General features: G+C 40.2%; 4 protein-coding genes across 10 annotated transcripts in view; 3 read left to right on the forward strand and 1 right to left on the reverse strand.

Annotated features, from left to right (window-relative positions):
• The first annotated feature begins 658 nt into the window (after window positions 1-658).
• Window positions 659-60,849, forward strand: LOC113033278 (leucine-rich repeat transmembrane neuronal protein 4). Of its 5 annotated transcripts, XR_003274012.1 has the most exons (4): window positions 659-1,456; window positions 1,990-3,530; window positions 30,282-30,509; window positions 58,361-58,412. XR_003274012.1 is itself a non-coding variant. In XM_026186928.1 (3 exons), exons 1-3 carry the CDS (start codon window positions 1,405-1,407, stop codon window positions 30,354-30,356), a joined length of 1,668 nt encoding a protein of 555 aa, XP_026042713.1. In that variant the 5' UTR covers window positions 659-1,404; the 3' UTR covers window positions 30,357-30,785. The 5 variants fall into 5 exon arrangements, 4 of the variants coding, with proteins under 4 accessions (XP_026042713.1, XP_026042712.1, XP_026042715.1 ...); XM_026186928.1 differs by lacking the exon at window positions 58,361-58,412 and having other exon boundaries at window positions 30,282-30,785; XM_026186927.1 differs by lacking the exon at window positions 30,282-30,509 and having other exon boundaries at window positions 660-1,456; window positions 58,361-60,849.
• A 45,479-nt stretch (window positions 60,850-106,328) lies between these two features.
• On the forward strand, window positions 106,329-114,809 carry anapc5 (anaphase promoting complex subunit 5). 2 transcript variants are annotated; one of them, XM_026188544.1, is made up of 17 exons: window positions 106,329-107,053; window positions 107,147-107,226; window positions 108,004-108,113; window positions 108,226-108,463; window positions 108,555-108,621; window positions 109,571-109,672; window positions 109,775-109,965; window positions 110,063-110,144; window positions 110,239-110,331; window positions 110,557-110,738; window positions 111,006-111,141; window positions 111,295-111,369; window positions 113,269-113,390; window positions 113,488-113,595; window positions 113,834-113,981; window positions 114,096-114,258; window positions 114,366-114,809. In XM_026188544.1, the coding sequence occupies exons 1-17, from the start codon at window positions 106,856-106,858 to the stop codon at window positions 114,587-114,589; spliced, it is 2,319 nt and encodes a 772-aa protein (XP_026044329.1). In that variant the 5' UTR covers window positions 106,329-106,855; the 3' UTR covers window positions 114,590-114,809. The 2 variants fall into 2 exon arrangements, with proteins under 2 accessions (XP_026044329.1, XP_026044330.1); XM_026188545.1 differs by having other exon boundaries at window positions 106,330-107,053; window positions 114,369-114,809.
• Window positions 114,810-118,430: 3,621 nt separating this feature from the next.
• ggt1a (gamma-glutamyltransferase 1a) overlaps window positions 118,431-134,523 on the reverse strand; it is a 29,319-nt gene continuing 13,226 nt past the window's right edge. Inside the window, exons 2-13 of one of the 2 annotated variants that reach the window (XM_026188070.1) lie at window positions 127,214-127,390; window positions 127,009-127,139; window positions 126,834-126,923; window positions 126,306-126,498; window positions 125,296-125,456; window positions 125,051-125,200; window positions 124,503-124,639; window positions 124,153-124,340; window positions 123,894-124,021; window positions 123,424-123,536; window positions 123,217-123,330; window positions 118,431-119,364 (exon numbers count right to left, since the gene is read on the reverse strand). In XM_026188070.1, coding sequence (XP_026043855.1) covers window positions 119,218-119,364; window positions 123,217-123,330; window positions 123,424-123,536; window positions 123,894-124,021; window positions 124,153-124,340; window positions 124,503-124,639; window positions 125,051-125,200; window positions 125,296-125,456; window positions 126,306-126,498; window positions 126,834-126,923; window positions 127,009-127,139; window positions 127,214-127,386 — 1,725 coding nt within the window. In that variant the 5' untranslated portion in view covers window positions 127,387-127,390 and the 3' untranslated portion in view covers window positions 118,431-119,217. Of the gene's footprint in view, window positions 119,365-122,763; window positions 122,989-123,216; window positions 123,331-123,423; window positions 123,537-123,893; window positions 124,022-124,152; window positions 124,341-124,502; window positions 124,640-125,050; window positions 125,201-125,295; window positions 125,457-126,305; window positions 126,499-126,833; window positions 126,924-127,008; window positions 127,140-127,213; window positions 127,391-134,523 lie in introns of those variants that run through there. The other variant, XM_026188071.1, reaches the window with a different exon arrangement.
• Window positions 131,891-134,523, forward strand: part of lrrc75ba (leucine rich repeat containing 75Ba) — a 14,977-nt gene continuing 12,344 nt past the window's right edge. Inside the window, exon 1 of the mRNA XM_026188072.1 lies at window positions 131,891-132,635. Within this exon, the coding sequence (XP_026043857.1) occupies window positions 132,354-132,635 (282 nt within the window). The 5' untranslated portion in view covers window positions 131,891-132,353. The remainder of the gene's footprint in view (window positions 132,636-134,523) is intronic.

Genomic DNA, 134,523 nt, shown 5'->3' on the forward strand with positions numbered 1-134,523 from the left:
TGATTTATTTTACCACCAACTCCTTAACAACTTCTTAACAAGCTGACCTTTTTGTTACAGGCCCACCTGCCGAAGTCCTAATTAAAAACCCACATTAACAGATTTTGCCAATAGACCCTTCGATGCAGGCTCAGATAGAGTAAAACTCACTGCATAATTCCACTTAATTACCGGTGAGGAAAACAATCTGTGCGTGGACTTCGCCAAAATAATGAAGTTTGCGTTTGAGGTCCTCGCATTTTCCTTGGATATTTATCCCAGAACCCCTCCTGCTCCTCCGTCCTCTGTTTCTTAATCATCTACTTGAAAGAAACACACGTGGCGAACCTCAAAATATGTGCAGACTTACAAAGAAAACTAAGTAGTATAAAGGTTTAAATTAACTACCTCCAGCGGCCAAATGGTTCTTAAATAGCAATAATATTCAAGCAAAAGATAATGGAATATTAAACAGGACTGTGCTGTATAATGACTGCCTCTGCCTATGCCTCTTAAGATTCATATGTGCCCCCCAAAAAAGAGAAAGAAAATCAGGGCATTAAAGTTACATAATATTTCTTCGCTCATTATAATCTTAAATTTGGTGGGGTTTAATTCTAATGAACGCACATCTTGCGGCACATCTTCACAAATATCCACACAAAAAGCTAACAGGCTTCCCATTCCCTCTATAATTGATATGCAGGCTGCGTTTGTGATAACAATGAAGTCTACTTTAGGTTTTTCCGGTTGCGGAGTGCCACTCTGCGACCAGAAGAGGGCATCTCAAGTCCTGAAACCGAGCACCGGCGAGCTCCGTAATAATCTAACACCAACATCATTCCTGTTGCTGTACAATTGATTTATTTTTAATGCGACGGTTAACGGCTCTAATCCACAGCAGCCTGCTTCTTCCCCCCCACTCTCTCTCCACTGTCCACGCCTGAAGCGGGATATAACCAACTTATCGGCTTTGGACCACAGTTTATCCCTCTCAGATTTCTTCACTTGGTCGTTTTCCAGTGTTTTTTCTCCCCGTCTCTCTCGCTCTGCCACTTAACCTAGATTCAACAATTGGCGACTCGGTGTTTAGACTGTTTTTTTAATAGCCTCCCACGACAGGCGCTAAACTGTCACTCTCATGAGGATACGAGCTTGAGCGCATCCATCCGAGGGCTTTCGGGAGAAAAAAAAATACGCGTTATCGAGCTGATGTTGTGCGGTAATGTAGGAAACTACAGACAGGGAGGCTGATGCACACCTTTTGGAGCTGCTCTTATCTCCGACAGGTGTGCGATTGCAAGTAGAGCGGATCCGGCTTCGGCGCAAAGTGTCCGTTTTATCCGCGCAGACGGGCGTCCTGGTTAAGTGTCCAACTATTTGGGCAAAACGCCGAGTGCGTCTAAACATGTGCACCGGAGACGCATGCAACAGAGATCCCTGAGCAAGAGGAAGAGCCGACACCGAGCAAATATGGGTATGTATAGCCAAAATCTGTTCCGCAGGGTGCTTAAAGGGTTCATTCCTGCGCAGTCTTTTTTGTCTTTTGCCTAACTACAATTCACTTAGAGCTGGTGTCGCTGGCGTCTGTGCCCCCCCTGCGGTTTATGACTGATGACTGCAGGCAGGGGAATCCGAAAGGAGGCTTTTCTCTCAGCAACTGTTTGTCACATTGTGCATCATGCGTGTGGTTTATCAATCACCTTTCCAAGAGCATGACTTTGGCTGAACATAAGTGTGTGTGTGTGTGTGTGTGTGTGTGTGTGTGTGTGTGTGTGTGTGTGTGTGTGTGTGTGTGTGCGCGCGCGCCATGAATGCTCCAGTGCAAATTAAGTAGGCAGGAAAATCCCCCCCTGCAAATGTCTCAGAACATATTCAGTTGCTCGACTCAAAAATTGTGCACATTCTATTTTCCTCTCTTTTATTCCCTTCTAGTCCGTGTAGTCTACATGGTTCTGTGTGATACATGTTCTGTACTCATAAACCTCTCACTTTCCTGTGTGTCTGCAGGACTTTTTGTGCTTTTCAGATGGCTTGTGTTCACTGTGGTGGTGCCCTCCTGGCTGCTTGCTGTTCCAAGCGGCATCCGTGAGCGTCCCTGCCCCCAGAGCTGTCGATGTGATGGGAAAATAATATACTGCGAGTCCAATGCCTTCCGTGACGTGCCAAACAACGTGTCTGTCGGCACACAGGGCCTGTCTTTGCGTTATAACAGCCTGGTGAGCCTTAGAGCCCACCAGTTTGCGGGCCTCAGTCAACTAGTTTGGCTCTATCTTGACCACAACTACATCAATGCCGTGGATGGCCAGGCTTTCCACGGGATAAGGAGGCTCAAAGAACTGATTCTCAGCTCCAATAAGATCACGCAGCTGAAAAACAACACTTTCCACGACGTCCCGAATTTGCGTAACCTAGACCTTTCCTACAACAAACTGCAGGTCCTCCAGCCTAATCAGTTCTGGGGTTTACGGAAGCTACTCAGTTTACACTTGAGGTCAAACTCCCTAAAAACAGTCCCGATGCGCGTTTTCCTCGACTGCCGTAACCTGGAGTTCCTCGATATTGGCTACAACAGGTTGAGAAGCCTCACACGTAATGCCTTTGCGGGACTCCTGAAGCTCATCGAGCTCCATTTGGAGCACAACCAGTTTTCTAAGATAAATTTCGCTCATTTCCCTCGCCTGACTAACCTGCGGGCTCTCTATCTGCAGTGGAACCGCATCAAACTGCTAACGCAGGGCCTGCCATGGATGTGGACTTCCTTGCAGAAGTTGGACCTCTCAGGAAATGAGCTCCAAGTGTTGGATCCAAGCACATTTCAATGCCTGCCTAACCTTCAGACTCTCAACCTGGACTCCAACAAGCTCACTAATGTCTCTCAGCAGACAGTGGATGCTTGGATCTCCCTCACAACCATCAGTTTGGCCGGTAATTTGTGGTACTGTAACCCCAACGTTTGCCCTCTGGTGTCCTGGCTCAAAGCCTTCAAGGGTAACAAGGAGTTTACAATGATATGTACCAGCCCTAAGGAGGCACAAGGAGAGAAAGTTACAGATGTGGTGGAGACCTACAACATCTGTACTGCAACTCCGACCCCTATCCCCTCAACGACATTGCCCCTCACAACGGCGTTTCAGCCTGAGCTGAAACCTCTCCCCACGCAGTCTGCGGTGGATAAAAAGCTAACCTGGAACAGGACAGCCTCTCCAACTCCTTCCGAGGCCTCCCCCACTATCCCATTACCAGACACCGAGTATGTGTCCTTCCACAAGATCATAGCCGGTAGCGTGGCCCTCTTCTTATCTGTGGCTATAATTCTGCTGGTTATCTATGTGTCGTGGAAGCGCTATCCCAGCAGCATCAAACAGCTTCAGCAGCGCTCTGCGGTTAAGAAGCGCCAGAAAAAGGCACGGGAGACCGAGCGCTCCTTTAATTCACCACTGCAAGAGTACTATGTGGACTACAAGCCTTCACACTCAGAGACTATGGATGTGCTGGTTAATGGGACAGGACCTTACACATACACCATCTCAGGCTCCAGGGAATGTGAGGTATGACCGTTGCCCTCCAAAAATCCATTTCCACTGCGAGGCATAAGAGGTAAATTTTCTAATGATCTGCAGGGTGAAAAAAAATTGTTTTCTCCTCTGCTTCTGTCTGTAATAGGATAAGGACGCAAAGGGCAGTGCATGGTGACTTGTTTTGCATTATGCTGGGTTTGTTCAGTTCCATTCGATTACCCAGCTGTTGTTTTGAGTCATGCAATATTATTGCTAAAATATGATACCCATTAGCTGCGAGTGCAGCGGCAGCTCCTCCTCATTGGTAACTTACAGTAAGATGCATTACACGCAAAGTGGCTCCATCTTTCACTCCTGACACAAAACATCTCATTGATGAATCTGTGTATTCTCAGACTTTTTATTTTCCCAAAACTGCTTGCCGTCCTGAACGAACCGGTGTAAACCGATTGGATCAAGTCACTGTGCAGATGGTCCTCTCCTATCCTGTGTGCTTGCTGCCACAGCTGTAGCGGCAAACGTGCAAATCGTGTGAGTCTTGATGTTTGTTTGCGAATGTCTGAAGTGTGCCAATATTTACAATCACACCAGCTGATTGTAAATCTCATTTTCTTTGCTTTTTTCCCCCCTAGCCTTTAGCAATTGTGTGCTTAGGTTTTTTTCCTCATTAGTTTAACTTACAAAGTTCAAACAGTCACCACAGGCTGGGGAACACTATGAAGGCCTGCAGCCAAATAAAAGATAAATTATGCATTTGGGCTTGCATTTTTCCCGGTTTTTGTGTAACGCTGCAGGAGGGGACTGCATTATGCTACTTTTGTTTAATCTCAGCATTATAAAGAAACTGTTTACTCCTGTGAAACTTTTACTCATGGAATTGGCTTTAAAATCCTTGCACTAAAACCAGACTTCCTCCACGTGACAGATTGTGAGCCCCCTGCGTGGCACTAAGGGATCGAGACAGAAAGGCTAATCAATTTGCTCGTGTTTAATTAGGCACTTTTTTTGCCCATGTATTCTTTATTTTCTCTCCAAATGCTCTGTATCTGTCTTCTTTTGTCCAGCAGCTTTTCTTTTTTCTTCTTTTTCATTTGGCAGTGTGGTTAAGTGTGATTAACAGAACATGTTGTGCTGGGAAAGATGTGGAGTCGCTGGAATCTTTGCGAGCACCTTTTTGTCAGAATAACCAGACATGCTGTTTAGTACGGGAGACATCTTTCTTCTCCGTTGTCTGTGTCAGCGCAGCTCAGAGACAAAGTTTTATCTCGCTGCAGCACAGCTCATTTTCTATACTCTACATACACCATGTAAAGCATTTTATAAGATGTTTCATGTCAGTGGATTGTGCTGTAGCACCAGTTAGGTTCTTGCTGTGCCCTTTACTCAAGTCACTGTAAAAAGGCCCGCACACATATGTTTCATTGTTTTCAGAAATGTCACTTGGTACAAGGTGCGCGGGTAGCTAAATCAGCTCTTTGTCAGATTATCTGTGGCAGAGCATTTCTCAAGCGCAAGGGAAGCTGGAGGTGAGATGGTCGGCTTATCAATCTTGTAGCTTTCATGTGCGAATGTGGCGTGGGAGCATTAAATGGCAGACCTAATGGGGCTTCTGCTAGCTGGAATAACTAATAGCCCATCAGAGGTAAGGAGCCGAGACTTCCCTCAGCTTTGTTATTCCTTGCCCTCTACAGCTCAAGGGAGCAGCATGAGTTGTTAAAAATGTAATGGGATTTTTTTTCTTTTCCATTTTTTTGTTACCTCTGTGCGTGTTACATTTCATGCCAAACACAGCAATGCAATGTAAGAACACATGCTAGAGCCGGACACCTGTGAAACCACCTGCAGGTTTGTCGTGCTTGTTTAAGTTGCTGTAAAAATGTGCCCACTAGATCGTCGTGTGCATTAGCTATGAACGTTGCTGCCATCGTGCTCATCAATAGTGTCTTGGGCTATTTGCATCACAGTGCAGGCAAAGTCTCTTCTGACACACGAGAATTCATTTTTCAGTTTTTATTAAGAGCCACAGAGTGCAAAGTGGCAAGTGAGATGAACGTGGGAGAGATGCTGTAAAAGGCTGCCCGAGGGCTCAAACCTTCTTCTCAGGAGTGTATTGTAAACGCCAGAATCCGCTGCACTCCCCGCACATTATTTTAGCTATTCCAGATAGCAAGCACTTAAGCTATTAGCTGCATTTTCAATTAGGAGAAAGAGCTTTGTAATTGAAGCCTGTTATCTTCTGCACATGCCCAGACCAACAGACGTGGAGTTAATTTGTTTCTATAGATTTACTCCAGCACAGCTCAGCAGGTTGGCTTCGACACTGCGAACTGAACTCGCAGGCTGTGAATTTTGATGAACACTTTGAACCGTGCAATTCTGTGGTCTTCCTGTGGCACACTATTTAAAAATTTAAAAAAATAAATAAAAACCCTCTCTCTTCCTTGTATGCTATCCACTTCTGAGCTCATAGAGCAGCTGCAGTGGTAGCTGTCCACCCACAGATAATCCCCTGCAAAGTTATTTCAGAAAATATTATGGTGAGAATCCCACTGTCTCAGCCAAAGGCAATTCTTGTACTAGGGTGGAATCTGCAAGCATTAATAAGGTGAGGAGATCCTGCTCAGAGATAATTAATGTGGCCTGTGAAAAAGGCGAGTGAAGTGAGGAAAAAGAACTTGCCGGTGCGACGGACTGACACCACTGTTGTCCAAAAGACAAGCCTAAATAATTACTTTTAAAAATCAACTAATTTTCCAGCTGGCAGGGTTTGTCAACATTCTGATGCGTTCGAGGCCAGCACAAGCTTCATTCATGCATAAAGTTGTTCCTTTTTCCTTTCCTCGCATTTGCAGTTAGAGTGTCCCCCTCCTGGTTATATTAAAAACTAATGGCTCCTGTGGACCTAATCAGTGTTTTCCTGGGACGAACTCTGTATCTGGGGGCGCATTTTGTTCAGCAAACATTTGTTTAATTTGTGGACACCATAATACGAGCCTGGCCTTCGAAATGTCAGAAATAAGTATCAAGCATGATGGATGATAAACATACACTGTCTCTACTTGCCAAGATGGCAGCTTGCACTTCATCTCTGCGTAAATGCACAGAAGGCTGGCTGCCGTCAAGTGAAGAGAGTTTTGACAGTCTTTGGTATTTGTTTCCAAATAAAGGCTACAGACATCAGTAAAATGGACCAGTAAAAAAAAAGTGTGTGTCATTTTTTTTAACACATCACTTAGCAAACTACAGGTGCAAGAAATCCTTTGGATTCCTGCATTGATTAGTCATGAAATAAGGTGTTCACTTCATCTAAGTCACAGTTACAGACAAATGAAATTTGACTACTTAACTAATATGACTGGAACGCTTTTCCTGTCTTTATTGAACACACAGAAAAATCCTCTACAGTGTTGGGTGAAAAAGTGAGTGTGCAGAGGTTCATTTAGCAATAACAAGTTCCATTAGACCTTTGTGATTAATGCTGATGAGAGTTGCTCCACAGTGAGGATGACGTTGGGTGATTCCACCTGTTTTAAAAACTGTTTCAGTTCATCTGATTACACGGCCCTATTCAAGTCATGCGTACTTGGGGACACAGTGTCTTAATTTTACAGCGTCTTCTTTAAAAATCCTTAATTTTGTTGATCCATACAATCACACATGCAGCCAAAAAAAGTTTCAACTTTTGTGTTATTTGTCCAGACAACAAAAAGTGTGTAACAAACTACAGCTTTGTAGATCAGTGGTTTCATTCTGTGGTGTGTTTCATTCTTATTCAGTGTTTTTCCTATAGTGGACACATGAATAAAGACCTTGCCACTTGTAAACAATTCTGCAGGTGCTTTGCTTTTAACCTTAGATCTCTTTTCACATCTTTCAGGATTGCATGTTGTGCTCTTGCTGTGATCTTTGCAGGACCCTTAGCGAGAGCCAAAAAAGTCCTGACTTTCCTCCATTATCTAGACAATTTGTCTGTCTGTGGATTGATGACCACCCAGGTCTTTAGAATTGGTTTTGTAACCTTTTAACGGCTTCGTGCATCTTTATAATGCTTCTTCTAAGATCCACTGAAAGTTGTTGTGATCGAGGAACAGCTCACACCAACCAGTCTGTCTTCAGTGCAGACTTTGTCAGTAAGCAGTCTTAGAATGGCCATATTTTTAGAGATAGGAACCTCCACAACCCACACTTCAAATCCAATCTCCTTAATGGAAGTGGAGGAGTCATTAATAACGAGGTTACTTATTGTTTCTAGTGAATTATTCCCGAATGTGTTCCTTAAAGACTTTGATTTTGTGCGTTATTAGTTTAGTCAAATTGTGTTTGTTTATAATTGTGATTTAGATGAAGATCAGGCCATATTTAGTGAGTAATCAATGCATACATTATTATAATCCTAAGGGATAAAGAACTTTGAGGGTTTACATCAGTGAGTGCACACCCGACTGTGCACACTGATCTAAACCTCTCACACAATAGACAACACAATACAAGACTGAAAAATAAGGCACGTGCAGTATAGCAAATGAAATGTGTTTTGGGGGGGGGGTCTTTTCCTTAAAAAAAAGTCTCTTTATGCCATTAATTTTTATTTTGCTCAGTTGTCTTCTTGTTTGGTAGAATTGAAAATTACTGTACCTGCAAGACTGGGTGGCAATGATCCACGGACACACAGAAGTACACTGCTTCGCTTTTATCATACCTGATGATTTTGTGAAAAATGGACTCCAGTCAGCTCCATTAAAACTCAACTGCAGCAAAATGCAGGAAGAAACAGACTATTAAGTGAATTGGCTGTAATGGCTATTATACAACATAATTTTTCAGTGGCCTGTGGTGATGTTAAAAAAAGAAAGAAAGACTTCTGTGTATGATCAAGAATATTAAGCAGATTTGAGGTGTTACATTTTAATACTGTATACATATACACATTGCATGTTTATCTCGTGTGCATATAAGGAATATAATTACATATAATTCTATAAAAATACATTGGGTTTTTAAATTTTTTAAAAATATTTTTATTGCTAAGATAAGACAAATTAATTGCATTGAAACACAACAGAATACAAATATTTTCATGTTTAAAGGATACTTGACATCAGGGAGCTTCATAATATGGATGGTACCGCTGCATACGCTTTCATTTTCATATTTCAGAATGATCTCCGAACATTGTTTCTGTCATAGTCTGAGTCGCTTGTAGTTTCGCTGTGCTTAAAGCAATAAGGTTAGCAAGCAGATGTAGACTTTCTCTATCATGCTTCTACCCTTTCAGGCTGCGTACAGGCAGCCCTACTTTATTATTGAAGGCTGTTAGGACTGTGCAGTGTGAGCTCAGGATGAAAAAGGGTACAGTGGCTTTTAATCTTTGTTACATTTAATAGTCTCCTAAAATCAAGCTGGAACTAAACACCAGTGTTTTTTCTTAAAAAGTAATGCTTTACCTTACTTAATTACTCCCCGGCGAAAAAAAAATGTGTTACACTTCTCATTACTTTACTTTCATGTTACTCCATAAGATGGTCTGAAATACACTGTCACATAATCACTAGTTAACAATATAACCCTTAGGCTACAGTCCCACACACTGACACAAATCTCTTTCCTAATGAGGACATACATACGACCTTTCTTTCAATGTTTCAGCATTTGAACACAAAGCCGACAACACAAAGAAAAGTTGAAAACCAGCTCAAAGAGAGACTTTAAAGAAAGCTCCACTGACATTCTACTATAGGAACACGCACAGGCTTCAATCCTACAAGCTTGACTGCCCCTCACTGCCTTTGTTACCTGCTGAAGGTCAGGCTCTGGCTGCTATGCAATGCATGACATTACTGTGTTACGAAAAATATAATGTGATTACAGTAACAGTAATCAGTAAACAATAAAAGTTACAGTAATATAAAGTACTAGTCAGAGCTATTCCAGATCAACCAAACCTTCTCATTTAATGTACTGTGTGGTGGTGTGATTGAGAGACCGTATCGCCTGCGGGAAGAAGCTCCTCCTCAGTCTCTCTGTGTTGGTCTTCAGGGAGCGGAATCGCTTTCCTGACCTCAACAGAGAGAACAGTCCGTTGTTGGGATGGCTGAGGTCCTTCACGATCTTCCTGGCCTTGGTCCAGCACCGCCTGCTGTAGATTGAGTGCAGGTCAGGGAGCTCGGAGCGGATGGTGCGCTCAGCTGACCGCACAACCCTCTGTAGAGCTCATCTGTCCTGCATGGTGCTGTTCCCGAACCAGGTTAAGATGTTTCCCGCCAGGATGCTCTCTATGGTGCACGAGTAAAAGTTCCTGAGCACCTTGGAGGGCAGTTGGAAGTCTCTCAAGCGTCTGAGGTGGTAGAGATGCCGACGGGCCTTTTTCACCACGGTGTTGATGTGACAGGACCATGACAGGTCCTGCGTGATGTGAACTCCGAGGTATTTGAAGCTGTCCGCTCTCTCCACTGGGCACTCGTTGATGACGGGGGGTCTGGTAGTTCCTCTCCTGCTTAGTGCTGAAGTCCACTATCAGCTCCTTTGTCTTACTGACGTTTAGAAGGAGGTTGTTCCTCTGGCACCAGTTCTCCAGATTCCTAATCTCCTTCAGGTAGGCCGTCTCGTTGTTATCAGAGATCAGGCCCACCACAACGGTGTCGTCAGCAAACTTGATGATGGTGGTGGAGCTGGTAGTGGCCACATGGTCATATGTGTACAAAGAGTACAGCAGGGGGCTCAGAACACACCCCTGGGGGGCTCCAGTGCTGAGAGTGGTGGAGGCTGAGACATGTCCGCCCGCCCATCCTTACTGCCTGTGGTCTGCCAGTTAGGAAGTTGGAGATCCACTGACACATAGATGAGCTGAGTCCCAGATGCTCCAGCTTGGTGGTGAGGTGGAGGGAATTATGGTATTAAATGCAGAGCTGTAGTCTATGAAGAGCATTTTAACATAATTCCCCCTTCTAGTGTCCAAGTGAGTGAGTGATGTGTGGAGGAGATGAGAGATGGCATCGTCTGTGGAACGATTTGGACGGTAAGCGAACTGTAGTGGGTCCAGTGTGTCTGGTAGTGAAGAAATGATGAAGTCTCTGACCAGGCGTTCAAAGCACTTCATCACTACTGAGGTGAGGGCTACAGGGCGATAGTCATTGAGAGAAGCAGGGTGGGGTTTCTTCGGGACAGGAACAATGATGGACTCTTTAAAGCATGTGGGGATGACCGACTGAGATAAAGAGATGTTGAATATCTCAGTGAACACAGGAGCTAGCTGGTATGTGCAGTCTCTGAGGATACGACCTGGGATGCCGTCGGGTCCTGCTGCGAGATGTGTCTGCTACTGGAATTCTGTGTGGCATTTATCTGGCCTCTAATCTGAGGTGCTGTTAACTTTCTGAGGCTGGTGACTCGGATGAATTTATCCTCGGCAGCAGAGGTGACTCTTAGTCTTCCTTTCCTGGGGCGGTTCTCATGTGAGACAGTTTTGTCGTAGTGCTTGATGGTTTTTGCAACTGCACTTGGGAACACATTCAAAGTTTTAGACTGACTGACCTTCAGTCCTTAAAGTAATGATGGACTCTCGTTTCTCTTTACTTAGCTGATTGGTTCTTGCCATAATAGGAAATCTAACAGTTGTCAAATAGGGCTGTCAGCTGTGTACCAGCCTGACTTCTGCACAACACAACTAATGGTCCCAACCATTAAGAAGGTAAGAAAATCCACAAATGAACCCTGACAAGGCACAGCTGTGAATCTACAATATAAAAATCTTTAGAGTTATTTATCAATTTTTTCTTTGTAACATAATTCCATATATCTTGCTTCATATATTTGATGTTTTCTGTTTGTTTCTACAATGTAGATATAAAAAAAACCCAAGAATTTATAATATAGATGAAAATATAGATGTTAATAATGGTAAATAATCTATGTATGGCAATGTTTGTGCAAACTTTTGTTCAGATTGGCCCACCTGTTAAGGTGAGAGTACATACAGACTTATATAGATACACTACAATCATTATAGCAAAGAAGGTAAGGTGTCAGATATCTATAAATGAAACAAAGTAAATACAGATCATTTTTAATTTTTCTTTTGCTAAAAAGACTATACCAGACTACATATTTACATATACATATATTTCCAAACTCTGGATGCTTGACAAACATAGAGTCCCAACAAATAATACTCAGTGTTTATGCTAAACCAAGCCATCATCAAAACAAATGTCTGCCTAAAACGTTAAAAGCATTTCTCAAACGAACCCGTTCTTACTTCACTGTTAGCTGCAAACGTACCTCATTCTGCATTTACTTAGAGACTTCATACCAGCCTCAAATATGCAGCATATCCCACCTCGTTCCAGTCAAGGTTGTGATTTCAAGCCGAGTTACAATGTTGCAGTGGGATTCATTAGCAAAAATGCACATAATCAGACCTCAGACTTATCTTTAGTAAAGCACCTCTCAGGCTGCTGTGTGTGTGGGGTGAGATCTCCTCCAAATAAACATACTCTGCGATATGTATGATTCAGACTTTTGACAGATGTTCCTCTTGGAGGTGTGATGTCTGCTCGGGTGAGGAGGTGGAATACATTACAAAAAAAAAAAGAAGAATACTTAGCAGCAAGTCGAGGCAACGTGAGATCTGTGTAATAATAGCTTGCAGTCTAACATGGACTGTTAAAATGAATACGGCAGTTGTGTTGTTTCATAATTAATCTTAGCATCTCTTCTTTCATCCGATTGATGTTTTCGTGATTTTATTACTCTCATTATGATGTGCTAATAGCACATGTCTCAGCCAGCTAATAGCTTAAGCTGGCACAAGCGGAAAATATGATGTTCCTCCTCCACGCTCCAACACAGACAATATTGAATTTCACTCTGGGTTAGATGTACTTATTTACAGAACACATGCGACGAACTGCTGTTTGTGTCTCTGGCTAATCATTAAAGATCCCTGCAAAAGCTTTAAAGCCAGAGAAGTGGGAGTCTCCTCTGAGCCCGCATCGTTCTGCCGAGGAAAACTAAATGAAAGCCATCATTTTGTTGACCTTCACACCTTCATTTTTAATTGAGGCCAGCGCTGATTGACAACATCATTAATTGTGATATGCACTTGATATTACATGATAACCTAGTCCTTCATTTAACCCTAAGATGAAATGTCTTGTGTGAGCAAATTGGTTGATTTGGTACTACTTTGGCATGACTGAGACGTATGTTGTAATGAAACAAAGAATGGGAAGTTTTGAAATGGAATTAGAAGCCCCCCTTTTTTTGCACAAACTAATTTGGGAGTAAATGAAAAGACCACAGAGATAAATCAGACTAATTCATCCCTCCCCATCACACAATCTCCAGTGGTCCTCCCCTCCTGGAGCCACACACAAACCATGATGAATATTTAATGCGATATTAAACTTCTTCTTTTTTTTTTTTGTTCAAGACCATTTTTTCCATTAAGTAGTGATTAATTAGAAGTATGTTTTGATCAGAGGAGTCTCTTTCCATGGAGGCAGAGGATCTTGCGCCTCCTCCTCTGCTTTTGAGATTCATGGGGGAGCCCAAAATATAAACGAGTAATTGGTTGGAAAAAGAATATTACTAAATCTTAACATCATTTCTAACATATTTCCCCTCTCTTCTCTGGAAAGAAAAAATCCATTATTGCAACTCTGATTAAAATTCTTCAACAGCAAAACCTGCAGGGCAGGAAAAAGGTGAAAGATCAGTCTGTGTGAAGAGTTGGTGGGTGGCGGAGGAGGAAAAACAGGCTCCTGTTGATGCTCCCTAAGGCCGCGCCTCTTATATCAATTTAATGTACTTTGTCTTTTTTTTAATGCTCACGCTGTTGTTGACCAAATGAATGTTTCAAATAAACAATTTCACATTCTTTTTTTTAAATTATTCACGATTTTTGTGTTAAATTCATGCTGTTACATAGTGGATGCTGCTATACATGTTCTAATATACAGCCTACTGTGTGTTTTTGTGTGTGTTTCTCTAAGATACAGTATCTTGTACGCCACTGTGTTGCTACCTCACCCACCCAAAATAACAAATTCCTGTAATAAAATAACAGCAGAGTCAATTTCTTGTGAGCAAAGCTCTTTCCCAGCTAAAGTCTTACTGACAGAATAACATAATTTGTCATTTCTTTTTTTTTGTTGTTGTTGCTTTCTTTGTACTTCACTTGTACCCCACGCATAAGCCCGAGCTGTGTCCTTCTGTCTTTGAGTGTTGTGTGCTGGGTTATTCTTTACGCTTCCTTGCTGGCTACAGCTGAGGCATTGCATTTGTGGCTCATCCGTCTGTGTCATTCTCTTGAACACCTTGAGGGTTTCTTTAAATTTGGAACAAACGTCCTGTTGGACTCGAGGGTGATCTGTTTAGAATTGGGTGGTGAAAGGTAACTGTGACCCAACAAAACAATGTTTTTGTCTACAAAATATGCTAATTGTGAACTCATTTTTCATCAAATATCTAACAGAATTTAAAAAAAAAGGCATTTCCTGTCCACAAGATCAAAGGTCACCTTTGCCGTGATATTATGATGTTGAATAAAATGGCACAGCTCTGGATTAGACGACTTGCCTCACTGTACAGCCAACACCCATTCCAGACTTTCATCCTGGGGAGGCTGTGGCTCAGGCGGTAGAGCCGGTCACCTACTAATTGGGCAAGACGCTAACCTCAAGTTGCTCTCTCCAATGGTGTGAATGTTACATAGAAAGCACTTACATAGAAAAAAAAGTGCTAGTATGAATGGGTGAATGAGGCAAGTTGTAGAAAAGCACTTTGAGTGCTCAGTTGGAGTAAAAAAGCGCTTTATAACAACCAGTCCATTTACCAAGAAGGATTCACACTGTGCAGTTCTGTCATTGTAAGAGTGCTAACTGGCTGCTGTCTGTTGATTCATATTCAGTACAGGTGTGGCAGATAAATCCTCCTCAAAAACATCTCTGTGTCTGAAAAATTACTTAATCAGGCGCTCTGTCCGAGTGTTTTTGTTCTGACACGGTCAATTTCATCTGGATGTGATCAACATAGTTCAGCTATCTGGGTTTATTATGAGGTGTAGCATTAGCTGCTTTAGTTAAAATTGATTTCTTAGTCAATTTGAGTCTAACTGTGCGTGAAAGTGTTTACTATGCTCGTCATCTTAGCTTAGCTTGTTAGCTGTCAGCTTTTGCTAGCAAAACGAAGCTAAAGCATTTCTGTAATTTACCTAGTATTCGTTTCTTCCAGTGTTATCAGTCCCATCCACTAGCTGCTTACATGCTTCATGATCCAGCAAACCTCTTCGCACACCATTTACACATTTGTTCTCAGTGTAAACCAGTTGTAATCCTGTGTCTATTAACGGCACCGATCAGTAGCACAATGTTGTTTTGGTGCCTCGGCTGTAGTCATGCTCCGGTGTTTCATCAGAGGACAATCATTTTTCTTGCAAGGCCAGCCTAATAAACCGAAGGCTGTGTCTCTTTTCAGCCTTATCTGAGCAATTAATACAAACGCCTTGAAGGATTTACTTCCTAAAGTAGGTGTAATACTCTGGTATTGAGGAATGTACTTTTCTTTTCAGGACTCATTTTGTTTGAACTCTTTCATGTGCTTCAACGTTTCCACATTGCTATAACTCCAGGGGGGTACATCTAGTTTTGGTGTCAGACACTGTGAAAGATTGGCCCACAATTTTACACAGGCATTCAACAATCCATCATAAAAGAGAAATTCATTTTAGAAGAAGCAGAGAAACCAATTTCTCCAGTTGACAGCCGCCTCAATAGACCACAATGCAATGCAGCGTCATGACAAGTCATGTCTTGTTTTTTATTATTTTTATTTTTACTCTCCACCTACCTACTGCAGCTGAATCAAGCAACCTGACCCTCAACTCCCTGGCGCTCGTCAAAAGGCATACAGGGAAATGCAGGAAATCACTAGCTGATGTCAAAGCAGATGTGGCAATTTGAGGGAAGTTCGGTACCCGAAAGACAATTTACATCAGATCTGCGCTTCTGGCATCCACAAAACATTACAGATTGATGATACATATCAGTGTAAGTCTATCCAAGGGTGGATTTTTCCATCAAGTCTTCAGTCTGAGTCAGAGTTGAGGAACAAAAGAACTACTTGAATTCCCAAGGAGTCCAGATCAATGTCTCTTTTCAAAGAAAAAAAAAGTATTTGCACATATCAGTAAACTTCTAATAACTTCTCAAAAAATCTGAATCCCATATCGAGTGTCCTATTATCATGGCGTATCTATCAATCAGCAATCACACGCCCTGGATTCCCTCAGTTTAAGCTTCTCCTCACTCAGTCAGCGACACTTCTGCTTTAATAGGATTTGACAGCTTATCTAGCACTTTATGAAAAGTCGGGCACCGCAGAGAGAATGAATAATATAACATGAAAATATTAGACATAACATTTTATGCCGTTTTATGGTCACAGCAGCCACGTTAATTTTTCATCGCAGCTTGAAGCAGTTACTGCGTGTTTAGCCCTTCATTTTATTATGATTCATTTAATTAGAGCTATTAAGACAGTTTGACGGAGACGCTGTAGTTCTGCCTTCTGTGTCACTTTGATTCCCTTGAAAAGAATTTGAAAGTGATATTTAAAAGAGAATGAAATGATGAAATGTTGACTAGGCACATTAGTGCTTGCCCTTGTAAGTTGTTGGACTGCAATTTGTATCTCCACGCTTCTCTGTAGAGTGACACTACAGTTTCTTTCATCATTTCTCCTCAGAAGAATTTTGATGTAACGTTCACGTCTACCTCAAAAATAGTGTTTTCCCAGAAACTAAAACCTCTACATCGTGTAGCTACAGCATACCAGTATGTTCTCACTCTGTCTGATGGGACACGGTGTGTCAGTCAGCACAAACTGAAAATGATGCCACACTTCTGCCATCTTCCTCACTTATAGTGAAATATAAATATCAGAACACTCACAGTGGCTGTGCTGATGTTCAGCAGGTAGGTTTGTCGTGTTTACCGCCTGAGTTACTGTTGCGTTTAATGCATATATGTACGCAGTTTTTAGCCAAAGCTAGTTAGTGAAAACAAAAAAAAAGAACAAGATCCAAGAGTCATTAAAATTAATTAGCAGGGTTAAGGTATGAAGACACGCTCCCTAGCAAGCAAGTCAAACTTTATTCATACAACACATTTCAGTGTGCTGTGCAAAGCATGAGCTGCCACACACTACATACTAAGTAATATCTAAGTACAAATAAGTAAGATAGATTCTATTAGATAGAAATTGTTAAATAATTAGGACTACAATAAGATCATACAACCTGTAGGTCCAAAAGATAAACAAAATAATTCAAATAAATTTATGCTGAAGCGCCAAATCACAACAGCAGTTGCCTCAAGGTGCTTTATATTGTAAATTAAAGAACCCAGTTTGAGCAAGCACTTGGTAACAGTGGGAAGGGAAAATGTCCTTTTAACAGGAAGAAACCTCTGGCAGAACCAGGCTCAGGGTGGAGTAGCTATCTGCTGCCACCGGCTGTGGATGAGGGAAGGACAGCAGGGTAAAAGACACACTGTGGAGGTGAACCAGAGATTAATAATAAGTATTGATTAAATGCAGAGTTCAAACATAAGAAAAGTTATGGTATCTGGACTTAATGCAAGCCATCATGAGGAGGGATATCTGCATTTTATTTACATTTTAATTGCAACCCAACATAAAAGTTTCACTAAAAAAACAGGAATGTCATTTGACCTATTAGGGGCCCTTCTAAAGATGGAAATTAAGCACTTTTAACCATTGGTTGTTTTGGTTCTTTGAAACGTGACTTCCCAAGCAAGGGGTGGACCTACCCAAGGATAAAAAGACAGAGCAAGCTAACTTGTTAATCACAGGTTAGCCACAGACTAAAGAACAGTCTCATTTATTATCTATTTCTGTCCAAATGGAAGAAACAAAAGTAACATCACACTAGATTCAGTAAGACTTTAAAACCCATTGAAAAAGTGTTTACTTGTCGAGGATGCGGTGTTCTCTGACCATATGCCTATTTTATGTGATATTGTTCTTTTTAATCCTGTTCTTAAGCTTGCTGTACCTGCTCGATGTTATCGTGCTTTTGGCTCAGATACTGCCGAGCGGTTTTCCATATTGTTTGACCAATTTATTTCTTATCCTCCTGAGTTGTCCACCTCAGATGGATTAGTTTCTTGTTTGGATTCTGCTTGTAAATCTGTCCTCGACGCTGTCGCTCCTTTTATATTCAGACAATGCAAGCCAAAGGCTAGTCCTTGGCTAACTGATTTTACCAGAGCCGCTAGAAAAGAATGTAGAAGATGTGAAAGACAGTGGAAAAAAGATAGGCTGTGCGTCTCTATGGAAGCTCTTAAGACTAGCTGGAAAGTCTATCAGAGAGCAGTAAAGGCTGCCAAGCACTCCTATTTTTCTCAACTTATTGCTGCCAGCTCGCATAACCCTCATGTTCTATATAACACTATAAATTCTGTACTTAATCCGGAAGGCTATATTCTTTTTATTCTTTGCACTCTTCTGCGGTTATGTGCAATAAGTTTCTTAATTATTTTGTGGATAAGGTTGCTAGTTTGAGACTCTACCTATTGCTGACCCAGCCATGCATGGTTCTTGCTCAAGTCTGTTCTCTGCTTTTCTACCAATTGTTTTATCTGATTTAGAGAAACTTGTGTTGAATGCTAAACCGTGTGGCTCTCCAAATGACGTTGTTCCTCCCCGTTTTCTTAAAAAGGTATATCCTATCATCGGACCACATATTCTGAACATTATTAATACTAGTCTTTTGTCTGGTCAAGTACCTAGGGAATTTAAGCATGCAGTCATACATCCTTTACTTAAGAAACCAGGCTTAGACAGTTCAGTCATATCAAATTTTAGACCCATCTCTAAGCTTCCCTTTCTTAGTAAGATTCTGGAAAGAATTGTTTATACTCAGTTGATAGACTACTTGAATGACTCTAAATTGTCAGAAATCTTTCAGTCCGGCTTTAAGCCATTCCACAGCACGGAGACAGCCCTCGTAAAAGTTATGAATGACATCCTGATAGCGACAGACCGTGGTAAATATGCAGTGCTGGTCTTGTTGGACATGACAGCTGCATTTGACACTGTGGATCACGATTTGCTGATCTCCCGCCTACAGCACTGTGTGGGAATTTCTGGTTCGGCACTTTTGTGGTTAAAGTCCTATCTTTTAAATAGGACCTTTTGTGTTAAGTTGGGGTCGGCTTCATCCTCTGTGGCCCCTCTGCTTTGGGGTGTGCCACAGGGATCTATTCTTGGGGCGTTATTGTTTTCATTGTACCTCTTGCCTCTTGGCGCGATTTTCCGAAAGCATAAAGTGCCATTCCATCTATACGCAGATGACTGCCAGCTCTACTTACCTTTTAGTCATTCTGATAGTCTCCCAACTGGACCTCTGCTTGACTGCCTTACTGATGTCAAAGCATGGATGGCAAAAAACGTTTTAAATTTTAATGATCGGAAGACTGAAGCAATTTTATTTGACCCAAATCGTTCTTCTCATACTCTGGATGTTGATCTTGCAGCTTTGACTTCCCAACTAAAGAGTTCGATCACAAATCTCGGAGTTAAAATTGATTCTGCACTCACCTTTGATGACCATGTAAACGGGGTGGTAAAATTAGCATTTTATCACCTCAGACGTTTATCAAAGGTTAAGCCCTTTCTTTCCAAGCGTGACTTGGAAAGCGTTATTCATGCCTTTATTACCTCACGTTTAGATTATTGTAATTCTCTTTTAACAGGGGTTGGGCAGGGCACTTTGTCACACTTGCAATTAGTGCAAAATGCTGCGGCACGATTTTTAACTGGCAGAAGAAAATTTGATCACATCACTCCGATTTTGGCCTCTTTACACTGGCTTCCAATTGAATTCAGGATCCGTTTTAAAGTCCTTTTATTGGCTTTTAAATCTCTAAGTGGTCTGGCACCTGTTTATTTGTCTGACTTGTTGAAGCCCCACGTCCCCACTCGTTCCCTTCGGTCAGCTGAGCAGTTGCTGCTTTCGGTCCCAAAGTCACGGCTGAAACTTAGAGGAGACCGAGCGTTCTCTGTTGCCGCGCCGATGCTTTGGAATAACCTTCCTCTCCATATTAGACAGGCTGCATCAGTGCCAGTTTTTAAGTCTTTATTAAAAACCTACTTTTATTCCCTGGCTTTTAACTCTGTGGGTAACTGATATTTTTATTGTTTTTTAACTTTATTGCTATGTCTGGTTTTATTACTATGTGCATATTAGTACTGTACAGCACTTTGGTCTACCAGGTGTGTTTTTAAAGTGCTATATAAATAAATAAATGATGATGATGATGATACTGAGGTCATGAATGAAATGGAAGGATTTTCTCATAGACTGCTACCTCCTGCTGGCCATGGGAAAGAATGCTAGTTTAAAGCACCTCTGCTTTGCTTCACTTTTCAGACCCACACGTATATAAACACACACAGATACATCTCTTACATAAGGTGTATCAGCACACTGCTAGAGTGGGCGTAGCATGTCTGTATAGAGCAGGGGAGCAAGAACCAGCCTTATTAAACAAATCAAACTTTTGATCAAACTCATATGAAATTTTGCCGAAGCACACAGCTGTTGGAGCACATGGAACAAATTGACTCAAGGAATGAAATGTGTCAGATTTCATTTCATGTGTAATATTGATGTTAAATGCTATGGAGATGTTTAAATATTTGCTGCCGTATAATCTGCTTTGACATGTATTGTGAACAGGTGGAGGGAGCGGAGGGATTCATCTCTCCGTTTTCACTCTGGCTGCCAATGCTTCTTTTCAAATCAAACAAATGGGTCAGCCCTTTGTTCCGGCAGAATATTTTTACTTGCCTTATCTAAAAGGGATATAATACACTCTGATCAGCGGGCTGTTTCAGCACTCTAAATTTAAAATGCTTTCTGGATTTGTGTAGGCAGACAGCAGTCAAACATTAACCAAAAAAAAAAAAATTTACTCCATGCTGGGCAAAATTGTAGTTAATTTTGGTCATTCACAGAAACGAAAAAACAACGCTGTCTACACAATGCAGGATGTGGGGCAGATATTCCTGTTGGGATTACGTGTGCTCCGAGTGAACAGAATTTAAACATACCTCAGCTGATTTCTGGATTTCTTTTCTTTCAGTTCGACATTCCCCAGGTACCTTACTCCATGTTTTTGTACCGTGTTTTTTTTTTACCAACATCCTTTCCCAGCTATGTTTCTCCATACAGCGAAAAGTAAACAAGCCAAACTTAAAGTAGGAAGACAAACTGACAGAAAGAACTTATACTTTTATAAAATTATATAGGCTGAAACTGCAAGGCCATGTGCTGGAAAACAAAATAAAGGCAATAAACTGGGAAAAAGCTTAATTAGCCAGTTTCCTTGGAGATGAGCCAGTTTTTCCATGCCAATAAATTCAGCAATCAAATTAACTTGTGAACGACACATTGACATAAAAATTCAATTCTGTTGTAACGTAGGTAGATGGGAGAGATTATGAGAAGAATATTTAGAGCCAGTGGAACTTGGTTTCTAAAGTGAAGCCATCATTTATGCCAATCAGCCAACGAACTGAATGCAATTAATGGAACTAATTCAGTTTTGTCAAATGAGCCAATTTAAAGAAGGAAAGCTGAACAATGTTATCTCCTTGTCCACTTTCTGAAAATGTTGAGCTGATTTTGTACAGCCAGTTTGTGTCCATGCACAGAAAACCTATTTGCTAGTTCATTTAAACTCATCTACTTTGGTAGACGGCTAAAAATGTTGTATTATGACAAAAAAGGTTGAAAGATCACCAGATGTCCATTGTTTGTGCCTTTGACGGAGTGTGTTTTATGCCCAAACCACAATCCTTTCCTAAATACAAGTTTAAAGTGACAAGAATGGAAAATAGTTGAGGCCATCATGTAGCATCCCCTACATGTTTTCTGATGTAGGACTTTAGGTACTCAACAGTCCTGGATGCTGCTTGCTGTTTTCCTTATTTCATCATGTGCTAAATGTTTACAGTTGGTGAAATGTCTGGACTGCAGGTATGTGAGTTCCTGGACTCTTCTCCTACAAAGCCATGCTGCTGTAATAGCTGCAGTATGAGCTTTAGCATTGTCTTGGTGAAATATGCAAGGTCTTCCCTGAAAAAGACGCCATCTGGTTTGTAAATCTGTTGCTCTAAAGCTCCATAGGCACTAGTGCACTTTCATACCTTTAGCAATGCAGGCATTTGTAGTGAGGGCTGATAAAAAGTCGGATGCTCCCTCTCCTCTTTAATGCAGGAGAAGTGGTGTTCATCTTATGCAAAAAAAAAAAAGAAAGAAAAAAGAGTCAAATTTCTATTTGTCTGACCACAGGACACGTTTCCACTTTACCTCAGTCCACTTTAAATGAGCTTTGGCCCAGAGAAGACATTTCTGGATCATGTTCACACACGACTTCTTTGCACGAAAGAGCTTTAACCTGCCGCCTTGTAGATGACACGGTGAACTATGTTCACAGACTGTGATCTCTGGAAGTGTTCCTGAGCCCATGCAGTGATTTCCATGCCAGGATCATGCTGTTTTTAATGCAGTGCCCCCGAGGGCTCGAAGATCACAGGCATCCAATATTGAATTTTAGCCTTGTCTCTTGCACAGAGTTTTCTCCAGATTCCCTGGATTTTTCATGATATTATGCACTGTAAATGATGAGATATTCAAAATCTTCACAATTTTGTAGACACAATTTTGGGGGAATTGATGAACATCTGCTCATCTTTATTTTTGACTCTAACTCTCTAAATTCTCTAATCACATTACTGACCTGTTGCCAATTATCCTAATTAGTTCAAAACGTCCCTCCAGCTGATTCTTTTTAGTACTACTTACTCTTTTTGCACTGGCCCATTTCTTTTTAGAGATCTGTTGCTTCCATCAAATTCAAACTAAGCTACTATTTTCCTTGAAACAGTACATGTTCCCATTTGATGTGTTTTCAATGCTTGATTGTGAATAAAGTCATTGCATGTAATTGGCTATACATTCTAGCAAAAGAATGAATAATAACAGAAGTAAACAGCAACATAAGACACAGCTATGTCTAAAATTGTGATCTAAATGTGTGAAAGTCCTGTCCTACTGAGGTTTGTTTCTGATCCATTATCACGCAGGCCATCGACATGATTTTATGTGGCATTACCATAAATTCAATAGCTGCTGATTATAAACTGCTCAGGAAGTGTCCTTAACCTCTTTTATAAATGATACATATATTAATACAAATCATTCAGTGACCATGGTAACACATATGGCTGTCAGCATGTGAGCACGTGGATTCACTCAGATCAATCAAGACAGTCAAAGGTTGTTAAAACGGTCGTGAGCGTGCATCCTGCTCTGTTCACTTTGATAACTTCATCAGCTCCAGTCAGCAAAGCAGCCGCATGGAGATCCTCTGTGCATGGAAATCCTCTATGTGCTCACCTCATTTTCTTCTAATTATTTAGTTTTATCAGTTCAATTGTTGCTCACAATGAGTTACTCATGAGCTCCTAGTATCACCATGGAACACAAATTAGAGCCTTCCAGTGCTGCATGATCCGCTTTCAAACCATTTTATTACCGGTCAGCATTACAGCAGCTGTTATAATGTTATGATGGTTATAATGTGATTTTGAAATGTTTCTGAACGCCTTGGAAATATTTTGCTGGCCTCTCTCCCCTGCTGGAGCCAGCGTTCTTTGTTCTCTGGAAAATACCAGCGCTGGAAAGCACTCCGATTTCTAGGCTATTGTACCAGAGTGAACCCCAAACATGTTTGTGGCTACACTTTGTTTGGATTCTCCATTCAGTAGCAGCTGCTGTCTCATGTCCAGCATTGTATATGTCCTCCAGTTAGAGAAAGATCGTTGTTTGGGTTCACCATAAGAAAACAGAAGCTTCTCCATCAAGGCTAAAATGAGGCCCACTGTAGTTAAAAGTAGATTTTGGGCAGTCGTTGCTTCCGACAGATTTACTCCTCCTCATGTAGCAAATAGATTCAAACTCCAGAGTAAAGAACAAAGCGCAGGGCTATGTGTTCTGCAGAGCATCCTTAGTACAGATAGATCTGTAGAGTTTAACCCCGGAGGACGGGCGTTTTTATCAATTTGAGATCAGGACTTATTGATCCTGCATGCCCGTACATGCTTGACATTACTGAAGACTCCCTGTTTTTGGTGACTCTCGTATCTTCGTCAATCCCTATTTCCATAAAGCACAGAGGTGCGAGCTCACAGCTGTAGCAGAATGGAGAGGTCATGCGCTTCTCTTGCTCCTGAGGCTTTTCGTCCCCCCCTTTCTTTCCACCCACCTGTCAAACAGCTTTTCTCCTCTGTAATAGTCTGACTGTATTGCACAGACACTGCCCTCAGTTGCAGTGGATTTCCAGCATTTTTCATTTTTCCCTTTTTGCCCAAATTTGACGGTGTACGGCCAAAATGTAATGAAACAAAAATGACCACATTTAAATGACAAGTGTAGCCCTCCATATTAAAGCGGCTTAATTCAATCTCAAATGTTTTGCTAAGGATGATGGAAACTATTTTCCTGCATAGCATTTTTCTTAGTACAATTTAGTGGTAATGTTTTTTTTTTTCTTTTCTCCAGTTTGCCCATACAGCACTACGTTTTGTAAAATAGCTCTTTATGTTCTAACTTGACATTTCAGTGCCACAACATGCTTGAAAAAGTTGAGAAATAGACTCCATGAATTTAGATGTCTCGAGTGAGCCGAAAACAAGGCTGCTGATATGAATCGTTATGAGCGGCAGCATTTAGTCCAATCTGCTTCACGTCGACCCACATGTCAGAGAGATGCACAATTCGCATTCATGCTGCCTTCATCTCTCTCCAGAGCACAGTCACACACACACACACACACACACACACACACACACACACACACACACACACACACACACACACACACCCACTGACAATGTATAACTCATCAAGAGCTGCGGAGATGGCAGCAGTCACATCTGACTGCAAAGTCAAGAAACGTTTTTATTTTTTCATTTCATTGTGGAAATTCTGAACAAACGCTATATTATGTGCTGTCTGTCAGCAGTTTCCGAGTCAGGCGACTGGTGTGTTTTTTTTAAAGAACAAAAACATTTAGTGCAAACCCAAGGTCCGTGGAGCAGCCCCTAAAGCTTGTTTGTTGGCAGAAGGGCAAAATGACAACCCATCAAGTTAGGTTTGTTTGCTAAATGGAAAGATTTTTCTTGGCCCTTGAATTTCTCTCTTGTTTAAGAATGTATTTCATTTTTATAACTGGCTGCACTCAAGGAAAGGCTTCATCAACCAGTTATTACCTGGTAACGTTAAAATGCTGAGCAAAAGTCTTGAGCTACTCCTCATTTCTTCATATTTTGCTTCCAAGCACCCAGATTTTCTTCTTATTCTTTAAAATAGCCTTGAGCAACAGTTTTCCAGGCTTTTTGAAGGTCTTTCAAAGTTTTATTTTGGATATTTTCTCCTTTTTCAATCATTTTCAGTCAATTTCTTGCACCTGAACATTTTCACATGAATGTTTACTTTGTTTTCTACTGTTTGTTAAGCCACTCTCCTATTAGTCATTTAGGCATACTAAAGACACCAAATGCAAGCAGATAACTTTAAGAGCCAAGTTTAAATCAAATCTTTAAGCATTTTGTTACTTTCCAGTGAGTGTCTAAAGCCATCTGTAAAACACGGTGGAGGCTCTGTCATGGTTTGGGTCTGCATTTCAACTGGTGGTGTGGGAGATCTTGTCAAAGCTAATGGAATATTACCCAGAAAAGTACCATCAGATTTTGATCCACCATGCAATACCATTTGGAAAGCATCTAATTGGCAACAGCTTCATTTGTCAGCATGACAATTATTTCAAACACTGCCAATGCAGTAAAATCAAATCTGGATAGAAAAACATACAGTGGAATACTGTCAGTGATTGATCAGCCTCTTCAGATCCTGGATCTCAGCATTATTGAAGCAGTGTGGGATCATCTTGATGGAGAACGGAACAAAAAGAAGTCGACATCCAAAGAAGAGCTTTGCAATGTCCTGAAGATGTGTCATTTTTTAGGCACAAGCTGCCAAAGAGAATTCAGGCTGTGTTAAAGAATACACGCGGTCATACCAAATATTGACTTCCAAGCGCTTTAAAATTGTACAAACTCGGATTTTATATATTGCAGTGTGTGCAATATTTCATTAAATTGCTATGTCTGCTTCCCATTTTTCTGTGAAAACGTAAAGAAGTGAGGGCTGGCTCAAGACTTTTGTATAGTACTGTACAGCTGCAGCAAGGGCCACTTTAAAACCCATACATACAAATTATCTTTCAGCCGTTCTGCTGTCTCAGGACTTGGGTTAGTGTACATTTTGTGGTGATGGTTCTAATATTACATTATTTAAAGTGGACTACTTAATAGCGTCCTGAATTTTTGAGCAATTGTACAGACAAGAACACTCTGACTGTAGTGGTTTGAGTGAGAAACTGCAGAAAAGAATATTCTGAAGTTGAACTTCCTGATATTTCAAAATTACTTCCATTAATCATAAGCCAACAACCATGGGCTCTATTTACAAGAATCAATGGTGCAGTTTATAAGGTCTTTAAAAAACCTCAGCTGGTCCATGCAACATGGTGGAGCAGGAGCAGAACACTGAGCTCTGCTCACATCATTGAACTTCTCACCCTATTATGCAAAGCAGGCTGAGCCGTTCTGCAAAGGAATGCCATTGGTAATGGCGAGGTTTAAGTCCCTGATAGCTGAGAGTGAGGCTTGAGCTTTATTTGTAGCTCTGCAATTTCTTTAAGTCAGCGGTGACTCAACAGTTTTTGACCACAGTCATTAACCTAACCAGCTGCTCTTAATGATGATAATATTACCAGACATTTAGAGGACTCGTTTCAAAGAGGAACTAAAATGTGGATTTATTTTATTTATTTTTTTGGCTTTTTATACTCTTGGTGAATGAGCTCCAGTTCTTTGTGGATCAATAAGTTATTAGCAATAAATTGAACATAAGATACAAAAAAATACAAGACGCATTTTTCACTCTCATGCCTCGATCCTCCTCCAGAAACATTTCTGCTGGTGAGGTGAAGTGTGTTATTGCTTTCGTAAAACAAAAAAAGGCACTCTTCGAGGTCAGCTGGGCTCACCATGCTGGTTTATGCAATTACACATCTTTAATTTGCTTAGCGTAGCAACTTGTTTGCATTTAATTTGCTGTTTCATATTACAGCACAGTTGTTGTGCCTAAACACATGCCTACTCACACATTTAGCAGAAATGAGGCTGCATGAGAATCCAATTAAGGCACCTTTTCCCCTCGTCCAGTTGTGCTTTTGCTTGAGTGTGTAATGACAGAATTACTGAACCTTCTACGCACATTGTTGGATAGATTTTTAATAGGGCTCTATGAAGGGGGTAGAAAACACTGTGTATCTTTGTGGTTTTGGTAAAACTAACCCAGTGTCACAATTTGGTGCTGGATGAGGAGCTAGATGAGGAATCAAAAGCAGGACTCTTAAACATGGAGAAGACGGATTCAAAAAGGCAGAATTATTGCGCTGTTGACACTTGAAACATAAACTCATGAACTAGAAACTAAGAACTTAAACACTAGGGAAACTAGAAAACTAGGTGCCAAGTAATTTGGAAACACACAGCACATGGAGTGGTACGACACAACAAAGGGCAAAGGAAAACACAGGGCTTAAATGCACAGGCAAGACAACAAGAGGATGGGGAACAGGTGGGAACACCGCTGGGACAAATCTGACATAACAAGACAAAGGAAGCAAAGCAGAATACACTGACATAAGTCAACGACTATCAAAATAAAACAGGAGGCATGACATCATGTAGATGCAGACTTGACACGGAAACACGACAGACTCTGGGACAGAGGAAATACAAAAGCAAACGAAAACATGGGAACAGACTAAACATAGGCTAAACACTAAGGGAGAGAGGACTAAGATTACCGAGAACTAAAGAAACCCAAACACATGAAAAAATATTCAAAGAATCTAATTCCAGAAGCTGAAACACAAATAGTGGGTCGCAGACCAAGTACCGTGACACCCATCTTCTACTTAATGCAATCTGTTTGGAATGTTATCATATGTGTCCATCAATGACCTCAGTGGACATACCCTATCAGAGCAGAGAATAACCTACTGCAAATGTTCACATTTTGTAAAGTTAATGTATGTTTATCCAGCTGTCAGCTCTCACAGGCCAAACCCTGGAGAGATCACCAGTCAATCGCAGGGCTAACACAGAGAGATAGACCTGTGTTAGCACTGGTTCACACCAGTGAACCAGTTAGATTTTTTTTTAGATTCACCTGCTACCTTAACATTCATGTCTTTGGAGTGAATAAAGAAGCTCGAGTACCCTGCGATACTGCACGCAGGCACAGGGAGAACATGCAGCCTTCACACGGAAAAGCCCCAGCGGGTTCCTACTGTGAGGTGATGGTGCTAATTACTTAACCACTGTGCCTGTATAGATGGATGGATAGATTCTAGTATATTTTGTCTATATAGTGATAAAATCAGAACACACTAGAGCTTTACACAGACTCTTATTCCTTTTATTCATTTACTTCACCAGGCAACTCTAACTATATAATTAGTCTGGAGAGACATGGAAGCACACTACAACTTGACCAGGTGGCTGACACATCGTCACAACTGTTAGGTGATAACTGTCATTTCCAATAACTGAATGAAGATTTTAATAGCTTGTAATGATGCTGTAATAGGTGTAATAAGATGAAACAAGAAGGTAATAATATGCAAATAGCAATAATGATCTTCTGAGTAATATTACATTGAAATATATGTAATTACGTGATAACAGGGGATAATAATGCAGAAACTGTGAAGTAGCATAACATAAGCAGCATGAAAGGTGATAGGAAGACAGCATCTGCAGACCGTTCAAGTTTCTTTTAAGTGTTCTTTATTTTCTGGCGTCGCCCTTCAACAATTATCTCAAAAAACATAAGAAGCCCTGAGTCAAAATCTCACCTGCTTTATATAGAATTCCTACTCACACCTGGATCTCATTAACCTCTACATTGGGAAAACAGGGTAGACTAAATAACACGGTCTAGACAAAGAAACAGGAATAAAATCATTTTTCCACTTAACAAACTCATTCACCCAACTAAACAGTTTGAAAAGTCAATCTCTTCACCTAATCTGATTCATGAGGTTATTTTAAATGAAATAAACAATTTTACACAAAATAAACACCCCTTCATTTGGTTACACCCAATTGACATGATCAGTGACATCATATCCTATAAAATCAGGAAGTACTGGGGCGGCTCTTCCCACATACCTGCTTTACACATAGGACCTATCCTAAGGAACACACAATGGTAAGTATAACCAAACTACATAAACAAATGAAAGATTCAAATCAATTAATGATGAAGTGACATTTAGCTTTAAGTACATTTGCACTGATGACATAAATATAACCAATGCTACCACAAACAGACCCGGGATAGTATGTAGAGCTAAGGTTACATGTGCTGTGTTTACATTAAAGCATTATGATAGACTATGGGATAACAGAACACAAAATAACAATATATGCAAGTGACAAATGGCAAATGAATTCTGTCCTAGCCACTTTGTCACAAAACAAATATATGTCTGTGAGGCAAAACAATTACTAATAGTATCAAAATATTATAGTAATAATATTAACCTCCTGACCATTAAATTGTAATATCTGTGCATTTGTATATACAAACTTGTGGTAGTAACCTCATAATTATAAGTTAATGTTGTTTGCTTTAACCGTGGCTCCATAGTAGAGTGGTTTACACTGTTGCCTTACACATGAAAGCTCCCCAGTTTGATGCTGGAAGGAGACTTAGATCCCATTGGGGGCTGCGTCAGGAAAGGCATCTGGTGTAAAACTCTGACAAATCACATATAATGAGCCATCTGCTGTGGTGACCCCATGTGAATAAGGGAGCAGCCAAAAGAAGCTTCATTGATTGATGCTTTGACATATTAGGATACTGTTATCATATTATAATACTGGAGTGATTCCTGCATTATGTCCTTAGCATTCGTCTTTGTTTGAAGGTAACTGGGTAAACATTATATGTAATGTGTGACTTATTTCCTGGAACCACCTGAACATGTGGTAGTTTCATACCAGGAATCAGGGCTGCAACATACAAAAATCCCTGTTTCTGTCTAATTCCATATCATTGACATATTAAAGCAAACTCAATTATAAGGCGTGTAATTAAGAGATGATAACTTGCTATTTCCATACAGAAATAGTTGGAATATTCACAGAGTAACATGGAGCGCTGTCTTTTGTCCCGTCTTCCTCCCCTAACCTTGAACTGGTCATGGCAGATGGCCGCCCCTCACTGAGCCTTGTTCTGCTTGAGGTTTCTTCCTGGTAAAAGGGAGTTTTTCATTCCCACCGTCACCAAGTGCTTGTCATATGCCGTGGGAGTGTCTGGTCGGGTGTGGTCCAGGTTCCTGTTGTCCATTCCCTGGGGTGGAGTTGGCCAGCTCATCACCTGCTTCCAATTTCCAGGCCTCCATCTAGAGGGTTTTTAAGCCAGGGCTGCCTGCCACTCCTCGCCAGTTTGTCCTCCTACCACCCGTGATAAACTTGGCCTCCTCTGTGCTCGGACTCTGTGTGCCTGGATCGTGGGTTAATGTGTTCTCCGTCTCCTGTGTTCTCCAGATTCATCACCCGTCGTGCTCATCAGCAGTGCTGGTTCTGTTTCCATCCCGTTCTCCAGTCTGCCTAGAACCCTAGGACTACACACTCACCTTCTCCTCAGCCTGCCCTCCAGCCCGTACTTCAACTCCCCTGACACCTTGGAACCTGGACCAGCTTTCCCACACTCTCAACCATCCCTGGGACACTCCCACAGCAACCCCTTCCCCGCCTAATAGCCGGTGTTTTCAAGTAAGCACAAGACTCTCCACTAGTACCACTCACCTCTGTCCTTTAATTGTTTCCCATTCAGTAAAACCCTGTGTTTGCAGAAGTTCCCGCCCGTGTTCTCTTTGTGTTCAAAGTCCGTTTCGCCGCCCTCGGGCCTCCCTCAGTTCCTGCGAATAATTTCTGTTAGACCCAGTCTTGTTTAAGTTCCTTTTCCTTTCAATAAATTGTATATAGTTCGAGCAATTGAGTCTGCTCTTGAGTCCACTGCATCCTTGTTTGTGACAGTGCTTGCTAAAAAGGGGTTGTCTGATTGTTGGGGTTTTTCTCTGTGTTACTGTAGGGTCTTTAGCGTACAATATAGTCCATTGAGGTGACTGCTGTTGTGATTTGGTGCCATATAAATAAGATTTAATTGAAATTATTGTTATCTCCTTGTTTCCATATTATTACTACATTATTCCTAGCCTGTAATAGGAAGTGCTGCCAACATTTTAAATATATTCATACCAATATGTATTTTGTTGAAATATATATTCTTATATTCGATTATTAATAACATAATTATAGCACAATGAAGGAACATTGGGAATTTAATGTCTTGCTAACCACTGTACGCATCATAATTGACATTAACAGGGTTTGTGTGGGTACAGTATTAATCATCCGCACCTACATTTGCCTCAGTGTCTGATCTTTAAGAGCATTGTATGGAATAAACAACACATCTACAGTACATTCACATTGCTAGCACTATTCTTTTTGCCTTTAACCTCTGACATCGTGCTGTTTAACAGCACAACATGTGGCATGCCTCATTATGTAAATTGTTTCCACGGTCACTAATAGTGTCTTTTCTTTGCAACAATAAACTTAGTGCACGTACACATACATGTAAATGCTTGGCTGAAATTATACGCTTCCTACGTTACACACATGAATGTCATTGCATACACATCTTTGTCACACATACACAGAACCCAGGTTAGACACATTGATGACTCTCACACTGTAGGTGTGAGCGAGCATGACTAAGTGTGTGTCTGCAGTGGGCTGCTGTTTGTCCACACTTCTTTTCAGCCTTCCGCCCAAAGCACACTGGGACAGGCTCCAGCTACTGGACACGGATGAGACTTACAATGCAGCACAATGAAAACAGATGTTTACTGTCGCTGTGAAATGGTAGTGATGTCCAAGCTGTACAATGCAATGTTGAGGAGTAAAACATGGACAGGGGAGAGCAGTGTGGCACAGATATAAATTAATGTTGATAAATCACTGAGTATAACCTTGATTGATGCACAGTGGAATGCAGCTAAAAAGGTAACTGGGCAGATTCACTAAATGGTTGAAATACGTAAAAAGAGATTTTGGTGTGCACCACTGTGTGCTGCTCAGTGCTTTGTACATGAAATTGGCTTTATAAGGTTGGTGGTGATCGATCTGAAGATGAATAGAAACCGAAATGGTAGCCAAATGTCTGCTCTGTCTGAGAAAGCGAAGATGAAAACATTTGTGTACTGTGTCCATCATCTCCTGCCGTGCCCACGCTTCTTCACACAGCTCAGTCATGAAAGTGAAGCGCGGCCAGCAGAAAAAAAGAAACTGTACCTCTTTGTTAATGGGGCTTTTCTTTGAACTGAGCTAGCAGAATTTACTTGAGATCGTCGGAATGGTGTATCTGAGGATATAGCCTTAAGTTCCATTTGAATAATATATAAGCCACATAAAAGGTTGATGACAATGTCAGGTGTAAATGGGGTACGTCTGTCTGCACAGCTGAGGAGAAAGGAATCTGTTGCTGACACCAAAATATTCATCAGAGATTCAACTGATGGTGATAAAGCTTTAGGCTTGGCTTTTATACAACAGGACTCGAGAAAAGATGAGTCAGTCCACTTCTTTTGTATTTTTCACCTTTGCTAAACATACTGGAGCTCATGAAGAGCCAAGAGCGCTGGGCTAATTAGTCTTTTTGAAATGATTGATATGAAGGTTGTGGACACATGCCAAATGAGTAAAGCCTAGGATGACTCATGAGCTTGGATTTTGCCTTTAAGTTTTATGCATTGTTGCACAGTACAAAGATGTGAGATACTCAAACAAACTGTTTTTGACTTCACAGAGTCCTTGATGGCATGCAGGGCTTACTTTATTATGATGGCTCATGCAGAGATAAACAGAGTGTGGAATTTTATATATATGTGTATATAGTGATTCTCCGTTAAGACAGTCTGGGGGAGTTTGTTAAATAAAAATGTCTATGCATTTATCATATTAAGGCAAGTTAGCCCAGAAATAAAGCCAGTTGCGTTCTGTTATTTTTCCACATATAAATGAATAAATTCATTTTGCAGACCTGTGTGCCCTCTGCAAGATGGCACTAAATACAAAATCGACCTTGAAAAATTAAAATCTCAAACTTTGTAATGACATTTTTTACAGTACTGTGTGAAAAATTTCATACAAAAAAGGAAATAGGTGCAGTGATTTACTGAAATATGCAAACATAAGGTTACTTGTAATTTCTTTAAGCAGTCTTCAGGAATAGTTCTGCTGGCTACTTGAAGGACATTCAAAGCTTTTCTTTAGATTTTTGACTGCCTTCTGTTTCATTCTCTGCCAACATTATCCCACACTGCCTCAATAATGTTGAGCACTGGGCTCCGGGGAGACCAATCCATGACCACATTCAGAATTCCATCAGTTTTGACAATGCAGCCCCAAACCATGATACCTGTCCTGACCACCTCTGTACACACTGATGACAATTTCAACTACATCCGACCTGTTGATATTTATTTTTAGTCCAGTTCTTGTGTGATGCAGCATACCTCAGCTTGACCATTTCTGGTCTCAAGTGAACTGTAGATCAGCCAGATGCATCTCTCAGATCCCGTATAAGGTTTCTTCTGGATTTTTTCCAATTTCTAAGGACAGGACTGTCAAATATTTTTCATCTGCTCTAGATAGTTTTCAGCCCTGTCACTTTTACTTTTATCTACCAAGTGTCCAGTTTCCTTAACATTTTTTAAAGGGCACACTCCACACCATGCTGATATATTCCAAGCTTTTGATTAATTTTCAAAGAAAAACTTTGAGAGACATTCAGAAAACCTGGAGAACTACTCCTCAGGACCACTTTAAAAAAAATTATAAGACAGTCTGACTCCTCGGAAGCCAAATATAAAGAAATGAAGGGGGGGATGAACTTTTGCACAGTACTGTGGATTATATAACAGTTTTCTGTGCAGTCTGGTATTAAATATAACAAATGATTTTAAGATGAAATTTAGTTTAATAAGCCTTCATTGACCATTGAGTGTTATTGGTTTAATGAGCTGGTCAGTGGTAAAGTGACTGCTGTGGACATATGAACAGATATTGTGAAATTATCTTGGTTTAGATGAAGTCTAACATAGGAATTTACATAGCATGTAGTGACATACAGTAGCAAAAACATCCGGGACTCAGACCTTTTTGAGTTAAATTTGGCCGCTGTCATCTTCGACCAGTAGCTGCTCTGCTACAAACACTCCTGCTACTAGGAATTTCTGTTGTAACCACCTGGACATGCACATTTGCACTTGATTACTGGAAGTCTCAAATGTGTCATGTCTCCACCATAATTTGTGTTTCAGCAAAAAAGAAAAAAACTGCTAGGAGACAAATTTGGCAAGTGGGGTGTGAAGTGATCGACAGTCATGCTCCTGCTGGTGCTGCTGACCTGGTCCTTCTCCTTCAGGCTTAGGCATGGTAAACTCTTAACTAAAGCCTGCTGTTTAGTCCGTGGTTTGTATCCAGAGATCCAGCTTTCATTAGCAGTGGCCGTGGCAACAAGAAAGTTGGGTTGGTCTGATACAGAAGTACATGTTTAATGTCTGGACTAGTTTGGGAGCCATTTGTGACATCTTAAATGCACATACAGATGATATTGTGGAGAAATCATTCAAAGATACATCTGGTAAGGTTTTTGTCTCTGAGGTCCGAGAATTTCTCCAATGCAACTTGTGGTCTAAAGCAACATCTCCCTCTCCTCATATTCAACCGCTTGTGGCAGATGGCTGCCCCTCCCTGGTTCTGCCAGATGTTTCTTCCTATTAAAAGGGAGTTTTTCCTTGTCACTGTTGCCAAGTGCTAGCTCACAGGGGGTCATCTGATTGTTGGGTCTTTATCTTAAGATATAAAGCACCTTAAAGCAACTGCTGCTGTGATTTGATGCTAGATAAATAAAACGTGAAATTACATCTAACAATGTTTTAGGTTGTAACCTGGAGAAGCTGGGTTATGAACTTTTTTACACATATTGTATTTCCTTGTCAGTGAGGCAGTTTGACACTTAAAGTGAATAATTCCAATGCAAAAGCAAAGTTTGGCCAAGGTAGTTAGAGTGCTGTGCTGGGAATTCTCTAGAAGCTGTCTCCTTCAGTTGTCATTGTTCTGTTGCTATATTTATTCCAGCACTGAGTCTGAATGGAGGCAGTTATAGGGTTTGCCACCTCTGTGTGATTACTTAAACACAACATTCAGCTTAGTCCGCTCTCCATTCTGCAGTTTTCCTCAGTGCTGTAGAGCATTTTATCGTCTTTACGCTCTGTTCTTTTGGGGTATTTGAAGCTTGCAGCTAGCTTTAATTTTTTTGGTCCATGCTCTGCCTCTTGCATGAACCTGATTTGCTTCTCTGTACATATATAATACTCCAAAAGTTACAGCTGGAAATATTTTAAAAGGAAAGTATTTCCTTACATGTAGTAAAATACTCCCTTGCTTTAGATACTAGCTTTTCGTGTGCGACTTACTATAAGCACTTGTACTACTACTCGTGTAACATCTGGGCAGCTTGTTTCTCAAACCAGTAATCTCTTCTTAGTGCTTCTTGAGCATCTTTACATGTGCTCTGCTCCGTGTTAATCACTGTGCACATATCATTTGTTTACACCAACATACATACATATGTATTGAGCTGGCTCGATGACCAAACAAGTGTACTGTATGGTCAATATAAGCTTCACAGTCGACACTGTGCAGAGGAGATGACAGGATAATTACAGGTATGTACGGTTTGCTGATAGCACAGTGGGAAAGGTCAAGGGGTCAGCAGATCAATAGATTTCTTTCTGTCAGCCATGTGAATATTCATAACAAGGTCAGAGGTGATCATTTGTTCACACAGTGAAAGCAGTAAATCAGTGGATCAAAGAATCATCTTTAATTCATTCTTTCGTTATCTGATTCACAATTCCCTTCATTTCCCTCGCGGATAATGCATCAGATAAACATTCAAATGATCACTAGTTTGCATGCACATATTTAGGTAATTTTTTTGTCCAGTATCGGACATCCTAAAATCTTTTATTTCAATAAAACATTTAACCTTATCCCATTAGGCTGTACTCCTTCCTTTTCTTAGCTATTTACTGTATACTCTCCGATTCTCTGATTTTATTTGGTGTATCTGGTTAGCCTTTCTAAGGTACACAGGGAAAAGAAAACATTTCAGAGAGGCCTTTTTTCCCAGGGTAAGGACTAACAATCTCACTGCCCTATAAAATGAGATCTGTGCCCTTATTTGCACCAAGGCCCCACAGCACAATCTCACCACGAGGAGAGAAAACGCCACAAGGCTGGCAGATCGCATCCATGGGCAAGAGGTTCAATTACTTCAGTTGTCATGGAGCAATAAATGACAAATTAAGTGGCTGGCACTGAACACTGCTTGAAGGAGGCTGTGTCAGAATTCTAATGTCAGCTGTGTCTGACAGTGGGTAAAGAGATAGACAGCGAGAAAGAAAAAAACCTTAAAGTTTGGCAAAGGAGAAAAACAGACAACTGTTTTTCAGCAGGATAGATTCTCCTTGACCTTGATTCACAATATTAGGCGTGTTGGCTGCTTGAAAGATGGTTCATGGATGTTTTAATTGCTTTTTAAAAGACCTTCGTGTTATTTATAGGTCCAGTAAACAGCAGGGTGTATTGTTTGGCTGTGTTCATTTAGTCTAACATCTTTATCTGATTATATCCTTTTCAGATGCCCGTGATCTTTGCTACGACAGACTGGAACAGGCATTGTAATCCTGTAATTAATAGAGTCTGCATAGAGAATTTAGACACCGGCCTAATGCAAGTTCTCTGTAGTGCCAGTTTTCATCACGCTGCAAATCTCAATAACTCTAAAGCCACACTAGCAGCATTGTGAAGCTTTAATGAACGTACACACTGAGAAACAAAATCTGTGGATATTAAATGGAGACATTGTGCCACTCTCCGTGTGTTACTACTGTTAGGTGATACATGTAAAGATTGGCCTAATGGCCGTGTTGTATGAAGCAGACATGAAAGCAGCCCACATTACTTCATTAGATGTCAATGCAAAACAGAAGACGTTGTCTTCATAGTGTATTAATGGATGACAGAGAGTATATATATATATATGGAGATGTAGGTGACCCACACCTACCCCACATTTGCCTTATTGGTTCAAGAGAAGGAAAAGAAACACCCCCCTTTGTGATATTCTACTGCTAGCTATGAACTACAAGCCAAGTACGTGTTTATATGAGTTATTGCAAATTACCTTCAACTATGCTACACTTAGCAGCAAGCACCTGACCAAACAGCAAATGTGAGATCATGATTTACTTTCTTTGAAACTGCTGAACCCTCAACCTTTGGCAACCACTTTTGATCACAAGGCGACTGCATAGGTCAACATGGGTTGATTGGAATCGCTCTCAGATTAGCAAAGGCTTGCCATCCAATTTATAAATGCAGATAGACTGCCAACTCACTGCAATGAGTCTGAGTCATTTTGCTGCAATGGGGGCAACTTGTCTGTTTGCAGTACAGGAACTGACTCAACTCGTAGCCAACTGGTTACATTCTGGTTATTTTCCTTTGTAAAAGCAAGGCTGCCTGCAAAGCGCTTGTGTCAACAGCTACGTGATGAAGTTGTATCTGAAGGTGAATTTCCATTTAATGTGATGTAGATGGCAATGGCTTTGCAATGGATTTTCAACAGATGGCAGCAGATTTGCAAGTTAACTGAACTGTATCATAAACAGATTACATGCAAACCAATGTGACCTAATTCAGTCAGAAACTGGTGGCAACCTGACTCTGTTTTATCGGGATTTAATTGGTGTTTTATCACACCAAAGTTGCGCAGACCTGGTGCCCATTTTTGAAGCAACCATTTCAAACCCAACAAGCCGGCCGGTTCAGTGCACACAGCTGCAATAAATTTTGTTTGCACTGCAGCCTCCAATCACTGTTTCTCTAGTGTGTAGCATTAGCTGTTAAATGCTAAAGACTTAACATTTCTATTGCCTTCCATCAGGTAACATTGGGTTAAATTTGTTTAGTCAGTGTTCTACTTCAGTAGAACTTGATTGTTCTACTTGAAATGTCATTTGCATTTAGACAAACAGAAACGGCTAAAATCTGGTTTATAAATATTGGCTGAAGGATTTAACTGAAGTGGCCATCTAAACAGTTCATTCAATAATACAATGAAGTGATTGTAATAATTTAATAGATTAGTCTAAATATAGGCTTTAGTCAGACAGACTGGACAATATCTTCAGAGGTGTGAAAAAATGTTTGCCCCCTTTCAGAATTCCTATTTTTTTCTTTGTACGTTTGTCAACATTAGACAAAGATAACACAAGTAAACAAAATGCAGTTTCTAAATGAAGGTATTTATGATTAAGGGAAAAGAAATCCAAATCTATATGGCCCTGTCTAAAAAAAGTGATTGCCCCCTAAACCTAATAACTGGTCGGGCCACCCTTAGCAGCAAAAACTGCAAACAAGTGTTTGTGATAACTGGCAATGAGTCTTTTACTGTGCAGGAATTTTGGCCCACTCATCTTTGCAGAATTGTTTTAATTCAGCCACATTGGAGGGTTTTCAAGCATGAACCGCCTTTTTGTTTTAGTAGACAGCAGAATTCATGGTTCCATTTACCACACAGAATTTCTTTTTTCAGTTTACAGACTTACTTGAATCACCTTCAATATAAGACATTGTTCACAGCGGCTTTAATACTCGGCCGAACCGACAGGTCTGCCATCCACACTGCCGAGCCACTGGCTTGCCCGAATATAAGGTTTTTTATACTAAAGTACCATCGGAAGTTTTGAAATTAATTTGATTGCTAAACACAGCGGATTAATGGTCAACCTTTAATCTGCTTAGTTTTTATTCCCCATTTTGAGCAGAGGTAAATAATCAAATGACTGAGACCAAACTGAACCACTAGGTCTTGTAATCAATTACATTTTCTGTCTTCAACCAGCTGGGCTTAAAGGAGGGGGGTGGGGCAAAACGAAAAAACATAAAATCATTTTATATCACTCCAGGATACAGACAGACCCCGCTGGCATCCTTTACACCCACCTTTCCTTCATCTTATCGATGAATTTAAATGTATGTTGTTCGGAAAACATTGAGGTTGCTGACCTCTACTCCCTCGCTCCCTTCATTCTCTCCCCTCGCTCTTCTTATGTGATTTATTACTGGCCGTCCTGCTGGGTACATTGCATCCTGCTCAGCAGATAGACAGTGTAACTGAGTCATGCTGCAGCAGTTTTGTCAGGGTAACAAAACATTTGCACTGGGACTGTGAACTTACATCCCCAAGGTGACCTCCAGGGACATCCTGTTGGGCTACTCAAGGTGACAGCTGAGCACTTGAAGCACACTGAGCAGAAAGGGAATGCGCTGCAGTAAAATGAAGGAGGGCATCACGCGGATGAGATTCATTCATCTTAATAAAGAGGACCATCAAAGTGATGTGGCTGCAGAGCTCCTAGTTAGACAAGGGAAGAAAGGCAGGGAGACAGAGAGAGGAGGGAAGAGAAGCAGACAGGGCTATGGGTAAGGCTTTCCAGCTGTAAACACAATGTTCTTTCCCCGGCATCATTCCCCTGAATAGAACAGTACCTACCTGTTGGCAGCATACTGGCAGAAAAGCTCGTTTTTGCTGAAGTGCTGCAAAGCACATTTTAATTTGACACCCCAAATGCTTGGTAGCACAATTATTCTTTTAAGTGAAAATCTGTCACACTTTCATAAAAATAAACGTGTTTTGCTACTCCACATCAGTGGCTGACATACAGTAGCACAGCAGCGATTCAAAGAAGAGTCGAATCACAAAGGCTGTTACATTCCTGTTTTAAACACCCACGTCTGTGGGGTCTTTCCCATAAGATATCTTCTGGCATACAGGGAATGATGCATTTTATGCTGCCAGCAGTGTCTCTGTAATAAATACCGGGTATTTATCTCAAGCAGGGAACAAACTGGGAAAATTGCATCGCCTCCAGATGCTACGGCTACACTCAAGTTCATCATAAAATAGAAAGGCAAAGACGTCACTTATTGATTGACAAGTAATCTCCTGTAAAAACAAAAGCAGAGTGACAGCTTGAGTGGTTTTCCTTACAAGAGTGATAGCATGCAGAGAAAAGTGTACCGCATCACCTCCTACCTCTTCATGCAACCAGCTGCTTCCCCCTCCTGCAATATTTAAGACTGATCTGCTGACAAAAAAGCTCCAAATATCTCTATATTTTCATGTAGACGGGCTCTTTTTTCGTAGGCTTGTTTGTGTTTTGACAGAAATCTGGTCGTTTAGCCCCGTAGAGGAATATGCCTAATATTCCAAAAGCTGTCTTGTGTGTCTACATGACCAATTTAAAGCCAAATTAATTTTGGTTGATGGTCCTTTTTTAGGGGCTTTTATTTGATGGGGCAATGTAGAGTAGACAGGAAAGTAGGGAGAGGGGGTGATTTACATTTGAGCCCAGACTACTGCAGTAAGGACCACAGCGTTCAGTGCAGCAGAAAAGAGTGTGAAGTAGATTAAAAAATTTAATTTGACATCTTTCATTTTGAATGTGTTCTATTTACACTGTAATAATAGCATTTGGGTCTGGCTTGGAAATGGGTGAGCTACAACATTCATATTGTGCATATTACTTTGTGCATGTGGGGTTGTGTTAAAATCATTGTGCATGCATGTCACGGTAAGTAGAGTTAGTACAGTTGGTCTTACGCTGGGATTTTTTACACAGGTTTTATTGCATTTTCTAATACACACTTAAAGGTCACTAATGAGGTTACACTGTCTTTACAAGAGAAGCCCACCGACTGTGACTAACATTTTCAGAACCACTTTACTGTACACAATAAAAACAAAAACTTGGTGGCAGCAGGATATTATCTTTTTTATTTCATGCAGCCTTCATGATAAAATCTGGTGCTTCTGCTGTCATGGTTAAAAACAAAGTACACAGGACTTAAGTATGCAGGCATTTATAAAAAAATTTAAAAAAGTACGTAAATCCTACAAGGTCCTAAAATGAATACAACTTCAGATGAACAACAATGCATGACACATTACAGTGTGTCATTATTTAATATCATTTATCAAATACACCCTATGCATCATCTGGCAGAACTACGTTTTGCAGCAATATCTTGATCATTTTCTGTATGACTTTATCAGTAGCTCACATTGGTGTGAAGAAATCCAGGTGCATTCTTCTTTACTGTATTAGTTCAGTTCATTGAGGTTTGCAGGAATTCACTTATACTATCTCTGTTTCATGGACATTGTTCCAGAAGCCTTGTGGTTTTGTTCAGTTTCAACTTTGCAAATCTAAGTACTCTCTCATGTTCTTTTTAGAGGGAAAGGCTTGTTCCAAGTAAGCCATACTTTTTTAGTCTTTTTATAATTGTCTAACTGTCATTAGCTGTAATGTTTAACATGCTAACTGAGGCCTATAGGGTCTGAGATGTAGCTCTTGGGTTACACAGTCTTGGGTTTTCTCTTTACATCTTTACAATACAAAGTGTCTTGTACAGCGTGACTTACATTGTGATTTGGTGATATATAAAAAACAAATGTAAATGAACAGGATGCTATTTGAACCTTAAGCCTCAGGCTGCATAGTCAGATGGCTGATTGCATGTTTCCTGCTGTTGATTGATCTCCCTTTATAGGACAAACCATTTATAACCATTCAATACAGTTTGTAGCTGGGGAAGTGAAAGAATGGATGGATATTTTTGGTAGACCCTAAATTTTACCATTTTTTCTGAGTCATGATTCATTTGCGTAAACATATGCATAAATTCTTTAGCTGGCACATGGGGAAAAATATCAAATGTTTAACAATTATCTGTATAACAATAGTCGCTCCTGTTTCTGTTGTAATTTGGACAAAACAGGCACAAAGTTCTCTGAAGTGGATGAATCATGATACCAAAAAAGAAAATCGTAATAAATCCAGATTTCAGAAGAGCTGTAGAGAAACCTTACTCAAATGACACCCACATTCCAGATGTGCCAGTTCGTGTTGTTTACTATCTTGCATGATACATGCAGTATGCCAACAAAAAGAAATATTGAAAAAGGAGAGAAAAGATGGTTCAGGGGGGTTGAAGTTATGTGAAGAAGCTTGCCTGATCATTTTATGAAACCTTTATTCTTATAAAAAGAGACAGCAAACAAACAGAAACCTGTTTAGAAACAAACTGTCTTGTTTATATGTGGAATAAAAGCAACTCTGTTACAGAGGATTGATCATTTTGAAATCCGAAACAGATAATAGTCAGCCCATCGGCTGGCTAAGATGAGATGCAGGTTTCAGAGGTCACACTTCTGTCTTGCTCTGCACTTACAGATTTATTTTTATGTATTTATTTTTTATTTTTCAAACTCTTCAGTCTTCACCCTTAAGTGACAGCAGTGCTCCCTCAGGAGCCACAAAGGGCTTTCGAAAGTTTTTATTTCCACATAATGCAGTAGTGCTTTCAAAGACCTGTAACCAGACTTTGATGTGTAAAATCAGCGGCTATCTCCTCCAAGCTTACGGTACTTTCATCTGCCGTACAGAAATAGAAGAGTTAAATAAAACAAACTACAAACACCATGCGTCACTAGAGCCATAAAGACTGATGCTCATCACAGGGAGCGCTATATATTATGTTATTTTATCTCTACCGCAGTCAACAATCACATGTTTATCAGGTGAAGACAGTTTAATGAGAGTGCAGTTATCGCTGCTGTGTGCAGCTGCATGCATGGACAGCATTTGTAATATCCCGGGCTTTTAGGGGAGTGGCATGAGCAGCACCAGAGACACGGCATTAAAACAAAAACCAATCTTTGGGATCATTGCCGTGGAAAAGACAGTTTGAGACTTCTGAAAGTGGGGCAGAACAGTCCGTTTGTTTGACAGGAAGAAGAAAGACGCTGTAATGCGATTCCATGCAACAGCTATTCTATCACAGAGCTGGCCTCGTGCCTCTTTGCTTCACTTGTATCCTTTAGCAATTTTCACTTCTCATCGACGCAGATGAATCTCTGCTGGGCCTTCAACCCGATCATCGTAGTGCAGATTGTTCCTCTGTGGAAATATCACAGGAGGCCAACAGCTGGCTGTAGTTCATTTTTTGTCACTTCACTTTTTCAGCCACATCATTATTGAACAAGTCTGTTCAAGTTCAGAGGAGATTTCAGACTGTAGCACTTAAACAGATGGCAGTCCTCTAGGCCTTTTCTGCTGAAACAAAAGACTGACAGAGATAAACCTAAATGTAATATCTTTTTCCTGCAGTTTTCTTTTTGCAATCAGTTGTTTCCCTCTGCACAAGTTGGTTCTCCAGCCAAGAATGAGGCGTATTTAGAGCAGTGGAAATCTGTGTGTTTTTGTGTGTCTCCTTCGGTGTATCCTTCCTTAAAGATTTGATATTAGTGTGAAACTTAAGCGGATATTCACACAATGACCCAGCACATAAACTATCATGTGTGGCATACAGAGACCCGCATGCAATGGCACATAATCTTCCACAGCATTATGAGTTAGACATACAGCCTATCCTGTAGAGTTATCACCATGGAAACTGGACAGAAGTGAAAAGCCTATACTACGGTGGATGGAGCAATGGCATGACAACATCCTAGGCCCTACTCTGTGACATACACAATATGGAAAAGCTTTATCTGCCAGCCTCTAAGAAATGCAAATCACTGGCCATCTTTCCACTTTAGCATCCTTTATTTTACTTCAACCTCAGCACTACAGAGTCTATGCAGATTAACCTGAGCTCTCAGAAGGGGTCAGTCAGGTATTTAAAAAGGGTGAGAGCGGTAAGAGTAATAAAAATTCATAAAAGATTCTTCAGAAATCCTGTTAAGCTCTATATATCAAAAGCTAATGATTATTACCTTGTTCAGACTTTGAGCTCTCATGGTTGAATGCTTCAAGAAAGTCAGCTTTCAAAGTATATGCTTAAATCGCCGCAGCAACATTTTCTTGGTAACCACTGACTAACAAAAAAATCCATGTCTTATCAAACCAGCTGTCTATTTTGTGCTACTGCACTGGCTGCCCAAAATCTAGGAGCTTCTTTTCCTCTGCCTTTCTGTACTTTCGAAAAAAAATATATACTAAAGCCACTACAGGGATTTAGATTGGCAATGGATGAAATGACTGTGGAGGCCCATTGTTTTGGTTACAGCCCTCAACTTGACTTTGCCACCTTTGGTAGTGTATGTGTGCAGCAAACATTTTGTCAAACATCCAAATAACAGTTTAGGCTCTAAGTGAAGCTAAAGCATTTTGACAGCGTGCCACCAGTAATATAGTGGAATGTGCATAATTTAGAAACCTATGAGTAATAACGCTATGTTTACAAGAGTCTCCGTCACAGAGGCCTAGACACAGGTAGGAGACAGCCAGGCAAGCATCTGTTGCTAGGGAAAAATGAGCATTCCCCACCTGGTTGCGACTAGTTAATGGAAGTTAGCTGTGCAATCAATTGCTAAAGCAGGCCTAAAGACTGGTCAGTGACATCTCTCCACCCATCCACCCCGCTAATACCAGTCGCTGGTGAAAAACGATTTCCACTTCTCGTTTGCGATGCACTTTTTCAAGTTTCAGTGTGGTTAGTTAGCAAGTTTTTGCAGAAAGGCCTTTGTCTTCCATGCAAAATTCAAGCATCCAGGGGAACTTGCTAGCGATCAAAGCAATCACAAGCAGGTGTTTGGTGCAGTACCCTTTTTGCTACTGATTGCACACACAGCCAGTAACCTCCGGGAGCCTGACTGGCGTTCTTCCGAGCTCCTTAGACCATGACCTGGATGCCTAAGAACCTACACAGACTGTTTTGAGAATACATATTTTTTTCTAGAGACTGGAGGTAGCAGCCATTGTGATTGAGGCCTTTTAAAGTGTGCCACCTGTAATATAGTAAAATGTGGATTATTTAGAAGACTAGCCTGTTGATGCTAGCTAACATAAATATACAATTTTATATAACATTTTAGCTAGCTAGAGGCATCTTGTTAAAATTTAGGACCTCGGTTTCATGTTGTGATAAGTTCGGCTGACAGTTTTTGCATGCAGTTAATGGGGTTTTCATAGCATTTCTTTCTTTTTTTGCTGTTTCCACTGACTCCTGGCCAGGAAATGTCATGTAATTGAATTTGGCAGCATGTTTCCTTGATTGACAGGTGTTCATGCCTCCTGCTTAGCCATGGTGGTTGCTAGCTGTATTCCTCACATATCCCACAATAATTTTCCAAATTCTGGCAATCTGAAAACCAGCCTGAAAAAGGATCCCTCTATCATATAGTGATTTCTGGCAAATATAAAATGTGCCTATGGTCATTTGTTTAAACAATCAGAATCTTCAAATGCAGAACTTCCAGCGTGCGGCTCATTTTCTAAATATAGTCCAGGAGAAAAATGTAACAGGAACAGTTTGCTCGAGACTAATTACTTGCCTTATGGTATTTGTCAGTATTTTCCATAATTAGCGGATAGCTTGTTAGCTCGTCTGCTTCATGCTGTTGTGTCTCCCTGACGATTCCAACATAAACTGGAAAGAACAGAGTACCATTGCAGAGGGAAAAAAGCCACCAGGAGGATTATAGAAGGGATGATTTTTTTGCTTTTAGTTAGTCTGATGTAGGCCCCAAACCAAGGCTGAGTTTAGGTCTATACCGATCCCTCTTTTAATCCTTAACCCCAACCCCTGTCTTCTCTGTATGCGTTTAACTCTAATCCCCAAATTAACCTCAAGCCCAAACCTTCACTTATCCTTTTTACAGAAGTTACGGCTGAGCTCTGTGGCTTGTTACTAAATGCAGTTGCTTAATTGGACTATCGGTATAAGATGTGAGCAAATTACCATATCTCTTATGTCCTGCAGTTCTTGCATATCAGCAGATTCCCATGGAGTTAAGATGTTTTAAATAAGTGGAAGGCAGGACTTAACTGTACACACTGTATCTGTGCAATCTTTCAATCAAACAAAATTTGGCCCAGCTTCTCTGCAGCAGCCATCCGCACAGTCAGTGAGCATTCAGTCTGAACCAAGGTGACTGTAATATTGCCATTGAATACACTAGTCTTTTATATGTTTCTTTAACTTACTAAATTATCTGTGCTTTGCAGCATTAGCTCTGCTTTTCACCCGGCCAAGGCAAGGCTGATAAACTATAGATCCATCAGACAATGAAATAGCTCGGCCGTGCAGCACTGAATCATCTTTCTTTAAGAATTACTGACTGTATGCATTTCCTGACAAACTTCTTTTTCTTTTGTTGATATGGAGCTTTTTCTAATTTTAGTTACCTCCCTTGCTTGTTTTGTTATTTCTCCAAGATATATCTTATAAATGAAAATGGACTTTCTTTAGAAAACTGCCATCACGCTTTAAGCGGATATTTGCAAATGTTATTTTTTGATACAGAGTAGCATTAGCAGTGTCCACCATGCACTCTTGATTGCACTAACTGATGGAAAAGCAGCTCCTATAAATCAGGGGTTCTGTTTTCACCCAGTCTGGACATGACCACAGAGTCCTGATGCTTTACTTTGTTAACCAGCTATGCTGCTACAGTAGGTGCTAAATTCCTCTGTCTGCACTTTGATGTCGGGAAGAACTTATAGAGATTTATGACAAAAACATATGAAAGTAGACCAAATCAATCAAATTTCCACCATCAAGACTAACTTCCCCATGCATCCATTCTCCAGAAAAAAAAGAAAAAATAATTATTGAAAGTAATCATAGATGTTTTATGTTCATTTTAACTGATGAGAAAGCCTATTGCATTTGCTTTAATTATCACTAGACTGCATTAAAAATTTAGAGACCTGTCTCGCTGAATTAAGTCCAAAGCAATTAAAAGAAATTTGTATATATACCCCAGCAAATCCAACGTGGTCTCTATTTTTTCAATTTAAATAATACCAGCTCTGACTTGTGGCAATTATACATACAAAAAAAAAAAAAAAAAAAAACAGCAGTTGGAGTTTCTTGTTGCAAATGATATCCATTAGAGGGTCTGGCATGCTAACAAGAAGGTTTACTTTAGGCCTTTGTTCAAATGGCGAGAAAACCCTCTGCTGTGATTTTTCTTTCCCTCTCACAGCAGTGTATAGCCTTTAATACATGTTACAGGATAAAAGCAGAGTTTATCCTTACTGCATGTGTGATATCAGCTACATAAATTAAATACGAATCTTTAGCAATATCTTATTACACTATATGATGCATCACAGTTTCAAGTAAAGAGGTGTGACCTTAGAAGTGAAATGATTTTTTTTTTATTATTATCATTTTAGAACTGGGTTTTTTTAATGGCTGCTTTGACAAGCAGCATCAGTACATACTGAATGTGTGTGCTTGAAAGAGTGTGCGTGTGTGTGTGTGTGTGTGTGTGTGTGTGTGTGTGTGTGTGTGTGTGTGTGTGTGTGTGTGTGTGTGTGTGTGTGTGTGTGTGAATGTGCACTTAGGAAAGTGTGTGGGAGTGTAAAGAGAGAGAAAAACAGTCAACGGGGGAGAATGAACCAAACAGTGTAGCACACATCCCTGCTTAGTGCATGCCTCTCGATGAATATGGATTCATCTATGCATCTACATTTTCTTGGCTTCCATATTCAGGTTACTTATATCTACATATATCAGAAAAGACTACGAAGTGACTCATAAATTGTCCCTCCAGTAAATAACAGTAAATCTCAGCAGGCATTGCCAACATTGATGAGCAGAAAATGGGATGAGCAGCATTAGGAGGAGATAAATCCCCACATCTGAAGGATTATGGTTATTTTGACAAATGCAAAATGCTTTTCAAATAGAAATGTAATTACATGGTCAATATTAAAGTCAGCAGAAGATGATCTTTCTGGAATTCTAGCACACGCAGTATCAAATTGTAAAACTATTAGTTGCCTCTCAGATGGAGGTCAACGTCTGGTCTCCTTATTGCTACTAAACCCCTATATGGAGGATGCTAACCGCCTGCTATCTTGTTCAATATATGTTGCATGATTTATGAAATGAAACATTCTCCAAGGACAATTTAGCTTCTGTCTCTTGTATGCACATTTCTGACCTTCATAACAATGCATTTCCTCTGCTGTACCGTATGTCCCGCTTAATTAAGCTTACTGACTACTTGTTATCAGCTTCATGTCGGCAATGCTCATCCTGAAATTATTTTTCAGTTCATCAACAATCAGGGAAGGGGGGTCTTATGGCCATTAGGATGCCATTCAGCAGCCTTGGGTGTGCAGCCTAATAGACAGCAATGATAATAGAGGCTTGTCTGTGCTCTCTCACCGCAGCGTTGACCACTGAGTGAATTATCCAGCTGACAGAGAGCAGCAGCACAGCTCGGGCGGCGGATGTTGTTAATATGCCAATGAGAGCTCATGCCTCCCGTGCCAGTCTGAGGCATGCTGGCATGGTGCAGCTGCCTATCACGCAAATGGGAATTATTTAGCTGCAGCTTGACCTACATTCAGAGCAGTGCAAAAGGGGGACCACCTATGCGAATGTTTTCATTAGCATCACAAAGCTAATCGCTCAGGAATTAGAATTAATTGCTGTGTACTGTTCAGATCACTGGCCTCTTTAGCATCTGCTGCAAAGTGTTTTCGAGTGGGTCAGCGGAGCGCTCTACAGGAGAACTGTGACATTTGTAATGCAGCACCAAAATCACGAGAAAGTCTGAAGTTACACTGAAAGGTTATGATGCTAGGAGGCTGCTTAGAGTCAGGACAATGCTTTGAGAAATTGAAGCTCCTGGCTACAGCTAGCTTAGATGAGCATGAAGACTTGTATAAGGGGGAAGTCTTTAAAGCCCACTGTTATAGCTGGTTTCGTCCATACAAAAATCAAATGTTACACACTGTTTCCAGTCTTGGGATTAACTTTAATCAGAAATTTAGTAGACAAAATCCTCTGAATCTTCTTAAATAGGTTTTTTTTTGCATTTACTAGTTTGAATTTTTTTACTAGCTATTATTATTCTTATTATCATTATTATTATTTTTACTATCTTGTGGCACTTGTTTGCTTCACGCCTGTATTAAAAGCCCAGACATGTATGTTAATTTTGTTTTGTTCATTTTTCCTGTTTTCACTTCCTCGAGGCATTGTAAAACCTACACAGGTGTTTTCATTTTCTCATTTGAGCACATTGAGTTGACTTATAATGAAATGCGCTATATAGATAAAGTTTTCATTACCATTATCAATTTATTATATTTATTTTCATCATATCACGAAAGTAGTCAGAGGGCAAAAATAACCAAAGAAATTAATATTAGATAAATATATTTATTCTTCTCTGCAAGACACATATTCATTCCACGAGACAAAATAAGCAGTTACAGGCATTATTGGCCTCACTGTTTAAGCACATACAAGTACATAACAATAGACATGTAATGGCAACAATGTACGTGTAACGCAAGTTCAGTGTTCATTCTGAGAGCAATTACTACACAAAACTTATATAATTAGTAAGAAGACAATTCACAGACACATGCAAATGTACTGATAATGTTTGAGATCAGCTGCTATACATAATACATTTAATTTGTAAGGACTAGAGTGCCAAAAAAATTCTAAAAGCTTTTTAGATTTTGACAATTCTGGTACTCTAGATTAAACTGACCATGTAGGAGGAGTTGTGGAACAGACATACACACACTCTGATTATCATAGTAATATTATTATTATCATTGTATATTTTGCTGTCCAACATATAGTAGATTTGACCTTAAACACTATGGATTATAGCAAGGAACAGACAGTCTTCTATCTGAATTGAAGCAGGAAAGAAAAAAGGGCTTTTTAAAATCAACTACACTCAACAAAAATATAAACGCAACACCTTTGTTACTGCTCCCATTCCCCATGGGATGGACGTAGAGACCTAAAATTCATTCCAGATACACAATATAACCATCCCTCCCAAACAGTGGTCACAAATCAGTCCAAATGTGTGGTAGTGGGCACATCTGCTATATTGAGATAATCCATCCCACCTCACAGGTGTGCCACATCAGGATGCTGATCTGACATCATGAGTAGTGCACAGGTGTACCTCAGACTGCCCACAACAAAAGGCCACCCTGGAATGTGCAGTTTTTTGCGGTATTGGGGGTCTGGGGACCCAGAACCGGTCAGTATCTGGTGTGACCACCATTTGCCTCATGCAGTGCAACACATCGTCGCATGGAGTCTATCAGATTGTCAATTGTGGCCTGTGGAATGTTGGTCCACTCCACTTCAATGGCTGTGCGAGGTTGTTGGATATTCGTGGGAACTGGTACACGCTGTCGTATACGCCGGTCAAGCACATCCCGAACATGTTCAATGGGTGACATGTCCGGTGAGTATGCTGGCCATGCAAGAACTGGGACATTCTCAGCTGCCATCTGCCCTGAACAATGTGAACCATGATTCATCCGTGAAGCGCACACCTCTCCAACGTGCCAGACGCCATCGAATGTGAGCATTTGCCCACACAAGTCTGCTACGGCGACGAGCTGGAGTCAGGTCAAGACCCCGATGAGGACGGCGGGCATGCAGTTGAGCGTCCCTGAGATGGTTTCTGACAGTTTGTGCAGAAATTGTTTGGTTGTGCAAACCAATTGTTCCAGCAGCTGTCTGGGTGGCTGGTCTCAGACGATCTTGGAGGTGAACCTGCTGGAAGTGGAGGTCCTGGGCTGGTGTGGTTACACGAGGTCTGCGGTTGTGAGGCCGGTTGGATGTGCTGCCATATTCTCTGAAACGCCTGTGGAGACGGCTTATGGTTGAGAAATGAACATTCAATGCACGGGCGACAGATCTGGTTGACATTCCTGCTGTCAGCATGCCAATTGCACGCTCCCTCGTTGCTTGTGGCATCTGTGGCATTTTGCTGTGAGACAAAACTGCACATTCCAGGGTGGCCTTTTGTTGTGGGCAGTCTGAGGTACACCTGTGCACTACTCATGATGTCAGATCAGCATCCTGATGTGGCACACCTGTGAGGTGGGATGGATTATCTCAATATAGCAGATGTGCCCACTACCACACATTTGGACTGATTTGTGACCACTGTTTGGGAGGGATGGTTATATTGTGTATCTGGAATGAATTTTAGGTCTCTACGTCCATCCCATGGGGAATGGGAGCAGTAACAAAGGTGTTGCGTTTATATTTTTGTTGAGTGTACATTCATAATACTGTATTTCCAAGAACCATATTCCTGATGTTTCTTTGAAAACTGTAGCTATTCCAAATATTGTGGCATCTGTGTAATCCACTCTACATTTCATTAGCCAGACAGTGCTAACTGTACAAAAGCACTAGATGTCACAGAGACAACTTAATACCACACACAGAGCAGTCTTGGGAGAAAACGGCCCAGGTAGTGAATAATTTTTCATATTGCTTGAGGTGAGGATTTTAGTACTCATGTTTTGCACACACAGACTGTGGAAAAACCACACAGTCATTTATTTTCCCCAACTTTCCGTTTAGGTAATTTCTCCGTGTTTTGTTATTTTGTCGTTTAGGTTTTTTGTCGTCTCCGTCTCATCCAACAATTTCATTTTCTCTCTTATCTGAAGTGTTAACCACTGCTCTTTTTTGTGTTATCAACACTCAATACCCAGTACACAACGCCACACAACTAAACAGAAAGAAAAGAAAAGAACCTAAGAAAAAAAGGCATTATTGTTTATTCTAATAGCTGTCACCACTTCAAGCCCAGAGCAATTCCCACAACAGTTGAGAAGATAATTTCTTAACACTTTAAACTCTAGAGGTTTTCAGTGATAAACAATGAATCATAGCTGAGAGGAAGATGTGGGGGGAAAAAATTGAAAATAAATATGGGATGTAATAACCCGAGGTATAAATGTACCTCCGTACAATATAAACAGCAAAAAGTACCTGAATTAAAGGTGTAGTTGAGGTAACGGCCTCTGCGGAGGACACTTGTCGTGTTCGCTTCTCCTGAAATTCACTTCGGGGTAAATAGGTCAAGCTGCAGTTTAAACAGTTAACATAAAGTGAAGACAAGATCAGGCTGATGCCAGATGTCCGCTCTATTACCTTGGCCGGTAGCCAGTGACTCACTGAATAACGGCGTACACTTGTCAGGAGGAAACAGAGCTATTCTTAGATGGCTATTGTAATCAAGAGATTTGAATTCATTTTATATTTTTCTGCTTTTGTAGCGCACAGCTAGATTGGAAGGGACTTTAGGACCCATTAAAGTTAGGAAAGGTGACGATCATTCCTCAGGCGAAATCCAGCTATATGCAGCTCTGTTGGCAAATATCCAAGCAGAGGTAGCCAATGACTCACCTCTCTAAGAGCTCCAACTGTAACAGCCAGCGTTTCCCCAATATTCCTGATTAAACCTGAATGCTAAGTCAGCTTAGATCGCCAAAAAGGGTTTTACTCTTTTCCTCTGTGTAAAGACATGAAACTGATCCTGTTTTAGATCAGCGCTTCGGCAATGCAGATATTAAAGATCGCCAGTGAAGAGCAGGGAGAGGGTTCTGTGCTCTGTGGAAATGGAGCTCGATGTTCCGCTGACCTCAGAAATGTTCTGTTTAAACACAAAACAGCATTTATCCCAATCTTAATGACCGCCAGCTGCAGCAGCTTCATCAGACCTATGAAGGGAGATGACATTAAGTTAAGTGACTTTGTTTTGACATTTTGTATTTTAGTTATTATTGGACGCTATTATCCACAGAAGCTGACAATGGGTGAAAGAAAAGCTGTTGTCTTTAACAAAAACAGCGGAAGAGAAAAAAAATCAGCTGGTTAATTTAAAGTGGCGTTAGACAACTTCCCCCGCACTGCTCCCCCACGCGCCACTGTCATAAAGTGACTGAAAACAGAGGCAGGTTTTTTTGTTTTTTCCTTTGATGTAGTAGAAGCTATATCAACTGAATATCAAGTCTTCTAGCTTCCTCTATTGAATGAATGGCTGTATGAGATTCACATTTTCAGGTTTTGCCACTTTCCCTCTCTGTCTTATTTGCCTTCCTTTTTTCGTTGCATGTTAAATTCAAATGTTACTGCAGTTGGTCTGATGCCTAACATTTTAGCAACATGGAGAAAGCTATTGTTAGCTACTGGGGAACAAAGCAGTACCTCTTCTGCTTAGGCAATTAAACCTTCTTGTTTCTGGGAGACTTTTTACCAAGCACCAATTCCTCAGTGAAAATTCTGTTTAGGCCTCAGTTACACCAGCCTAGAGCCTGGTTGACGTCCCCCTGGAACCATGATTGCCACAGTCACCCATAGTTTGCATGACTTTGTCTTGACTGCAAGCATTTGCTAATTAACCATGGAGCAGTAGTAAAACTTAAAAGTGCAACAAAAATCAAAAAAGGAAAATATTTTCTTCCAAAGTAAAACTCTTACTGCTGAAACCAACAGGCTTTTCAGTTTCACTATAGTTTTGTAAGCAGGTAAGTATTTGCAGACAGGCTTTTTTTCTTTTAGTGTTGCATGGTATAACTCTTTGGGACTACAGTAAGCAACTTAATGCAACCGCTTGCCAATCAGTTGGGGAATACATATTTCATCAGCTGATGAAGGTTTCACTGCACCACTGTGGCTTTAACAGCTGATTTCACAGTGCCTGCCAGTAGCCTCCAACAACCACTCACAGTCAGGGAAAACTAACATTTTACTAGCAAATGGTGGTTTCTGAAGCAGTTGCCAAATGGTCTCCAGGCTTGTGTGACTGAAGCCTTCTGTAGCCTGTTAAAACCCAGATTGCATTAGGCTGTAGCCATTCACTCTGCAGTCAACATTTATTTCATAACGACAAGTTAAAGCCAAACTGCCCATTTAGACGCCAGTACATTGTACACAGATAGTGACCTTTGAGTTAGAGGACAGCTGTTTGCGTGGCTCACAGCATGGTTAGTCATTTCACCTGTTTTGTTCAGACTGAAATATCTCAGGAGCGTTTCCTGATTTCTTTCTGGTTTTGAACAGTCTGTACGATACTGGAGAGTTTGTCATGATATGTGGTATAGACATTAATTTTCCCAAAATACAGATTGGAAAATCTTTGTTGACCGCTCTAAACTTTAATTGCACCATTAGGTCAGATTACCAGTTTGCCATTTCGTTGCTTTATGGCCAGATACATGTAATAGTACTCCAATAACCTCTGTGTTTACTGCCAAGTAATACATGTTAACTAACATGATAAACTAAACAGATAAACAGTGAGTTTTAATCCTGCAAAAGCCCAGAGAGGGTAATCAAATACATATATGCCGAGCAGGTGTGTAGCATTAGTGTAGCATTTTTTCATTTTAGCTCACAACCATGAGCACAAATGATTAGATATTTTTCACTTTGATCACTAACAATGGTTAGTGATAAGCTTTCAGTGTCACAGATTTTATTCAAAGTGGACATCCTGCATTGAATTTCTCTTGCTTCACCGCTGCCTGAGAGAATATATGCCTTAATGTTTTGCATTGTTTTAACACATGGCGCTTTATGGGCTCGTGCAGCCGCTTAGTCTTGTTGAAGAGTTCATATGAGAGGGTGCCAAAATATAGGGTAGAGTGAAAGATATTCAGTAAAAATCATTAGGGTGATTCATACTGTAAGTGCAAAATCCAAGCCTCCACTACTTGACGTGTCACATCTCACTACTTCACTCACTGTTTCAGTGAAAACTATTCTCAATGATGAGTGTTTAACAGTTACAAACGGTTCTGCTGAGCTTAACTGTGCAGTGTCTGTAGAACGCCCACTATAAGGATTCATAGATGAACTGTATAGCATGTGGCTTTATTTCTACTTTTTACAAGACAAAAGCTGTAGCTATTCCTGATGGTCATTGAAAAAATACTGTGGAGGGTTTTAATAGAAAAAAATGGAGCCCGTGAAATGGAAATCATAGCCGGATTTCTTGGCATTTCATCCCACGAATAGAAACTTAGTGAGTGCTCTTTATATAAGCTATAGTAGGTGACAGTGTGAGTGAAGTGCTGGAAAAGGCTGCAAATGATTAAAGTGTTTGAGGAGGTGGCAATAAATAACAGGGGAAAGGTTCAAATGCAGCGTGGTTGTTTTGAAATTGTTGTGGGTTTGTTGTAATGTATGTGTTTATTGTAATATGCCTATGTGTTGGGTGGCATATAATTACCTATGTCTATGGTTTTCACTGAGGCATCTCCACACTTGCTGTACCACGCTGGACCCTCTGGTCAAACAGAAAAATGAATCTGACTTTGGCACCATTTGAATAATCAGTACATTTTATATCCAGCCCACAAAGATGCAACTTTAAAACTCTGTATAAAGATTGACTTGCAAACACATACCAAAAATTAGACTGTAGACAGTGAATAAATAATTCTATCTGTATGACAAAAGAGGAGTCTCTCTCAATGCTTAGGTTTGCATTTTTCTTTTAACTATTTGCATTTCCCATTGAATGTCACAAATCCTTCACAAGCCTCAAACTGTTTTAGAGGTCATAAGAAGATTTTGGGGTGGCTGTGGCATCTCGAAGGAGATAGAGCAGGCCCTCCGCTAATTGAAAGATCCCGAGGTCCTCAGTGTGTATGTCGAAGTGTCATTGGGCAAGATACTCAGCAGCCCTCAGAGTCTCATAGGTGTCTGTGAGAGAGCAGTGCATGAATGTGCGTGGAAATGGCTGAGTGTGGCTTGTAGTGTAAAGCACCACGTAGTGAGAAAGACTGAAGAAGCACTGTGTAAATGGTGCCCATTTACCATTTCTCTTTCAGGTCTTTTTGTGATATCTGAACTACTGATGCTGTTAACAATGATGAGACCTATATGATTATAGCACTATTCCTTTCTAAAGGTGTATTTATTTTGTAATTACAGATCTGTACAGGTCCCTGGTGGATAGGCGCAAAGGCCAAGAAAGCCTTTTATAGTCTCTGCAACTGCAGCTCAGTTTGTTTTATGGTACCTTTGGATTTCATGTGGAATTAACTGGTGAAGTTAAACATAGGAGGCAAGAAAGTGTTGTAGAGGCAAAGGTTGTGGGTGCTCTGCCAATTACTTCTGCAAAGAAGGAAAGGGCTATTGGTTTGACCAGCTAACCAGGAAAAATTTATATCCACTTCACTGCTTACGTGTTTGACTTTTACTATTGTAATAATTGGAGAAACAAGTTCACGGTGTAGCCTTTCTCCTTTGGCAGTCTGTACCGAGAACTCACAGATCCGGTTCCCCCGCATTTACCTCATTTTGCATTCAGAGCATTGTTGTTCATGAATTTTTTATCGAGTCCTCTATGTAGTGTGCAAAGTTCAGCTGTTGAATTAGACAATGGAGTGTTTTCAACTAATCTTCCCATTAGAGTGGAGAACAAACCGAGTCATATCGTTTCCGAAAAGGAAAACATAACCTTTAGAAAGCCGTTATTTGAAATTTAAGGGTCTGAATGGTGACGGCACTATGAATCTTGACCCAACGAGATAAAGAGGAACCTATCTGAAAGCCATTTCTGCATCAAATCAGCTTTCAGCAAATCCTTTTGTGATCCAATAAAATAATCCAAGACAGCATATTTTACAATAGATGTACTGCCCACAACTAAGATTACAGCGAATTGGGATTTTTCTCACAAGGACTTTGAATATATTCTCCATTCTTTATCCTACACATGAGGAAAGATTACATTGTAATGATTGATAATGTGATTTTATTCCTGAGGATATTGTGAAAGTCAATGAAAAAAAAAATGGTGTTATGTATGTTTACATGACTCTAGGTTTAGAGGAAGTATTAAAGCTGAAAAGTTGTTCTGCACGTGTTCTTTCTGTTGTTATGTGAATGTTTCTGTAGACTGTACAATCACATACAGTGGGGGAAATAATTATTGATTATTATAAATACATACTGAATTATAATAGCACCAAACAGTTGTCACCTTCTTAAGAAACTTCTTGCTGATGGTGTTGTGCAGGTCTATAATCTATAATCCTTGACAGCTCTTTGGTTTTATCCATAATGGTGGAGCTGTTGGTGACGCTGTGTACAGCCATGCTGTATATAAATGATGTAAATATAATGAGTTGAGATCAAGAGTATCTGTAATTTATTGATTGATTGTAATTGAAGTGTCATATGAGCCAATCTGTCAGAGAGTTTTGGTTGGATTGTTGGGAATCAAATACTTATTTCACTCATTGACGCTTCCTGTTAAATCCAGAATTGAATTCAAAATTCTGCTCCTCACATACAAGGTCTTAAATAATCAGGCCCCATCTTATCTTAATGACCTTGTAGTACCATATCACCCTATTAGAGCACTTCGCTCTCGCTCTGCAGGCCTACTTGTTGTTCCTAGAGTATTTAAAAGTAGAATGGGAGGGAGAGCCTTCAGTTTTCAGGCCCCTCTTCTGTGGAACCAGCTTCCAGTTTGGATTTGGGAGACAGACACTATCTCTACTTTTAAGATTAGGCTTAAAACTTTCCTTTTTGCTAAAGCATATAGTTAGGGCTGGACCAGGTGACCCTGAATCCTCCCTTAGTTATGCTGCAATAGACGTAGGCTGCCGGGGATTCACATGATGCATTGAGTTTTTCCTTTCCAGTCACCTTTCTCACTCACTATGTATTAACAGACCTCTCTGCATTGAATCATATCTGTTATTAACCTCTGTCTCTCTTCCACAGCATGTCTTTTATCCTGTCTTCCTTCTCTCACCCCAACCGGTCGCAGCAGATGGCCGCCCCTCCCTGAGCCTGGTTCTGCCGGAGGTTTCTTCCTGTTAAAAGGGAGTTTTTCCTTCCCACTGTCACCAAAGTGCTTGCTCATAGGGGGTCATATGATTGTTGGGTTTTTCTCTGTATCTATGAAGCGCCTTGAGGAGACTTTTGTTGTGATTTGGCGCTATATAAATAAAATTGAATTGAATTAAAATAAAAGTACCATAAAAATTATTTCTTTTGATCGTTTTTACAATTACAAATTCAGCAGGGGATCAAATAATTATTCCTCCCCACTGTGTGTGTGTGTGTATATATATATATATATATATATATATATATATATATATATATATATATATATATATATATATATATATGAATATACATTAGGATATTAATATCAATATTGCACAGGCTGTGATGCAGCTTTATCTCGTTTAATTGACAGAATTCAGACCGCGGTAGCACGTAAAGCGAAGAGGGGTCTTTGAATCAGCAAAGTGCTTGTAATGTAATAAGCACTCTCTTCTAAATGGAGCCTTGACTCCATTTAAAAGAGGGCAGAAAATATGTGTGCACTCTTGCTTAAGGCTTTCATCTTGCATATAAATCACTCCTGAAAGTGGGTGTTTGAGCGCCACAGATTTCAGGTCTTGGGGCGCATGCTGTATTATCGGCCAAGGCTGCATTAATGACAGAGCTGTGCCATGGCACCATGAAGTAAATTAAGCCAATTCCAAATATTCTAAGGATTTTTTTCTAGCTGTTTTAAAAGCCTTACCCTTACGTGTGCTTCTTCTTTCCCTCTACTTTCTGTTTCTGTCTAGGTACCGCGGCAGCTGAGTGCTCTGACATTGTACAGGTGTGAGCAGTCTGTTCTGGATTACTGCCATACCCACCTGTCACTGCACCTCAATGTGGGCATGGAGCCCTCCACTCAGGCGCAGGGAGGTCCAGGGCCAGCATTGTACCAACCCAGCCTAATGGCTGCCCTCCCCTCAAAGCCTGTGCTGCCTTGCCCCCAGACCCACTCCCACCACCACTGAGCTGTGCACACCACGAGGCTCTGTCTCCAAACTACTGTACGTCAGCTGCACATAATCACAGAACTGCTCATACGAAATGAAAGGCTGTGTGGGAGGAAGCTGGGACTGGTAAAGAAGCAAAGGAGACAATTAATTTACTGCAGAGCATCCTGGAACCAGGGTAATGAAAATGAAAATATTTCTCAGTGGAAATAAAGGGGAGCAGCAGTTTTGATTAGTGAGCTTCTGACCTACCTGACCCTCAATGTCCTCAATTAGCAAAGGAGGCTGAACTTCAGCATGACTTTCTGCATTCTGCTTTGCCTCTTGGGGAGTATTAAAGATAATAATTTCATGATTTGTTAATCTTATTAAACATATTTCCTTGACTTCTCATAACGTGGACACCCCTCTGCTGTGCAGGTAAAGTAATCAAAATGCAAAACGTTGTAAACAGAGCAGGGGGAAACAGCATGATAAGCAACTGAGTAGCTGAACAAACGAAAGCTCGACCAAGCTGAAAGGGTTTCTACTGTTTTGTTTTGTTTTTTTCTTTTTTCTGATCATGCTGTCAGCCAGAGGTCTCTCTCAAACTCAAGTCCCTGTAGCTTTTTTCATTTCGAGAAATGAGCCTCTCCAATGAAATTACCCAAGACAAGAGAAACAAGTCCGAAAATAGCGGACAGTAATTGTTTTATAAAATGTACAGCCCACACATCTTGCTGGCAGTCAGTATAGTTTACATGGTGACTTTTGAATTGCTTAATGATTTGTGATGTTGATCACGTTCTTATTCATTTGAGAAATAAACAGAGGAAAAATAAACACCAAGTACAGAGCTTGGTGCACTGGGACGTTCAGATGTTTACTTTTCATCCTTCATTTAAATCACTTATGTGGCTAATGGTTTTTGGTTTTTATAATGTGTTATTCAGCCAATTATCTGATTGTACACTTGCATATCTACACGTGTGCTTTTTACAAAATGCTACAATATAATATATGGCAAATAAACTGTGCTAAATGACCGGAAACAGTGTCATTCATCAAGTTCAGCGGTATCAACCCAAACAACTGTCTACTGTACTTTGCCAGCTGTGTAGGTGGTTTAAACTGCAGAGCACAGTGCACAGCACAGGCAGGACTGTCTGATAATGATGTGTGTTTGGTTTTTGCCTTATTGATCAAGACCCTGATGGTAACTTCTCTTGCTTTTCTTCTTCTGTGACTGTGTGGTATCTGATGTGATACAGTAAGCTCGACTCGCTGAACTCATACACTTCTAGGCTATTTTACTTTCAGGGAAGGAAAACGTGTACAGATCACCCAATTAATATCCTGAATATTGTTCAACGCAGCAGTTCTATGTTCTTAACATAGACACAGTTTACGATGAAATTGGTAAAAGGTTATTGTGATATAAAAGTATACATTTGTTTTTCTGCTGGGAATTGACCGTTAGCTAAACCTGTCCAGTAAACAACAATTGTCAAATAATAGTTTATCTACAATAACTATGTGCAGCAGACCTTCTGAGCTTTGGTTTTCTGCACATTTTGAACTGCTAACCAGCGAAATCAACACTCACCATTTAAGGAGATTATTAAGTATATGATGTGAATGATAGCATGCCCAGCTTACGGCAATAAGCAGTTATGATACAGTTGTAATAGTAACACAGTTTTACCTTTGAGGCCAATGAAAATTAGTTAACTAAACTGTTTGGGGTTTAGCGTCCCACAACTAGGCAAGCTCACTACACAAGTCCCCAGAAGTTGGTCCTGAATACTGATTCAGCATATTGTAGAGTAATATTAGGAGCTCAGTCCTGCTACACGTCTGATTGATTTAATTAAATCTACGTAAATAGCTAGCTATACCAACAGGCAAAAGAAGTAAGACTAAAGAGTTAAATAAACACAGGAGGGGGCGCTTAATATAATATTATAACAGTATATGGACAAAGGTTTTGGGGAGACATGCTTCAATTTATTAATTCGGGTGTTTCCAGAATTTTATACAGGTGTATAAAATCAAGCGCCTAGCTATGCAAATCATAGCTAGGTGCAAATCATTTGTGAAACAATAGATTTTTTTTTAAAATCCTCACTGATCTCAAGCATGGAGCTGTAATTGGATGCTGCCATTGCAAAAAGTCAGTGTCCAAATATTTCTGGCACAACTTCACCTGCTTCCAAGGTGCATTGAGAAGGACAAAGATCTGGTGGCGTGAAGACTCCAGCGACACTTGAAGCACTATGGAACAACTTTATTAGCTGACCAACGCGTTTCGGCTTGTGGCCTTCATCAGGGTCATTACAAAATACTAAACAGTTTGTGTTTAAATAAAGAAAGAAATCCAAGTGAACCAACCACACAGAAACAAGCTGACCAATCAGCATTTAAGAGGGTGGTACTAGCCAAGGCATTCTTATTACCGACACATAACATACTGACGATTTGTCACGTCCCTATGATACGCGGCGGATTGCGGATGAAATCCCATAGAATGAAGCTTCCAGCCGTGTATTCCAGCCCTAAACCTAACCTTAATCCTAACCATAACAATAATTGTGTTAAATGGTAAATATGGTAAATGACCTGTATTTGTATAGCGCTTTTATTAGTCCCGCCTAGAGACCCCAAAGCGCTTTACACATCCACCCATTCACACACACTGGAGACAAGCTGGTGGAGGCAAGCTACAGTAGCCACAGCTTCCCTGGGGCAGACTGACAGAAGCAGTCAGTCTTCTGCCATCGGCCCTTCTGGCTAATGGCGCGATATGTGTCTTGCCCAAGGACACAACGACCGAGACTGTCCGAGCCGGGGCCGAATACAAGGCGAACTCAGAACTCATGAGCCACGATCGCCCCGTGTTAGATAGAGTTTTCCAACGCGATTCATGATGAGAAAGTAAAATAAATGTACATGTGTAGATTGAGTCCAAACGATTCTCATGTTTCCTCCTGTTTCCTAACGCATAACATAGGAATATGTTGGGTGACCAAACGGGTAACATACCGATGATTTGTCACATAGCGTAATATGTTACACTTTGGGAACAAGAACGTGTTGTACTGGCTGACTGGTTGGCTCTGGTTCAACTTTCAAAAAATGATTTAAAAAAAATTATTAACTCCATAATAAAAAATTTGAACTAGTTAACAGCAATTATCATTACAATAAAAGGTTTTTGGTTTCTTGGTTTTTCAGTGGGGATAGGTTAATTGAAAAATCTAAATTGCCCATAGGTGTAAATGCTGGAGTGAATGTGAGTGCGAATGGTTGTCTGTCCTTGTGTGTTAGCCTTGTGTGGTACACCCTGGCGACCTGTCCAGGGTGTACCACCGCCTCATGACAGCTGGGATAGGGTCCAGCCCCCCCCCCCCCCCCCCCCCCCCGCGACCCTGGAAAGGATAAGCGGAAGCGAATGGATGGATGGATGGATGTTTTTTTTTAAAAGTCTTTGAAAATCTAATTAAGAACATAAAGCAAAATAGTGTAACTCGCAGAAACTCATTAATAGACCTGCATTCATACCTGTAGGAAATAAATATAGGAAATAAACTCTTTAAACAAAATATCCAGAATGCTTCATGGTGAGCTTTATTTTTTATTGGCATTGACGCCATGAAGCCCAGTCAAAGAGGTGATAAAATTAACTTCATCAGGAAAAAGAGAGATCTAGTTAGGACCTTTGAGAATGAACTACTTTTGGATATGTGGGGTGATTTTCAGTCCAGAGTCAGCCAGTACCACCCCCTTAAATGCTGGTTGGTCAGCTTGTTTATGTGTGATTGGTTCACTTGGATTTCTTTATTTATTTAAACACAAACTGTATTTTGTAATGACCCTGAAAAAGGCCACAAGCTGAAACACGTTGGTCAGCTAATAAAGTTGTTCCATAGTGCTTCAAGTTTCGCTGGAGCCACCAAAAAGTCACTTGTATGAAATTCTTTCCCTCCTACAGATTTCACAAGTGGTATTATTGCAGAGTTACAAAGTGGGGTTGCCAAGTGCTGAGCTGCATACTGTGTAAAGGTCTCCAACACTATGCTTACTCCAGAGTTACAACCCTCCTCTGACATTAACATCAGCATAAAAGTTGTGTACCAGGAGCTTCGTGATATGGCTGTTCATGTTTATGTGTACAAGGTAGCTCTGTGCATTTGTCCACATAGTGTATATGTATATTTTGGTTTCCTTTATTTGAGTTAAAGAAAAATTCTTAAGTTTAAAGTATAGTGTTGACTATGTTTGAACTGCATCTAAATTATCTTTTAAGAAACTCATCAAAATAATATATAGCTATTAAATTTTTACTAAAGTAGTTAGCTAGCAGCAGCTATGAAGATCTGTTTATTTTAGCTGGCCAAGCCATTGCTTGCAGGGGCATCTTGTGTGCATTCATGTGAAATTAAGAACCCAGTGATTGAAAAATAACAGCGATGATTTAACAGTAGATTAGCCCCTAAACTCTAATGCAACAGTAATGGATGGGGATAGGGCTTAGCAAACGGTCAATTGTTGAGAGGCTTTTTGCAATATTGATTTTTTTTTAAAAACTGTTTTTGAACATGTGACATCACAGATTAAATTGTACTGAGAAAATTTATATTTATTATACATTTTGTTTTCGATGTGTTTGAATAGAAATGTCCAGGGATGTACAATATTCTGTCATTATCAATACTGTATCCATCTCCAGTCATGCATTAGCTGTACTCTGAATATTTTAACGCTGATTGTATAAAACAAGTCATCTGGCATCATGAAGAACAAATGAATGACGCATTGATTGTGTACAGCGGCACATGTGTATGTCCGATTTTCAACAGTTCCTCAATAACAGACATTTTGATCATGCTCTGCCTGGTGTTCCTCTGTTTAAAGAAAGAAAGAAAGAAAGAAAGAAAGAAAGAAAGAAAGAAAGAAAGAAAGAAAGAAAGAAAGAAAGAAAGAAAGAAAGAAAAATAAAGCAGGCAGTGCAGAAGATATATCTGCTTATGACAACAGGCTCTGACACACGACAGATTCATGCTGCTTGAGGATTTATTGCTCTGTAGCCGTGCACACGGAACAGTTTAATGACGCTGATAGACTGCATATACTGCACTCGCTTCAAGTGTTCAGAAAAGCGTTGAGAGAATCAGGACATTGAGGAGCAGTAGATGCAACACAATAGCATCAAACCTAAGCGTTTGCATGGATTTACACTAACAGGCTGATGACTCATCATACTTCAACCACCACTGACAAACACCTCTGGAGCAGCTCTGTCTCTACGACTTTACCCGCAAACTAGGAAGATAATTATCACACACATCACATCTTAAATCAACTGTGTGACTCACAGAAAGGGAAAAGAGCAATACACAATATTTTAAAGTTTGGAGTGTTTAGAACTAGGAGGGTTGATAGATGATTTTTACAGGTCACAAGAAGATTAAGGCATGTGGAAAAAGAACCAAAACAAAAATCTTTTTCTAATATAGAAATGTTGTCATCTGAAACCTTGAAATGATTAAACTTTTAATAAAGTATTGACTGAAATAGGCTGAAAACAGAAACACTCAACTGTTCCCAATTTTGTGCATGCACACCGAAGCCAGAAGGCCACTAGACAAAATCATTCTTTTTTAAAAGGACAATGCCGATGCTTTCACTGTACAGGAACAACAACCACGCGCTCCTTGCAGATGCTGACTGGCTTAATTTCTCGGAAATGAAAAGTGCCAAGGCGATCATAACATTTTTGTTTTTGTTACTTACTTTTATCGGATTGGACAACACGTGCGTCCTTCTGACAATCTGTTGGCACTTTCTTGAAAAGCAGGCACAAGCTATCTTCTCACCCCTTCTGAGCTGTCAGAGTGAGGTAGACAATGCAACACTTTATAGTATATGGTCTTAAAATCCCTTCATCCCTCATCCCATTCCATTGATTTCATCCAGCGATCACATTTCCGGGGGATCAGGATGGCGTCGAGGGAGATTTCCACATTTACAATTCTCATAAAAGCACACTAAAGTAAAGGGTAGAGAGAGTGTAAAAAGTTACGATCGCTTCTTCATTCAATCTATTTTTTATACTGGTTTTTAAAATCGCCCCAAATAGCTCTGTCGACTTGTTTACTCAGATGTTCTGAAATCAAATAAAATTGGGCCAGATGTTTTTGCTTTTGGCATATTCTAACCTAAATTCTTCTCGTGGATTCCAAGTGGTTGCTGCAACACAACAGATTAGAGAAAAATTTACCTTTTCAAACTGTAACAGATGCACAGATCATCTCAAAGTTGCACAGTCAAAAGGTATACATGCTTTTGTTTGTGGCTGTTCTCCAGGTGTATTTCTCCTCCAAAAGGGCTTCGTCTCACCCACCAGTTTAGGATATGTTTGAAGTGTTGAAAGATTTGGGGTCAAACTGAAGTTTCTGTCTGTCTTCAGCCGCTTGCACGTTGCCCCGTCATTTAAGAATTGTGTTGCAACTGCTGGCGGGCAATGCAGCTGTGAAAGCTCTTGATTTCCCCGGGGAGTTACATTGCTGCTACGCTCACAGTTTGAGGTTACCTTTACCATTTCAGAAGCTCAATATGACACTGGTATTTTTTTTTAACAAAATGCCAAATCACAAGGCAATTGACTACGTTCCTGATGCATTTTATGGTCAAAAGGCATAGCCACTAATGCTTCCAAGAACTAGCAGTATTGTTTGTCACATTGTTTGTTTAAGTTGCCTAAATACTAATTAAAAATCTTTGAGTTGGACATAATTATGCCTTGTAAAGGTAGCTGCCTTTTACCTTAGCTACTCCTGAACTCATTTTATCCACTGCACAAATATAAGGTGTTAAACTAGTACAGCATATTTGTTTTAGTTTAAGTCTTGCTAAATCATGACTCTGGATTCAAATTGGATGCAAAGTTTTTATTAGCTTTTAGCATCTGGACAGTTCAATTGGACACCTGCGACCTAAGTATTTGTTTGTTGCACCAGTGTTAAACGGGAGTTGAAAACAGCAACAGCTGAGCCTCAGCTAAAGAGCTTGGAGGTATCAGGTTATGCGTATAAACAACAAGAGCCAGAAGATGGGATAAATAGCTTATCAGTGAGAACACTGCAGATGTCATTTTAAATATGAATTGTCTTTGAATGAATAGGGAAAAACAGACAAAATAGAATTTAGTGATAGGCTGGTGGCCTGAGTGTGGAGGATCAATGCAAGTCAGCAGAGGAAAACCACAATATAATGCAGCTAAAGCTGCCCATAATGCAAAATGTAAAAGTGAGAGAAAGATGAAGACAGAGGCAGCTTGTGGGAATATGAAAGTGATGTATGTATGTATCAAAATAGTAATACTCCTGATCCAGCACTTCTGTTAGCTAAATGTAATGTACAAATACTATTATTATGTATAAATAGGAAAACTATACCAAAATTAGATGTGCAAATTAACATATTTTAATTTATATGCACATAACATATGATATTTTCTTGGTGAGTGGCCATGGTACAAACCACACTTAACAGAACTTCTAATAAACCTACACTGTATGGACAAAGGTATTGGGCTACCTACACAATGTAGGTACCTGTACATGCATCTAAACCCATGCCATGAAGCTCCCGGTGTACAATGTTAATGTCAGAGGAGGTTTCAAACAGTAGAGCGTTGGAGATATAACAGGGCTTGATACTTCAGTGGCTGATTTGCTGGGTTCCTAAATGCTTCCACTTTGCACAGTCCAATTACTTGTTGCAATGGCAGCATCCTATGAAAGCAGCACAGTCAAATTCAGTGAACTCTTTAGAATGAGTTATTTTTCCAAAAATGTTTGTAAAGACAGACCGTGGGGATACATACTTGATTTTATACATCTGTAGAATGGTCCAGAAAATTCCTGAATTTAAAGATTAAGAGATGTGACCCAATACTTTTGTCCATCTAGTATGCTTGTAATGTGCACAACTATTGGCTATGATAATAAAACAGATATTGTGTGAGCAGCAGTAATTTTTCAGTGTCTTTCAACCCTCTGCTACTTTTGATGAAACTACAACTCCTTCCTCCTGTTTTCCCCAGCCTAAATCCTCCACCCACTCAAATCTTTTCTGCATTGTCCCTTACCCACTCTGGCCTTGTTATGCAGAGAGAAGAGACCAAATCCTAATAAAAAATGCATTTTCATCACTCGAAATAATGCTACGCAATTCACATGAGGATGTCGGCATTATTGGTCGAGGCTTTAATATCTAAATCCAATATGCAACATAGGCTTTTCCTTGATTCAACAGATTTCCTGCACAGAACAGGGCTTCAGCCGAAGCCCAAGTGGGAAAAAGACACACTGATGCACTAAAGACGGGGTTAATGCAGGAGGACGCCTGAGTGGAAGCGCATTTGGTGACACTGGTGATTGAAATGCACGACATCCTTAAAAAATGTCAGTAAACAATGAAATTAAATTTAAAAATCTCAAGCTGTAGCCACAGCTGTTCTAGTCACTGAAAGCCAGGATAATACATAGTCAATTGCTCCTATTTAAATAGTTTCAGACTAGTTTCAGGTCTCCCTCAATGCCACATTCAGCAGTGAAAATACGAATCAATTATGGTAAATAGACCCATAGTTAAGCTGGTATTGTGCTGTGTGCTTTGTATTAAAGGCTGACTGCCACTCACTTTACCAGACACATGCTCTCCTTAGGATTATACTGGCAGTATGTGAATGTGAGAAATCTCCATCAAGTTCATAAATGTGTGTAATCTAGTTTCACATTTAGCTGTAGTTCAGATGAAAGACAATTAGGCCAGCTTTTTCTCTACATTCTGCATACTAGTGAAATCTACACTCGCTCAAAATTACCGGTTCAATGCAGGCAAGTGACTACTGGGACAAAGTTATACTCTTATTCCTAAACTTGCACTTACCCTTTTTGCTGATCGGGGCTTTTAAAGAATTGGCAGCATGCTACAAGCCTGTCTCATTTTGCTAGAGAAGTACTGAATAATGTGGGAACACAGCCTGCCTTAGCAGGTTAATGTCATTGCATGCTGCTGCCTTTTACCTACTGGAAGGACTGATGAAGTGGCTTGTAGAAGTACTTGAAAATCCAACTTGACCGCACAAATCAAACATAAACCAAGTTAGTTTTGCTTGTAATCTTAACCTTAAACTACTTCTGTGAGGCAGCTTCTTTGTTCTCAATCTACATTTTTGTAAATGGCTACAATATCTTTAAGTGTGGCAGATTGTGTCACCAGAAAATAAAATGATTCTGTCAATGTATAATATTCCTGTTAGTGAAATGGTGGTTTGTGACCAGAGTATGGACTGCTCAATCTGCCACAACCAGGCAGTGGCCAGGCTCACTGTCTCCTTCACTCTCTCATTCACCAACTCCCATTCACTCCTTGTCGGTGGCGCGTCTCAGCTCCCAGTCCAACTGCCGTGTCACGCAGTCAGGCACAGAGAGACCAGCAGGCTACCAAACTAATCTTTGCAGGGAGCAGAGTGAACCTGACTGAACAGTTCGTGTAAGGGAACAAAACGTTCATGAAGGAAGACGTCAGTTTAGTGGAAGGAATTCCCAAGAGTACTGGATGGAAGCTGGAGGCATTCGTTTAGCTACAGTAAATGGAAAGAAACCATTATGAAGCATTTTGTATTAATTATTTAGAGCTTTAATGGTGCATCTTTGTGACCATATTGTGTCTTAGTATGTTGCATTTCTGATTAGTCTCCCTTGCATAATAATTACACTGGTCACCATGCTCTGCTTGGTGCACAGATTGGTATTTGTACAGAGGAAAAAGGTTGCTAGGCAATCCACTGAGATCTAAGAAAAGGTCTGTATGAGATGTGGCGAAGACAGAGAGCTGGCAGTTGCTGGGTAAATTGCAAGTAGACAATCAAAGTCATATCACACTGAGCTCAGGAGCAGAATGAGAGGAGCAAGCCGCTGAATGAAGCTGTTTACCTCCTGTCCTCGCGCACAGCAGCAACTGGTTGACATAATCAGGTAACCTGAGCAATTAAGTACACTCCATAAGAATATCAGTGACCGTCTTCTTTATTTAGGAAAAAAAATAGAGTTTTTACCGCTTTCAGGATATGGTCTGATTACTTCCATGACGGACATAGTTAGAAAGGGCTTAGGATGTGGCTTTGAGCAAACAGCTTTGATTTTTGAGTGAGACAAGAGAAGGAAGTGGCATAATTGGGTTCACACTCTGTGGAGACTGGCTGACTCCCAGACCCCCCACCCCACCCCATCTCCTGAGCATCTGAAAAACACCCAGAATAAATAATGGCCTGTTGATGAAACAGTGCAAAAGTCTTACACCTGACCAAGTTCGCCCCACTGACATGGCACAAAAAGGGCCAGATTGAATTCAGCCTGTCTTTCAACTTAATACACAGGTGTAGCTGGGTGCCCTGTGGGGGACGGTGGGATTTATGGCTGGGAAGACTGTAGCTGTCATGTCCCTGCAGCAGCAGCACCACCACCACCACTGCTCAGCATCTCTGCCAAGGCGCAGTTTACTCTGCCAGCACTAGCCTTGCATCCCAATGAGCTGCATGCAGGAAATGGCTAATGTTACAGCCTCTCATCATGTATCCTGGGATATGAGCTCAATTAACTCAACATAAGCACTGTCAATGGGGATCAAAACAGATACAGGCCTCGTATTCAGCCGCATCCATAATTACAGTTTATGTAACAAACTGGGAGCCAAAAAAAAGAAAGAAAGCGGCACAGGACCTGTGTGATTGATAGCTTTGATGTACAATTTCTTTGTTTCACACCTCTCCTTTTTGCCTGTAATCCATCTTTAAGTGACTATACATAGGGGCCGGGGCATTCAGGGTGATCTCGAGGAGCCGGGAATAAAACCAGAGGAAGCTCCATCAATTTTAGCTTGCTACACTGATTTACATCTCACTGGCAGAAGGCAATTCATGACTTGTGGAAAATCCGGTGTTTTCCTCCCATTTTTCCACATGACTGGGAATCTATCATGGCAGATCTAATCAGGAACTTCAAGAACAGTTATGGAAGGTTCTCTTCTGATCACGTTCAATCGAAAATTTGTGCATTTAATCACAATTAGGGAGGGAAGAAGAAGAAGAAGTAAAAGGGAATATCTGTTGCTGTAAAAGCTGTATTGACAATTTTAGGTCATATGAGATTTGGCACTGGAAGGCCTTTGTAACCAGGCAGGATTTCACTCATGACTTATCTCTTCCACCTGACAGGAGGGAAATCCATCAGAAAGTGTCTGCGATCAGCATTGTTTTAAGCTGTTCTGTATTTAAGCTTTTGTCCCTTTGAAACCAGAACCATGTCTTTGTGTATTCAACAAGCTAACAACACATTTTCCAACTCATTTAGAAATGAATGATGAATTTTTAACAATTGAATATGAACTTCCTTCTACTTTAATATGGCTTTATTGCCACGTGCTGAAATTATCTAACTGGCTCTGTAACACAGTTCAGAATAAAAGCTTTTGGAAGAGAGAAGTTGCAGATGTATAGAGCAAATTAAATGCAACACATTTACAATATTGTTTTTGGAGTACAAAGAGTAACCGAAGCTGCTACTTAGTACTATTATCCATTTATAAATGTGTCATTAGACTCGAACGAATAAGAGACACGCTTTATTTGTAGCCAGAATTCCAGTGTAAAGCATTTATTTATTTCAGGATATGAGGCCGTTGCCTGCCATTCTCCTGTTCTTATTACATTTACTCATTAAATTAATCTACAGCTTATCTCCTGTTTATTATGTTGAAGAGAGCTGCACAATTAATCTAAAACCGCCTGGATATATAAAAAAGAACTGCCAACGAGCCAGCGCGGCTGTAGATTATTCTTTTAATTGCTGTTAAGTCCGGCCGTTCCAGCTATTGGTTTGTCTTCAGCGCCGTCTCGAGAACACGAATGTTGCATCGCTGAGTAGAAATTAGCTCCCCTTAAAGAGAGACTGTTTAAACGTTGTTTTCTCATCCGTCTTTAGATGCCGGAGCATGTTGTTTGCTTGTAAAGCCCAGGGGCATTGTGTGTACTGCAATGAACTGATTTATTAAATTGTTTGCCTCGGAGCAGCCACAAATATCCCCCATATTACAGGGGAGCTGGAGACTGTTGACTGGTGCATCGGTGCCACAAAATGATAAATTGCATCAAGAGCAGCCAAGAAAGATCCCTCACACATACACACTAGCTGCCCCACCCCTCTCCACGACACAGGAGCCCAGACACTTTTGATTCTGCATGACCGTACATAGAGGGCTTAAAGAGTTTCTTGTCAGTTGAAAGAGATAAAAAAAAATGATAAAGGGACAGGAAGTGTCATAAGAATGGTTCTTTTTAACCGTTATTCCTGTCACATGTGCCTACTGTAGACTATATAGGAGATTCTTTCTCTCTCTCTCTCTCTCTCTCTCTCTCTCTCTCTCCCTGTCAGACACTCACACACACAAACAGAAGATGTAAATTATCTGACAAATGTCTGGGAAAATTTCACATTTTCACAAAGACAGCCTATTAAATCTTACATGTCGTCTGTTTTCTGTAAGTAATCGTTTCATATAACACAGGTTCTCCTGATGCTACCAGAAGAAAGCTGCAGCTGTCCTGGGGTGTCTGCTACTGAGCAGTTGTTTTTATTTATTTTTATTTTTTTGCAGTATAGTGGGCCATATTGTCCTGCCGGCGGAGGCAACTGCCTTGGGAGAGTATTGTTGCCACAGGGGAGGGACATGAGGGGGCGTCAGTGTGCATCAATCTTTAGGCAGGTGGTACATGTCATAATGAGATGATCATTATTATTGATATTGTCTAATTCTTTTTAGGTGTTGCAATCAGTGTATGTGTAAGTAAAGTGTAAGGTTCTTTTTTTCTATTTCACTACAACACAGAGGGAAATGTTGCATTTGTGCACTCCATTATTCACTTGCACTATTATAGCACCAGTATGCACTGGTAGAGAAAAACTACATAATACATATTGTAGTATATCCACCACACATGCAGATTATTGTACAATTAGTACATTTTACTAACAATACACACTTTTACTTGGGAACAATTTTTTTAAAGCAGGACATGAAATAGTGTTTGTATTTCTGTAACAGCTGTTAAATTACAGAGGATGTCAATGCATCAGCTAACACTTTTAATTTGACTTTTTAATTGCAAGATATTGATTTAGTTAACAAAAGCAAATTTAATGATCTATTTTTTAATAAAGCGACTGTATCATTTAATTGAAAAAAAAGTGCTTTATAACAACGTGGTGAGAAGAATTATGGTGGAGCCATATGTTGGTCTTCTCTAGTGAGAAGGAGGGAGAGAACATGTTCGTTTTACTTGACAGGTTTCTGTGCTGCTGTGTGTAAAATGCAGAAAATATGGATGCTGTCAGTGTGTCCTAGTTCTATAGTGCATGGTTTTTGTGTACAGTGTACACAGCACAGCTACCACACCGCGGCTAGTCGACTGTTTATGTAGCTGGCTTACAAAAAATATCAACGTGCTCATTTCACATGAACAGAAAATAGTGCATTGCATGCATTGATTGATGTCAAACTGGAACTTTAGAAAGACAGCATAAATTTATAGGATTTTTATTCACTGTGCTTTCTAATTATTTCCTTAACAAAAGTGGGTGAAGTAACTTCGAGTCTGGCATTTTGGCCGTTGCCATGGTGTTTACTTGGTGCCAGAAGGGATCATCTAGGAGGAGGGGGTGGATTGCAAAGTTATCGGCTAACTTGGTGAGCAAGATGTATTCATAGATGACACATACCTGCTAATTAGTGTCTCTTCTTCTTGTTTCAACTGCCCCCTTTAGGGGTCGCCACAGTGGATCATCTGCCACTATCTAACTAATCTCCAGCTTTCTCTGTCAAACCAACTACTCCTACTCTCCCTCACTACATTCAATCAGTCTTCTCTGTAGTCTTCCATCTTCAGCATCCTTTTCCCAATACATGCACTATCCCTCCACTATCTTTACTATGTAAAGAATCCCTTTCACTCTTGCTGCTGCCCTACACTAGTCTCCACCTTACTTGCACTCTCTTTTTCACCTCTCTTGTGAACTGTCTGTTGATTTGGATGGTTGACCCCAGGTATTTAAACTCATCCACTTTCATAACCCTTACTACTTGCAGCATCACAGTTATGCCTGCCCCCTTCTCATTCACACACTTGTATTCTGTCTGGCTTCTACTGACCTCATTCCTCTTCTCTCCTGAGCAAACCTCCACCTCTCCAGGCTCACTCCACCTGCTCCCTACTCTCACTACAGAACCTGCTAATTAGTGTCTACATATAAGAACTATTTTATAGAATTTCACTAAAATAAAAAAAAGTATAGACTTCTTGGACGGCCTGGATGGATACAATTACCACATAGCAAGTAATCTTGTGTGTCTGAGTTCCAAGTTAGTGACTCAAATTAGCTGAGGTGACAGGTAACAGACAGCTGGCAGCTACAGCCACCTTCATCAGCACCGGCTTGACACTCAAAGTGGCCACACCCTTAATAAGTCATAACTTTAAGCTGTGATGCAGTTCAAACGGATCAGGTCTCCCTGATATAAGGCAGTAAACATGTTTATATCTGCTCTAAAGTTGGGCATTTGAACACTGGACTTTATAGTGAATAACTACAAATAAGATTTCTTGTTTCCAGCGACTTTGTGAAGCTCCTTTATTGCTTCCATTTATTTCAATTTTGGGACAATGTCCCAAATTCTGGCACTTTTTACTTATTTACAGATTAGGGCAACATTTTTAGCCCCGTGTGAAATGATTTGTTAACAGAGCAAGGGACATAGCATTCAACATAGCATTTCCAAATATACTAGTTTGGATATATTATTTCTATTCATACAATAACAGAATTATAATAATTATTTTTATTATTATTATTTTTTACCAGGATCAGTATCATCAGCCCCCTAAAAACAGACTTTTTATTGAGACATAGCACAAACCAGTGCTGTGCAAGGATGCACTTTAACTTTATAATGCTCAAAGCTTGTATAATCAAGTTAAACTGAGGGTTACCGTCCAATTTACACACCATATAAACGCTTCAACAAAGGTTTGAACTGTCACTTGAGAAAGCATCATGCCCAAAACAAAAGAAATCAGTTTAGACTGATTGAATTGTTTAGACTGAAGAAGAATTGTTGATGCTCACAAAGCAAGAAATGGACTGTGATAACAAACAAAGTAACAAAGTTATCCCAGCATTTCCAAGTGTCATGCTGGGAGGGAGAAGTATCATCAAGAAAGAGAGCCACACAGAACAGAACAAGTGTGGCAGAGGTAGGAAGCATTTCAAGCATTTCTGTGAAGAAAATTAGTTAGAGATGTGTCTAAAGACCCAGAGCAACTTGCCAAGACTCTGGTGATTCACTTAGCAAAGCTGGGAATTGTAGTCTCAAAGAAGACGATCACTAGAATTCTGCACAGGAATGGACTGCAAGGGTGCAGACCAAGAAAAACACCACTTCTGCAGAAGAGACGCCTGCAAGTCAGACTGAAGTATGCTAAGGACAAGCTGGCCACACAGGTGCTGCTTGTGTTTGGAGAAAGACTGGGAGAGGCGTACAACCCAAAGAACACAGTCCCCACTGTGAAACATGGTGGTGGGAGTATTACGCAGAGATGTGATGATGCTTCAGTGTATCGGAAACTGGGAATCTTGTCAAGGAGGAAGGAACCATGAAGAAAAAAAGATATGTGAAGACCGAAAGAAAAACCAGCCAGCAGCAACACTGAGTCTGGTTCATCGTGTTGTCATTACATTATAACATTGCTGACTGGCCTCCACAAAGCTTCCATTGAAGACTTTCATTGAAAATATGTGGGGTGAACTGAAGAACTAGATCCATGCCCAAAGACCTTCAGAGAGTGTCCAGCAAAAAGAAAACACAACATTAAGGGTGCTAATAATTTGCTGTGTTAACATTTTTTATACAAAAATTTATTTTTCTGTGTAAGTAAAATAATGTAAGCATCCAAAACAAAGCTAGGATTTTTTGGGAAAGCTGTGTTAACAATTCCTTGCTCTTTTTAGCAGCACTTGATTTTTTTTCATTTTTTTATGAGGTGGGCTAATAATTCTGTTTGTTTTCTACGCTGGACAGTTTATAAATTTAAAGTTGCGACTTCTCAATTATTCAAAACCTGTTTAGACTCAGCACATGGTTCTGATTTGGTTTTGAAAACAGCTTGTTCCTGGGTTTTGGGTTAGACTTGCGATCAATTAAAAATAACACAGAATTAAATCAAAATTATGTGTGCATGTATATGTATTGTCAGCATGAGCCTTTTGTAGTGCCTGAAGAAGAGATCTGTGGATGTGCGAACTGCACTGCACGAATCAGCATCAAAGATGTCAGAAAATCTCAAGGATTACCAATGTGTGTCCATAACAAACCCAGTAACTGTGAAAAACTATGTTTGCTCAGGTGGCTGTTAAACCAATGTGTTCCTCTCACAAGCATACACTTAAAAAAACGTATACTGGGTAACACTACATATTTTCTTATTTGAAATATGAAATGAACTCTTTTTAAACAATGGAAACCTGCATTCTTTGCTATCAGAGGAAGAAAATCAAGGCTGTCAGTCCTTCTCAAGTCCTGTTACATTGTATCATCTATTAAAATGTTCCTACACACCACAGAACCTCTCACACCTGTCAGCTCCAGAGATCACCCACACATTCTCTGCGCTTGTCAGTCTACCCTGAGTAACAGCTCATCAGCTACCAGGATACACGGACAACTACTACTCCTCAAACACGCACAGATTCACTGCCTCCGCCTCCACCGCCAACCAGACCTATGCACATCCATCATAATTATGCACAGCAGGAATTCAAATAGCTTGCCTTACTTCAGAGCAGAGGAACACTGGACCAATTTCCCTCTACTTTATGCGGCACAAACAAGACATGGAAATCTATTTTGGTTATGTTTGTTTATTGGAAATGCTTTAGTTAATTTGAAAAATATGAAAGAAAATGTATTTGTGCTTCCCGCGGTTCCTTTATCCATTTTCTCAAGCATCGAATGTAAAAATAAAATGAAATTTGAATTACTTGGAGCCTATATTCAGATACCATGCAAACCCATCTCCACTATGTTTCTGTCATAACCTGTGTGCAATAAGTCACCTTTTCTGTGACATTTTTCACTCATCTAAAGAACGGCTTCAAGCTGTGCCTCCCTGCCAGCATCATATCCACTTTCTCAATTGCATCCGAGACTCAGTTGACCTATGGGCAATATACATTAATCTCCAACTGGTGCCACGCAGGCTTGTGTGGCCTCTCCCTGGGTGTACGTTATAGGGGTTGGAAGTAAGGAAAGCAGAATAAAGAGAAAGACGGATGCAGAGTAAAGGAAGAATCAGCATTGCTGTGCAGAAAATAGGCCACACTCTCTGCTCCGGTCTGTGTTTGCTGAACAGTTTCATTTCTTTTAGAATCCATTTACTTAATTACAGCCCATTTGGACTGAAAATGAACAAATGATTTGATTTACAGACTTCATAGGCCACCCTCTTCAGCTGGTTAAAGGGCCCTATGTTTTCCCAGTCGGGCTGAGTGTGTTTATGTTTCATGTGTTTTGCACATGGCCTTGAATATACAGCTCTGTTTTACTGCAGGGGATAACAGGATCAGCCTAGTGTAGACTAAACGTAGCTCTGTAAAATTAAATCCGTTTGGACTGTGCAGTTTATGCGTTTGGCTACTGTGACTACAGTTCTGCGTTCAAGCCTTAGGGTGACAAATTTGGCCACAGTGCATCACAGAAAACAGCCAGTAATGAAAAAACAGATTATTGCGTTTTTCTTCAAGATGGGATTATTCTCAATCTAAATTACTGCTGATCCACGTTGATGACGTGATGCACGAGATGCAAATTTCAGTAAATGAGAATGCTTTAGATAAGGTCATGCACTTCTATGCCACAACAGACATAAATAAAATAAAGGAAAATGCACACTTGATGTAACCTTAGGGACAAGGAGGGAACAGAGAAGGAAGGAAAGTGGGGAATCGTAAACGTGAATCACAAATCATAAAGTTTTAACTCCTTGAAAGTGGAAGGTTGGATGAAACTCGGGGGAGATTAAGTGAGATTAAAAATGCTTAATACCTGGCAGCTCATCATCGGGCAGCTTTCCATGAAGCTGTGACACGAAAGGTGACATTGACACAAAGAGCAGAGCTGTGGATGACACTCATGGAGTGTCATGGAGGAGCAGGGCTTTTTTTTTTCTTTTAAGTCGCTGCAAAAGTGGCTATTAAAGAGCAAATATGTTGATTATTCAACTGCTTTCCTTCAAAAATACACTTCTAAGCCTTAGCTGATGTATTTGGTTCGAGCTAGTGTTTTTACACAATTGTGGAGTGTTCTCACTTAAAACTTAGTTGTTTTATGAATGCTTGGTGAAACCTGTAATACCAGCTATACTTCAAATGTGTCACTGATCTCAGTGGGTTGCACAGTACCTTCACACAGTGTAAATGCAGCCTCTATATCTTACGGTTTCATTGAATTGGCCGCAGCAAGCCCATGTTCAATTTCCTCTCGCAGTAATGTTCCCTTGAATTAAATGGGTTGGTGAAATTGCGAATATAGGAAACCATTTTGGAGAGATAAAATTATTTTGGTACAGTGAGAGCAAAGTGAGTATCCTCTTCTAAGTGATTTCAGGGGTACAAAAATCAATAGCTCTCTAGTTGCATTTCTGCCAAGTTGATGGAGGTGGTTGAGTGCAGGTGCAAAGATAGATCAAGTTGGAAATCAATCAAATCCGAAACATTCCATTTGAAAGGTGAGAAATGTAGGGCACTGAAGTGAGCAAGAGTCAATTTTTGAAACTCTAAAGGTTGAGTCGTGTTGGAAAAGCGTGTGCCACCTTGTCTAGCAGGGTAGGGAGGTTACATTTTAAGTCACAGGTTAAGTTCCATATCATTTGTTGTATCCAGGAGAATTCTTCAACAAAATTAAATATTTGTTTGTGTGTTAATGTGATACCGAGGCATTTTTAGGACTATGATGGGTTTTGGAGATGTGTTTAAGTGTAAATCAACCAGTTGCTAAACTGCCACACATAGAAATGTAATTTTTTTTTTCTCCCAGAAGTCACAAAACAGATTGCTTTTTCTCCTCTTCTTTTTTTCTGTTTGTTTTGATGTATTTCATCCCAGAATATTGCCTTACACTGTGCTGATTTCCTTTATCACTAGACGTGACCTTTCAGTGGGTTGAGAAAAACACCAGCACTTACCTGTGAAATGTCACAGTACTATCCTGGATGTCTTTGTAATTGTATTTTGGGGAGGAAAACAAACAAAAAAAAGTAGAAGTATGGTAAGCTCAGAAGTGAAGTAACTTGCAGGGTAGCAGTAAGTTTTGTTATGCGTGTTCACACGTACCACACTGTTCAAAAGACTTGAGCAACCCCTAATTTCTTTGTTTTGTTTTTTTGCTTCAACGAGCCAGACTTTTCAGTATTTTTTTCTAAATGGTCTTTAAAAAATAATTCTGGAAATCGGCTGCTTTTTCCGAGGAATGTTTTTTCTTTGTTAAGCCACTTAAAATTGAATCTTACTTCAAGCATAAAAAAGGCACAGTACCTGACTCAAAGCATGAACCGATATTGTGCCTACACATAACAGACAACTTAGCAACAAACCAATTTTAAACTGTATCTTTAGGTACGTTGATTCTAGCAGCTGGTCATCAAAAACATGGATAGAAAAATAGTCTGACAGGTGGAGAAGTGGATGACAAAAGAAGAAGTGACAGGCCTAAAAATTATGTACAGCAGGTGAACACTATCTGAAAATCATGTTCTTAAGAAATAGGAGGGAAGAAACCCAGCAAAGACCTGACACAGGACCTGGGAGACTCTGAACCCTAAGTTAGCCTATTTACTGTTTGCCAAAGCCTCATCAGAAATGGTCTCAGTGTAAGTGTGGCTGAGGGGAAATAGGGAGAAAATGCCGAGATATGCTAAATTACACATAATTACACAATTGCACTGAATCAGTGGAAACAGGAGTTATGGGGGGATTAATCCAATTTAGAAATTTCTGGCTTAAATAATTGTAAATATATTTAAGGAGTAGGTCTCGTGCAGTTTGGGGGAAACAATGATAATATAATAAGTCGCTTTTTGAGCTCCAGTAGATTTTTCTTTGTGTACAGGCTGTGATCAGCTGACCTGTGATGCTACTTCAATATACACTGCTATTTCTGGATTTAGCAAGCTGAATTCAACAAGAGCTAAGCAGGTGTCTAAAAGTCTAAAAGGTAAGTGAATCTAATCAGCATCACTACCTTAAATATAAACTACTGTGTGGAAAAAAAAAAACCTCTCCCTCTTCTGTAGTGCTAGCTAGATGCTTAAGTACTATGACTGCAGCTTTATTTAGATCTGCACTATGAACACATCACAAAGAGAAGGGAGAAAAGGATGTGCTGAAGGTGTAAGTGGGCTGTGAGATGTCAGTGACGGCATGAAAGCTGCAACACACAAAAATCGTACTCATTTGACAAGAGACTATCAGATTTAATTGCTCAATAACTGAAAGTGCTGGATCATGCCAACTTTAACACCTGTTTGTAGCCATTTCTGTCCATGTGGGATACACAAAATATGAAAATTGTGTCCATTTACATAAATCAATAGAAAAAATGGGCTTTGAAAAAAAATCAGAAGAACAAAATATAAATTCCCTTTGATATGTTGCGCTTCTTGCCAAATCTACATGTTAAACATTTCCTAACATTTAAAAACCATCAAAAATGCACTTTCAGTTCTGGTACTGCAGGCCTGTACGTGTCTGTTTACGTCCCTCTGTGAAAGTACACCAGCAGTTTCTAAAATACTCAGACTAGCCCATCTGGCACCATTAACCATGCCACATTCAGAGTCACTTAAATCACCTTCCTTCCCCATTCTGATGCTCAGTTTGAACCTCAGCAGGTTGTCTTCAATGCCTAAATGGGCAGAGTTGCTTCCATGTGATTGGCTGATTAGATATTAGGACTAATGAGCAGCTGAACAGGTGTACCTAATAAGGTGGCCAATGGGATATAAATGAGACTCTTGTTGTCATGATGAGATACTTTGACACTGAACAGAGGGGAATTTACACTAATGAATAAAAACATAATTACATTTATGGATTTTGTAACATCACAAACCGACCTATTATAATGTTCAGAAATCAGAAATACAGAAGTTGTAACATTTAAAAAGATCAGTAAGCCCAGTTATGAGAAACAATAAACAGAGCAGGACACAATGTGTCTATAAGTGCTGTTTAAATACATGTTTGAATCAATCAGTTTAAATGACATGATTCAATGTTATGTGGCCAGTTTGTTTTTAGTCCTAACAAAGGTCTGTGCCTGATGTCGGGCATCACCACTTACTTCCTGAGGTCAGAGATACTGAACCGTTATGTACATGACAGCAACGAATAGCTGTTTGTGGGGGTAGCTATAATTGCACCGATAGGAATCATTACCTGTCCTTCCCAGGTGAGATTATCAAGTCAATGGTCTTGAACTAATGACCAGAACATTGAGCACAGACTTCTGCGAGCTGCTCCTTGCCTGTGCGGCACAGAGAATATCAGTCTCGGAGCACCAATGAGCCTTTTCTGCAGCTTACGGCTGCAAAGGTATGATGACATTAACAGCATCTCTAACAACAGAAAGTGGAAAATAATGACTCAGTTAAATTTTTAATCATCAAGACGCATTCTTTTTTATCATTTGTTTTATAAAAGGTTAGGCATGTATATGGATTAGAAATTTTTAGAGAAAGAAATAAAGTGAAATGTTTCCTTTAATCATAGGAGAATAAAGACTCTGCAGTCCCACTAAGCTCTGCAAAACACTTTAACATGTGACCTAATGGGCAAAGTTAGGAAACAGGTGGTGAAACATATTGAGAATTTTCTACCTAAGAGCCGCACACTGACTTAAGGACTAAAGTGACAAAGTGAATATTGGACCTATATTTGCCGTATGTGGAAGCCTGTAGGCGCCATTTAAAAAAATGAAGTATATGTCATAATAACTGGATTCTTATAATTCTGACCTGGCGTCTCATCAGTGTTACTATTGCATAGTTAACAACATAAATAACATTAAGCATACACTAAATTTCAAAATTATAGTTTTCTGTCTTCCAACAATTATGTGTGCATCTTATAATAATGACTTACTGCCTCATAATTACAAATTAGACTCTATTTTGAGATACTATATCATATTAATGAGAAGCTTTTTAATAAGTCTGGCACAATATCTCATAATTAAGATTTAATTACAATTTACAATTTTTAAATGCAGATTTCAACTAGATGACAAGTGGACAAACAATTAAAAGCACATTAGCTAATCTATAATAATCTAATCTATAATCTATCAATATATCTATCAGGTGCATGGATGGATGGATGGATGGATAAATCAGAATCAGAATCAGAATCAGAATACTTTATTCATCCCGAGGGAAATAAAACAGTTCAATTCAATTCAGTTTTATTTAAACAGCCCCAAATCCCAACAATAGGCACCTCATGGCATTTTATATTCTAAGGTTGACCCTACAATAATACATACAGAGAAAAACCCCAAATCATATGACCCCCCTATGAGCAAGCACTTGGGCAACAGTGGGAAGGAAAAACTCCTTAACAGGAAGAAACCCTCTGGCAGAACCAGGCTCAGGGAGGGGCAGCCATCTGCTGCGACCAGTTGGTGTGAGAGAAGGAAGACAGAATAAAAGATTAAAAACAATATGATTCAGTACGGAGAGGTCTATTAACACATAGTGAGTGAGAAAGGTGACTGAAGAAGAGATACTCAATGTATCATGGGGGGGCACTCCCCAGCAGCCTACACCTACACCCATAACTAAGGGAGGATTCAGGGTCACCTGATTCAGCCCTAACTATATGCTTTAGCAGAAAAGAAAGTTTTAAGCCTAATCTTAAAAGCAGAGATAGTGTCTGTCTCCCGAATCCAAACTGGAAGCTGGTTCCATAGAAGAGGGGCCTGAAAACTGAAGCACTCTCCCTCCCATTCTACTTTTAAATACTCTAGGAACAACAAGTAAGTACCAGAGCGAAGTGCTCTAATGGGGTGATATAAGGTCATTAAGATAAGATGGGGCCTGATTATTCAAGATCTTCTGGGTGAAAAGCAGGATTTTGAATTCAATTCTGGATTTAACAGGAAGCCAATGAAGGGAAGCCAATATAGGAAAAATCTGCTCTCTCTTTCTAGTCCCTGTCAGCACTCTTGCTGCAGCATTTTGAATTAACTGAAGGTTGTTCAGGGAGTTTTTTGGACATCCTGATATTAATGAATTACAGCCTAGAAGTAATAAATGCATGAACTAGTTTTTCAGCGTCACTCTGAGACAGGATATTTCTAATTTTAGAGATACTGCACAAAGAAAGCAGAGAGGTTTTTTTGCCTGCTAAAAGTTGTTAACAGATTTGTAAAAGTTTTTCTTTCCCACTGTGGCTTACTCATAATGAGGCGACTGATTGTAGGGGTCTTGTTTGCAGAGGTGTGGACTCGAGTCACATGACTTGGACTCGAGTCAGACTCGAGTCATTAATTTTATGACTTTAGACTTGACTTGAAAAAATGTTCTAAGACTTGTGACTTGACTTGGACTTTTACACCAATGACTTGGGACTTGAATTGGACTTGAACCGGTTTACTTGAAAAGACTTGATATTTTACCCCAAATATAAAATTTAACATGCATATTATATAGAGATTGAAAATGTGACGTCATTCACGGGTAGAACCGCAAAGGATTCTGGGAACTCGTGGCAAGCGGTACTAGCGCACGCAGGCTTTCAATTAAAATCAGTTATACAGCGATAAAAAGAAACACAAAAATGTCAAGAAGCCGTTGTATTATTAACTGCAATAGCCGGTCGCATGACAGCCACGGGAAGCCGAGGGGTAAAGAGATCGGTTGTTATCGGATTACGTCGTTGAAGAGAAATTGTTCAAGCCATGTTTCCGAAGTAACAAAGACGCGACGGATGGCCTGGATCGCAGCCATTCAAAGATCAAATATAACGTCCCAGAACACTCCAGCTCACAGGTTAGTCTGCTCCAAGCATTTACACGAAGGTCAGTGTTTTTTAGTAGTTAATACGTCATTTTCATAACATAATTAGTGATATAGGTTACAAGCAAGTCTGGCGCTGAACAGAAATCGTCGCGCTATGCTCCTTTATTTATTGTGCATAAATAGTGAATTGTCCTGACACAATATTGCGTTTCACTTCTGTTGTTCTGTTGACAAAAACATATACTTTTATTCACAGGATAAAACAGTTGTTTTGTATCACTAATTGCCCAGTACGATTACAGCATACAATATTATTGTCACTGCTACATTTCTGTGATGCTACCAGAAATTATTTCCACTACTAATTAATTACCGTTGAGCTCAAAGGTCCTATTAATAAACGGTTAACGAATGTGTATTTATGACGACAATTTGTGAGACTGGTAAACTTATGATACGTACGATGGTCTTTCGTTCTACACGGTGCATTTCAAGGTCCTGCACCCATCCGTCGGTAAACTGTACCTGGGCTTGTTGCAGTGACCTGAAGTTACTAAACTTCATGAGTGTGTGCACTCACTCCAAGAACCGTATAATTATAAATATGCATATAAATATGCTACGATGAGATAGCTGACTTCATCTAACTAGCAAATGTTTTCCAGGCTACGTTGGTGATACAGTTTTTTTAATGTGTATGATATTTTTGTCATGCGATTTTAAAGCTGGTCCTACAACCGCATCCAAGAATAACATGCAGCTTATCTCAGAACTGTCAGTGAAAATTATTCTTGGAGCTAGGTTTAATTGAGCTGCATTTTAAAGAGGTGCAATTTCACAATTTGTGTATATTTTCTAAGTTCACTATTTTGTCATGTGTTGAGAAAAACACAGATTTTAAAATTACATGGTCTAATATTTACATTTAGCATAACTGCAACATTATTTTTTCATTATTTTTTTTTAAAGACTCGAAAGGACTTGAAATTCAAAGTTTCAGACTTGTGACTTGACTCGGACTTTTACACCAGTGACTTGAGACTCGACTCTGACTTGCCTGACATTACTTGAGACTTGACTTGAGACTTGAGGATAAAGACTTGAGACTTACTTGAGACTTGCAAAACAATGACTTGGTCCCACCTCTGCTTGTTTGTAATTTAGCATGGTCCTTACCTAACAATATAAAGCATCTTGAGGAAAATCTGATTTGGCGCCATCTAATTTGAATTGAAATAAATATGTAAAACAGGCTCTGGTAGGTAGAGGCTCTGTCATGGTTTGGGAGTGCATTTCAGTGAATGGTGTTGGGGATCTTGTCAACATTGGTGGAATTATGAACTAGATTTTCATCATGACAGTGATCCCCAAAACACCGTCATTGCTGTAAAAGCATACCTATACAGAAAAACACACAGTGAAACACTATCAATCAAGAATCGGCAGTGTGGGATCATCTTGACAGAGAACAGAACAAAAGGCAGTCAACATCCAAAGAAGAGCTTTGAAATGTCCTCGAAAAAACCTGGAGAACTACTCATCAAGACTACTCAAAGAAATGACAAGAACTCCTGCCCAAGAGAGTTCAGGCTGTCCTGAAGAATGAAGGTGGTCATACCAAATATTGACTTGCAAGCTCTGTAAAACTGTATACACTCTGTTTTCACCTCCAATACTGTAATTACATGTATATTTGCACATGTTTCAATAAATCTCTGCAATTAATTCCTAGCAGGGTGCAACTGGAGATCTTTGCAGAGTGCTTTATATATCACTTCACATTTTAAACCTTGAGTTTTATTGTGATGCTATATAAAAGCTTGTTGTACAGGGGGAAAAAACCCAAAGTAAGTAAATTCATAATACAAAATTCCCAGTGGATAGTTCTCTCCCTTTTAGACATCAGAAAATCTAATAAAAACTGTCAGTGTTAGTACTGCACCTAAACAACTTTTGTACTTACTTTGAAGGCACTGAAAGCACTGCATTAGCTTTAAAAAGAAAAAATGGAGGATTCAAGTTTATTCAGTCTTGCACATCTATGTGCTGTCTACCAGTGACTTAATGCTTTTAAGCACATTTGCTAATGGACTGTTGTTTAAATTAGACATTGCTCTTTCCTTTAGATATGCTTTAAGATGCTTTATAAAAAAAATTCCTTAAATATCATCTTACATGTTAGACTATCCAAAGCCCTCACCCATGGTGCCTGGTTTCATGAAGGAGTCCGATGTATGATGGATGATATGAAAGATACAAAAGAGCAGCTTTTGTATCTGGTAAGGCTTTAATAGCGCCACATCTGCTCACCTCAAAATAAGAGCAAACCATAATCTCACACCTGCTGTTTGCCTTTGCTCAACTGCACTGGCAGATAAGTCTCATGGACTGGCACACAAAATCCACACATCTAGGCATTCACGCATACACACAAACTGTCAGTGTGAATCCAGACAAACATCTGGAACTAACGCTGAAGGAGAGTTTCTCTGATTTGATTGAATTATTTCTGCTTCCGAGAAGAACTCGGTAGACATGTTAGAGAGGGGTGGAGAGAAGGGAGTCAACTCGGCATCTGCAATACATCACCCTGAAGCAGGAGTACATGAAGTGTAGCTGTCCTGCTTTTGAGGGCTAAAATAAATATCGTGTTTCCAAAGCAATCCTGTTAGCACTGCCGAACTCCACTCAAGATTGGCAGACGTGCAGACTGGTCTCAAAAGCAGTTTGAGGATTACCCAGCTCGAGCCTTATAGGGACCGCACTTGCCTGGCTGCTGCGTTTTGGCCAAGGCCGAGGATTTCATATTCAGAGAGGGAAAACATGTCAGTCTGTTCACAACAGCAAAACAACTGTGGCTTGTGATATTCTCAAACGAAAATCTTTGTGGCGCTTGCCACACACATTAAACGCCGATATGATGAAAGACCGAAGAATAGCAGCAACTCCATACAGCACGAGCAACATGTGCCATCCAATTGTAGTTAACACTCTGGGGGCTCGCAGTCTCACATGGCTTCTGAAGGCTGTCAATGTTTGATATTTACCAGTATGTTTACATCTGTTCCTCTTGTCTGTGTGGGTATTAGAAGTTTGTGTGTGTGTGAGCAGCTTGAGTCCCACTTTTCATTTAACCGCCTTTGCCCACATGTTGTTCAATCTAGCTTGGTGTTGCCCAGAGAGGGGCAATAAGTGGTTCAAAAAGCAGTCAATATCGCGTCCAAGGCTTAGGTTGACTCATAATTCTCTCCCTCTCTTTTTTTTTTAAAGTTCTTCCAGCACTGCTGAACATCGCAACTTTAAGTCATTAAAGGTAAAATGCGGCTGATGAATTATTTCCGTCTCATCGGCTTGCACGGCATTCATCAGAAAGCAGAATGCATTAAAGCTAATTGAGCATTTTTGCCATTTGGGCTGTATTAATTGAAAAGCCATCACTGCCAGCCATGCACCAAATGACCACATTAACTGTCAACATTATGTTTGACATCCTCCTAGATGAAGTAGTGCTTGGGAGCTCTCAGTGGGCTCTTAGAAACACCACGCGAGGGAGAGGAGCCATGCTTAGCCTGTGTGTAGGTGTTCAGGTCCAAAGTCCAAGAACAAATTGCAGCTTCTTTGCGTCACTGGCGCTAATCGCCGGTGGATTGATTTGCCGTGTCATCCAGGATCTGTCTCTGTGCTTGCGATGAAGCAGCACAAACCTTCGTGATGGGTTGTTTGTTCAAATGGCATCAAAACAGAAAATAGAAAACAAGCCCTCTAGTCTATTTAAAGACGAGCGCTTACAAGCTGGTATTCTCTGTTTGCACCTCATTTCTGTTTGCGTTCTATCTATCGTGTCATATCTCGTGCCCGCAGGATGTTTTCACCTTTGTTGTTCCTCGGGTCTTACCCTGCTCGAGCATTTGAGCTTGTGTTTCAGATACGGTAGCCTGGGGAATAAAATGCAGATCCCTGTCTCCTCTGGAACTCTGGGCACTCAGTCATGCACAGCTTGTGCAGTGTGACACATGACGACAGGAGTACTTAATTTTAACATAAAGGTATATGCCAGATCCTTCCAGATACTCTTTGACTTGAGTATTTGTTCAAGGATTCTTTGGCATTCTGCTTTGCTGTGTGCACTGGAGGCAGAATAGCTGAAACGCTCTATTTAGAATTGCTTACTTTCTTTTCTTTCTTTCTTTTTTTAATGCTTGAAAATGAAATCAAGATGAATAAGCATCCAGACAAGAATTTCTTGACAAACAGCAAAAAGCAAGTAAATCTTTAAGAATAAAATGCAATTGTTATTATAAGTCATAGCACATTAAACATCAGTCTTACCCCAGTGATGCAGTCAGAGCAGTACAATACTAAATAAATACAGTACAAAATAAATAAATAAATCAAATGTTCCACATAAATCTTACAGAGTTAGGGGGAGTGAGGGCTGTATAAAATTAGAATATGCCACACTCTGCTTTTTATCCTGGCAGCAATACACTATGCACAGTATACTAAAATCCAGTGTCTGAAACAGTTGAATGCATTTGAACATGATATATTTAGCGACCGAGGCTTATAGTAATTCTGTAGTGTGTGATGTTTTGTGTAGGTGTGTCTCTGGTGATCACTTAATCTCACCTCCTGGAGCTGCCAAATATCCCCAGAGAACCCTTCATCTGAATAGGCCTCAGAGACCCGAGTTCGTGCCTCTGATTAGGCTTTCTCTGCTGAACCTAATTTCAAGTTGGCTTCGCTGGTAATGGTGAACAGTAACAAGAAGAAATGGTGCTAATATTGTACATCGAGGTAGAGAACGTGAAGGAGGAAACATTGCCCTAAATTATCAGCAAGTGAAAGGCTTTAAAAATTAAACAAACAATTGCCACTCCTTGCATTCATTTTAAAAGCAGCAGTTCAATTCAGTTTTATTTATAAGACATCAAATCACAACAGTCGCCTGAAGGCACTTTATATTGTAAGATAAAGACCCTAGAGTAATACAAACAAAAACACCAACAATCAGATGACAGTCAGGCGCTCAGTGACAAGGGGAAGGAAAAACTCCCTTATTACAGGAAGAAACTTACAGCAGAACAACCTGATTTGAAGAAGACCTGACTATAAGCTTGATCAAAACGGAAAGTTTTAAGCCTAATCTTAATATTAGAGATGGTGCCTGACTCCTGACTCCTGAATCCAAACTGAAGGCTGGTTCCACAGGAGAGGGCCTGAAAGCTGAAGGCTCTGTCCCCTCATCTACTTTTAAGTAACCTACCTACCGCAGGTAAGCCAGTGGTCTGAGACTGAAGTGGTCTATTGGGGTGATATGATACTATGAGGTCTTTAAATCAAGATGGGGCATACACTTGGAACACTTGGTATTCCCAGATGGTCTCCAGTGCAAGTACTAACCAAGCCTGACCCTTCTTAGCTTCAGAGAAAGGATTAATATCTCCTTCATAACTCTGTTTTTATTTATGCTAAAGATCCAGCATGTTTTGTGCTTGCAGGCATCAGTTACACTAGAGTTCAACTGATCTAAAAAGGAAAAAATTGTGAATGTAGTCTTTACTTTCTTACACATCCAGTGTTTAGTATTTGATATTGATTACGTGTCAGTTGACTGTGCAGAATGTGAATGAGGCTGTGTATAATAAGAAAAGTTTTTAAGGTCGCCACTTGGGCTTATGGTCCTGCAAATGTACTGTTTTCAGTTTTATTAGCTTCATTAGTCTAATTTCCTGACACAGCAGTCAGCTGCTTTTTTCTGACCTATGCCAACTGGCCGGCTCCAAACAGCAGGCGCTGATCAGGATCATCCCTGACCTTACACTCGCCCGTGACTCATACTAATAGCTTAACTTGCATGATTTATTGTGTTCTTTAATGCCAGATAAAGCTGATGAATAAATTAAAAAAATTTAAAAAAAAATTAAAAAAACAGGAGGATGCCATCGTGGGCTAATAGACTTGCTTAAAACTTCAGAAACATAGAGGTCCACAGACAATTTTCCAACAGCCAGATTGTAATCCTATTATATCAGGCACTCTGCTCAGACAAATGAAATCATCTGCTGCAACTGGAGGGAGGCCAAGTTTACATAAATAAATTAGGAAACAGATTCACTTCCACCCCCTTCAGTGATTGCACCTGGATTCCCTAAACAGAAAACAGCATAATTTAACTGATAAGGGCCTCTAAATAAATTGCACCCAAATTATATTTGAATCAGAAGGGTCTTTATGTTTTGTCCCTTAAAACTTTGCAACGTTCTATTTATTGTATGCAGAAAGTAATTCAGAGAAAGATGTTCTTTAAAATTAATCATGCAAATTTATACATTTTGAGCTGCAATTACTCCAAGTAGCCTCGGGATTTGCTGCAACATTACTTGAACATACACAAGCGACAGACAGCTCTGAGCAGAGCACTTAACTTTGTTTGAAGCACTAATTATTGAAAAGGGGTATTTTGCTCCAGAACAAATACCCTTGAGGCCAAAATCCACAGACTGTACATGAAACATCACTCAGTGGGTTGTGAAGTCCTGTTCTAAAGCTTCGACAGTTTGTCTGTTGCCGTCTTAGTTTATTGAAACCAGATGTGATGTATAGTGTGAGGCTGGAACTGACTGAGAAACAGATGGACACTGCACACTCATACTGTAGTGGCTATATGTTGCCAGTCACAGTTTAAAAAAAAACAAAAAAAAACCTTCTTTTATTCTTGATTTTATTCTAAATGGAAGCAAATTTTACCAAATGAACACAACACAGTATTTGATATGTATGAAACGAGTAGACCATAAACTCTTTAGGAAACTATTTATTCAGTCATAAATCAAATGAGCTGTGGAGTTATTTTCTTCTGCACAATCTGACTTCCTTTTGTCATCAGTGGAGTTAAGAACCCCACTGGCATGTCTGCATTTTCAGATTTAGAGGCTATGCATCACTTAAATCTAACCTATACTGAGCAAGTTCTTCTAATCTAACTAGAAAAATTTTAAAACTCACCAGACGGTACATAAAACATGTATGCTGCCACAGCACTATCACCCATTGGTTTGTGACTTTACCTCTTTGGCTGTTGCCATCTAGATTTTCAGTAGCCAGAAGCGACCAGATTTAAACTTAAAGGTAGCCTTCTAAACTACCAGCTGCTTACCAAGCTGCATTTGTAACCTTTCTGGCTGAAATGCACAGACGCAGAAACCTGCTACTGTCACAGTCTGGCTGAAGCAGACTGTGTGGAGTGAGGAGGTGGACCCAAGTGCAGACAAACAAAGCGTGGAAGCAAACTTCATATTAACTGAAAGCGAGCAGTTTATTAAAGGCTGGTTTTAAACATGCCAAACAAGGGGCAAAGGCAAAACTAATCTAAACTGGGTGAACTAAGGATAAACATAAGAAACTCTGAACACGAATATAAAGATCTGGCATGAAAAACATTAAACATGACAAGGTGGCACGAACACCTGTGAACATGACATGGCAGGACAGCAGATGATCGGATGAGGAACGAATGAAAACACACAGACTAAATGGACACAGGAGGTGATCAGGGCAAGTGGAAACACATGGGGAAACAGCTGACTGGAATGAACATTGGACACCAGACCTTTTCAAAATAAAACAGGACACATAATGAGACGCAGAAACACCACAAGCTTGATAACATAGGACATGCAGACTTGAAACACATGAAGGGTGAGGGAGACTTAAACACAGGGGTTGAAGACAGAAGGGAATCTAACAAACAATGAACTATAACAGCAACCTAGGCATAATAAAAATGAACTTAGATCACCTAATGAACTTCAACATAAACCATAAACATCAAAATATATTAAAATTTAAAATGCTGGGTGGGTCAAATGACCCAGGATTGTGACAACTACTTAGCACCAAGAAACTGACTAAGAAAATACAAAACTGTAACACAGACTTCTCGGACAGTCTGTGCACATTATTTGTCAGAAGCATATCAACAAAAACACCTCATACCAACTGTCAAGCACGGTGATGGAGGGGTGACGACTTGGGACCTGAGCACCTTGCAGTCACTGGGTTGACCATGAACTGCTCTGCATGCAAAAGATATTTGAGTCAAATATGAAATGTGATTTGTCTGTCAGCCAGTCATGTGACAGGCCAATGATCCCAAGCACAGCAGCAAATCTACAGCAGAATAGCTAAAAAAGAAAAGAATCGAGGTCTTTCAATTAGGCCTGCAGAGTCCAACGTGCAATGTTGTTCATAAACAAATGTCAGCAAATCTCAATCCAGTTAAGTAAAGAAGAGTGGGCCAAAATTCCTCCACAATGATGTAAGAGTCTTGTAGAAACTTTATTTTTAACATAACTGTTTGTACCAGCACATCTGTTAATCTAAGGGGCCACACAGCGCTAAACCTTACAAAATACAGACAAGTATCCCCCACCCCCAAAATAAAATGTGCTAATGTTAAATGGCCTGTATTTGTATAGCGCTTTTCTAGTCCTTAAGGACCCCAAAGCGCTTTACACTACATTCAGTCATTCACACACACACATTCACACACTGGCGATAGCAAGCTACATTGTAGCCACAGCTGCCCTGGGGCGCACTGACAGAGGCGAGGCTGCCGGACACTGGAGCCACTGGGCCCTCTGACCACCACCAGTAGGCAAACATGGGGTTAGTATCTTGCCCAAGGATATTTGGCATGCAGCCGGGAGGCAGCCTGGGATCGAACCACCGACTTCTGATTAGTGGCTGACCTGCTCTGCCACCTGAGCTACAGCCACCCTAATGTTGAAACACTAAGCTTTAAAGAACAAATATTTGGCTCTAGATGATTTAGTAAAAAAACAAAGCAAAAAAATCCCAGCAAAGATAATGGATAAATTAGTGAAATAGTCAAATTAATAGAATCCCTAGATAAATAGTTGAAACAAATATATAAAGATTTAGACAACTAAAAAAGTATTGAAAAACTGATAATGAATAAATTGCTGAATGCTCAGGATAGCTGACCTGAGCTCTATTAAAAATCTGTAATTCTATCCACTTTAAATCCAAAATGTTAGAAAACCTTACCTCACAGTAACATTACGTATGTGAATGGGGTTCCAATCTCACAAAATAGATCCACGTTGATGCACGGCATTAATCAGCACGCACACTCTTGCAAAGTGTCAAAGAGGGAGTACATAACAATGTCTGAAAGAGTTAATTAGTTTGAGCTTTAAGGTAGCTGCCTGTTTCAACGGCGAGCTGTCGCAGCTGAGGCCCTTTAAGTGAGGATGGAGGGCTCGGGTTGTTTGATCACTTGTTATCCAGGTGCACTGCTACAAGGTTGCTGCGTTATTGCATCTCGCCTAATTATGTAAAGTCAAAACCAAAGTCTTTTCACTTCTGAATTCATTAGGGTTGACAAGGACCCTTCCCTGTTGCTATTGTCGGTAAAGTGACACTATAAAAATTCCGGGACTGTATAACAACTACAATCCCTGTAGTCTTGTCTTGCTGAGCTTTGTTCAAAGACCTTGGAAGTCAGTGAATGCCCTTGATGGCAGGGTATCTGGCCAGCTTTGGAAAGAAAATAAAGTTTGCTCAGTTACTTTGCTGAGTTTCTCTTTTATTTTTCAACTTTTACAGAATAGCTACCAGTTAGCCACGTTAACACATTTACATGTCTCTAGCTGTATAAGCGTAAGTCCTTGGAGAGATGAGTAGGTGTGCAATGATAGGCTCTGCTAGCCAAAATAGCCAGTTATATATACAGAACAAGCTAAATCGATAAGTGCAAATTTGAATTAAGATAAAAAGGGAAACATTTCATTATTCTGGGGCTGAACAGATGAAATGTTGAATCAAAAAACAGGAATTAAAAAGAGGGCTTCACTGACACTGAGAATTCCCAGAAGACAAGAAAATTAAAGATCTTTCATCAAAGCCTGAGATGACAGCGCTGTATCATTCACTTCTGGGTGTGCCTTTTTTTTCCCTGCAGGAACCCCAGACTAATGCTTATCTGCAGGTCTACAGTGAAATGCTTGAGTTTTCTCCATTTATTTAATCTCATTATTTAGCGCGCCCATGGAGAACAATTTTTAACAATGAAGGAAGAAAAACGCAGCTCCTTTTATAGTCCCTCGTAGCACTGGCAGTTTTCCTAAATTCAGAAGTGGATTTCATCTGCAGCGTAAACACTGTTGTAACTGAAGCACTTGTTTTGTTCCATTGTCCTGCAACAGCCAACTATATCAAATGTGAAGTAATGATCCCAAGTGTATTACATTTTAATGGTGTTATTACAGAATAAGAGTACAATTAGTTCATCAGCAGAAGGAGGAGATAATTTCCAGCAGCTCAGCTCCATTTAATGGCAGTCTCAGGGATGCTGGCACAGCAGAAAAAGACCGTGGATGGCATTTCGAAGTATAAACAGCTGCTTTACATATATGTTGTGACTGAGTAGGCAATTTACCTAAGGAGTCGCAGAAAAAACTGATGTAGGAAAAAACTGAACCATAGTGATTATCTAAAAGGACAATGTATCTACTTCTTAATTCATAAAAAGTGTGGTAATATGTCATTTAAAAATGACTCCTAATCTTTAAATGTATTTAAGAATATCGATTACAAATACAGTAAGCATTTCTGCAGCCAGTCTTAACAACCCATTATGCACTGTAATAAAAAAGGGAAGTTGGTTGAGATCAGATGATATATGGCTTCAGTAACCCCCATCCCATGACATCAATTATTCGTTGACACTTTCACGGTTGTTGGACAATCCTTAATGAAATCCAGTGGGTCATCCTGGAGACTGGACAGTTGAGACAGTATGTTATCTTGACATAAGTCATTTCACAGATGAACACGATGATGTCGGAAGACTCAAGCTGGGAAATATTCCAAAGTTTTTATCTGTAGCACACGACACTTTTCACCGCTGGAAATAATCTGTTTGGTTTAGTGTGCCGCCTGGGTAGAGTGTGCAGGTGGCAGCGCAAATACTGCCCGTTCGCGTGCTGTGAATTCACTGAAAAATTACCTACGGTATTCATACATGGGTGCTGTTGAGCATAACAAAAACTTGCATTCGGAAGCTGGCAGTTTGAAGAGTTTGAAGATCATTTAATGTTTGATTCAGCTGCGTGGACATCTGCATTCTTACAAAATCAGACAGTGTTAGTCTAGGATGGCAGTAATGTGTGAAAATGTGTATAAAGACGAGATAAACATTGTTGATAGCTACAGTTTTTCCATCATGGTTTTTTTCACCAGCAAGGAGATCATCCTTATGAAATTTCATAGAGCATTACTCAGTGTTTTTATTTATTTATTTTTCTTCTGACAGCCTGACCTTACATAAACTACTGTCTTGCCAGTCACACATACAGACAAACACACAGATAGATAAACAGCTTTTTATGTTTTTTATTACCCTTTATATAACCCTGCCTTACCTTTTATGGTTTTCTTATTGACAGAAAAACCTTTTATCAAAGATGTGTTGTACCCAGAGGAGCCACTTGCCACCAGGCAATTGCTTGGGGGCCCAGACCAGTGGGTAGCCCCAGAGGGTTGACAGACTTCAAAAAGCAGCAGTGGAAATGGGCAAGGTTTGCAGTGACAGTAGAGGAGGCCTGATCTCCCTAAAGGGGCCCAACCTGACTCCACTTGCTCCCATTGCATGTGGTGTACACAATCCTGTTTAAGTAAACCTAATGGAAACAAGGAAAGACACTTTGAAATAATGAGGCTTTATCCTTTTGGGAGTGAAAAAGAAAGAAGAAGAATTTTTTTCCATTAAACATTTTGCAATTTTTATCATATTTTTATAACATAATGGTGATGAACTGGTTAGAGAGGCCCCCTTGTGAATTGAATTGAACCATGAATTGAATAAGATGTGGTGCTGCTCTTTTTTAGAGCATTTTATTAAAGGTATCTTGCAAATAATAAAAGTCGCTTTGCAGTTAACTGTATTAAAAGCCCACTCAAGATCATAATTTTGTATATGTTTCTTATGGTTTACTAATGTAGGCTGTTTTTTATTTGCCTGTTTCTGTTTTTAGATGCTTCAGTGGAGTACAGTGTTTATCTGGTTAAATGCTTGTTTAGGAAGAAAAGCTTCAATTTTAAATGTAAAGAAAAGTACATGAATGCTATGAGTGTCATTCTGTCATTTCAAATCAAAATAAAGACTGAGCTGAAGTCCAGCTGTGAGAATCTTGACAAAGCTTGAATTGCTTGACTTTCACATTCCTGAAAGAGATTAGCATCAGTGCCTGAGCTGCTATGGTTGCATATAAGAATGCCTCGTGTTTACTTCTCCTACTGCTTTTAAAATTGCAAGACAGGGGATACTAATCTGACTCAAAGTTCTTTTATTACCACGAAGCATCTTGTAGCCCTTTGATGTTACTGCCTTGTTCCTGTCTCCTCTTAAAAATGATAAATGGTTTTGCAATGTATTATATAAATTACCTTGAGTATTGTGAGACAGGGAGAGAGCAGATCTGTGGGTGGGAGCTGGATAAAGGTGTCCTTGAGGTATTTCATGCAAGAAAGATTCACAGTGAATTAAAACAAAGTAGACTACTCCAAATAGCAGTTATGCTTCCAATGATTTTCCCGCACTTTGTCTCATGACTCATTTCCAGAAACTTCTACGAATACTTGAAATGTAGAAATAGGCTGTTTTGTAGGCTTTTATCCTTTGAAAGAGCAGATAAATATGAAAAAGGTCTTGCCTTGGTCTTTAACCATCATTAGAAGCTAAGAACAATCAAAACTCAACATCTTCGTACTTTATGAACTTTATGAACTTTATGAAAGAAAGTCCCTGGAAAATATTTGGCTTTGCGCTATGATAAAAATGTGTTATCATCGGGGGTTAAAGAGGGCCAGAATCCTCCTGGAGCAGCGATCTGGCACTTTCAGTTCATGTGTAATTAAATTTGATAAGCACGTTAAGGCATATTACTGCTGAATGAGTTAATTTTTCCTGTGCTGAGCCTGGTATTGCTTCCAGTATCTCCACACTGAGATACTTGTTCAAAAATAAGAAAATAAGACACCCCGCAGCCTGCTTACGCCATCATTACACACTTTTTATCCTCACACCTGTGATGTGTTCATGGTGCAGATGTAAATTTCAAATGCAATTTAAATAAGAATTTAACAAATGTCCGGAAATGTGTACAATTTGTCACAAAATGTGTATGTCAGCTAAATGTACAGTCGTTATATTTACCAGGAAAAGAAATTTAATGTGTGACACAGATAAATGGTGGAAAATGTAAGAAAGAGAGGACAGGAGATTAAGGAGAAAGGTTATTTTTAGAGGCAAGGAGCGCTCAGCAAGTGAAATTTTATAGACAGGAAATTTAACTTTCATGTGCAACATCCTCATTTATTTTAAAGTTTTAAAATCAGATATTGGATCTCTTCATGATGTTTTGCTGGATTATATTTTAGTGACAAGTCTTGAAAACAAATTCTAGTTTTCTTTAGTTTGCAGTAGTGTGGCAAAGTTTACAGTGACACACTGTGCTTGACTGAATACATCTAGGGACTGTTACTATGTTATATCAAGGGTAGAAGACGTCGATTTATTTATAAGGTGATGCTGATTAGATTCACTCACAGATGAACGTGTTTGGCAGTAATCAGGCCTGGGCGAAATTGAACTCAGCTTTCCAAAGATGTGATAAAACACAGTTAATTTATGCTACAACTTTTTTTCCCCTTAATAATAAACACCTTTATTTAGAAACAGAATTTTTGTTTACTTGTGTTATCTTTGTCTAATATTTAAAATTTGTTTAATGATCTGAAACATTTAAGTGTGACAAACATACAAAAGAATAAAAAAAATCAGGAAGGGGCAAACACTTCTTCACACCACTGTATTTCTAACTTCCACACCCTGGATTATATAAAGCTCGTATAAAAGGTAGACTTATATGAGTGAATCTAATCAGCATGAATGAAGCCCTGAATATAAATTGATGTCTTCTACCCTTGATGTAACCTAGTAACAGTACCGTAGTACACAAACATTTTTTCACACCAATGTATATCTCGCCTAACATCTGCTCATTCTTTTTAATTATTCTTTTCCCCACACTACCAGTATGCCCAGTCTTTACCCACCTACCCAGTCCCCACTCTGGTCATTAGTCCATTTATCTAAATCCAGTTACTTGGTAACCTTCAGAAAACACACACACACACACACACACACACACACACACACACACACACACACACACACACACACACACACACACACACGTATATATATTTATATATAGTAGGCAACTGTGACAAGTCATGAATTTCAACTCAAACTGGTTTAAACTGTGGTTTTGATTATTTTTAATGGGTAGGGATAACTCTCTCGTTTCTACATACTACATATCAACCAGCTACCACACTTTTTAACTCGTCCTTGATAAACTTTTTTTTTCTTTGTAACTTCTTAAATGGTAAATGGTGAAAGAAAGTAAAACAAATGATATAGGCTGTAAATTTATAGAAAGTCGTTAAAAGGCTATTTTAAATGTCTATTTATTTACCCTACCTGATGTATTATGATTTACCATAATATGCTCATGTTTATCATTAATACCCTCTTGGTCTTGTTTACCTTTGCTGTGTCTGTTCTACCTTTGTTATAAACTAACTACGTGATTCTGCCAAGAACTAGATGTTACAATCCCTGATAATGCATTGCTTCAAATGTCTGTGAAGGTTCTCAGTCATCCAGGTCATCGTAGTCTAAGGAGCCTGGTCTTTGAGCTACTTAAAGAAGTCCAGACGCTTTTCTTTCCAAGCTCCTTAGACCATTGCTTCAAATTTAGAAAGTCTTGAGGGATGGCTGTAATGAGGAAAGGCAGCCCAGACTTTCGGTCTTTTCCCCAAGCTAATGCGCCATTTTTTTCCTTCCTTGGTCAGGTTTAGGGATTAGAGATCTGATCTAGATTATCATATTAAAATTTGGGACACATCGTCAGTAGTTGACCTTGGATTCATCGGGTGTTTCGGCCATTATCACTAGACACCCTCAACCAAGGAGGCCCTGCTCATATGGGAATTAGTCATACGAATAGAATATACAGTGTGTCTCTGGGTGAGATTTCCTTTTCATTTATTTTTGTTTTGCACTTACAGAACTTTAATTAGTATATTTTATGCTATGTGAAAAGACAGTATTTGCAGTTCATATTCCTTGTGTTATATTTTTGTCAATCAGAGTTTCTAGTATTGCGTTGAAAACAGTAAAAACCTCATCAACTGTCATTTTTCCAGTATAATCGGTGCCAAATTGCATATGCTGTGGTTTACACGTTTGCCTAACAAGTGAAACATCCCCAGTTCGATACTAGGAGGAGACACAAATCCCTTTGGGGTGTCACCCTGTGTAAAAATCTGCCAAATCAGACATGCACAGCTACCTGCTGTGGCAACCCCATGTGAATAAAGGAGGAGCCAAAAATCACTTTTTTGTTCTTTCAAGGTAACTGTGAGAAACTGATAGAATTTATAAAGATTTAGCGAACACCAGTGACAAACAAAATGACATCATGTCATCAGGCATCTGTCATAGTCCCCCGTGTCCTTTCCAGTGTGAATCCACTATCTCTGTTTCTCTCCTCTACTTGCTCAATTTTCCTCTCTCTATCATGAGTGTGGTTGACTGCGCTCCCAGAAGTGGGCGTAGCTGTCCAGCATACCTGCTGCCGCACCTGTGTCTCATTTGTCATTCACCTGCAGTATTTAAACCTCGCTCTCCTCTCCACTCATTGCTAGACTGTTGAACCACACAGTGCAGTAGTATTACACAAGCCTCTTAGCTCATAAATGGTTTGCAGCACGTCTGCTAACCTTACCTGCCTACTTACAGTACCTCCCCTGTCCTCATTTGATGCAAATTCCCTCTCAGTGTGTCAGCTTGCTAAAGCCTGTGGAAGTCGCATTCAAACATACAGGAAGGTGGATTTGAAGAAATCTTGACTTCACTTTATTGGAATTTTTGAATTTAACATTCCCTAAACTGAATACATGAACTAACTGCAAATACTTACCTGTTGTGTAATCATGCAGATCTTCACTGAAATCGTTTTTTGAACTTTTCTCCAGCTCATCCAACTGAGTCTTCTAAGTAAACCACAACAGAATCCCTGTAAAAATGAGAGCATCCCAGCTGTAAATAGGTTTATATATTTATGCTTCAAAAGCCAATACTCAGAACCCCGCTGTCCTGATCAAATAGGGTTTAACGATGTGTGGATGTTTAATCTTGATTCACAACTAACTGGTCAATGCAAAGCAATTAGTTTTTTTTTTCCTGCTTAAAAATGTCTGAACTTTCAGTAGATTTCAGTCAGCCATCTAAGTTTATAGCTCAGTCACGAACAGTGGCAACTGTTACAAGATATTTTCGTGGTATGAAAGCACCCACTCACACACACACACACACACACACACACACACCCACACAAACACACACAGATACACAAACGAGGACAAACAAAACAGGCTCAGAAAACCAAACACATTTTCCGGAGAAGGAAATCCACAAACACACACAAACAACTGACATGTCTCTCCCTGTGGATACCTGACGTGATGAAACAGGACCAAATGCACTGCTGCAGACTTCACTCTGCCTTTCAAGCCTATATTTCAGCACTATGGACAGTACTTTAGTACCACGGACAAAGGAAGTCAAGGAAGCGCTCAAGGTCCATTCAAAGAAAGTAAATCCCTGCAAAGAGGCTGAAATAGGTGGTTATTGCATACATGGAGAGCTGGGTGTCACTTACGGTCCAGTGAGCCGAGTGCCCTCTCACTGTAGGTCAGTAAGATTCAGGTAAGTTTTGTGTCTCTTCCCAGATCCATTAAACCATCAAGTTTCTCCCATATTTTTTCTTTCATTCATATCAATTTTTTGTGTGTGGAAATGACACAATCTAAAGGAAATCTGCAAAGGTGTAAAAATGAGGAAAGAAAGTAATAGATACACCAATGGTTTTAATTTCTGAGCTTCCCATATGAAGTGATAAAACCTAATATTCACTGAGTGTTCGTGGAATATATTTTTATTCAGTCTCCTCAGTGTGTTATTAATGTACAAGTCAAACACCCTCAAGAAATCATAGAGGGCATGACCACGTCTTAGATGAGAAAAGGGAGAGAGAAAAACTTGCAATAAAATCGAAGTAAATCCCTCTGATGCCATTTGGCAGACGGTTGCTTGATATACCTCAGGCTGGATATTAAAAATCTCAGATGGGCTGTCCAACTGACAACTTAATCCATTTAGAGACACTGAGTAAGCAGCAGGAAGCTGAGTCAGGGTCAGTGTACACAGAGGTCTGTCATTTCTCACACAAGGCACAATAAGTTTAGCTTGCTAATCTATTCCACACGCTTACCAATTGCACAAAAGCAGCGGCTTGTTTTGATAGCAAAGCGATTTAAAGGTGTTATGGCATGAAAGCCTGGTAAGGCTCGAGGTTACACAGGTTCTTACAAGGAGGAAAAGCCACAGCATGCCATCAAAAAAAAAAAAAAAAAAACAGACAACGAGCAACTTCATGTGAGAATATGTTATGCAAAATCGTTGAATGGTGAAGAGCAGACACGATATGACCTTTTGAAAACAGAGCAGTTCAATATGTTAATTAAGGCCATGTTCAAAGCTAGCACCAGATTGCCCGTGGGGCACGGCAGTCTTGGTGACTTTCTTTTTAGCATCCTGAGGAAAATGGAGGAAGGTGAAAATGGAATACAGTGCAGTGGCTCTGATATAGATGACATGTCATCAGAAATGACTTGCATTAATGAAGAGGGGGGAAAAATGACAGCCAAAGTAACATCCTTCTCTGTGTTGTAGTGATTTAAATGATGTTTTTCAGCCACGAGAGATAGCATAAAACTAACTTTATACTCAAAGCTTCTCAGTATACAGGGAGTGCAGAATTATTAGGCAAATGAGTATTTTGTCCACATCATCCTCTTCATGCATGTTGTCTTACTGCAAGCTGTATAGGCTCGAAAGCCTACTACCAATTAAGCATATTAGGTGATGTGTATCTCTGTAATGAGAAGGGGTGTGGTCTAATGACATCAACACCCTATATCAGGTGTGCATAATTATTAGGCAACGTCCTTTCCTTTGGCAAAATGGGTCAAAAGAAGGACTTGAAAGGCTCAGAAAAGTCAAAAATAGTGAGATATCTTGCAAAGGGATGCAGCAGTCTCAAAATTGCAAAGCTTCTGAAGCGTGATCATCGAACAATCAAGCGTTTCATTCAAAATAGTCAACAGGGCCAGAAGCGTGTGGAAAAACCAAGGCGCAAAATAACTGCCCATGAACTGAGAAAAGTCAAGCGTGCAGCTGCCAAGATGCCACTTGCCACCAGTTTGGCCATATTTCAGAGCTGCAACATCACTGGAGTGCCCAAAAGCACAAGGTGTGCAATACTCAGAGACATGACCAAGGTAAGAAAGGCTGAAAGACGACCACCACTGAACAAGACACACAAGCTGAAACGTCAAGACTGGGCCAAGAAATATCTCAAGACTGATTTTTCTAAGGTTTTATGGACTGATGAAATGAGAGTGAGTCTTGATGAGTGTCCTTGCAAAGAAAGGTGGCTATATTGGTCGCTGATTTGTTTTTGCTTTGTTTTTGAATGTCAGAAATGTATATTTGTGAATGTGGAGATGTTATATTGGTTTCACTGGTAAAAATAAGTAATTGAAATGGGTATATATTTGTTTTTTGTTAAGTTGCCTAATAATTATGCACAGTAATAGTCACCTGCACACACAGATATCCCCCTAAAATAGCTAAAAGTAAAAACAAACTAAAAACTACTTCCAAAAACATTCAGCTTTAATATTAATGAGTTTTTTGGGTTCATTGAGAACATGGTTGTTGTTCAATAATTAAATTATTCCTCAAAAATACAACTTGCCTAATAATTCTGCACTCCCTGTAGCTTCTGTCATAGAATTTCTACATAAAGGCAACGAACGGCTCACAGCATAGCTGCATGTAACATTAAAGAGATCTTTTGTCTGATAGTATTTGTGAGCTGATATCAAGTTTTTCATCAGATTAGCTTTGCATGCTGCCGAGCTTGTCTATAATACTGACGGCGGGCTGTCGATTAATGGCTTTCTTTCATGAGGTTAAATAAAGATTTTGGTGGTATAGTTTGACATTCTGGGAAGATTGTTTACTGTGAAACCTTAATACCACTCTCACAGCAGACTGAAGAAACACAGCTGCAATCACCAGCATCCCACCCTTCTGATAAGGGTTTATACAATGAAATGAAACGAACAGTTATCTGATCATCAAGATTCTTCTATAAATTACATTTGCATACCAGTTTAGTGACATAAACCAGATTCTAATGAAAAAGTGTAATGTAATCTGTCTGAGTTCCAGGATTTTTTGTTAATAAAGCCACGCCATGTTGATTCCACCCCAATTGAATCTGTCTAGTATTGCTACATTTTAATCACTTGCTGTTATGTAAGGCTTTTAAATGTAGTCAGCATGCCATAAAGATTTGAGGAACTCTATAACAACGCTGAATGTGCTCCGGCTGAATAAATCCAGCCTAATGCAAGCATTTAAGTTCAGTACCCAACATGGAAAAGGTAAGAGCTGTTTTTAAAGCTGGGGAGAAGGAATCATTTCGTCGCAATAAAAAGGAAGCGCTGTCAGAGAAAAAAAAAAAAACAAACCCTTTTAGTAAAGCTAAAAGAACTGTAGGAAATTCTTGGAATTTTATTCTTGGAAAACATCTGAAGCAACATGTGCTTAGTGTCTGCTTAATGGCCTAACAAGGAAACTACAACTCTCATGACCCATGGACTCGAAAATGGACTAACTCCACAGGTATCTTGGATTCTTTGACTATTTTGGCTATTTTGAAAAAGAAATTGAAGGTTAGTTATCTTTGATTTTTCTAGTGAGGCATCCCAAGCATATGGACCAGTGAGCCAAACCTTGGCTCAGGAGTTATGCCTGTAATTTTCTGGATTGGTGTTGTTTACATCGTAATATCTCACAAACTAGTAAGAAACTGGCTGCGAAGACACCAGTTGCTCTGCTGTAATGTGCACTCAGCACATGTAGCTGCGTATGCCACTTGATGAGAGAACATGATGTTCTTGAAAATGAATAAAATTTCTACCTTATTAAACTTTCTCTCAAGGCTTGAGTTTTAGTCAAATGACTCGTGTGTTGTGTGCAGAGACAGTAGCCAGTTAGCAAAGCTTAGCTTAGCCTGTTTATGCTAACTAAGCCTATGGATACCGCTAAAACTAAATTTGTAAGCATTTACTCTTTTTTTCATGTACTAAAGCAATGAGATGAGTAGGTTAATTTGTGAGTCTTGAAGACAGAATTTTATTTACTTGTTTTTCTTTGTATTTGCGCTAACTGGCTACTTAGCTTTAGATTTATCATATGAAGAAAGTTTTGCCACTTTAAAAGGTGTTTTAATTAGATCTGTTGGTTTCCTAAGATTAGTACAACAAACTTTCTAGATAAACTTTCAAATGAACAACCATGAATTCAGATCAATAATACTCACTGACAGGAGGTGTGTTTTGCTCCAGGTAATTGTTCTGACTGTATTGCTCTTTTAATATGAGCTTTTCCAATATCTCACAGATTTTTCAGCTATTGCTCAGAAAACCCAAAAGTTAATGGCGGATTCTCCAGCCCAGAAGAGAGAAGACACGACACAAGTTTGTTTGCACTCTTCCTGAATATCAAATCCCACAAAATGTGCAGTCATGCAGTTGGTGAGGTTTGCTTACAATGACTCATGTATTGACACAGGCATTCAGAGCCAATTTATTTAAGCTTTTCAATAATATAAACTCTGACAGGTGTTATTGTCTTTCTACTGACTTCGTCTCAACGGGATCGTGACACTGAGACATGGGAGGGGGGGGTGGAGTGTAAAAAAAGGGGGCACATTCCCTCTACTGTCTTTCTCCCCTTCTCATTGTAGTTCCTGATGAAAAGAATTTTTGAACCAGTCTGCATAAACTGGTAGACCATTAGTGCCCTCTTCTGGAAGAGGTAGCCCAATATATAGATGTCCTTTTTTTCTCTTGTATTTTCATTATTCATGTTAATCTTCTTTCCCTCCCAGTTTTCTTTTCTCACACAGCCTGTTCACAGCTCTACCAAATGTGCTTCCTTTGCCCTAAATTAAACGAATAAAACAGATTTAACAGCAGTGTTTCTGCTGCAGGTCTGGATTTGTACAGCTTCCATTCAGTCAGCGCTGCCTGTCATATTAATCTTTCATTAGCTAGACAGTGACAAAGATGCTATTTCTTTTACTGCTGATCAATGTAAATTATAAATGCCTAAATCTCTCGACTAAAATACGCAGTTAGTAAAAGAATAGGATTTTCATAGCCAGTAAGAACTCCAGAGTTTGATGCATAATGTTAAAAACAGCAAAGTTAAATGGCACTTTGGGATTTACTGACGTAAACGTGGCCCAGTAACAAAATCAGGAAAGTCATTTTTTAAACTTTCACTCACCAGTTAGCTGAAAAACTGATTATATTCGAGCTAAGGTTCACTCCAACACCAGATGACCAACATATTGCTGGAGGATGTGTGAAGAAACAGACAAAGCCCTCTTTAGCACAGCTCTGGGGCCAAGAGCCTGCTCCAGTGTTCCCAGGACTGTCATAGCCATCTGCCAAATAAGACATGTAATGTAATCATTTGAGAACAGGTTACTCTGCTGCATTTTAAATCCGCTTACATTAGGCGCTGTAATAGTTATAGTGAATTTTAGATACACATATGCTACTATCTGCAAATAATGACATTGTACCACCACCAACACCAAATGGTTAAATGTGCTGACAAGTGCCACCTGCTGCTTCTCAGCTAATCAGGTCCAAATTGTGCTGCATTTTGCGTACATATCAGGACAGCTGTGTTATCTGATTTCATCCTATTTCATAAATGCATAGAATTATAAATCTGACATATAGTACTATGTAAAAGACAGTCCTCATTGTTTTTATATTTTGGAACGAAAATGGTAAATACAATTTATTTGCAACATGTAAATACAAATACAGTATACGAGGCAAACACAAAGTTTAATTCTTACAAGATTGAAAGTCAGAATCACCTTTATTCTTCAACACAGTCTGGACTCTCTAAGGAAAGCTTTCTTACCATTTCTTTAAGTAGTCTTCAAGAATAGTTCTCCAGGCTTCTTAAAGGACATTCAAAGCTCTTCTTTGAATGTTGGCTGCCCTTCTGTTCGGTTCCCTGTCAAGACGATCTCACATAGCTTTAGTTGAGCTTTGGTCTCTGGGGAGGCCAATCCATGACTGACAGCATTTCATTCTGTGTTTTTCTATATAAACCTTTTTTACTGTGCTTGCAGTGTGTCCAGCTTTTGTAAAGCTTGGTTCTTGTGTCGGGTCTTTGCTGGATTTTTTTCCTATTTCTTAAGGACATGACTTTAAAATATTGTTCTTCGCCTGCCACTTTTTTCCTCCACTTACAAGAACACACTGCAAAGCACGCTGAGATATGCCTAGTTTTCAGCTAATAGAACATTGGAAATCACCTAGTTGGTGCAAAAATTCTCTTTTGTGCAAACTTTGGCATTTTTCATAAACTAAAGAAATGGAAACAATGATGTGTTTTTGCGACAGGCTGCAAGTAACAAAGTGCTTAAAGATACAATTTAAAATTTGTTATTTGCTAAGATGTCCGTTAAGTGTAGACTAGGGAAACCAACTGTCCTCTTTTTATGCACTTGTTGACTTATAAAAGCCTATATGACATTTTTTATTTCACCATTCATTAACCGCACAAAGAAGGCATTGTTTAAATATGTGTTATATATATTATATATGTTTAAATATAAGTATTATTAAAGTTCTTCATGACTGGGCCAAGTGTCCTCTTTTTTAGAACTCAAATATCGTCACCCCAGTGTAGACACAACACAGGTTTATCCCTTAACTTAAATGCCATTTTTATGCTTGAATGCTTTATAGTTTAGTGGCTTACCAAGCAAACAAAACAAACATAGAAAAACAAACACATATTCCTCTGAAAATGGTCACAGAACTGAACTGAAAATGAGTGAAAAACCAACCAATGTCCAGCTTTAAAGAATTATTCCTTGCTCTGGCTCCTTGCTAGCCAAATATAAACAAATGAGCATTTTTGTTCAGTACTATAGTCAGACTGGAAATCTGTGACTAAATTTAATATGTTTTTTTTAATGTACAGAGAAAGTATCTGACATAATGTATCCTCTTTAACGGTAAAGCAGTATATGTCACACACCTCCCCTATTTGAATTTGACTTCTTTGTGTTTTTGTGTGTAGTCACTCCTGTCGCCTTTGGCAGAATTCCCAAGACTTATTCAAATTTAAAATACTATAATATTCCATATTTCACTTTGAAAAGTTTTTCTTAGCCCCGGGGATCCGAATTCAACTACCAAGACCCTATAACATATGAAAAAAGATGCATATTGTTACCACAGGGGGCAGTGTAGAGTCATAATGATCCCTTCAGGTGACTGTGAAAGCGAAGATGTCCTTCAGGCTACAGTTACGAGAATAGCTGCAAAAATCAAACGGCACCACGTATGCGCGTATGTGTATTGTTGTCTGTGCTCAGAGTTGTTCCTTTAACGCCATTATTTCCCGTTTTGTCACTGCCGCCATAGCCTTCCTTGAAACATGAAAATAAAGTTTTATGTAAAAAAAAAAAATGCAGTTTCTATGACGTATTTTTAAGGCGACAGAAGGAGGGCGGTTTGAAAGCAGAGAGGGAAAATATTTTTAACACGTTTAAAATACGCCAAATTTACTCATAAGACAAAACATCTGCAGGCTAGCCGTGCATAGGCTCTGATGTATTGTTACTTTTCAAACGACTTAGCTAGCGTTACATTAACTCAGTACGCCCGGTTGCTGGCTAACTAGCTAGTCACCGCCGCTGTGATGTGCAGCTGCCGACTGTCGTTAAAATTCCTCTCTGTTAAATGCTGACCGAGCGCACGTCAGAATCGATGTGAACGCTTTGAAGATGGCGAGTGTGCACGAAAGTTTGTATTTTAATCCCATGATGACGAACGGGGTCGTCCATGCTAACGTGTTTGGCATTAAAGACTGGGTGACTCCGTATAAAATCTCCGTGTTAGCGTTGCTGTATGAAATGACTGCCTCCAAGATAACACTGCCAGAGAGAAGGCGACTTAACAAGCTCATCCTCCCTCTACAGCAGGTTGGTTTTTATGAATGTCGGAAACTAAAACTACCCTTGAACCTATCCACCTTGTTGTTGCATTGTTTACCTTGGCTCACTGTGATCTACCAGGGTCCAGACCTGACTCTCGGCCAGTTCCTCAAGACTGTGGAGGAGTGTTGTCCACAGACTGCATATGCTGTCAAACTGAGGTAGAAATCGATTTTATCCCATTTGATTTCATTCTACCATTTGTGAAAGAAAAAAGACGATGCTTTAAGTTCACATGGAAAAATCTACACGCCAGTGTCCAACTCAATTTGTAGTGTTGGCCATATATTAGCTAATTTTGATCTAAGTGGGCAGTGTAAAGAAGTTTAACGGAATTTTTATCCCCGATATATCTCACTATAAGGAAAGAAGAGCAATTTTAGCAGTAGCGCTCAATTTTTCAACATGATTTAGGAATGTTCTAAAAGAAATCTGTAAGCACAATTCTGTTGGCTTTAATTGCAAGAAATAAATGTGTAAAGTGGAAGAATAAGGCCTGGTAGCTCATTGACCAGATGGTCTTGTAAATATACAAAAGAGAGGATTTGTTAAGCCATAGAAAAAATCATTTTTATTGTGGCTCATTGTAGGAAATACAAAAGAAAGAAAGAAAATATTCAAAAGTGGATAATGAAATAAACAGGATTTTTTTCTCTTTATCTGTTATATCATTACTTTTGGTTTAATATGAAAGGCCATTGCTGAGGTTTTTTATCTGTAGGAAAAGCTATAAAAATTAGAAAAATACAGTTAAAAGTCCCAAATTTGTGCCCTCTTTCACATATTCCAAAGCCATCCATTGGGCTGGACTGCAGTCTTTGCCATTTAAATTCTGGTCCCTAGGCCTTAGATTTCACTTCCCTTGGTGTAATATTAAAACACAATAACGTTTAAATGTTGATGTTGTAGTCAATCACGGTGTTGTTTCTCCTATAAAGGCTCCATGAAATGGCAGATGGAGAGCTGAAAGACATGGAGTACTTCTTTTCTACTCTTCCCACTCCATTCACAGCTTTTGATACCGAAGCTTACAAAACCAGTGTAGTAGGTGAGTAATTTGCACCTTATTGCAGTCCTGATTATAACTCAGTGGAAGTCTGATTTGAGAATTGTTAAAATTGAAAAGTATTGTATTAAACAATATTTTCACCCCTTTTCAGGTCTTTTTATGCGACACATGCTTCTGGCCTACAACAAGCTTTCTTTCAGTCAGGTTTACAAGCTGTACAAATCCCTGCAGCACTACTACCACAGTCACTATGCCAAGCCTATGGACGGCCAGGTGCCGGCCTTGGTCGCAGACGACTCGGAGATGGACCTGACCAGCATTGAGGATACTGTAGGTGACAGAGTGGACAAGGAGGAGCTGGACACTCCACTGCACGAGTCAGAGCTTCAGTGAGTGAAATATGCACCAGTGTTTCAGCTGACCTGAAATATTTTGCCATTGTTGTTTTTGATTGGCGCCACCTCCTAATTTGTGTTGCAGAAGTGACAATACTCCAAGCAGAGGTCCCCTCTCACAAAAACAAGCAGAGTACTTTCTTGCTAGACAGGTGAGTGTTGATTATAAGTGGACATGAAACACTACATGTATGAACGCTAAATTAAGCCCTACTCTAAAAACTGCATTAGATTTAGCTCTGTCTGTGAAGCCAAATTTGAGAAATAACTGTTGAAAGTTACTTTTTTTTGTTTGGCTGAAACAGGAAAATCCACCTGTTAGTCATGCTTGGATGTGTTGATTTGCTGATTTATGTTTGTAGCTAGCATAAACTAATCTAAATCTCTTAGCAGCAATCAACCAAGCCAGTGATGTCATGTTCTGCACTGGCACTAGATGGCGCTAAGCATGCTCTTAAAAACAAAGTTAAAGCTATGATAGTTTTTTAGAGCAGGGCTCCATGGTGCAAATTAGTTAAGACATGCAGTGTTTCATGTCCACTTTAAGGTGGGACTCTAAACCTTTGTACATACTGGAAGCTATTTCCACATTTCCTTGAACATGATTGCTGGTTACTTGCACACAGTCCAAGTTCCAGTTGCATAGGTGACGCTTTAATGTATTTGCTAGCAGGTCATATATCAATCAACAGTATTCTTCACTGTCATTGGTAGTCGTCTGGTAGGTGAGAATAGTTTATTGTGGGCCCCACCCACTTCACGTTACCAGCATATCAGCATATTCTCATTTTTATTTTCATGTCTATTTAAGCTTAATTTATAACAGTATGTTTGCACTGAAGCACCGCAGCAATTTCCTAATGTTGTAAACCCACTCAACATTTGGCAATAAAACCCTTTCTGATTCTGATTCTGATTTTTCAACCACGATTACTTTAAGTCGTCAAGCATCGTTCACTTTCTGTGGTCTCATCATCGCTGCAATCTGCTACCAATGTGTATACAGCTTTAGAGTCTTCATATCAACAAATTTAATGAAATAAATACATTTTAAAAATTCAGTTATAGTATTTACAGACACCATGTTTAAACTTTCTGCAGGCATACCTACTCAAGAATGATGAGAATAAAGCTCTAAAGCCTGCTGCTCTGCAGGAAGAGCTCAACAACATGCTGAAGTTTAATCCTGACTTTGCTGAAGCGGTAAAGTTCATCTCCTTAACTTTTCCTTACTATATAAACAGATCAGTCAGCGGGTTGGTGTCTCCTTCATTAGCTCTCTTTTCTCTCTCTCTCGCTCCTCAGCATTATCTGAACTACTTGAACAGCATGAGAGTCCAGGACATCTTCCTGTCAGCCCACAGTCTCTTGCATTATTTTGATCGACTCATCTTGTCTGGAAATGACGGAAAGAGCAATGGGGACGAGGGCTATGGTCGAAGTCTCCGCTACGCTGCTCTTAACTTGGCAAGCTTGCACTGTCGCTTTGGCCATTAGTGAGTACTAATGGAGGAGTTGGAGGAGTCCAAGTACGTGGACAAGTTCCATAGAAAAGAATAAAAAAGAGATTTTTTCCCTTTTCTCTCCTGTTAGTCAACAGGCTGATCTGGCTCTACAGGAGGCTATCCGGATTGCCCAGGAGTCCAATGATCATGTGTGCTTGCAGCACTGTCTGGTACAACAGTTCCCACTTCATTATCTTCACTTCAGTGGTTGTGCCATGATGGATTGTTAATTACGTCTGAATCTAACACGCTCTCCTCCATCAGAGTTGGCTCTACACACTGGAACAGATGAAGGGTTCTGACAGCACTGTGCTAACCGAGGATTCAGTAAAAATGGCTGCCCATTTCTGCCTGCCAGTGAGTGCAACATGAGGTGTCACATATGAATTCCTCTATTAAAGTGATTTGGATCTTTATTATTTGTAAATTTCTTTGGCGCAATTTTCATAAGCATGTAAATTTCTCGGAGAATGCTATGCAGAAAATAATTGGATAACATACGAGCAGCAAAATATTATATTTGCTCACTGAAATTGACTTATTATTAGATTTTAAAATGTTATTAATCCTCTCCATTTACAGTATTTGGCATCTCTGGGCATTCAGTCATTGGTCCAGCAGGGGGCAACACAGGGTAAAACGGCACACAAGCTGATGGATGCCCTGAAGGACACAGACATTCTTCACTGGAAGCACAGTCTGTCGGAGCTGATCGAGATCAGCCTGGCTCAGACGACTTCCATATGGAGGATGTATGGAAAGAGGTCAGGCTCTTCACTCTGCCACCGTAACACACAGTTGCCACTTCTGCTCACTTTTGACTGCATACTAACACTGCAGCTTCTTAACCATTCATATCAAATCAAATCAGTGAAGTGGCTGAAATGCCTGATGTTGTACGCATGGATTAATAGCATTAATAGCAATAGCATGGACAGCCAGACATCTCCCACACAAGTTCGACTTTTCAAGTGCAGAAAAACGTGGGTTTTTTTGTAAGTAATTAATGTGGCCTCCTGTGTCTCCTGCAGCACGATGTCTCTGCAGCAGGCCCAGCTGCTTCTCAACATGAGCAGTCTTGAGCCAGTTAACTTCGGGGTCCAGCAGAACAACACAGAGGGCTTCGCTGTGGTCCTCTGTCACCTGGCCGAGCTACACGCTGAGCAGGTAACGTGTTTGATTTCATCTAGTCTGCCTGCTGTCTGCCCTGCTGTTGCGTATCTTAGACATTAAAGAAAAATTGACCAGGTCTGCTTTCGTGTTCTTGGCTGTAGTTCAAAACGTAACTCACGATCCCATCTACCTCTGCTTGTGTTGCAGGGCCTGTACGGTGTCGTTTCAGAGATTATTCTGCATCTGAAAGAACAGTTTCCTCCTCACACACAGCATGCCAAGGTACATTTTCTGAAACACACTGTGCTTCTCAGCGTATCAGTGCAGTAACTACAAAGAGGACAGAGTCGAAAAATAAGAGTTTTAAGTTTTCAGACCCAGAAAAACTTGTTCCAAAGCCTTGTTAGATATTTTTATATTCTCGAAAATAACTGACACGTATCACACGTTTACTCGCTACTTTGTACATAAAAGGTTGTACGTGAAAGGTGGACATGGGCAGAAAAATGCCTGTATTCTTTCAAATGAGCCCACAGGAGGTGGCGACTTCTGGGGGGGGGGGGGGATTGTATTTATATCTGTGGGGAAAATATCTCTTTGGCTCACTTGATCTGTGACTTCATTAAACACTATCATGGTTTGTTTATAGAATGCATTTGCCAGTTTCAAGTCTTTCTCAATATAATGAGATTTCCTTGCAGTTTATCCCCTTTAGTGTAAGAGAGGGTGATAAAGCTGAGTATGCTTTAGGGTGGGCTTCCTCGTGTTAGGTGCCTGCAGTGTTCTTTGATTTCTCAGTCACTTGTCACGTCTGGTTTATGATGGTGTTATGGTGACTACCTCCATCTTTTTTATGTAGTCTGTGCTTTGGAAACAAAAAAGGGAAATGATTATGTTCTTTCAGCTTCTCAGCTTTACCATTAAATATGAGATTTAAAGTTGGATGAACTTCACCAACCCGCATTAATAATTTGAGTCTAGCCTAAAGTGGAGAGGCAGATGTAGTTACTCTGATTTTTAACAGTGGTTCATGTGGAGGATTGTTTTCCCTGTGATAATTATATTTTGCTTCCTTGTGTCAAATAGCAAACTAATTACCATGTGTGTCACTTTCAGAATTGTTTCAGAATTGTACACGTTGTTTTGACTTAGATGTAATACACTACCAAAATATTAAAGTAACACCTAATAATCATCAGTAAAACACAAAATAATTTATACGTCAGGGGTTTCAGTGTGTCCAGTTAAGAAGAATAAAGCAGTGCAAACCCGCTTTACCTGCTTTGGTAAAAATGAAAGTGGCAACAGGTGCAGTGGAAAGGCAAGAATTCCCAAAAAGGGAATGGTTTAGCCGGTTGTGGCCCCAGGCCATTGCTTTCTCTTTCTCCCTCTTGTGGGATTTTTTTTTCTCCCCCCCCCCTCTATAGCTTTGCTTTGTTTTTCTTGTCACTGTTAGTAGCATGGCACAATACCATTGAGGTTGCAAAAGTAGTCTAGCTCCTCCAGGATGGTACAACCCAATTTGCAGAGTTTAGGAGTGCAGAGTGTAGATCAGGGCGGTAGAAAGGCATGAGCCCAGCAGCAGGACCAATGTTTCACACATGTTTCTGACCAGACACAAATGGACTTCATGAGGGTGGATTGAGGGCCTGACGTCCTTTGTGCTCACAGCCCAGAACGATGCAGCTCAGTTGGTATTCGCCAGAGTAAACAGGAACTGACTTGTCTGTTACTGTTATCCTGTTATCTTCTCAGATTATGTTGTAGGCATCGAAACATTTACCACAGTGTTTCAGACTTTTCCATGTCTGACACATTACTCGGTGTGAACCTCATCTCATCTGTGAACAGAACTGGGTGCCAGTAGCAGACCTGCCAGTTCCCATTCATTGGTGTTTGCCCAGCATTCACTTTTTGGAGGTTGTCTTATTGTTTCCTCTCTAGTCCTCTTTCATTTGCACCAAAGCAGGTGAAATGAATTCACAAAGGTGTGTGCTTCCTAACTGGACAGATTGATCCCCAAAGTTTAACTATATGTTGTAGTCTAATGATCAAGTGTTTTACTTAATCTTTCTTGGGCTGTGTAGAATTAGTAAAACAAACATTACAGAGTTCATTTATTCTGTAATTCATGGTATAATTTCACTGTAATGAAATTACTTTTCTGTGTCCCAAATGCAGCTCTGGATGCTGTGTGATCTGAAAATCCAGTTTGAGAGACATATGAATGAAGGGAAATATCACTTGGCAGAGCCTCTAGTCACAGCTATCGCTGCATTAAATCAGACAGAGGGTCTTTACAGGTAACTCAAATAAGTGAATCTGCAGGCCTTCTTATAACATATGCTGCCCTATACACTTTTTATTTGAGCTGCACAATAACTGTGTGCTCTGTGACAGGAAAGCTCAAGTTCTGAAGGCTCTCAACCGCAACACTGAAGCATACCACATCTTACAGCAGCTGCAGGCTCGCTGTGAGAAGGCTAAGTGTACAGAGATGGTTATCAGGTAGGACCCGGTTTTCTCATACCGTTACGGCTCCATTCAATTTGAGTAAATGCACTTATTCTACTATCATTTATTTTTATTTGTCCAATCAAACTTGTTTAAAAGGAATTAAGTTCAAACTATACATCACCGTTGCAAGTCTTAACTGTTCTCCTGTAAGATATAAAGATCCCAACATAAATGTATTTTGACCTTTATGCTTCAGAGATCACACAAAGTCATTTTATGTCTCTTTCAGAGTGATGCTGTCCACTGCTGAGCTCCACTGGGAGTCGTCTGGCTTCTCCACAGCTCTTCCTGTCCTCCTGCAGGCCTTGGCTCTGGCTAGACAGCACCACCTCCAGTCACTGGCCTCGGAAACCATCCTTCACCTGGCCTTCACTCAGGTCAGCTGCAGCATTAAAAGAGACTTCACTTAGCTGTGCAAATACCAGCTTGCGTTTATGCAAAAATCCCCCACATGGTTTATTTATTGCATTTGTTGTCTCTCGTTTCTGCAGCTGATGTTGGGGGTTCCTGAGCAAGCTCTGAATGTGCTGCATGAAGCCATCGAGCCTATTCTGGCCCACAGAGCAGTCATGGACAAAGGTCGTGCCATGCTGCTGGCAGCCCGCTGTCAGATGGCAGTGGCTGGGTTCAAGCCAAACAGACAAGGGCAAGCAGGTAACAGTTTGCTCCCCTGACACACCACCTCACCACATATATTGGTCCTCTGCTCATAATGCTGCATGGTTTTCATCTACATTTGCATACTGCTGTTTATGTCCCAGCAGATTTGTGTTTAGCAGCTTCGGCTCTCGACACGCTAAACGAGGCCGCCGCCTATTTCTCCCAGCTGAACTGTAAGGAGCGGCTGCGGGACGTGCACTATCTGCAGGCTCAACTCCACCGCTCTCTGGGACAAATCTTGGAGAGCAACAAAAGTGCCATGCTCTTCCGGCTATTGGACCAGGAGCTGCAATCGCCAGCACCGCCGGTCTCCATGCGGCTCTAAACTGCTCCCACTGCCCCATCAACAAAAACTGAACTGAATCACTGCAACTCACCACTAGATGGTGCCGAGGCTCTGTCCTGTTTTCTAGACTAAAACATTTCATTTGTGGCTGTGTTGAAAGAGAGGTGTTTGTGAAACATTTTGCACGGAGTAACAGGATGATAACTAAAAATGTAACATGACAGCAGCCATGAATTAAAATGAGTTTCCAGTACAAGAAGAACGTGTCCATTGTGTGTTTACTTACAGATATATGCGAATTTGAATGATGGTCCTAAATATAACATGTGCTTTAATGCCTTCCACCATAGCAAGTTAGTCTGACAGAAGTACATGTCACACACCTGTGTAGGTTTAAAAAGAAAAGAAAGAAAAGTCAAAAGTTTAGATCAAAAGCCGACACGTGGCGTCCCGATGCACCCGCTGCGTTTTGATGAATGAGGGTAATATCAGAGTTGGCGACGAGATTAATGCATTCACTAGTGTGGATGATCCTGATTTTGCAGGAGGAATACTGATGAAGCCAAAGGCCATATTAGGAAATCATATCAACACTGTGTATATAAATGGCACATTTTTCTGAATTGTTTGCAGCAGTTATGTTGATTTATCAGAAACAGAATACTTTATTGATCCCTGGGGGAAATTATTTAATGTGTTCTGCCTGATGCGTAATACATTCATTGTGTCATGTGCTTCCTTAAGGAAAATAATTGGCTTCATCTTGGTTAATTTACATTTGGTCTGGCAAAAGTAGTCACAGGAAACACCTGCAGGAGGAATATGCTCACACTAAGGTTCTCAGTCGTTGTGCTCGAACCCCAAAAATTCCGGTTGAATGAGTTTAAGTGGCGTGTTTGTCTTCCTGTACTTCTGTTGATAAACAGATTTCTAGTAAAGGCAGCCTTGTTGTCTATGCAAATACCACAGTGCTGTGGTAATTGGCACAGAGCCATAAAATACATGTATTTACATGTTTAGCATAATTGCAAGTGTCACCGAGTAGACTTCATGTAGCAGTTCCTCAATTTAAAAAGTGACAGTTTGTGTTATCATAGAGATTTGTAGCATGTGGATTTCAGTGCATGCTTTTTTACTCAGTCAGAGCGGAGCTGTCTCCAAGAATAAAGGTAAATTTCACAAAAGTAACGCTAATAGACCTTAAAAAAAACTTGTTTATAAGAAAATGATGCCATTTCTCCTTTTGAGTTATTTTCAGTCCTTTGCCTTAAAAGCCACACAGGGAAAAAATAAGTGTCTAACCGATCCACTAAGCCTTTAATCTTTGTTCATTGTGTGTTCTGCTGATTAAAGTAAACAAGTTAATAGTGTATTGTATAAAATGTATCTATTCATAGTTTGTGTAGCTGTTATATATAAAACGGCAATAGAAGCAGTCCCTGCACCCCTCCCCCCACTCTGTACAAGGCTAATAAGTTCGCAGGTTTTGCTTCTTACTGATCTAGTGGAAATAATCTAACTGAATGTTGCTTTTGAGCCCTGTCAAGTCCCTGAGTGCTTTCCATCTTGTGAATGCCTGTCTAAGGTTCATACTTGTCTTACTTGCAGTTTCCGTGACTCTCTTGCTTTGACTTCTTTGCCTCCCCCAGAAGGGCATTAAAGAAGGCAGATGCAGGGTGGCTGATACAGGTTGCAAGATTACTCCAGGTCCAGCATCCATTATGGAAAGCTATCTCGAAAACAAAAATGCTTCTTTTTTTTCTGTTTTCAAGATTGCACCATTACCTTGGGAGATGTTATTCCCAGTGGGAGACAAAATTTCATTGCTAAAGTCAGGACAAAAGGGAGTCAATCTGAAGGCTGATGTTGTCATTAGTCTACAGCCATAATGCAATTGACATTTAATGTCTTAGCACAACTGTCCCATCTGTTTTTAGTTGGTTTCTAGCAAGTCAAAGAAGGTGTGCAAATAAAACAAAAATAGAAAAAATAACAACTCAAGTAAAGTACAAATCCCTGAAGATTGTACTTAAGTACAGTAACAATGTATTTTCACTTCATTGCTTCCCGCTTCTATATAAAGACCAATACAAGAAGTTTGTGAAGGATATTCCAAATTTTACCAGTGCTGTTAATCACACCAGATGCAAAGTATAATTTCCCATTGTCTACTAGTAGTTCATCATGTTGGAAACCCTCAAACATTTACCCCTCACAGGACACAGGGTGAGGCAGAGTACAGCTGATAATTGGAATCACGCTTCTGAAACCTCTTTTCACAAATTGTTATCCTTACTGTTACCATCCTGTGATTTCACTCACTTCTCTCCAAGTCCTTTTCTTTCACTCCTCAGCCATATAAGGCTGGGGTATTGTTGTCTGCTTACCAGGCAGGTGTGTGGCCTGAATATGCAATAACTGGACAATGAGGCCACATAGGCTTTTCAAATTATACCATAGGAGTATAATTGCTAGGAGCCTGAGCAAATACTCCTAGCTATTTGTTTTTTGTTTCGTTTTTTTGTCCATCTGAAAGAGAAATTGAACCTTATAGTTCTACCTGCTTTTCTTATTATCAATAACATCAGAAGACTCTTCATGACTCTGATGGATCCCAACTGATGGATTGTTGCAACACAGTGTTAAGCAAACTTTTTGCTGTAGCTGAAATATTTTCACTTGCACACAATCTCACATCAAAAAATCTTGTTACACAGAGTTTGCATTTTGAAATAATGTTGCTTCACATTTGGTGTGAATGCACCAATAGAATCTGTGGAAGCAGCTTGCTAGCCAAGTTTGCTAGCGCTAGCTAATAACATACACCCATTTGTGCTCAAATGGTAAATTCTGCCCCACCAAATTGTGCTAACAACACCAACACTGAGGCTCTCTCCAAAACCAATGGGTGACAACATAGTGTCAGTCTTTTATATTGAGTCTATGGTTTATTAGGCTGCTGTAATCGAATGACTTTAAAAACGGCTGTTCAGTTAGTCCAGAATTTCAGACTGAAAAGTCTGAGCAGCTGGAAGAAGCGGGCAGATATTTGTTGCCATCACAGTCATTCTTGTTTCACTGTGAGCTTCATAGTAAAATTTGTCAACAACTACTGATAATTTTCCCAACATTTGGCATTAAAACATATTTTCCATTACGATGGTTCAGTAACTCTTAACTTAGGCAAAGTACTTGAATTTGTTTGTAACCTCTGTAACTACTGACATTTCTATGAGGTTCAGCTGTAATTGTTGTTTGTTTTTGGCAGATGTTATTATATTAGTATAATGCACCAAGAGAAGCGTAAACATTCTATCTCGCTCACATTATGTATGATTGGTATTTAGCTAAAAAACAACATTATAGCTCTGTGTGCTTATAGTAGTTTTCTTCAGGTCTGGATATTAATGGTTGTTGTTTGTTTTGTTTTTTTAAATTGATTTATTAACCTCCTAGGACCTGGCATCCACATATGTGGACATCACATTTTGGGTGATGTCCACAAAATACTTAAATTTTCTCTGCAAGGGCCTGATATCCACTTACGAGGACATTATACTGAGTTCAGGTCTTAGGAGGTTAAAAATGAAAAAGAATTGATGATAGCGCTGGTATACAGACAGACAGAATCTGAGTAACATTGAATTTTGGGTCATTCTGACATTGAATCCATGCTCTGGAAAACAAACTCTCACTAACCTCAGATTTCTTGCCAAATATCCCGGTTCAGAAATAGCACAGCTTCTGTGGTAAAATATAACATCTTTGTTCAAAATGTTTAATAACAAGCATGGCAACAAACATGGCATATGAACAATGCATGTTTAGAAAAATATATCTGCAAATGTATTTTTCAGAATACACTATACATCGACTTAACCTCTACTCGATATTAAACATTTACAATTCAGAAGTGATAGTGTCACGGTAGAAAACAACACGGGCAGTTTCCTTTTGAATAGTGTCCATTTCAGGATCAGCTTACGTCAGGAGAAAAATGTGGGCAGACATTCGAGTAAAACAGGCAAACAACCTGAGATGTCTTCATGGTATACCTGCTTGCAGCTGTTTTTTGTTTTTTTTAACTCATGCTTCTTTATTTTCCCTTACCAGTTTCACATAAACAAACCCTCCTTTTCCAAACAAACTGTCCAGGTATTAACAAGAGTTTTTCCTTACAAAAGAAATGATATTACCTCGCGGACAACCTCCAACTTGTTGTTGAAACCTATGAACATTTCTTAATATGACATTCCCAGCGTTGGTTTATATTTGGATGTTTATAATAATGATGTGTCATACATGAACTGAAATGAATGTTCAAATGGTTTCTGCTTCAGTTCTCAAATACAACCCTGACCAGTATCCAGTAGTGATGATACAAGAGTCAAACTAGATACAACCTCTCATTTTACTTCAGAACACAAAATTAATGCCAAAAAAAAAGAAATGAAGTGATGTTAAATAATTGAGTAAAAGAGGTATTGAAGTGGAGTTAATTTCCATGTTTGATTAAATTAATCTCAGAGAAGGCGCAGTGGCTGTGTCTCCGTAGCTTAAATAATGCTTAAGTCTTCAGTGCAGACACCGTCTCATTGTGATTCTGTCCAAGTGTCTTTGAGGAGACTGTCCCGCTGAGGGGAGCTGAGAAGAAATTGCAGCAATGCTCAGTATCCCGCAGGATAGCCTCCTTTCCTGGGGTCAGACTCTGCACAGAGACGCTCTCCCTGCCGCACCACAGCCTGGACCACCGAGTCTGGAGTCCTTAGCAGCTGCGTTACATGGTTCTTCTGGACCAGACCCTCCAGGACACTCTGGCATAGTTCCACCACACATACAAAAACATAGAGAAATAGTCTTGTGCAGGAGTTTTGGCTTTGTAATGCATAGAACACATGTGGAATTATTTTTTACCTTCCTGACTGCTGGCACATGTGTAAAAGTCAATGTGCATAAATCTAAAACTTGGTTGAGATAAGTAATATATAAAGAAACACTTGATTCCCTTTCCTTATTATCAAATCTCATTGCTATGTGTTTTTAACCCTGCTAAAGGGATGTCTAAAAATGTGTAGACCTTCAATGTGTCCAGAGGATGAATCCTTGTAACTCTGGTGATGTTATGGCTTTTCTTTCAGTACAAGGTCTGGATCAAGGTCTGATGACCAATTGCCTCACAGAAAGAAGGAAATAAAAAATCGAACACTTTCATGCCTGAGTCATCTTAACGGTCAGAATCCTCGGAGGTGGGAACAGAGGAGTAGCAACAATCTTTCACTCTAGCTTCTTAATCAACCAAAGATGGAGACAGAGTTTTAATTCATTTGAAAACCTGACTCCTAACCTACACTCTAATAAAAAAAAAATAAAAAAAAACATTTTTATTTTTTGTTAAATTTCATCCATCTCCCCATCCATTCTATCCAATTTGCCAGTGTTTTTATCTGTTTTGGTTCAACTGTTTGGTTTTGTCAGTTCAATTGTAGTGGGTGATTTTAACATCCATGTAAACTGTAAAAATGACTGCCTCAACACAGCATTTAATCTATTCTCTCAAAATGTTAATGAGACCACTCACTCTTTAACCATACTTTTGATCTTACTCTGACATGTGGCACAGAAACTGGACATTTGACTGTATCGACATTAACTGCCGTAACTAAGTTTAATATCTTCAACACCGTGTGCCAACACAGTACAGAGCAGCTACCCAAACTTTGCTCCCACAGTGGTTGATTATTTTCTTATAAGTGTAACATCCTCACAGCATACAACCCTAGATAGTGTGGTTCCTCTTAAAAAAAAAAAGAAAGCATCAAATCACAAGCGCTTGACTCCCTGGTGTAACTCACAAATGCACAATTTAAAGTACGTAACTGGCAGAGAAATGCCATCTGATTAACAACGAGTTTGTTGCTCTATTTGTTTTTGTTTTTTAAAAAGGACTCTGATTGATCTTTCTGAGTTAATTTCAATAATTGCTTCCTAAAAATCATCGACCTGTCTATTAGGACCCATTAAGACTGCTCAAAGAAGTCTTACCGTTAATTAATGCTTCAATCTCAGATATGATCAGTCTGTGCTGGCAAGTGTCATCTGCTCGTCACAGTACACAAAGAGTGCTAGCTTCTGTACAAAGGATCCTTTTATTGCCTGTGACAGTGGACTCTTGTCCTGCTTGACTTCAATGCAGCATTTCATACTGATGACCATAATATTTTATTACAGAGATTATAGTGTGCTGTAGGTAGGGAGGGATTCCTCCTTAGACACCAATGTTAATTTTGGTGTCCCACAAGGTTCTGTGCTGGGATCAAGTCTGTTTACATCATATAGGCTTCCATTTTGTAACATTATGAGAAGGCATAGCATACATTTTCCTTGCTATGCACATGATACCCAGCTTTATCTATCCATGAAGGCAAATGCGAGACACCACATTGAAGGAATATCATAGAGACCTAAAGGTCTGAATGACCTCTGGTGCTAAATTCAGATAAAATTGTTGTTATTTGGCCCTAAAAATCTTAGAAACGTGGTCTCTAACCAGATACAATGAGTGGTATTATTTATAGAGAACATATATATAGAGAACACTTCTTCACTGCTCTAGAGTCCAGTGTTGGCATGCTTTATATCACTGCATTCAACACTCTGCCTTGCATTTGGTGATGTAAGGCTTGCATGCAGCTGCTCGGCCATGTTAACCCATTTCATGAAGCTCTCTACACACTGTTCTTGAGCTAATCTAAAGGTCACATGAAGTCTATAGGTCTGTAGCAACTGACTGCAGAAAGTTCGCAACCTCTATGCACTTTCTTCATCCGGTGATCCTGCTCTGTGGTTTTATGTGACATACTCCTTTGTGACTGAGCTGCTGTTGCTCCCAGTCACTTCACTGTGTTATAATACCACTAACAATTAACTGTGGAATATTTAGTAGCAAGGAAATTTTACAACTGGATTTGTTGCACAGGAAACATCTTATAATGGTACCACACTGAAATTCAGTGACTTCCTGAGAGCCACCCATTCTTTCACAAATGCTTGTTGAAGAAGTCTACATGCCTAGGAGCTCATTTTTATATACCTGTGACCATGAAAATGATTGGAACTGGAATTTAATTATTTGGATGGGTGAGTAAATACTATGGGCAGTATAGCGTATTGCATTTCAGTAACATTTGTGATATCATAACATCTTGTCTCAGGGTGAGCTTCAGTGGAACCAGCTCTGCCCATATGGAAAAGAAATAGTAAAAACATATATGATTTACTCATGAAAGTGGCCACTTTCTCATTACTTTCATATATTTTTTTAGTAAGTATACAAAAAATAGTTTCATTATATGATTTTTCAAGGGATCTTATATGTGTTTTCACTCTTGTATGCTTTTCATACAAGTTTCATACAAGACAGATAAAAACTTTAAAATATTTATATATATCTTTTCCATATGGGTGAGTTTGGATTCATGAAACAGAAAACTTCTGTACCTCTAAGATTAGGCTTAAAACTTTCCATTTTGATAAAGCTTATAGTTATGCTGTAATAGGCCTAGGCTGCTGAGGGCTTCCCACAATGAATGGAGGGTTTCTTGTTCACTCACTTCTAATCATTAGTTGTTATTAATCTACTGGCTCTCTTTCATAGTGTGTCTTTTGCCCAGCCTTGCTCCCCTCACCCCAAACCGGTCATAGCAGATGGTTGTCCCTCCCTGAGTCTGGCTCTCCTGCATGTTTCTTCCTGTTAAAAGGCAGATTTTTCATCCAGCTGTCACCAAGTGCTTGGTCATAGAGGGTTGTCAGATTATTGAGAGTTTTTCTGTATCATTGTGGGATCTTTACCTTACAATATAAAGCACCTTGAGGAGGCTGTTTTTGTTTTTTGGTTCTTTATTTAAAAAGGATTCGATAAATGTAATTGAAATGAATTGTTTTCACTCTTTTAAGGCTAAAAAAAACCTTTTTAAAGAAGTGTCGTGAAAATCAGTACACACGTTCTAGCATGAGGAGGATTTGTTATAGCTCTAGTGACCTTTTTGTTTTGAACTTTGTTTTTCAAGTCAAAGATTCATTCTTTTATATTATACTTATACTACATACTATATACTTATACTATACTACATTCTTTTATACTTCCCACTACACTCAGCTAAGTAGCAAAATGCTGCACTCTAAAACAATAAACAACTATTGTAAACAATATACAATCTAAGTATGAGCACAGCAAATTCATTCTACAAAATATGCATAAACATTGCGGTGGGGTGTGGTTTGTGGCTCAGCTGCAGGAGTGGAGCAGTGGGTTCAGGGTGTATTGTCAGGGGAGGCTGACTCACACACCTGACCTCATCACCTAATCATGCGTCCCCTGTTAAAGATGTTGTTCAGGAGGCTGTGTGTGCCACAGAAGCAGGACAGCTGGAAAGCTGCACCTTGGAAAAGTGGTCAATAAAAGAGGTTTAAAAACTGCAACTCTGCTGTCGTTGGATCCTCGTTGTCACACATATTTTTGTACTTTTGTACTTGATCCTGTTTTCACAGCAATTTTTATAGTCATAGTACACTAATGGTCACATGCATGGTACATTCATACATGCACATTCTTTGCTTATGATACAACTGTAATACTGCTAAGCTATGTTGCTGTCTGTGTGACCCACCTTTTCAAAGCCCTGCTCCACTACTGTCATATTTGGATTAAGCTGATTGTGAAGTCGTGGCTCTGTCACGGCTTTCTTTAGGTCATAGTTGAAAAACAAGGAGTTGAGGATTACCTGTTTTTAGGTAAGAAAAATGACAACATGTATGGGAGGTTTCACATTCCCAAGTCAACATGAGGGTGATGCATTTGAATGAATTAGACTTACTAATGCTGTGGCTGTGGTTATTTTTGTGCCCCCGGATGCTCCTACAACCATCTTCACTTGGTTTTCTTGGTCAAATATGATAGTAGGACACATGGAAGACAGCGGCCTTTTGCCTAGAAACAGATTGTAAAAAGAAGGTGGATTTGACTGCCTGATAGTTTTAGCAAAGTCATGCTGAATGTCAACAACTCAGCTCAATCACATCATAGTCTATTTGAGACACTACAACAAGCCGGTGACCCACAGAGTGAGAGAGGCGATTAGCTTATTGTATGGCAGCAAAACTGAGGATGAGTAAAAGGCCCTCCTCTGAATCATCCTAACCAGAGGAAGAATCTAGTAACACCATCTATCTTTGAAAAACATGAGGCTTAATTTAGCAAACACTGATATCCATCAACACTGACTAAAGGTCACTGCCCCACAGGGGATTAGAGAAGTACTAGTGTGATAACTCATTTCAGTCACACCTGGTTGAATGAAGTTGTTGGGTGAAGGGGGGATTCCAAACCCATTGGTCATGTATGGAGAGCTGAAGTCATCCATTTCATCATTAAAAATGATCCCAGTAGATCGAGACATGACCTTTGAACCAAAGCTGGGGAAATAAAGCCATTTTTTAAACCTTCACTCAGTGCGCTACATTGTAGTGAAGACAGTTCATTTACATGCATGGCTTTTGAGAGGCACATTTACTGACTTGATGTCAGCCTTGTCAGAGAAACTCACTATAGATTGATGGTGCTGGTTGCTGCCACAGCACTGCCATCCTCAGCAATGACTGACAGATGAGCTGTCCCGTGGTTGTCTGGAACAAAATACTCGGGCTCATAGTAGCTGTCTGGGTGGGTCGTGTCATCTGTAATTTTGCTCCTTATGCCATCAGCAAAGTAGTCTGATGTCATGTTTTGGATTAGCTGAAAGGAGCAAAACAAATCAATTAAAGAGGAGAAAACAGGCATTTCAGACTGTTTAAGAGTTAAAGAGTTTCCAGGAGACAATTTTATGGCCACAGTGAGAAAAATTATGCCGTAAATGCTCAAAAAACGAATGAAGAGGATTATAGCTGGAGCCCTTACATCAGTAATGTTGAGATACCGAGGGTCCCCCAATCTGCTCCTCTTGGCGTAAGCAAAACGAAAAGCCTCTACAATGCGATGGTACGTCAGAGTTTTCTTCTCTGCTGTAGAGACGCTCGTGTCTGAGAAGTTGTACCCTGCAATATATCCACAGGAAAAATACATCTGGAGCGAATGACAGTTAGATGACAATTTACTGGCCTGATCTGATCTTCTCTGTTATTGTGCTAAAAGTCAATGGCATGTTATTAAAAACTGCAATACAAATAGAATAAATGTGCAGGCACGCACCCCTCCAACTTCTTATATGAACACATTCAGTGCTCAATTTAAATGAATGATGCCACTTTTATTATGAAGCATGGCTTAATGATTCTCTGCCTGAACAGATGGAGTGTTGATGGTAAATTAAATTTGGCAGGCAGAACTAAGCAGCAGCTCAGTTTTCTGCTTCCAAAGAAGGGAAAGAAACATTCTAGAGATGACCTGGGGAAACCTGACATCCTCTCTTCTGCATGGCTGCACAAACACTCAGCCAGGCTGCTCACCATCCACTATGTTGAGTATGAGTGCCAGCACAGGGCCACTGGAGGGGGCATCTGGGACATGTATGGTGTATTCCCCGACGTTCAGCTTCAGAGGGTTCTCATTCAGCACGGGCTGGTACTCCAACAAATCTTCCAGGGTGATGATACCACCTGGAACCAGTACAGAAGTGTCGTTGTGAATTCAATAGGAGGAGTAACAACTGAAGCATCTGAAGACAACAGCGGATGAGGATACAGCAGAGCACCTGCCGCCTGGATGTCCTCAACAATGTTCTGTGCCATCGCCCCGTTATAAAACACATCAGGCCCCTCTTCTGCTATTCTTTGGTATGTTTCAGCCAGCTTTGGGAATCTAACAATATCATTCTCCTTCAGGATGTTTCTCTGAGAATCACAAAAGACCTCGCTGAGAGAGGGAAGAAAAGAAAACATGTATTAAAGAATATTAAAGCCATTGTAAGTAGAAATTGAGACCTTTAAAAAGAACCGCTGTGGTAAACAGCAATGCACCCAATTATCAGAGCAAGATAAGGGTGTAGAAAAGAAACACAGAGCCACTGAGTAATATCTGAATAATTTTCACAATGTGTTTTTAAAAGATATATATATATATATATATATATATATATATATATATATATATATATATATATATATATATATATATATATATATATATATATATATATATATAAAGGCACAGTTTGACATGAAGCACAGTTATTATAGATATTTTATTTCCATCTAACATTTTGATTCATTTAGGTTTTGGTACCTCTGTCATTTCTGCTAAAGCACACCTGCTATGCTCATTTCCATCTTCTTATTCTTGTATTCTCTAAAGTAGAGAATAGTATATAGTATATAAATGGTAGACTCTAGGAAGACTGTTTTTATTTCAGTGAAATAAACAGGGTCAGCCATTTATTTGGCTCAGATTCTGAGGTAATGATGAGGCATTTATCATTAGATGTGCTGCTGGGTGGGTTGCTTTACCTCCAGCAGCAGCAGATTCAGACAACTGTTTTCCCCTGTTTCTGGTTTGATGCTGAACTAAGCTAAGAATAGTCTAATAAGCCAAGAATATCTACTGCAACATGTATTAGGCTACTGGCTGTAGCTTAATACATGCTGGCATAAGCATAGTATTTTCTCCTCTAACTTGTAGTTAAAGTGAACACATTTCCCCAAATATCTATTTCTTTCGGTTTACAGTGTATTATTAAGTATTCAGATATGAGAATATCACCCTCACCACATGTTGGCGTCTCCTTGAATGGAATCCTTGCTTTTTAAGATTGCATGAGCCAGGGCTTTTCCAATCGGAAATCCGTCACGAGCCAAGGCAATGCTGGGCTCAAACAGCTCCTTCCATGGCAGCCGGCCATGCCTTTTGTGTGCCATCTCATAACCGCGGATCTCTCCCGGAATGGCTATGGACAGTCCACCTGTCACGCAGAAACAGCAGTACCACTGATTTTAATTTCACAAGCTCTCTTTCTACCCCTTCTCTCAGTGAGGGACCACCATGCTAAGAGACATCAAGATAGTGTGAGATATCTATCGCTAAAGTGTTCTCGTCCCAGAGCTTTTAAATGGGGGCAAAGGAAGGTATAATAAGGTTGTTAAGAATGTGAGAACATCTGACGAGAGCTCGATGGACTCTAAATCCCTATTTGATCTTGGGTAGCATCAACAACCTTTGAGAATTAAATGAAATCTGGTCTACATTTGGCCAATCAGCACCCGGGAAATACTCCAGCAGAGCACAGCAAGGTGCTACCTGTGCGAGAAAGCTTAGTGTTGTTGCCAAACATGTCTTCAGTGGCGTTCATGGGTGCAGTCTCCCTCGCATCAATGGTTTCCACCTTTCCTGTTGAGCAGAAAACGAGGACTGATTGATCAGCGTCTCCTCGGTTGTCTGTGCTGGCAATTTCTAACTAATGAGGCACGCTCACCTGTGGAAGCGTTATAGATGACAAAGAAGAGCCCTCCTCCGATGCCCATGCTGTGAGCGTTCAAAAGGCCAACACACAGCAAGGCAGCGATTGAAGCATCCACAGCAGAGCCGTTTTTCCTCAGAATGTCCCTGGAAACAAGAGAATACACTTAACAGCTAAGACGCGCACAGAAGAGCACGGCATCTGCTATATGTCGTCTTACCTCCCCACTTCCGAGCACTTTCCAGCATCAGCAGCCACGGCGGCCTTTGAGTAGAAGTGGTCTGAAGTGGGAGGTGTGTTTTTCTTCCCCAAACCCATGAACACCCCCAGGAACAGGCTCACTGCAGCCACCAGAAGGACCACCAGACCAGCAATCAGGGACTTCCCAACCATTTCTCTGCCGGGAGGGGAGAAATCAGCACACCTCGGAAAGACACCGGATTCTTCAGCTCAGAAGCAACAGTCTTCTCCTCCAGACATCGCCTATCATTATTTTTTAATTGGGAGCCAAACATTTACATATGTTTAACAATCTGAAGCAAAAAGAACACCACATTTTTATTTCACTCACCTTTGGTTTGTTTGTTTCACAGACTCATTGGAAATGCTGGACAGAACAGAAGGAATGACCTGACTCTTACTGAGCCTTAGCAATAATGACAGTGTTTTATATAACTAACTAAAGTCTCCGCTGATGTGTGCTGTGTCATCTTGGTTTGAAGGTGTGACTTCGCTCGGGTGTCACACTGTGATTCTGATGAGCAGTCCTTTCATATGAGCAATGCTGTTTTTTTTTTTTTGTTTGTTTTTTTATTAAGAAGAAGAAAAAGAAATGTGTATATATATGGAGAGAGAGAAAAAAAAGCATAGAGGAAGATGAGAGGTGGAAAGCAATCACCATCAAAGCTTTCTGGAGTGCCTACTGTGTGTGTGTTAGCTCTTGGGGATGTTGGAAGAAAAACAATAAGGTTCAAAATTCTGACAGAAAAAAAAACACATTTCCAGACATCCACATTCAATTCTTTAAAAAAAAATCTGAATTTAGGTGCTGCAATCTATTATTTCCATCATATTTCTCTCTTCAAACAACAACTGCTCTTCGCATCACTGATCACTTTGGAGTGAAGCTCTCAAGTTTGTCTTTCTGGTGCTCTATAACTTTCCATTTCACTCGGATATCAATATGCCAGGTTTGACAAAGTGAAGGTGAGAGTGATCTGTTTACAGATGCAAGCAGCATTCAGCTCTGACTCGGGGCTCTGTGTGATTGGCTCGGCCAGCAGCGTTGCCATGCTCAGTAACCGTGTCACATTCTATTTGGCTTTTTCTGCAGGCGTCCTCAGACCGATTAAGATGCCTTCGCCTTCGCCCGGGAGCACAAGTCCAAGCTGGCAGCGTCGGTGACGGTAGCTGCAGAACAGCAAATACCCTTCTGTGGTACCTCGGCTAATCCAGCGTGCACTCCTGTTGCTGGGCCACACTGATAAAGTGCTGTCAAAGGAGCCTGTGGTCTGCTGCTGCTGCTGCTATGATTGTCTCTAAATCTAATTACTATATCCTGTTCTGGATCTCCCATGTTCAGAGCCACCCCAAGAGAGGGGAGTTTGTTCAGCAGGCAGAGCTGATTTATAGCAGAAGAGAGCAATTATATTTCTGTTTAGTTACAGATCACAGTGCTTCCTTCAGTTTTAATGCGAACAGCACTGTCACTGCACCGGAGTTGTTGTGTGAAATATCAGCTGGAGCTCTTTTCATATTTTTATCCGTCAGCTTAGAGGCTTATAGGTTTCGTTTTGACTTTGATGGGAGCGATGCACTCACACTACCCACCATGTTTCCCTCCAGTTGTTTTTCGTACAATAAAGAGGGAGGCTTGTTTATTCCTGTATACGCAGCAGCAGATCTGATCACACGCTGCTGTTGTTCCTCGGCGACAGGTGAAACGCAGCCTGCAGAAACATGGAGAGCAGAAAGGTGATGTAATGTGTTTTTATGGCCGGCTGCGCTCCTTTTAATGATAGGGACGCCACAGACAGGCTCTGGGATGTGTGCTGCAATTAGGAGTTGGTAGCTAAGCTGCTTCTGTCATAGCAGCACTGTACAAATGAGGGAGAACAGAGGCCACCCAGTCTTTTTTTGTTTGCAACCTCTTACAGTGTACATGAACGGGTCAAATTTAACACAGTGTGCAGTGTTGGGGGGATTTTTGACTGATTTTGTGAGTTATAGGCCAAGGGGTGCAATTTGAAGTGACGGTATCGCTGCTAGGTGGAGTGGGAAAACTGAAGGCCACAGCCACTACTTTAATAGGCCCACACAACAACAGTGAAACCTGATCGGTGGTATGTGCACAAATTAAGAGAACTGGAGTTACATTTTTTCTACAGCAGCTGTTTTTGGATATATGTATGAGGACAGGGATCGTAGGGTGAGGTGTGCAATAAGACTGAAAGGTGGGAGTGAGATTTTATCAAGAATTGACTCTAAGACCCTTCTTGTTTGGAGTGCTGATGGGCAGGCTGACAGATGAGGTCAGGCAGGAGTCTAAATGGACTGTGATGCTTGCAGACAGCTTTGTGATCTGTAGTGAGAGCAGGGAACAGGTGCAAGAGAGCCTGGAGATGTGGAGGTATACTCTGGAGAGAAGAGGAACGAAGCAAGAAACAATACATTTGTGTGAATGTGAGGGAGACAAGTGTAACAGTGAAGCTGCAAGGAGTAAGGGTTATGAAGGTGGATGAGTTTAAATACCTGGGTTCAACCATCCAAAGCACAAGAGAGGGGAAGATGAGAGTAGAGGTAGGGTGGAGATTAGTGACAGGGGTGATATGTGACAGAGGAACAGCAGCAAGCATGAAAGGGAAACTATACGGTAGTGAGACGTGCTATGATGTTTGGTTTGGAGACAGTGGCACTGACAAAAAGAGAGAAGGCAAAGCTGAAGATGCTGAAGATTTCTTGGGGTGTGACGAAAATGGATGGGATTAGAATATCAGAGAGAGCTCAGGCTGAGCAGCTTGGAGATAAAATCAGAGCGGCAAGGCTGAGATGGCTTGGACTTGTGCAAAGGAGGGATAGTGAATATATTGGACAAAGTGTGTCTGAGATGGAGCTGTCGGGCAAGAGGAAAAGAGAGAGACCACTAAGAAATGAAGGACATGCAGAGGGTTGGTGTGACAGAGGACGATGCTGGGGATAGGGCGTGATGGAGGCTAATGTTCACTGTGGTGATCTATAGGAGAAGAGGCCAGAAGAAGAAGAAATTGCTTATTATATATGAGTCATCATAATATAATTAGATGTGACAGTAGTAAACGGCCACAATAGAACATTACTATTGAGTCTACACGGATTCAACAGCAGAACAAAAGCTCAGTTTTGCCAACCCCAGAAAAATGGTTGCTACTCAGAGTCAGCATCCTAACCACTAAGCTGCTTGGGGGCAAGCAAATGACATCACTGTTTCACTGTTATCCTCTTGGGCTGCGTGATTTCTTTGCTATTTTGACCATGACCTGTTTTTTGTTTTTTTGTTTTTTTTTACTATTTCATTTGTCGTGCTACATCATGTTGATATCAATTAACCTGCAGTTCATAAACATCTTCAGGTAGAACAGTTATAGATTAACGTGCTTTGGCTTGTCAAGACAGAAAAGGACAACAAATACTGAATATTACAATAAGAGAATTCCCCATATTGTAGATAATGGGCTGATGCAAAGCTTAGAAGAGCTTTAAAATAGTAATAAAAATGTATGTATGTGTACTCATTAATTTGTCCCATTAGACCCTCTCTGCCTGTTAAATGTGAGTCTCTTTCAAACAGCGATAACCCTGCTGCCACTGTGAAGCTGCAATCACACAGGATATAATAAAGCTGACAGAGTAGTGCTCCCTGCGATATGTAAATCAAACAGAATCTGTGCACCTTAATCATCACCAGACCCCACCAAAAGTTGGCCACTGGGTTGAGAATCTTTTTTTAATGTCCATTAACTGTTTCTAGGTGCAGATTTAATTCTCTTGTCACAAAAACTTTGCAAACCTGAAACAGGAAAGCAGCATTTAGAGCAAGCTGTTCAATTGGGTCGCTTTACCGGCATTACTCCGAGAGTCAAGGATCTGACAAAACAAGTCAGTGCCGTGAGGATGCTGCATTAAATTAAGGGCACTGGTCAATCATAATTACAACCTCTAAAAAAAATATGCAGCTGGGCCGGTCCAGAGCCAGGGAAAATAATTATTAGACAACAGATCACAGCGCTGTGCTCTCCACTAAACAAGAGTGAGCCTGAATCATGAGAGCAAATAAGGTCAAGTCAGGCTCAAAGTCCTTAAAGCCACAATGATGGGAGCTGGGCTACAAATAGAATAGGTGTGGATGGGGGCTGAAATAACTGAGAGCTGTCTATTATGTCGCTGGCTGCACCTCAGGGGCCCCCCATTCACCGACCTCCGTGGAAATAAATAAAGAGAGATGGCAATGTGACAAAAAGACGAGATGTGGACATTTTTCAGTGAATTCTGTGATTTAGTGAAGCTGTGATTGATGCAAACAGGAGCTGACAGCTCATGCAAAGGCTGAACAACAACAAGACTGCCAAAAGAGAAATTTCAGATTTATACCGGGGCCCATGGCGAAGCACGTACTTGAGAATCTGGAGCTAAAAGACAAACTTTCAGGTCTTCTGGAAGATAAACCGAAGACCCCCCTAAGAGAAAAAAAATCAAACTGAAAGTGGCACATTCAGAGCATTTTTAAAAAATCCCTTTCTTTCAACGATTCTTTTGCTTACATTGGTATCACGTGCTGAATATTCTTGTGATTTGATTCCCCTTTTTGCAGCTGCACGGGGAGGAGAGGGAGAGGGCTGAGGGGGGTTTATGGCTGGGAGGAGAGACGCGCAGCAGGCACCAGATGCTGCGATTGGTCGGACTCTCCACGTTGCACAAATCTAAACAGCAGCGTAAAAGCAGACACGACCGGAGGATGAAGCAGCCGGAGCATCATCATCATCATCTGAGCCTGGCGCACGTAGCGCACAGTGGCGGCGACGGAGGAGAAAAACAAAGCGAGATATACTAACGCGTGACGGGTGCACGAGGCAACGATGATCGTTTAGAGCGTTCTAGGATATTATGTGGCTCTGTACCGGATCCCCAGCCATCTGACAGCCAGTCGCAGAGCCAGACAACACGACGCTGTTGTTTTTTTTTTTTTTTTCTCTACCATCCACTTAGGAGCATCTGCTGGAAACGGGCAACTGGAGCTCGTCATGGGATTGTCCTTTTGGTAGTGGTGCTGTCTGACTGTGTCAAAAAAAAGAGAAAGAAACAAGCCAACAAACAACAACAACACCATGGGCTCCAGACTGAGCAGGCAGAGCAGCTTGGACAACGAGAATTTCTCCAAAAGGCGACGCAAGCTCCTGAACAGCGCCGGAGAGAGCGAGAGGGGAGGTCGGGGCGGCGGGGACTTTCTGTTTGCGCTGATGCTCAAATCAGACAAACTGCCTGGAATGCTGCGAAGGACTAACCACAGCCCGTACATGAGGAGAGTGGCGTGGATCAAAGAGATCCAGAAGCTGCTCCGTGACCGCAGGATAGACCAGGCGACCGACGTGCTCAAATTACTGAGGAAGGTAAGGAAGAAACCTGCACAGGGCATGGTGAAGTCGGACGTTGTTTGCCAACAGCAGCGCTGCCCTAAAGCCTGCTGTGGTGTTGATGCGGGCATGCATTGTTTTCCCATCTCACAGAGAGCGGTGAGGGACTGTGTACGTGCGTGAATGAGTCTTTTGCATGCATATCCAAAATGTAGCGGTGGCACAGGTGCACTGTAGTGTTCTCCAGCATTTTCTGTAACGGCCTCTGACCTCTGACCTAAGCCCACATTATTCGTTCATTTCCCTTTGCGGTTACTACACGCGTGTGTGGGCTCACTCCTTTGGCCACTTCCTCCTGAAGCATTTGTTTTTTATGGAAAGTAGGCCACTGGCAGAGCACTGTACCTGTGACACAGTGTTTCATTGGCAGACACAGCACGTGACTCACCACTCTCTCTCACTGTGGCTAAACGTGCTCAGTGTTGACATTAGATTTGATAGGATTACCTACCCACCAAATGAGGAAATGTTCAAACTCCACACTGTGTCATCGCATTACCTCAAATTTGATTTTCTCCTGATGGTTCTGGATATTTCCTGAAATGCAGAGCACAAATAAATCTCCATCCCTGTCTGCATTTGTCCTTGTTTCCCTTCTCTTCTAAAGCCAGAGTTTCACCTTTTCCTTAGGCTGTTCTAATGTGCCCATTAGAGCGACCTAGCACCTCCATCACTCCCCACTCTTAATGTCTCTCTCTCTCACTGTAATGGCCTGTGCTCCAGCAGCAACAATGAGAGCCCTGAAGTCTTGTGTTCACCAATACAAAATATTATTCCACTTCAAAAGGTTTTATTAACTCTTACCTAAAGAAATGAAAATCTAGGCCACTGTCATTGCTTTCCTTATTTATTTATTTTTGTAAATATTCTAGTGTGTGTGTGCCTATAGTCATGTGAAGATTTGGTATTTTTGTCATTTTAAAATGAATTGAGGAAACTAAATCAATTACCTCTAAAATGCATCATCATCAAGCTAAGAACACACTCAGTGCGATGATTTGATGTAGTTTTTGCAAAATTAAGTAGGACGAGTTTTCTACACATGACCTCAAATGTCCTACACTCCACCATACAGGATCTTAATCAAAGGGCTTCTTTAAAGCCTCTTCTCGCCTGCTTTGGCAAATGTGTAAAACACGCATGAAAGGATATGTGGACACATCAAAGATACAGCAATATCCTAAGTGATCTCATTTGTTTGCTTGCCCTTAGGGCTTTCCTCTGTCTTTTAGCTGTCCGGTGTTAATTACTCTGAAGCCTTGACACAGGAGAGAGTGGAACCTCCTTAATCAAGCCAAGGAGATAAACTGGCCTGGCCAGGCTCCATGACAGCCACATCACAGGGGACGGGAGGCTCACTTTCCCCTAAATGAGCTCTACTTTTATTAAATGATCCTCACTTTATCTTTTTTTTTTCTTGAAGAGTTTGCAGAAGATATTGACGAGATTCTGTTCTCAGAATTAGCTGCAGATTTAATTGGTGTGTAACAGCGAGCTCTGCCGCAGATAGGAAAGAGATCTGAGCTTCGTTGCAGATATGAGGACGGATCCAGGCTTGGTTTCACACTCGCACGTGACAGTTGATCAGGCATGAACACTGAAGGGAGATATTTTTACACCTTCTCTTTCTTAGAAGTCTTTCTTAGAAGAGCAAAAGCAGCTTCTCCCATGCTTTGGGTTCAGTCTGTGTTTACTGCCACCCTTGTTAAAAGGACTGCCAGGAATGTGGAGCTGCAAGCCTCCCACTCCAACTGTCTTTTACAATCAATGCAGATTGTGTTTAAGGAAGGAAAAAAAGCAGATGTGTCTGAATGTGTGTGCATGCGCGCAGGTGTGTGCGTACCGTATGTAGTGTCTCAAAGGC

This window comes from Astatotilapia calliptera, chromosome 12, assembly GCF_900246225.1.
Source record: "Astatotilapia calliptera chromosome 12, fAstCal1.2, whole genome shotgun sequence".
In the NCBI taxonomy this organism is placed as follows: domain Eukaryota; kingdom Metazoa; phylum Chordata; class Actinopteri; order Cichliformes; family Cichlidae; genus Astatotilapia; species Astatotilapia calliptera.

Bases quoted from the DNA above. Each gene is read 5' to 3' on its own strand.
- LOC113033278 (XM_026186927.1), top strand. From the start codon at position 1,405: ATGCAACAGAGATCCCTGAGCAAGAGGAAGAGCCGACACCGAGCAAAT. The intron at 1,457-1,989 runs GTATGTATAGCC...GTGTGTCTGCAG, and splicing joins CCGACACCGAGCAAATATGG to GACTTTTTGTGCTTTTCAGA. The intron at 3,531-58,360 runs GTATGACCGTTG...GTTTCTGTCTAG, and splicing joins CAGGCTCCAGGGAATGTGAG to GTACCGCGGCAGCTGAGTGC.
- anapc5 (XM_026188544.1), top strand. From the start codon at position 106,856: ATGGCGAGTGTGCACGAAAGTTTGTATTTTAATCCCATGATGACGAAC. The intron at 109,673-109,774 runs GTAAAGTTCATC...CTCGCTCCTCAG, and splicing joins ATCCTGACTTTGCTGAAGCG to CATTATCTGAACTACTTGAA. The intron at 113,391-113,487 runs GTAACTCAAATA...GCTCTGTGACAG, and splicing joins CAGACAGAGGGTCTTTACAG to GAAAGCTCAAGTTCTGAAGG.